This window comes from Eleutherodactylus coqui, chromosome 2 (genome assembly GCF_035609145.1).
Source record: "Eleutherodactylus coqui strain aEleCoq1 chromosome 2, aEleCoq1.hap1, whole genome shotgun sequence".
NCBI classification, from domain to species: Eukaryota; Metazoa; Chordata; class Amphibia; order Anura; family Eleutherodactylidae; genus Eleutherodactylus; species Eleutherodactylus coqui.
The window spans coordinates 36,374,857-36,502,683 of record NC_089838.1 but is presented as its reverse complement, the minus strand read 5'-3'; the positions used below and the strand labels follow the sequence as shown (position 1 = coordinate 36,502,683).

The 127,827-nt window shown below is 44.9% G+C and overlaps 2 protein-coding genes across 4 annotated transcripts; both read left to right on the top strand.

The window, feature by feature from the left end:
* The first annotated feature begins 16,107 nt into the window (after positions 1-16,107).
* On the top strand, positions 16,108-92,884 carry LOC136610503 (leukotriene C4 synthase-like). Of its 3 annotated transcripts, XM_066589733.1 has the most exons (7): positions 16,108-16,378; positions 36,231-36,332; positions 59,601-59,724; positions 62,796-62,895; positions 64,955-65,025; positions 70,262-70,343; positions 92,457-92,884. In XM_066589733.1, the coding sequence occupies exons 3-7, from the start codon at positions 59,667-59,669 to the stop codon at positions 92,566-92,568; spliced, it is 423 nt and encodes a 140-aa protein (XP_066445830.1). In that variant the 5' UTR covers positions 16,108-16,378; positions 36,231-36,332; positions 59,601-59,666; the 3' UTR covers positions 92,569-92,884. The 3 variants fall into 3 exon arrangements, with proteins under 3 accessions (XP_066445830.1, XP_066445829.1, XP_066445831.1); XM_066589732.1 differs by lacking the exon at positions 36,231-36,332 and having other exon boundaries at positions 16,110-16,378; XM_066589734.1 differs by lacking the exons at positions 16,108-16,378; positions 36,231-36,332 and adding an exon at positions 53,932-53,984.
* Positions 92,885-100,152: 7,268 nt separating this feature from the next.
* Positions 100,153-102,333, top strand: LOC136610501 (protein chibby homolog 1-like). Its single transcript, XM_066589731.1, has 3 exons — positions 100,153-100,156; positions 100,296-100,362; positions 101,807-102,333. Exon 3 carries the CDS (start codon positions 101,877-101,879, stop codon positions 102,171-102,173), a length of 297 nt encoding a protein of 98 aa, XP_066445828.1. The 5' UTR covers positions 100,153-100,156; positions 100,296-100,362; positions 101,807-101,876; the 3' UTR covers positions 102,174-102,333.
* The last annotated feature ends 25,494 nt before the right edge of the window (positions 102,334-127,827 follow it).

Below are 127,827 nucleotides of genomic sequence, written 5' to 3'. Positions count from 1 at the left end.
CACTTTCTCCAAAAACTCCACCCCTCTGCATAGGGACTCTTGTTAGTGTTTTCCTGCTCTGGACTCTCCAGCCAATCAGTGGAAGTGTGACAAATAGCAATAGGCAATCAGCTATCACCAGCGCTAAGCTCTCAGCTTAGGAAAGGGGAGAAACAGGGTTCTTCTGGCGCATGGCACCTTCTATGCCTAAGGTAAGTGCATAAACAGGTGTGAAAGGACCCACTATTAGTGAGACTGTTCTGTAGGACCCTCTGGACCATTACACTAGCACATGCTCTATCAGCGAGGACCAGAGAAAACTTCAGACCCCGCCATTCAACCCTTTACATGCTGTGGTCAATGTGATTGCTGCATGTAAAAGACTAACAGAGGGAGGAGTTCTCTCAGTTACTGATTGGAACCCCACGATGTGAACAGCATTCAGATAGGTTGTTATGGTACCCGAAGGCTTTGAAGGTGGCTTCTGGTTCTGTCATCTATGGTGGCTCGTGAAGCTCAGCCTCTGAGCTACAAAGGCAATATAATACCCTGCTATACTTCAGTATAGCAGTGTATTATAAGAACAATCTAAGGCAGAGATATTGAATTTTACATGAAGATTGGAGTTCATTGCACAAAAATCAAGCCCTTATAGAGCGGAGTCAATAGAAAAATGTTATGGCTCTTGGAATGCGGCGACACAACAGCAAATCTGTTAATGCAAGTGTTTTATTGTGCGAAAATAGCAAAACTTAAAAAACTGTATAAACGCTGTATTGTTCTGACCAAGAGAATAATGTTATCACATATTTATTTTGCATTCTGAACTCTGTAAACGTGAAATCCAAAAAACTACGACAGATTTCCCCCCCCCCGAAATCCGCCTTAAAAAAAAGAAGTATAAAAAAACGTATACAATACCGTATATGTACCCTAAAATTACACCATTAACAATTACAACGTGTCCTGCAAAAAACAAGCCCTCATACAGCTATGTCATCTGCAAAATGAAAAGGTAATGGCTCTGACAATGTGACAAAGAAAAAAACTGGTTATTAAGGTCGGGAATGGGGTGATGATGGAAGGGGTACAGCAAACATAACAGAGTTAGGCCTCAGGTCCACAGGGTTAAAATCCGCAGCGTTTCTCCCGCACGGGGATCCGCACCCCATAGGGATGCATTGGACACCCGCAGGTAGTTAAATACCTGCGGATGTCATTTTTTCCGTCAGGCGCGGATCTGCGGGCGGGAAAAAGTCCGGACATGCTCCATTTTAGTGCGGGTCTCCCGCGGGGACGGCTCCTGCAGGCTTCTATTGAAGCCTATGGAAGCAGTCCGGATCCGCGGGAGACCCATACCAGAATTAAAACTCACCTGCTCCGGACGATGCGGTTCTTCCCTTCTTCGCGGCCGGATCTTCTTTCTTCGGCCCGGCGGATGTGCCCGGCACACTGCCGGCTTGCCGAGCACATCCGCCGGGCTGAAGAAAGAAGATCCTGCCGCGAAGAAGGGAAGAACCGCATCATCCGGAGCAGGTGAGTTTATTCTTCTTTTTAGGCCTCATGTCCGCGGGGCAGGAGGGACCCGCTGCGGATTCTACATGAAGAATCTGTGGCGGGCCTTATTTTCCCCGTGGACATGAGGCCTTAACCTTTATATGTTTGTGTTGGGGGTAGAGGGGAATGCACCAAGCTGAATCTTTGTCCCAGGTGCAGGAAATCTTAGTTGCGCCTCTGATAGAACTGATGATACATGTATATAGCACCATATATACTATATTATGCTAACACTTTATTTTACACAATCATTGTGCAATATTGCAGTGACTCGAGGGTGACCAAATGTCACCTATTTTTTACTACTGACCCTTCTAAATGGCAGCTTTGAATTCTCACTGTAAGAGATGTAGTTTTGCTCACTAGTTCATGAATATCAGCTTATTATACATCAAAATCTTCATATTCAATACAGTAGAATGAGAACTTGCTGGTTTGCAGGGAATTATGTAAACACGACTTTAGAAGGGATAATCCAGCACTTCCTTAATGGATGAAAACAACTCCTTTATTTAAACATCACTTAATAAACATGCTGTTTCCAAGAGTCCACACTCACAGATGCTTATGCATTATGAACAGTGTTTTTAGTGATTACTCTGCATAGTACCGTTGTTACAAAAAGATGTCTGGACCATTATAGGACTATAAGATGCCGGGGACATTCACATGTTCAATGTCCAATGTTGTGTACCTGATCCTGTGCAGTAAATGTCCTATTGGTGGACTTTATATTGGAAAAACATGATAAAAACCGAAAGCGAGGATGAGATCTCATCGCCACAACATAGATCATATGAAGGTTGCTATATTAAAAGACAACTTCAAATCTCTACGTCATAGAAGAATTTGGGAGTACAAGTTTATAACCATCTTTGACACTTTAAACACAGGCCTAAATTTTTCACGAGGGTTCATGCATGACTGGGAAGTATGAGAAATCTATAGCACAGATAACACTCTGGCCTGGTGACCCCCTAACACCAATTTAGGGACCATTAAACTTTCCCATTCTTATCAGTGGACTGATTAAGCATTTACTCCGCTATTCATTCTGTTCTGGTATTGTTTTAAGTACAAATTAATTACACTATGTCTGTGCCTTTTTATATGTATGTGTGTAAATATATATTGTGAGGGATTAGCGTTTAGGATCGGTAGCAACCGGGGCATAAGCAGTCAGAGACAGTGACACATAGGATAAAGTCTTTAGTCCAGGCTCTGCCTGGGTTTATTTCCAAGCAAACAAAAGCGAAATACAGGCCTTAACATCAGGCAAACATAACGTAAATCCTGCTCGTCCGAGCACTTACTAAACATGTAGCGTCCCTGTCTACGTACTGGTAAACAAATGGCTCCTGCACACAGCCAGCCAGGACTCTCAGACCTGCAAAGGTCTCAGCTCTCCTCCTGGCCCTGTAGGCCCAGGCTTTATAAGGCCTGGTACCAGCCCCACCTGGTACGTGGGAGTGACCATCCCACCCTTCACTTTGGTCACTCCAGGAAAAGCCGGCCCGGATTATGTGGCTTGGAGCCACTTACATACTACAACGTGTTAATGGCTTAATGCTACTAACAGTATACTGCCGGCTTCCTCCACCGAGCCCAGGCTGCTCGGTGGCACGCATCTGCCCAAGCGCTCCCCAAGGCAGCATAGGAGAGCATCCTAGGCAACACATACCTGCCCTCCAGCACCTTGCCGGTCACCGCCTCACATACCCTCCCCCTCTGTTCGAGCCTGTGGGGTCGGACACCTTTCGCCGTCATGCAATGCGTCCTTGATAAGGCATCGGCATTGCCCTGTAGCTTTCCAGCCCTGTGCTCTACCGAAAAGCTAAAATTTTGAAGGGTCAGGAACCATCTAGTGACTCTGGCATTTCTTTCTTTCGCCTGTGACATCCAGGTTAAGGGGGAGTGGTCTGTGATCAGCCTGAAGTGCCGACCTAGCAGGTAGTATTTTAGGGATTCCAGAGCCCACTTGATGGCTAGGCACTCCCGCTCAACGATACTGTAATTTTTTTCCGGTGGCGTGAGCTTCCTGCTCAGATATATCACGGGATGTTCCTCTCCCTCTACTTCCTGGGACAGAACTGCTCCCAGTCCCACATTGGACGCGTCTGTTTGGACAATAAATTCTCTTTTGAAATTGGGTGTGACTAACACTGGACGTCTACAGAGGGCCCGTTTTAACTCTTGGAACGCCTTTTCTGCGTCAGGGTTCCACTTGACCATGACTGACTTACTGTTCTTGGTCAAGTCTGTTAGGGGCGCTGCTATGCTAGCAAAGTTTTGCACGAACCGCCTATAGTACCCTACAATGCCTAAAAAGGCTCTCACCTGCTTTTTAGTTGTGGGTTGTGGCCAGTTCTGAACGGCTTCAACTTTATTGACCTGGGGTTTTATAATACCCTTACCTATTATATACCCCAGGTATCGTGCTTCTTCAAGACCCAGGGCGCACTTCTTTGGGTTTGCTGTGAGCCCTGCTTTTCTAAGGGAGTTCAGTACTGCCTGTACCTTGGGTAGATGGCTGTCCCAGTCTTCGCTAAAGATGATGATATCATCTAAATATGCTGACGCATATTGACGATGGGGTTTGAGTATGATATCCATCAATCTTTGGAAGGTTGCTGGGGCTCCATGCAAACCGAAGGGTAGGCAGATGTACTGAAACAACCCTTCTGGTGTGGCAAACGCAGTCTTTTCTTTCACACTCTCTGTAAGGGGAACCTGCCAGTAGCCTTTAGTAAGGTCTAGAGTGGAAAAGTACCTGGCATGACCCAGTCTCTCAATTAACTCGTCCACTCTCGGCATTGGGTATGCGTCAAATTTTGACACATCATTTAGCTTCCGGAAGTCATTACAGAAGCACAGAGAGCCATCAGGTTTTGGTATCAGCACGATAGGGCTGGACCATTCGCTTTTTGACTCCTCAATTACTCCAAGGTCTAGCATTTTCTTGACCTCCTCTGAGATGGCTCGTCTGCGGGCTTCTGGAACCCTGTACGGTTTCAACTGAACCTTTACCCCTGGTTCAGTTATAATGTCGTGTTTTATGACACCAGTACGCCCTGGTATATCAGAGAACACATCTGAATTACGTTGTATAAATTCCCTCGACTCTTGTTGTTGGGATTTGGACAGGGACCCTGATACACACACCTCTGGGACCCCATCATCGGGGGTGCTCACTGCAGTCAGGGCTTCTCTGTCCTTCCATGGCTTAATTAGGTTTACATGGTACAACTGTTCTGGTTTCCGCCTACCTGGCTGGTATACCTTATAATTTACCTCTCCGACTCTCAATTTTTTTTTATAGGGCCCTTGCCATATTGCTAGGAATTTACTTTCTAGGGTGGGCACCAACACTAGTACCCGATCCCCAGGGTTGAAGGTTCTCACCTTGGCGGACCGGTTATATACCCGGCTTTGGGCTTCTTGAGCCTGCTGTAAATGTTCTCTAACAATGGGCATGACCGCCGCAATTCGATCTTGCATGAGGGAGATGTGTTCAATAACACTCCTGTAGGGGGTGGACTCGTGCTCCCAGGTCTCCTTAGCTACATCAAGGAGCCCTCGGGGATGTCTACCATAAACTAATTCAAAGGGAGAGAACCCAGTGGAGGATTGTGGGACTTCACGGATTGAGAACATTAAATATGGCAGCAGACAGTCCCAGTCCTTCCCATCCTTATTGACTACCTTTTTAGCATGCTTTTTAGGGTCTTATTAAATCTCTCAAAGACCGCGAGATAGGCCTCGATGTCATCGGTGGCCGTCATCTTTTGTAAGGCCGTCTGTACCGCGGTACGGGTGGTGGGGAGCAAACCAGACGACCTCTGCACACCTTGCGCCAGGAGAGTATTAGTCTCGGCCTGAGCTCTCATGGCCTCCTCATGGATCTTTTGCTGGGTCGCCGTCACTTGTTGCTGCTGGGCCAACGCTTGCTGTTGCTGCACGTTCATTTGTACCAGCTGCTTTATCAGTTCCTCCATCTTGGCAGTATCTGATGGCTGTGCCGTTGCAGCTTTCACCCAGGACATGGGGGTTACAGCACTCTCCAGTCAATCTCTCTTGGGCGGTTGCCCTTAGCAACGGTTCTCCAGCTGCTGCAGCAAAATGTCCATTAATTGGTGTATGTCTCTTTAAGACCGCTGCCCGCATCCAAACACCATATGTGAGGGATTAGCGTTTAGGATCGGTAGCAACCGGGGCATAAGCAGTCAGAGACAGTGACACATAGGATAAAGTCTTTAGTCCAGGCTTTGCCTGGGTTTATTTCCAAGCAAACAAAAGCAAAATACAGGTCTTAACATCAGGCAAACATAACATAAATCCTGCTCGTCCGAGCACTTACTAAACATGTAGCGTCTCTGTCTACGTACTGGTAAACAAATGGCTCCTGCACAGAGCCAGCCAGGACTCTCAGACCTGCAAAGGTCTCAGCTCTCCTCCTGGCCCTGTAGGCCCAGGCTTTATAAGGCCTGGTACCAGCCCCACCTGGTACGTGGGAGTGACCATCCCACCCTTCACTTTGGTCACTCCAGGAAAAGCCGGCCCGGATTATGTGGCTTGGAGCCACTTACATACTACAACGTGTTAATGGCTTAATGCTACTAACAGTATACTGCCGGCTTCCTCCACCGAGCCTAGGCTGCTCAGTGGCACGCATCTGCCCAAGCGCTCCCCAAGGCAGCATAGGAGAGCATCCTAGGCGACACATACCTGCCCTCCAGCACCTTGCCGGTCACCGCCTCACAATATACATACTTCTTCTGATGTATTCCATTTAAGCCTGAGGAAGAGCCCTGAGTAAGTTTGAAAGCTTGCCATAACATCATGTTTTTTTGTTAGCCATTTAAAAAGTATCATATCTCCAAGATTACTTGGTTTCTCTTGCTGGGAACAGTCAGATTTTACTCTACCGGCTAAGATGGTACTAAACTTTTTTCTCTAGTGGAAAAATTAGCTCAGCACGCAGGTCTATTCTTCTCAAAACAGAAATGTCCACAGAACCACACTGGATCCTGTTGTAAATTGATGTTCACCGGGGCGCCATTCGGATTAGTTATATTGCAGATTAGACAGCGCTATGGCTCGTGTTCTGCATGGAAGCCATAGTGCACATGTGACCTCTATGGTGATATGATCTATTATATGATGATGTTATTAATGTGTTGGTACTACTATTCTGCCATCATTACTGAATTTGAAATTTCACTGTGGAATATCTGTAAAGGGAGCAGGATCCCCAGTGTGAGGACGGTCTGCTGGAAGCATTTGGGTTGTCACTGGAATCACTAGGACATGATGCATACTTCAATGACTAAGGCCCAGAAATAGCAATCATTCCACACTGACCCTCATTTAAGACTACTTAATACCGGATGACAGGGGAGTGGTTTCCTCCTCAGTGTTGAGTTTCTTACCTGAGCCAGTTGAAGTTCTAGCTATGATTAAGGATCCATAATGATTCTAAACATGCAAGTTTTTACTTCTTTTATGGATTTTTTAACTGTACTTTCTAATACAGATTGGGCATTTTAAATCCCCGAGCTGCAGATCCTGCCTTGGATATTTTCAGGTTCTTGCTGCAAACACCTGGGATCCAGCCTGGAGCGTTCTTGCTGCACACACCATAGGCTTCCCGGACACAAGTCCACGAGGTAACTATATGACGGTTGGCTGATTGTTCTTTCGTTTCTAGATATCTAACTGGATGTAATTGTATAATTTGTTTTAACTGTATCCTTTTTCTATGTTCTGTAGTGATTAATTTGATATATAAAGTGATATGCACCTGGGGATGGTGTCTTTTAAGACCCTAGCAGCTCCCCCTATAATCACACTCATAGTTCTGTCATGACTTGTACTAAGTAGATCTCAACCCCCCCCCCCCCCCAAATTACAACAGTATATCTCCCACTATTTAAGGTTGCCTACCCTGGTCTGTATCATACTCTGTGGTATATCTATGGAGCCCAGTTCCTAGGGATATAAAATAGATAAATGCAACCAACATATTAAACTGCCACTTCCTCTTCTTGCTTTAGTTTGTTGGGATAAATACTCATGTTTCCAATAATGTACCAAGAATTCTTTCACTCACATGCACATTCCTTCAGAATTCCATTGAATGAATGAGCTTTTGCTTCACTATATACTGCAGGTCTGAAGCCAAATTATGGCTGGGGGTGTTGCTGGTCTTTTGAGCCATGATTGGCCGTGCGATCAAAATCAGGCCGGATTTTGCTAAATTGGATTAACCCAATCCAATTTTTAGCAAAAATTGCCAAAATTTTGGCTATCTGCTTTGAGCAGAAAAAAAGTGTGCTGGCTTAGATTTGGAACTATTACAGTGCTGAAGCTCTGGGTTTGAATCTGGCCTTGATGGGCATTTGAGGTTGGGACTCAACCACTGCAAGGCAGAAGTAGTAACCACTAGGTCATGGTCACTACTACCTCTACTGTTGTTCGTGGAGGCCAAATTAGAGAACCAGATTTTTATCCCTATTGATTTAAATGGAAGTCAGAAATGGGAGTCCCGATGATTTTTTTAAATGAGGTTGGTGACTCCTACCTGAATATTTCAATAATTGCTCAACTCTACTGCACTAGGTGTTGTTCTATATCCATAGTGCATTTTGGATGATGTTGCTCGGTTTGTCTAATGAAAGCAGACATTAGATTTTCCATGGGGCATTTCACATATGTCTATGTAGACCACAAATGGCAGAACGACCTATAATGTTATGCAGTTACATCTGCAGTCTACCCTTTTCCTACTGCTTTGCCTGTATAGTTGTCAGCATTTTCCATAGTTCTGGCATTCTGTTTGTCATGTCCAACCTGGACGCTCTGGATCTGTCACTTGCAGATTTACTAAAAATGCAAATAAATAAAGACAAAAGAAGAATGAAACCAAAATATGGGAAACACTGTCCCTATACAACCAAACACTGGGAAGGGCCCTGCCTGAAAGCAGGGCGATCACCCCGATAAGGACGGACCCGACCACGTGCCTCGCCCCTAGTTGATCCTACACGGGGAAAGGAAACAAAACCAGAAATTCACGATGCAAACAAATACAGTACTTAGCTTAAGATTCAGCAAGTAACTGTTATCCAGTAGAAAGCTTCTGACTGCTAGCCCAGTCAGAGAGAGACAAAAAAATCAACTGCAGTTCAGCTCAGTCTCAAGCCAGGCTAAATAGCCCTAGTAATTATCCACAGGTAGGACTAAGCAAATCACACCCACTGAGCCAGAAGATGCAGAAACATCTCCAAAACCAGCAGCACACTATCAGCAAGGCGGCAATCCCAGAACCGCCGCAACACTGTTCATGCACCAGAAGTATCAGTCATTAGGATAAAGTTTGAAACTCTTTTCGAGAAACTAAATCACTAAATTTAAATGTTAAAATAATGGACCTTTTTTACCCCTTCATCCAAAATAAATTTATCTTTTTTATCATGCTATGCTCTGGAAGACATAACTTTTTTGTAGTTGTAGCTGCATGAGAACTTGTTTCTGTTATTTTCGACTTTTTGTAGATATTTAAATGGGTACTATCATTTTAACAAACCTTACATAAATCTGTTACAGGTAAGTGGTATTGCAACGCAGATTCGGTTTACGACGCAGCAGAAAGTTGCAAAAATTTGTAATATTTATTTAAGAACAGAATAATGCAAGTGAATGATGGTATAATAACAAACAAAAGCAATTCCTTTTTACCGTAGCCGTACCTAACGGTAGCTACAGCTAACTAAATCCTAACATACTAATGATTTGTGCACAATGCAACGTAATACTGTCACAATAATATCAATATTACTGTATGAGGATTAGTCCTGTAGAACAGAAATATAAAATCACATAATACAGTTTGCATTGATAATAGCACAGTGTTAACCCTTTACAAGACAATCTGTTGCGGCGGTTCTGGGATCGCTTCCTTTCTATATAATCTGGTACAGGTTTTGTATGTGTTTTTATATCTTCTGGCTCTGTGGGAGTGGTATTAGATGAGACATGCTTGGCCTCACCTGTGGGTAATTTTTCAAGACTATTTAGCCTGGCCTTGTGCTTAGCTTCAATGTTGTTTAATTTTAGTCTTCCCTTGGCTGTGGAGGAAGCCAGAGCTTGGAGCTGGATCTCCTGTTTGCCCGAGTCTTCGCAAAGCTAAGTACAGCAGTTATTATCTTTCATTTTGTTTGCTGTGCTATTCTCCTCTCCCACGATGGGTCAGCTAGTGGCCTAGGCACGTGGTCAGGTTCGCCTTTCACAGGGCGAGTAACCTACGTATAGGTAGGTCCCTTCCCTAGACAGTGTATCCCTTGTTGCGGTGGTCTTTATTGTTTACCACTGTTTGGTGTGCATGTGCGAGAGTATTTCAGGTTACAGATCTACCGCATCCTGGTTGGACAAAACAAAGTCATTTGTAAACAGAGTGTTTTGAAGTCCAATCACTGGGTTTTTATTTTGTGAGCTCACACTCCAGTATCTCAGTTCATAACTGCGAGCAATAGAAGTTTGCCAATAATCCATGTCCTTTGGGCTTTGTGACCTCTTATTCAACAGGCCTGTTGATTACCCAGTTACATCCCTACTGGTGTGTACACCTATTATAGGTCTGAAGCTATCCTCACTTACTGTTCCGTAGGATTTGTCGCTTCTACTATTCCAAGCCTGTATGGGGTCAAGAACTTGACTCTACCAATGCTCTCCCTGCTCTTGGTTGCAGTCCATTCGCTTCCTTAGTTCAGGGCTGTAGGGCAGGCTGTCTCTTTGTGGGCATCCATACTGCCTCCTGCGGTTGCTTTCCTCAGCAATGCTCAACTTGGTGCTCATTGCTTTTTCTCTCAATCTTCTGGTCAGCCTCTGCAGACTATCATGCCTCTCCTAACAGCTCACCAGTGGCACCTTAACTGTCTTACACAGTCCATGTGCTCTATTTGTTGCACTGCAACAGATTCATCTTTATCTGCAAGGTGGCAGCCAATCATTAAGAGTCCACTAGGCATGCTCAGTTCTGCTAGACTAAAATTTTGCACAAATTTTAGTACATCTCATATTCCATTACTCCGGCAACAATTTAACCTTCTGGGTATCTTTTTATAAATCAATAGTACAAGCAAATTTGAGAAACTATGGGTGGCCATTACATATGGATTAACCAAGCCCACTGACTTTGATGGGTTCAGCTGATCATCTAATGTGTGTTTGCCATTGTTTGCCTGACACTCATCCCATCTAAATGGGCCTTTAGATGTATGAGTAACTTAAGTAACATTGCTTAATCGTGAAATATATCTTATTCTCCATTTATGAGATATTTCTGTTTTGCTCCTACCTTCTCTTACCTTTTCCTAAAATTCATTTTGAGAGAATCAGGTTGCATTCTTCCCATTGAAGCCCATGGAGAAGAGAGGGTAAGAGGAATCAGTTGCTGAGTGAGATAGACAGACAAAAAGGCAGAGTGATACACAGAAACATGGCTGCAGCTTCTAGTAAATGTTTTATCTCACCTCAGTGATGGGAATCACTGTTCAGTACTGTTGTATAATGTTCTCCATGCTGCTGCTGCTGCTTCCAAGGGTGTGCTACCAAGAAATAGGGAAACAGGATGGCCTCTTCTCCGTGTGTACAGTGTATGGAAACATTGTAGAAGCTTGTCTACACCCATCAGCTAAGGGAGACTGAGAATAAACTCAAATGCACTTGGCCATGTTTTTGGGCCATGTGCTGTCTGAATATTCCATAGACAGCCCGAGGGTCCATTTTAGCCTATGAGGCTAATCACGTGCAAAACTCCATGGTCCATAAGAAATAAAATTGTGGCAAATCCTGTTCTCGACTGTTTTTGCGGGCAAGAATAGGATATGTAATGTGCTGTAACAGTCTGCTGTCGGATGTAAGTTGTGTCTGTGTTTCTTGGGTGCAACTCGCATATGACGGTGTGGCTTTGGCCTTAGAGATATAGCCTGCAGAGGAAAAAAAAACCTGAAAATTTCTATATGCAAGTCATATAATGCCCAGAAATGGTGTTTACCTCATGTACACACAAGGCAGATAATTCTGAAAAGTTGCATGAAACAACAGATATGCCAGTTTTTTGATGTCCTAAAGCAGTGGTTCCCAAACTTTTTCAGCTATGGAACCCTTTTTGAAGAAAAAGTTTCTCATGAAGTCCCAAGAAAGCTCAATGGAGGGCATGGGGTGTGGTCAAGGGGGGAGCTAGGGGCGTGGCTTATCATAGCATATGATTTTTACCTGCATCATTATAAAAAGTACAGGGCTGTTTAAAAAGAAAAAAAAAAGGGAGGAATGCTGGAGCGCTGGATGGGCTGATGATATACATTACATGTAAAATAAACATGCTGCGGAATTAAATCCCGCACTGCATGTCAATATCCACACATGTTTTGTGCATATTTTTTCCATAGCGTGTGGATGAGATTTTCAAAATCTCATCCACTTTACTGCTATAGCTACTGTAAATTCTGCAGCAAATCCACCCCATGTAGTAATAGTGACCTCCTATATTGGTGGCCTCAAAAGTAATAGTGACCCGCTATATTGGGGGCCCTATTAGTACTGGCGCCCCCTATATTGGCCCCAGTAGTAATAGTGACCCTATTGTGGCTCCTGTAGTAATAGGGTCCCCCATTACCACCCCAGTAGTAATATGGTCCCCCATTACCACTCCAATAGTGATAGGGTCCCCCATTGCTGCCCCAGTAGTATTAGGGTCCCACATTGCCACCAGAATAGTGATAAGGTCCCCTATGCTCTTCAGATGCAGAGAAAGAAAAGGGTAAATAACTTACTACACACAGTCCTCCCTGTCTCTGCTGCACTGCGAACCCCTTCCTCTGCCTGAAGCTGGAGGTTTAACAGTGTGGATTAAAATAGGGGCTATTGGGATGACCGTGGCCCCTTTTTGAGTCTTGGGCCCGGGACGGTCACCCCAATCATAATCTGCCATAGGTCCCTGCTCTACTCTCCTCTGTAGCGGTGTCGGAACAGCTTGTACTAAGGGCTCCTTTACACTGACGAGGGTGATATCAGGGTGGGATTCATGGCCTGATATCGCACTTACCACCATGAGAAAGCCCTGTGGATTGGGGCATTTTCAAGTGGATGTGAAGGGTTTCCCCGCTGCGGCAGTCACAGCTGTGGCAGAGGATCCCAGAGTTCTCCCATTGCTTTCAATGGGGACGGCGTTGCTGCTGCCAGCCCCATTGAAAACAATGGGCAATATCGCAACAATATAGAACATGCAGCTATATGTTTCCTTCATAGAATTGCATCGCGGTGCCATGCAGGAAAACATTGCTAATGTGAATGACCCCATTCAAAAGAATGGGGTTCATATTTGTGCAAGATTTGTGTGTATCACAATGCACAAATCTCACATGTTTTTCTCGCCAGTCTAAAGATACCCTCAGGCTGTGTTCAAACAAGGCAGAATTGCCAACGGAATGTCCATGGCGGGCATCCTGCTGCAAATCGGCCACGGAATGCCTGCCTCCAAACCTGCACCATTTTGTGTGGGTTTCAAAGAGGGTTTCATCGCAAATTCCTGTACGGCATTCACCCCCTCATTGAGAGGGGATGATTTTTGCAGCAAAGATGGCGATACAATTGACACATCACGGATTTGAAGTTTTTGCACGGGTTTTGTGAGGGTTATTTTCACAGTATGTGGACAAGATTACCAAAATCTCATCCACTTTGCTGCTACTGTAAATGCAGTGGAATTTCCGAGCGGAAGGTCTGCACGGAAATTCCGTGGCAATTCCACCCCATGTGAACCCAGCCTTAGCAGGCCTTCAGGCTGGCGATACAATCGTGCGATTTTCGCATGATGCGAAAGTGAGTGAAAATGCATGATTATGAAACCAATGATTTTCAATGGTTTTATTCCAATTTGTGATGTTTTCACTCAAGCGATGTAAAAGAGCTAAAAAAAATTGCAGTATGTCCTATATTTCTGTGATATCGTCTATTGTTTTTAACGGAGCCAGTGGCAGCAGTGCCAGCCCCATTGAAAACAATGGGAGAACTCCATGATCCTCTGCCATGGCAGGGAATTCCTTCAGCCCCACAGTGATGCAAGACTGTTTCCTCGTGAAAATGCCTCGCATCCAAGGGTTTCAGGTAGATGTCGAAGGCAATATTGGGCTGTGATTCACGGCCAGATATCGCCCACACCAGTGTAAAGGAGCCCTGAGGAAAAGAATGTCCAGGACCTGCGGTCGCCATAGCAATGCGGAGCTCATGGACCGGAGCCAGCTCATGTGATCTTGCTAATTGGAAGTCCTGGACATACAGGCTATTCCCGTGGCCTACTCTGCTGAATGCGGGTTATGGTACCCAAGAAACAGATGCCCTATCCGGAGACCTAAATTGGGAAGAATTGGGATTGCTGTTTGTTATTGCCTTTGCCAATTGGTGGTTACTGAGGAACTCACAGTGTGGCCTATGCCTCTAACCTGGTGACTACTGCATAACCCCAGGCCTCTTACCAAATGTAAGTGCTCAAAATCGAGCTTGTGGTTGTGGCTGGTTGACCAAGGGCTGTTTGTGACAAACATATTTGCAATGCTAAACAAGCCTGTGACTGTCCTCCTTGAACGAGGATTGCTATTATTTATCATTTAATAAAAGTGTTACTTCGAGCAAGATGGTGATGCCTCCTTATGATTGAAGAAAACCGTTGTTATGTCCAATCAGGATGCGCTGGATCCGAACACCTGAAAGGCTCACAGACAGTGAACAAACAGACTGCAAGTGCACATAAAACAGTGGTAAACCATAAACAAAGTAGACACCAGGGAAACACTGTCCCTGTAAATCCTTTACGGAGTTAAAGGGGTTGTCTCGCGGCAGCAAGTGGGGTTATACACTTCTGTATGGCCATATTAATGCACTTTGTAATATACATCGTGCATTAAATATGAGCCATACAGAAGTTATTCACTTACCTGCTCCGTTGCTGGCGTCCCCGTCTCCATGGATCCGTCTAATTCTGATGTCTTCTTGCTTTTTTAGACGCGCTTGCGCTGTGCGGTCTTCTCCCCTTCTGCTCTGTCCGGCACGAGCGGCGTTCTGGCTCTGCCCCTTCTACGCGTCATCGTGTAGCTCCGCCCCATCACGTGTGCCGATTCCAGCCAATCAGGAGGCTGGAATCGGCAATGGACCGCACAGAGCCCACGGTGCACCATGGGAAAGGACCCGCGGTGCATCGTGGGTGAAGATCCCGGCAGCCATCTTGGTGAAGGAAGAAGGAAGAAGAAAGACGTCGCAGAGCGGGGATTCGGGTAAGTAATGTTTTTTTTTTTTTTTTTAACACATCCCTTGGGGTTGTCCTGCGCCAAACGGGGGGCCTATGGGAAAAAAAAAAACGTTTCGGCGCGAGACAACCCCTTTAAGGGACCTGCCTATACACAGATAACCCGTCCTAACAAGGGCGAACCTGACCACGTACCTAGGCCACTAGCAGACCCTACGTGGTAGAGTTGAAAACCACAGAGGACAAGATATCAATAATAGTTACTGCAGTACTTGGCTTAGTGAAGAATCAGGAAAACAGGAGATCCAGCACCAACTCTAACTTCCACCACAGTCATATGGAGACTGAATTAAATAGCAATGAGCTAAGAACAATGCTAGGTTAAATAGTCCTGCCAAATTACCCACAGGTGAAACCAAGCAAGTCTAACCTAAAACCAGTCCCACCAGATCAGAAGATAAAGAGAACCAAATACAAGACCTGAACCAGACTACTAGAAAGGAACAGATCCCGGAACCGCCGCTACAGTTGTCTAATTTCCTGCAACCAGGCATATTATCAAGGGAGTGCCCAGGTTAGTGACCCACAGTACCAGTGATTTTTTTATAGTGCCACCTCCCCTACTGCTGAGTCCTCCTGTTCCAGCGACATGACCCTATCGTGCCTTATATGATACAAGTGATGATAGGAAAAACAGAAAAAAATCCTGTACTTAATAAGAAACGTATTTAGAGAGTTCAACCGTAGTTATATATTTAACTGTACATTTATTATTTTTATTTTCTCTGTAACATATTAAATATATAATTTTATATACTATAACTACGGTTGAATTCTCTCTACTTTTCTTGTTGAGCGCAGGATTTTTTCTATTTATCCTCTAATCTTGTATTGACCAAAAACTCTCCTATAATCCTGGAAATCTAGGAGAGTCTACCTAGGATGTCAATTACAGGCCTCTCATCTTTTTAAGTGGAAGAACTTGTACAATTAGTATCTGACTAAATACTTTTTTCCCCCACTGTATGTGCCCCATCCATTAAAAGGTATCATATCTACAAGATAACTTGGTTTCTCTCACTGAGAACAATCACACTTCTGAGCTATGGAGCACGTGATCCCCAGCTTGATGTTGGATGGTTAAAGTTTTCATCTTCCGTGCCTGTGCAGCAGTGGTGCAGGAAATATTCTTTTATCTTCTTTTCTTTTAAAAGTCTGCTGCATGTTTGCAGGCGCATCCTGTGAACACAGCAACGCCTGGCTTCACATTACATTATCAGTCTTTCTTTCCCTGGTGATTAGCCCCCTCCTCTGAAATTCTTTTTTCCCATCTTGTAATTCAATCCACAGACAAGTGGTGGCCCACTCCGTGTGCTGGACTAAGGAGAAGGGTTGGATGGCTGTCAGTTTCGGATTATTTTGTTGCAGAATAAATGCATTTGGAAGTGTGTTCCTCCTCTGTATGATTTTTACTCGTCTCCTGAAGTAATCTCCAACAGATGTGCACCCTGCCCGCAGCCTGACGCTGCAAGGAGAGGCTTGGTAAGCAGGCATTTTACTCTTCTAAATGATTGCTTTAAGAGGAATTTGCATAGAATTGATAGTCATATAGAATTGCACATGGTACTATAAAGATAAACGTGAGCCATCGCACACTTTGCGTTCATTTATTGTTTGTTGCTCAGCTTCAGCATGCATAAAAATCATCGCTGGTTCACTCACTTCTCGTTAAGTCTAAACACTCCCCGCTCAGTGTTTGGGCTTATTCACATGAGCGTATATCGTGAAAACGCCGGTCGATATACGCTACCATTTGATGCACGGGATCTGTGTATATGCTGTCGGGTGCGGGGAGACAGCTTAACTCCCTAAGCTGTCGCCCCCTTGTCTCCCCCTCACCGGCTCTCCACAAGGGGAGGTGGCAGGACGGGACTGGAGCTAGTGTGCTGCGCTCCCGCCCCCTCTCAGCGGCAAGGGGTGGAGAAAAGAAGAGAAGGGGGAGGGAGTTTAGCAGTCACGCTGCTAAACTCCCTCCTACCTCACTTCTCCAGCCGCTGTCATTGGTCCCAATAGGAGTCTATGGCAGCGACCGAAGTCCGGACAGGAAGATAGTTCCAGGACTATCTTTCCTGCCCGGCATAAAAAGCGCCGGGCAGGAAAGATTGGGTGATCAAAAGCATACAATTTTGATGTGTATTTTGTATTTTTTCTGACAGCGTTCATTATGTGGGATAAATAACGTGTTATCTTGATAGATCAGACTTTTATCGATGCAGCGATACCAAATATGTTTTTTACTTATAGATATGGGAAAGAGTTTTAATACCTTTTTAGTTTTTTTTAAATGATTAATAAAACAGTTTTTTCTCATTTGTATACTTTTTAAATCCCCAGAGGGGAATTGAACTTGCGCTCGTTTGATCGCTTTTACAGTATAGTAGAGAATTACATTATATCGTGATCTGACAGGCAGTCTATCAAGCTATACCACGGGTGTGGCTTCAGAGGCAATCTGCAATAGCATCCCTAGGAGCCTTCAGAAGGCCACTGGCTGCCATGGCAATCGAAAGGCACCCCGCAATCTCATCACAGCGGGGCTGTTTGGGACCCACAAACTTTGATCTGGGCATTTAAATGTCGCTGTCAGAATTGACAGCTGCATTTAAAGGATTCACAGCCATTATCAGAGTGGGTGCTCATCGCGGCTGTGCTCATCCCGAAATGTATGGAGCGGGATCGATGCCCAATCCCGACACCATACAGAACCCGAATCTTCATCATGTAGCTATACGTCATGGGGTGTTAGGGGTTAATGGTTAACTGAAAAATCTGTTTTCTGAAGCCATTAAAGGGTTTCAGCAACTCAGGAACGTAATTAATTGCGTCTGCATATGGTTTAATGACCTGAATCAACAGCACAATAGAAATGAGGGAAAGACTGAAAAAATGAGTGACAAAAAGAGAGAGAGAGAATGTGGAAGAAAATGAGCAAGAATTAGGGTACTTTCAGATGAGCGGAATCTTTCTGCAAGACGCACTGAAAACCACTGAAAATCCCCCCCCCCAAATCTACATGTAGACATGCGGGTATTGAAGTGGAATTATGTAGCTGCTGATTAACGGTGTATTTCAGTGCATCTTGCAGAAATATTGCACTCGTCTAAAAGCAGCACCAGAGATGTAAAAACAGATGTACTGAAAAAGCAAGAATCCGTGATTAGAAAACATTATAGAAACTTCTTGAACATTTATAAAACAATCAGCCGTTGCTTCTCTACGGGACCTTTCACATAAGTGGAGTTCTTCTGCAATATGTACCTAAGGGTGCAGTTTAATCTGCCACTGCGGATTTCTGTTCCATAATCCGCATACATCGGGGCAGGATTCTCTGCATCTTTAGGTGCATATTGTGAAAATATTCTGCACATGTCAAAGGTCACTTATAAATGTGTGTAGGTACAGGGGATGGACAAAAGTGTGGAAACGCGGTATGAAATGCATGGGATTTTAACAATTAGCACTGAGCTGTCCTTTTGATGGCTCCTTGGCTGAGAGCTATCCCACCAAATTTGTGTTTACTTCACCTCTTGCCCTGCTCTGGGTGATTTTGGGAGCCAGCTCGTAACAGAAGCCGATTGGCTCAAACCCCTGACCAATGAAACCTTGTTGCTCGTGCAGATTTTTGCATCTGCCTGGCAGCATCTGTGTCATATTAGCTCAATTTATGTTACATGGGATTACAATAAGACATGTAGAGAACGATATCAAGGCATGCATTTCATATGGTGTTTCCGTATTTTTGTCCAGCCCCTGTATATCATGACTTTATGTGATACATAAAGCAGTTGTCACAAATACTTTAGATTGGTAGTGTTGTGTTTGTCAAAATGTGGATGAATGAGGGAGTTAATGAGACAATTATTCAAATGTATAAATATATGTATTTTTTACTGAAATTGTATTAGAATCCTCTCTGCAAAAACCCCAACACTGTAAGAATTCTGTAAAATATAACATTTATTAAAAAGATTTTAAAAAACCCTGAGCGGATACAAAATACTTTATTAGAACCCAATGTATCTATCCAAAGATAGCGTATGACGTGGGTTAGGATGGGTATCTAGTGCCTCAACCAAGATGTATACCAAGCTGAAACTTTGCAGAACTTCATACAGGTGGTATTTGAACATTCTGTAAACATTTCAGCAAAATTGAAGGTGGTCAAGCAGGGACCCTCTCCCAAATTAGGCAAGTTGACATGGAATGAAACCACTGCAATTTATTAATTTAGGGTTCATTTATGTATGGTACATTAGCCAGAACCTTCTGTTACTATACCCTAAGACAGCCTCCTCCTTGATACCCATCTGTGATCAATTACAGTAAAACCTCTACTAACGTTGGTAATTCGTCCGAAAGCAATCGGAATTACCTGCTACTCGAGGTTATTATTTCCATAGGAATATGTAAATCCAATTAGTTCATTCTACACATTCCAAAAAACACACTAAACCACATTTAATGGAAAATCAATATGGTCTTTTATACCACAAACAATGACAATAATAAATGAATATAAAAGACTACTGTAAAGAATAAATGAACATTTAACATGCTATTGAACATGTTACTGTGTGTTATCTGTGCTGTTACATAGGACTGCAGGTCACATCTACTACATCATCTGTCCTCAGCGTTATCACTGTGTTCTCTGTGCTGTTACATTGGAGTGCAATTTTACAGTACTGCACTGCACTAGTGTATTACGATGATGGAGAAGAGTTGGTTGTATTAGTAGCAGGAGAAGGAAGAGACGCCAAGCAGGAGATCAAGTGGGTTCAGCAGCAAAGTCACGTGGGCCGGCACACGCCAGTGTTATTAGAGGCAACCAATGTTACTAGAGATAAAACTTTGGCTAAAAAACGGCCTTACTTGATATCGGCCTTAGTAGATGTCAATGCTAGTAGAGGTTTTACTGTACTTGCATGAGAAAAGCAGTCATTGTTTCCCTTTGGAAGGATACATTGGGTTATACTTTAGTATTTTGTATTAACTCAGTTTTTTTTAAATATTACTAAGGCTGCCTGTCCAGGGGCGGGTTTTCATTGCGTTCCCCGCGGCTGCGGGAAACGCAGTGAAAGCTCTCCATAGCGTTGCTATGGAAAGCGCTTCCCCCCTGTCCACGAGCAGAGAATCATTACGATTCTCCACTCACGGCGTGCTGTGATTTGCCATGATTCTCTGTAGTCAGCCTATCTGTCAGATAGGCTGACCGGCGGAAATCCATCTGACAGCTCCTGCTCCCGGGCGGCGGCTCCCATGGCGGAGATCCGCCGCAGGATACCGCAACGCCCGTGAACAGGCAGCCTAACAAAGGTTATGTTTAAGAGAATTCTTATAAATATGTGGAGGGCTATTTCATTCATTGTTATACTGGAAAAGTCCAGCATCCATTAAAGCATATTTATTGCATTATTTGATGATGAGAGATAACAGGACGTCCACTTCTAGGGAGTGAAACAACATTCCTCGGGGTTTGCCGTTTGAAAATAATTAGTCTAATTTTGGATTGATGTGCAGCCAGGTCTTCAGCAATGCCTTTGTAGTGCTTTTCAGTTTCATGTGTCTCTATAATATAATATGTCTTCTGAAACTTGTTTGCATCGGGGCACGGTTCACATTGACCAGTCTTTCTTGAAAAGAACAGATTTGTCGGTAACCAGGCTTCGCCTGCCCTTATTTAATGGGCAAAATGCCTGTGAAACCCACACTTCTATTCTCATCTCCATAATTGAAATATGGTTTGCCAATTAGCGCTAGGAGAAGTCAATTATACAGAGGTTCACTTACTTTTCCTCCCTTCAGTGTGGATATTTACCCATTGTGCTCAATAAAAGACAAGAATGATACAACTGTTTGTGCGTTATTAGTCTAGTTAGATTGTTTTTGCCCATAATTGTGACTTTGATAACAATCAGACTACATTTTATTAGTAATCAATGTAGAAAAGTGGGCCCACACCCACGGCCGGATCGGATTCCGCCTGCAAAATCTTGCAGCGGAATCAGACCCCGCGCCCCATAGAGACCCATACTCATTTCTCTGCATCCGCTGTGAGCGTCAAGGCAGTGCAAGGCATGACGCGCGGGCGCTGGGTTGTGACGTGGCTTCTCGCAGTACTTCTGTAGTGCACATTGAGCAGAATATCGCGGGACAAACAGCTTCCATTAACTGCAATGGAAGCTGTCCGTGCGATTTTTCTGCACAGAATAGAACATGCTGCGATTCTTCCCCGCGAGTGGAAAATCGCAGTTGATTTCCGCTCGTGTGCGGGGGAGAATCTTCTAACCGTCTATGGACGGTCATTGCTGCAGGATTCGCGGCGGGTGTCTGGCGGTGAATTCCGCAGTGATAATCTGTCCATGGGCATTAAGCCTTAAAAGGTTTACTTACTTTTTCCTGCATATGTATATGAGGAGATAGCACTGGTGCAATATTCTAATGAGCACCCACTTATACACCTACCATTCAAGAGGTGGTGGCCGTATTGTATTGCTCTTGCACACATATAAGGCTGATCTTCTAGTCACACCCATACTACTATATCAAGCTGGCTCTCCACACCTTCTAGGTGCAACACACAGCATACTGATACTCCAGCATCAGCTATCACAGCAGCTGCAGGTCACAACCTGAAAAAAAACCCAGGAAGGGTCGATCATATCAGACAAATCTGATCAGCTTCTACGATGAAGTAAGCTCTAGGCTGGACCTGGGAGAGTCTATTGATCTCGTATATCTGGACTTCTCTAAAGCATTTGACACCGTGCCTCATAATAGGCTAATATACAAAATGAGACAGCTCAGATTGGGTGAAAACGTGTGTAATTGGGTAAATTGGCTCAATGATATAATGCAGAGGGTGGTGATAAATGGTTCGTACTAGAGATGAGCGAGTATACTCGCTAAGGGTAATTGTTCGAGCGAGCATTGCCCTTAGTGAGTACCTGCCCGCTCGAGACAAAAGGTTCGGGTGCCGGCGCGGGGGAGCGGTGAGTAGCGGCAATCAGCAGGGGGGAGCGGGGGGGATAGAGGGAGAGAGAGATCTCCCCTCCGTTTCTCCCCGCTCTCCCCCGCAGCTCCCTGCCCGCCGCCGGCACCCGAACCTTTTGTCTCGAGTGGGCAGGTACTCGCTAAGGGCGATGCTCGCTCGAGCAATTGCCCTTAGCGAGTATGCTCGCTCATCACTAGTTCGTACTCTGATTGGGCTACAGTCGCTAGCGGGGTGCCACAGGGTTCAGTATTAGGCCCCATTCTGCTCAATATATTTATCAACGACCTGATAGAGGGACTGCACAGTAAAATATCAATATTTGCAGATGACACAAAATTATACAATATAATCAATGCAACGGAGGACAATGTGCGGCTACAAACGGACCTAGATAAGCTGGGGGCTTGGGCAGAAAAAAGGCAAATGAAGTTCAATGTTGAAAAATGTAAGGTTATGCACATGGGCAACAAAAACAGATGTCACCAATATACACTAAATGGAGTACTGCTAGGGAAAAGGGATACCTGGGGGTACTGGTGGACTGTAGACTAAACTGGAGTAACCAATGCCAGTCAGCTGCTGCGAAGGCTTATAAAGTCTTGGGGTGCATTAAAGAGGTATAGGGGCGAAGGACGAGAACATTATCCTTCCATTATATAAGGCACTTGTCAGGCCCCACATGGAATACTGCGTGCAGTTCTGGTCACCGCTGCTCAGGAAAGATGTTACAGTACTGGAGGGGGTTCAAAGAAGGGCAACTAAACTAATACAGGATAGTATTAGTTTAAATAGAGGATAAATAGGCTGGACTAGATGGACATTGTCTTCATTCAGCCTTACTTTTAACGAATAAATGTAAGTGATATTACGTATCAATGCAAAATAAAATGATGTTGGTCAATCTAGTTTGCAGCGACACAGATTACACCACCTCTTTTATAGTCGTGTTCACCATGTAACGGGCTGCACTGGCAAACCATGAAACAAGCAGAAAGATTCAGACTGATTCACATTCCGCTAGGATTCCTGCCTTTGTTAATGTGAGATGAGGCAGAAATCCTATTACAGTAGGTCCTGATTTATATATGTGATCTATTATTGCATTGCATTCCTAAAATTTGCTTTACTATGAAACCATTGTGTTCCTTGGACAATTCCATTTTGCTGAAAAGCTCCCTGAAGAATACGCTGATCACGGAGTATCCTCCTTCTGGGAATCCCAGCAATTTTCTGTAATCTCTGGAGGAACCAGCAGCAAGTGTTTATTTCCTCAGCATTGCTACCACAGCAAAAAAGATGAATCAATGAAGTGCCTATATCATCTGTGGACATGCCGGGTTCCCTAGAATGAGTGATGCTTTTTCTAGTTGCGCTCTACTCTGGCTAATAAATGGAGGTCATCACAGGGGATCCTACTTTAATTATCCATAATTTCCTCATAGGGCATTTGAAAAAGTGTTTTCTAAACCAGACAATCCCTTTAATGAATGTTAAAAGGCTAATTTAACTGTCACTTCTGTCGAAGCTCTAAACAGGGGGTGGACCTTGAGGCAGAGTTGACATGGCCCTACTTACACATACTGCCGTGGCTGTCTCCTAAGTACAGACCCTCCTCTGTTCCACACACCGTTCTTTTCACTGTTTGCTTGAGAATTTGGGATGGGCTTAGGGCCAGAGGCGACCTCCCAACCCACACACGGGCTTTAGCTCCCTTTTTCCTAACCCAGCGTTCCCATCTGCAATGTACAAGTGTACATTTCTTTGTTGGCAAAATACTGAAGACATCCGGCTGTGCAACATCATACCTGATAATATTTTGCCTTCATTTCTATCCCTCCAGGCATCTCATCCCAATATCAAACTCTCCTGGATGGAGCATTTACAATTATCCTCTTTCCTAAAAACCTTTCCTATTCTCCACCAATGAAACTCTTTACCAACTCCAATTGAAGACCGATTTCTACAAAAGAACCCCCAAACCGGTGTCCTATCCAAGATGTACAACATTATATTATCGTAGGTCACCCAGGGATACCCGCAGTTTGCTAGTTTGTGCGAGAGTGAGTTGTCTGCATCGATATCGAACTCTGATTGGGATAGGGCATTTAAATTTTCACACAAGTTGCCGTTGGCATGCGCCGCACAGGAATAAAATTATAAATTGCTCACCAGGTGGTATAGATGTCCAGACCTCATTTACTCTATGTATCCGGCAATATTGGACTCCTGTTGGCGCTGTGGTTCAGCAAGAGGTACTTTGCTTCATGTGTGGTGGGACTGCCCGGAACTCCGTCCCTTTTGGGATGTGTTTTTTCTGATACATGAACAGGTAATACGCAACCCAGTTGTCACATCACCTAAATTGATGCTACTTTACTATTAGTCCAGGCTCATTTGCTTAGGCTAAGAAAGGCTTATTGCATCATTTTTTTTAACAGCAGTGCAAACTCTAATTTTTCGCCATTGGCACATGGAAGAATTGGTGGTAGGAGATGCCCTTGACTCCAGTGGAGATGTAGACGCATGTAGGGCCATGGATCTCCTTCCAGCATACGCCTGAGTTCATGGATCTATTGGGGTGATTGGATGAGGCCAACATTCCACCCCCCCATCCCATTCCCATATTCCATTCTTCGGTTTCTTCTCCCACCCTACTTATAGTTCAGTTTCTTCCAACCCCCTGCCTCCCTCTCTTCTTATCAGTTCTTTTTCTATTCCCTACTCTCTTTGTCTCCCTCTTATATCTCTATCCCTTGTTCTTTCTTTCTCTTTATTTGCTATACCTTTCCTTAAATGTTGGCTTAACAACTAGAGATGAGCGAACGTACTCGTCCGAGCTTGATGCTCGTTCGAGTATTAGCGTGTTCGAGATGCTCGTTATTCGAAACGAGCACCACGCGATGTTCGAGTTACTTTCACTTTCATCTCTGAGACGTTAGGGCGCTTTTCTGGCCAATAGAAAGACAGGGAAGGCATTACAACTTCCCCCTGCGACGTTCAAGCCCTACACCACCCCCCTGCAGTGAGTGGCTGGCGAGATCAGGTGTCACCCGAGTATATAAATCGGCCCCTCCCGCGGCTCGCCACAGATGCGTTCTGACAGAGATCAGGGAAAGTGCTGTCTTGCTGGAGTTGCTATAGGGAGAGTGTTAGGAGTATTTTAGGCTTCAAGAACCCCAACGGTCCTTCTTAGGGCCACATCTAACCGTGTGCAGTAGTGTGGAGGCTGCTTTTTGCAGTGTTGCACATTTTATATTTTTTTGTATATTGGCCGTGCAGAGCATTGCGTCCTGCAGTAATTATACATAGTCCAGGGCCAGTAGTGGTGGTGAGGCAGGGACAGAAGACATATTTAGTGAATATAGGCAGTGGGCCTTTCCAAAAACATTTGGGAAAAAAAATCTATTTGGGCTGCCTGTGACCGTCCTCAGTGTACTGCGTCTCTGCTGGGGGTAGTTGTCCTAATTCATACGCAGCCAGCTAGGTGTTACAGCAGGCTTGCGCAAAATTATTTCCTGGCTCTGCTGTGCGTTCCGTAAGCGAAGTCAGCCTCCAACCACAGGCCAATAAGCGGCACATTTAATTACAGCGTTCTGTTTCTGCACTACTGGTAATACACCATGCTGAGGGGTAGGGGTAGGCCTAGAGGACGTGGACGCTGAGGCCCAAGTCAGGGTGTGGGCACAGGCCGAGCTCCTGATCCAGGTGTATCGCAGCCAACTGCTGTGGGATTAGGAGAGAGGCACGCTTCTGGCGTCCCCACATTCATCTCACAATTAATGGGTCCACGCGGTAGACCTTTATTAGAAAATGAGCAGTGTGAGCAGGTCCTGTCGTGGATGGCACAAAGTGCATCCAGCAATCTATCGACCACCCAGAGTTCTGCGTCGTCCACTGCTGCAACTCTGAATCCTCTGGCTGCTGCTCCTCCTTCCTCCCAACCTCCTCCCTCCATTACAATGACACATTCTGAGGAGCAGGCAGACTCCCAGGAACTGTTCTCGGGCCCCTGCCCAGAATGGGCAGCAATGGTTCCGAATCCTCTCCCACTGGAGGAGTTAGTCGTGACCGATGCCCAACCTTTTGAAAGTTCCCGGGGTGCGGGGGATGAGGCTGGGGACTTCCGGCAACTGTCTCAAGAGCTTTCAGTGGGTGAGGAGGACGATGACGATGAGACACAGTTGTCTATCAGTGAGGTAGTAGTAAGGGCAGTAAATCCGAGGGAGGAGTGCACAGAGGATTCGGAGGAAGAGCAGCAGGACGATGAGGTGACTGACCCCACCTGGTTTGCTACGCCTACTGAGGACAGGTCTTCAGAGGGGGAGGCAAGGGCAGCAGCAGGGCAGGTTGGAAGAGGCAGTGCGGTGGCCAGGGGTAGAGGCAGGGCCAGACTGAATAATCCAACAACTGTTTCCCAAAGCGCCCCCTCGCGCCATGCCACCCTGCAGAGGCCGAGGTGCTCAAAGGTCTGGCAGTTTTTCACTGAGAGTGCAGACGACCGACGAACAGTGGTGTGCAACCTGTGTCGCGCCAAGATCAGCCGGGGAGCCACCACCACCAGCCTCACCACCACCAGCATGCGCAGACATATAATGGCCAAGCACCCCACAAGGTGGGACGAAGGCTGTTCACCGCCTCCGGTTTGCACCGCTGCCTCTCCCCCTGTGCCCCAACCTGCCACTGAGATCCAACCCCCCTCTCAGGACACAGGCACTACCGTCTCCTGGCCTGCACCCACACCCTCACCTCCGCTGTCCTCGGCCCCATCCACCAATGCCTGTCAGCGCACCGTCCAGCCGTCGCTAGCGCAAGTGTTGGAGCGCAAGGGCAAGTACGCCGCCACGCACCCGCACGCTCAAGCGTTAAACGTGCACATAGCCAAATTTATCAGCCTGGAGATGCTGCCGTATAGGGTTGTGGAAACGGAGGCTTTCAAAAGTATGATGGCGGCGGCGGCCCCGCGCTACTCAGTTCCCAGTCGCCACTACTTTTCCAGATGTGCCATCCCAGCCCTGCACGACCACGTCTCCCGCAACATTGTACGCGCCCTCACCAACGCGGTTACTGCCACGGTCCACTTAACTACGGACACGTGGACAAGCACAGGCGGGCAGGGCCACTACATCTCCCTGACGGCACATTGGGTGAATTTAGTGGAGGCTGGGACAGAGTCAGAGCCTGGGACCGCTCATGTCCTACCCACCCCCAGAATTGCGGGCCCCAGCTCGGTGGTGGTATCTGCGGAGGTGTATGCTTCCTCCACTAAACCACCCTCCTCCTCCTCCTCCTCCTCCTCTGTCTCGCAATCAAGATGTGTTAGCAGCAGCATGTCGCCAGCAGTCGGTGTCGCGCGGTGTGGCAGCACAGCGGTGGGCAAGCGTCAGCAGGCCGTGCTGAAACTACTCAGCTTAGGAGATAAGAGGCACACGGCCCACGAACTGCTGCAGGGTCTGACAGAGCAGACCGACCGCTGGCTTGCGCCGCTGAGCCTCCAACCGGGCATGGTCGTGTGTGACAACGGCCGTAACCTGGTGGCGGCTCTGCAGCTCGGCAGCCTCACGCACGTGCCATGCCTGGCCCACGTCTTTAATTTGGTGGTTCAGCGCTTTCTGAAAAGCTACCCACGCTTGTCAGACCTGCTCGGAAAGGTGCGCCGGCTCTGTGCACATTTTCGCAAGTCCCACACGGACGCTGCCACCCTGCGCACCCTGCAACATTGCTTTAATCTGCCAGTGCACCGACTGCTGTGCGACGTGCCCACACGGTGGAACTCTACGCTCCACATGTTGGCCAGGCTCTATGAGCAGCGTAGAGCTATAGTGGAATACCAACTCCAACATGGGCGGCGCAGTGGGAGTCAGCCTCCTCAATTCCTTTCAGAAGAGTGGGCCTGGTTGGCAGACATCTGCCATGTCCTTGGTAATTTTGAGGAGTCTACCCAGGTGGTGAGCGGCGATGCTACAATCATTAGCGTCACCATTCCTCTGCTATGCATCTTGAGAAATTCCCTGCAAACCATAAAGGCAGCTGCTTTGCGCTCGGAAACGGGGGTGGGGGAAGACAGTATGCCGCTGGATAGTCAGGGCACCCTCCTGTCTATTTCTCAGCGCGTTGAGGAGGAGGAGGAGGAGCATGAGGAGGATGAGGAGGAGGGAGAAGAGACAGCTTGGCCCAGTGCTGAGGGTACCCATGCTGCTTGCCTGTCATCCTTTCAGCGTGTATGGCCTGAGGAGGAGGAGGAGGATTCTGAAAGTGATCTTCCTAGTGAGGACAGGCATGTGTTGCGTACAGGTACTCTGGCACACATGGCGGACTTCATGTTAGGATGCCTTTCTCGTGACCCTCGCGTTACACGCATTCTGGCCACAACGGATTACTGGGTGTACACATTGCTCGACCCACGGTATAAGGAGAACTTTTCCACTCTGATACCCGAAGAGGAAAGGGGTTCGAGAGTGATGCTATACCACAGGACCCTGGCGGACAAGTTGATGGTAAAATTCCCATCCGACAGCGCTAGTGGCAGAAGGCGCAGTTCCGAGGGCCAGGTAGCAGGGGAGGCGCGGAGATCAGGCAGCATGTACAGCACAGGCAGGGGAACACTCTCTAAGGCCTTTGACAGCTTTCTGGCTCCCCAGCAAGACTGTGTCACCGCTCCCCAGTCAAGGCTAAGTCGGCGGGAGCACTGTAAAAGGATGGCGAGGGAGTACGTAGCCGATCGCACGACTGTCCTCCGTGACGCCTCTGCCCCCTACAACTACTGGGTGTCGAAGCTGGACACGTGGCCTGAACTCGCGCTGTATGCCCTGGGGGTGCTTGCTTGTCCTGCGGCTCGCGTCTTGTTAGAGAGGGTGTTTAGTGCGGCTGGGGGAATCATCACAGATAAGCGTACGCGCCTGTCCACCGACAGTGCCGACAGGCTTACACTCATCAAGATGAACAAAGCCTGGATTTCCCCAGACTTCTCTTCTCCACCAGCGGGCAGCAGCGATACTTAAGCAATAGGTAGGCTGCACCCGCGGATGGAAGCATCGTTCTCTATCACCATCAAAAACGGGAACATTTTTGCTTCATCAATCTGTGTATAATATTCCTCCTCCTCCTCCTGAAACCTCACATAATCACGCCGAACGGGCAATTTTTCTTAGGCCCACAAGGCTCAGTCATATAATTTTTGTAAACAATTTTTATACGTTTCAATGCTCCTTAAAGCGTTGAAACTTGCACCTGAACCAATTTTTATTTTAACTGGGCTGCCTCCAGGCCTAGTTACCAATTAACCTAGTTAACACATTAACTAAAGCGATTAATGGGTTTTACCTGCCCTCTTGGTTGGGCATGGGCAATTTTTCTGAGGTACATTAGTACTGTTGGTACACCAATTTTTTGGGGCCCTCGCCTACAGTGTAATCCAATTAATTTTTTGCCCACCTGCATTACAGCTGACGTTACATCAGCTGTGCTGGGCACTGCAATGGGATATATTTATGTACCGCCGGTGGGTTGCAGGGAGCCACCCATGCTGTCGGTCCACACGGAGTTGTAACTACATGTTTCCACTTCTAAAGAACCCCAGTCTGACTGGGGCATGCAGTGTGGGCTGAAGCCCACCTGCATTAAACATGACATTACCTCAGCTGTGATGGGCACTGCAATGGGATATATTTATGTGCCGCCGGTGGCTTCCTGGCACCCACCCATGCTGTCGGTCCACAGGGACTTCACAATAGGGAGTTGTACCTGCCTGTGTCTATGAATTAAAAAGCCCGGTCAGGTTGGGGCATGCAGTGTGGGCCGAAGCCCACCTGCATTTAATCTGACGTTAGCTCTGCTGTCCAGGGCACTGCAATGGGATACATTTATGTACAGCCGGTGGGTTCCAGGGAGCCACCCATGCTGTGGGTGCACACGGAATTCCCATTGCGGAGTTGTACCTGCCTGTGACTATTTATAAAAAAACGCGGTCTGACTGGGGCATGCAGACACCTTGACAGAATGAATAGTGTGTGGCACATAGGTTCCCCATTGCTATGCCCATGTGTGCAGCTCCTGATGGCGGTGGCACAGGATTATATTTCTCATTGCTTCTGTACAGCATTGTGGGCTATCGCCCCGCCCCTTTTAAAGAGGGTCGCTGGCTAGCCGTGCCAACCCTCTGCAGTGTGTGCCTGCGGTTCCTCCTCATGGCAGACGCACTTATAAATAGACATGAGGGTGGTGTGGCATGAGGCCAGCGTGTGGCATGAGGGCAGCTGAAGGCTGCGCAGGGACAATTTGGTGTGCGCTGTGGACACTGGGTCGTGCGGGGGGGGGGGGGGTTGGGCAGCATGTAACCTAGTAGAAGTGGCAGCGGAGTGTCATACAGGCAGTGATTGTGCTTTGTTGGAGGTAGTGTGGTGCTTAGCTAAGGTATGCATTGCTAATGAGGGCTTTTCAGAAGTAAAAATTGTTGGGAGGGGGCCCACTCTTGCCGATATTGTGGCTTAATAGTGGGACCTGGGAACTTGAGATGCAGCCCAACATGTAGCCCCTCGCCTGCCCTATCCGTTTCTGTGTCGTTCCCATCACTTTCTTGAATTGCCCCGATTTTCACAAATGAAAACCTTAGCGAGCATCGGCGATATACAAAAATGCTCGGGTCGCCCATTGACTTCAATGGGGTTCGTTACTCGAAACGAACCCTCGAGCATCGCGAAAAATTCGTCTCGAGTAGCGAGCACCCGAGCATTTTGGTGCTCGCTCATCTCTATTAACAACCATTTTAGTTAATATTAAGCAGTGTTCTGGTATTTGCAAGACATCCTCTGAAAAACCCTCGTAACACAGAGCCACTCTGAGCTAAAAAGTTAAGTAAACACTCCAGAAGGAATCTTAACTCCGATGTGGAATTTATATACAAGCTGAGGACCTCTGAGGACTGTATGGACTTTCACCCCAGGTCACAGTCCTATCCTTAGTATAAATAGTTGGTCCTTCGGCGACACTGCTACAGTTAATTGTAATTATTACTTTTGAATTCTCTATTTGTTATGTTACAACTTTAAAATTAATAAAAGGATTAAACATAAACCTTTGCAGCGACTGTTAGGGATTTGCATTCTAAGTAATTCCTTAAAGGGACATTGTTACTACTGAACAGCACTATAAAATAAATTATGGTGCTCTTCAGGTAGATGACAGGGAGCCGGGGGATGTCTTTTTTTTTTATACTCACGGGCTCCCACACTGTCGCCCAATGAGGTCTGCACGTGGTCTGAAAATCTGACTCTTTTTAGACCACTGTGCGCACACTGTCCTATAGAAGTCTACGGGAGAGTGCATGCAAAACGGTCTGAAAAGAGTTAGATTTTTTAGTATATCGGTATCCAGCTTTCCCATTAATGAGGAAACTTTTTTGCCCAAAGAGAGGTGTCTACATCCAGTGAGGTTTACGTGGACGCGCATAATTTGATCAAATTGTGAGCCAAGAACCTTCCTTTTTTGTGGTTATTATCAGGGCTGAATTTAGGTTAGATGGCACCATATCTGAATTTTTTTTTGTGTCCTTCCTCTCCATCATAGTAAGAAAACTAGGTAAAACATTGTTAAAATGTCACCTCATGAATAGGCCTATGAATAGTGGCCCACCCTTTGGGCATATTCACATGTAGTAGATTTACTCTGGATCTTCTGCCGTGGAAAAAATCCACAGCAAATCCACAACAAAATCTGCATTATTTTGTATGGACATTGACACATATATCAGTGGGAAACTGCAAGAATTTTCAACCACTTTAACCAAAGAGATGACATCTGCTGAAAATCTGCACCAAAATCAGTACCAAAGGGTGCAGAATTTTTTGGTGTAGATATGCTGCAGATTTTTCTGCTGTGGAAGTTCAACAACAAATTTGCCATATGTTGATGCACCCTGTTAAAATAACGTCTCCTTAGATATATGTTTTCTTTTAGATATATCATTTCTTGTATTCTGTAAATGTATGTCACGCTGATCAGCGCTGTATATTGCATTTTAAGACTACTTGTGCCGAACTGAAAGGCCTTGAGGAACTGAGGCTTATGGAATTCTCAAAAGTTATTATTGTGCACCCTCTTGGACGATTTGTTGGACTCTATTTTTAATTAATACACAAATTGGCAAAAATCCCAGCCATGGATAAGAATATACTGGGGGGAGGGCAACTAGAAAGATAGAAGGAAGATAGTGTAAACAGAGATCTGGGTCTAAGGAATGGAAATGGAGGTTGAATGGTGGAAGGGATTAGTACAGTTAGAACAGTTAATAGGGATACACCTAAAATAAAAAAATAACCCAAACTTTCTAAACTGTATGTTTGCTAATGCTAAAAGTCTGACCACAAAGGTTGACGAACTGGAATTATGTCTGAGGAAAACTATGATGTAGTGGGAATAACAGAAGAAATCTGTGACTGGTTGGTTAACTTACAGGGTTATAGTTTGCTTAGAAGGGATAAAAAAAGCTGAAAAGGGAAAGGGTTGGTCTTTGGGATATATGGGAGGGAGATAAACATGTGGAATTTCTATGGGTAGAGATACATGGAGGGAAAAACAGTAGAAAAATCCTCACAGGGGTTTTCTGTAGGCCATCAAATACAACAGAAAATCTAGTAAGACTAAGGGTGCCTGCACACGAACGGAATTTCTAGCGCGTTATTTTAGGCATATTGTCCGCCCCAGACCGCAGCCAATATACTCCTATGAGGATCCGCAGTTGTCCCCAGACGGACGGATGTGTATCGCGTTTTTTCACGCGCTTGAAAAAATCTGCGACCTGTTCTAATTTGGGTCGGATTCTGTGCGTGAAGCCTCCAATACAAGTGAATGGGTGCGTTTTTCACGCAGTACATCCGCAGTGCAGCTGCGGATGGAGTCACTGGTTGCTATGACTACAGGAAGTAGGCGTGGTAGGAGGCGTCCCAACACACAGCACAGAGCTTCACAGGCAAATTTCAGCAGCAGCACTGCCCTTCCAGTCACCTCATCCACCAGACAGCAGCCAGCAGCCACCAGCCTGCAGCCACAAGCCACCAGCCTGCCACAAGCCACCAGCCATCAGCCACCAGCCACCAGGCGTAACGAATAAAGATCGACATGGGCAAACTTGTCGCAATGATGCAGGACTTCCCTAGCATATGGGACAGTAACTCCCCAGAGTACTTAAACAAGAATCGAAAGGAACAATCCTGGCTTCAACTCTCCGCTCAGGTTTATGGGGATGCCTGGACGAACGCAATAGAAGCGGAAAAGAAGAACTTGCGTGAGTATTATTCGCTATTGCTTCAAATGTCCCTTTTTTTCCCGTTTTAACCCCTTAGTGGCCAAGCAGTTTTACTTTTGTTTTTATTGTGCTTTTTTCCATCCCCACTTTTAACCCCTTAGTGACGGAGCTTTTTTGCTTTTTTCCTTTTTTTTCCCCTACTCCCTAAAAAATCGTAGTTCCTTTATTTATCCATCGACGTCGCTGTATGAGGGCTTGTTTTTTAGCGGGACGAGTTGTATTTTGCAATGGCACTATTTATTGTACCATATAATTTACTGAAAAACCTTAAAAAAATTGTAATTGGAGAGAAAAAAAAAGACTTTCCACCATCTTTCGGTGCGTCCTGTTTCTGCAGCGCGCAAAGTGCAACAAAAACGACCTGATATTTTTATTCTATGGGTCAGTACAATTACTACGATACCAAACTTATATAGTATTTTTTTTTGCTGTAGTACTTGTATTTTTTTTTAAAGATATTTAATTTTTTAAAATTATTTTCTGTGTCCATTTTCTGCGTGCAATAACTTTTTTATTTCTTTGGCGACATAGTTGTGTGAGGGCTCATTTTGTGCGGTATGTCCTGACGTTTCTGTTGGTACCATTTTCGCATACAGTTGGCTTTTTGATCGCCTTTTATTACATTTTTTCTCGGAAATAGGGTGACCGAAAAAGTGCATTTCGGGCGTAGTTTCTTTATTTTTTTTGACCACATTCACCGTGCAGGGTAAATTATACATTACTTTGATAGATCAGACTTTTACGGATGCAGCGATACCAAAACGGTCACACTGCAGGACGGACGACTCTCCGCAACGCTGGCAGAAAAGAGCACATGACCGGCTCCATTGCCGGACTTGTGTTCTTTCCTCCAGCTCTGTGGAAAGACGTCCATCCTGCATTGCGGCCGTCTTGTGCAGGAAGACGGGTGCATCAGCCGCCAGGATGCGCCCAAGTTACTAAGCCCTCCCTGTTTGTTTTTTGCGGGAACAGTTGTATTTTCCACTGGTGCCACTGAAGCGGCATTTATTGGGTTAATAGCCTTGTTCAGCAGACACCCGCAATGTGTAGAGGGAGATAGGTAGTATTTCTTGCCAATGCAGGATGTAAGAACGCAAAATCTGTAGTAATGAATTCCTCTTGTGAATTTTTTTGCAGTGACTGAAATAAAGTCACGCTGGAGAAGCGCCTGAAAAAAGTTACATGGATCAACCATGCCCACAAAGACATCTGCTCACCGGGTGAAAGCATGTTCCAGAATAATTTAACGGTGCTCGCACAAGCAAGAGGGACAAAACGGAGTCTGGGTGTTGGTTTTTAAGCTGTTTTCCAAGGAATGGGCAGTTCTCTAGGGGTTGGGTTTACAATAAGGGGCGTCTGCTGGTTTTTCTGCGCGTTTTTTTCCGCAACACATCCGCGTATATCCGCGCGTGATTTTTCACGCATCCACACCTATCCGCAAGCACATTTAGGTACCATATGCGCGTGAAAATCCACTAGCGGAATGCGGAACGCTCGTGTGCAGGCGGCCTAACAGGTGGAGTGGCAAATCACAATAATGTAATTATTATGGGGACTTTAACTATCTGAATATAAACTCGGAAGCTGAAACCTGCAGATCTTATAAAGGTTACAAGTTTCTGTCAAGTATAATTACATAATTACTTTACTCAACTTGTGCAGGACCCAACTAGAGGGACAGACATTTTGGACTTAACATTAACCAGTAGATCTGACAGAATAATGGATGTGCCCTTAACCTTATTGACTAGGACAATGTCCTCAGAAATAAAGAATACAGACAGTAAATGGGACATTTTTAAAAGCATCTTAAATACTTAATGTGAGCAGTTTATACCTCACAGAAATAAAATGGCTAGAAATAAGAGAAAACCAATGTGGCTTAATTAAGATTTAAGGTAAAGGTAAGGTCCTCTGGTGCAAGCACCGAGTCATGACTGACTCCTCAGGTGATGTCATATTGTGACATTTTTTGGCAGACTGTTTTTGTGGGGTGGGTTGCCATTGTAAAATGAGGGTACTGATTTTACCTTGAGCTGGCTACCTTAACCAAGTGGGGATGGAACCTGCAGCCTTGCGTTGTGAGTGAGAGCTTAGGACTGCATTTCTGCTGCCCTAACACTCCGTGCCACATGGGGCTCCCAAAGATTTAAAGTGGCCAATAAAGCAATAAACAACAAAAATAAAGCGTTTAAAATACTAAAACAAGAAGGCAGTGAAAAAGAACTAAAATCCCTTTAAAAGGTAATAAGAGAAAAATAGTAAAAGAGTGATGAGGAGAAAGCAAATCTGTTAAATCCTTTTTTCGCAAGTGTATTCACTCAGGAAATGAAATGTCAGATGAAATGCGGAGCGATTGTCACGTCATTGCCAGCACACCTTTACTACTATGGGTTCTATCCTGACTAGCTAGGGTTAATATCTTCTTTCCTGGCTAGTTAAGGTTAATTAGTCCTGGAGCTATTAGCAGAGGTAGTGGCTGGTGATTGACAGCTCTGTCAGCCAATCCATTTCTTCACACTCCCTATATAACCTAGTTCAGCCTGGCTGGGAGTTGCTGCTTATTTTTAGTGTTTCTGATTAAGTCAGCTTGCTCAGTTCTCCTGTTTGGCTCCTGTGTATCTGTTTGACTTGTATTCTGTGTCCTTGTCTTTTATTTACTGTCAGTTATTGTTGTCCCTGGTTATCTGTACTCTGGTTCCCCTCGGACTTTGGACCTGTTTTCATGGAAGTAATGGGGTTGCCCCTTTTGGGACGGGTGCTCTGCTGTGAGGTGGGTTCTGCCTTAGGAGTTCAGTGTGCCCAATTCTGATTGTTTCCTCTCATTTCTTTCTGCTCCTACATTTAGCTACCTGTACAGCAAGCTAATACGCCCAACCTAACTGCTCCAGTGCCAAATCTCTAAATGAGTTTGACAGCAGTCCAGGATGAACGCAACAGTGATAAAGCAAACTCTCTATTAAATGTCACCAGTCTAACTCAGGAAGAAGCGCAGAGCCTCTTTAAAAAGATTAAAATGACCGACTGTTTCTTATATTTAGGAACCTTTTAGTAACTGGGTCTGTTCCACTGGATTTGCGCATAGCAAATGTGGTGCCGATATTCAAAAAGGGACAAAAAGCAAGACTGAAAACTACAGGCCGGTATGTCTAACCTTTATTGTGGGTTTGAGGGGTTTCTAAAAGATGTTATCATGGTGTACCTCAATGTAAATAGCTATATAAATCCATATCCGTATGAGTTTGAGGAATTTTCCCTGTCAAACCAATCTGATTAGCTTCTGCGAGGTACGTTCTAGACTGGATCTTGTGTACCTAGACTTTTCCAAAGCATTTGATACTGTGCTGCATAAAAGGTTGGTATATAAAATGAGAATGCTTGGTCTGGGTGAAAATGTAAGTAATTGGCTTAATAATAGAAAGCAGAGAGTGGTTATTAATGGTACATACTCTGATTAGGTCATGGTTACTAGTGGGGTTCTCCAGTGGGCAATATTGGGACTTATTATTTTTAATATATTTATTAACAAAATTGTGGAGGGATTGCACAGTAAAATATCTATATTTACAGATGATGCAGGGCTGTCATGGCAGAATGCCTATCAAGCCATCCCTGTTGGGTGGCTTAATAGGCTGCCTGTCAGAATGCAGTATGATGTAATGCTATGGTATTACATCATACTGCATAAGCGATCTAAGCATCACTAGTTGTGGTCCCCCAGGAGGACTAAAAGAAACAGTGAAAATAAGAACAATAAAGTTTTATTAATTATTTAAAAAAAAAAGTAATAAAAGTAAAAAAAACTCTTTTGCCATATTTACAATAAAAAATCTAAATAATAAAACAAAAATACATATTTGGTATCTTGGCGTCCGTAAAAGTCCGATCTAGAAAAGTAATGAAGTATTTACCGCACACGCTGAACGTCGTCCGAAAAAAAAAACAAAAAACGCCAGTAATGTGCTTTTTTGGTCACCCTGTTTCCAAGAAAAAATCTAAAAGGGATCAAAAAGTCCTAAGTATTCAAAAATGGTACAAAACGATACAACAGGACGTACTGCACAAAATGAGCCCTCGCACAACTATATCGACAGAAAAATAAAAAGTTATCGTGCGCAGAAGATGGAGATAGAAAATAATTAAAAAAATATATATAAGTAGTACAGCAAAAAAAAAACTATACAATTTGGCATCGTAGTAATCGTACTGACCCATAGAATAAAGTTATCATGACGTTTTTGTTGCAGTTTGTGCGCCGTAGAACCAAGAGGCACTGAAAGATGGCGGAATGTCGTTTTTTTTTCCATTTCTTTTGACTTTTTAAAGTTTTTCAGTACATTATATGGTACATTAAATGGCACCATTGAAAAATACAACTTGTCCCGCAAAAAAACAAGCCTTCATACAGCGAGTTACAATTTTTTAGGGGGAAGGAAAAAAGCAAAACAGTGTGTTCACTAAGGGGTTAAACTGCATGTCGTGCAGCCAACAATGAGTCTTAGAATTATATTGTTTAATGTTGAATGAATTGCCAGTGACACATAAAATAAATATTGTAGGCCGCCTTCACATGGCCGGATTTACATTGCAGAATCTGGAGCAGGCGTCTGCCTCTGGATTCTGTAGCAAATACCTGCCATAGCATGCAATGTAAAAGCGGTTTCCATGTCCATGAGCGGAAATCAATTGCAATTTTCCACTTGCGGAGTGAAAATCGCAGGATGCTCTATTTTGAGCCGGATTCTGTACAGATGAAGTCAATGAAAGCCGTTTGATTTGCGGCCCTTCCACAATCTTCATTGCGGAAAGGCCATGGGATCCGTGTCACCACCTAGCGACGGCGCATCATTATCTGTACGGTGCATGTGCGCCGGCCGGCACATCCGCAGTACAGAGAACAAGAATCTGGACAGCAACGCAGGGGTCCCTGGCCAGGCACAGGGTCGGATTCGGCTGCAGGATCCCACCCAGCTGTGTGCATTCAGTCTTAGAGATATGGTCGCGGAATATTTTGGATGTGATTTTTCTTCCGCGCTGGTGTACATGTGTGCAGAGCGTATCATCAGCGCAGAAGGAAGCTCTCCCTCACTCCCCTCCAGCTGGCATTCTGGCTTTCTATCTATTTTCCTATCAATTTGTGAGCGTTTCCGCTGCCAATACGCAATGTAATTGTGTATGGGCTGCGGATCGCTCGTATCCATAGACATCTACTGAGGCCGTATGTGTTGAATCTGCACTAAAATAGACCATGTCGCGATTTTTCTTCTGTTCGTGGAATACAGAATTGGTACTCGCAAGTGTGAAGCAAAATTGGAAAATACATGCCTTTCAATGCCCGCATTTATTGCAGATCTTTCACGCAGACGGCGACTGTGGATTCCGCAAATAAAATCTGTTTGTGTGAGATCGATCCCTATTGTTTTACAATGGATTTGGCTCTGTTTAACCCCTTAAGGATTTGGCGTTTTCTTCCATTTTTGTTTTTTCCTCCCCCTTTCAAAAAATCATAACTCTATTTATCCATCGACGTAGCTGTATGAGGGCTTGCTATATGCGTAAAAAATACAGAGGGGACAAGAACATGCTTTGTTTGCTCCTGCAGTATGAGCATTACATCATACTGGGATCTGACAGGCATTCTATCAAGCCACCCCACGGGCATGGCTTGATAGGCATTCTGCTATGATAGCCCTGTGGCTTTTCAGAAGGCCCACGGTTGCTATGACACCTGCATGGAAACTTCATCGAGGAGGGCTGTACGCGCCCCCAGAACAGCGGTCGGGGGATTTAAATGCCACTGCCAGAATTGATGGCGGCATTTAAAGGGTTAACAGCTCCGATGAGTCGCACGGCTTTTTGGAGCTGTTGTAGGCGGTTACCGGCAGCCCCGATGTATTACTTCATACATACCCCAAACTTGCAGGACTTAACTGTAACTCCTGAAGTGTAGAGATGAGCGAGTATACTCGCTAAAGGCAATTGCTCGAGCGAGCATTGCCTTTAGCGAGTATCTCCCCGCTCGAGACGGAAGGTTCGGGTGCCGGTGCGGGGGAGCGGTGAGTAGCGGCAGTCAGCAGGAGGGAGCGGGGGGGAAGAGAGGGAGAGAGAGATCTCCCCTCCGTTCCGCCCCGCTCTCCCCCACAGCTCCCTGCCCGCTGCCGGCACCCGAACCTTCCGTCTCGAGCGGGGAGATACTTGCTAAAGGCAATGCTCGCTCGAGCAATTGCCTTTAGCGAGTATACTCGCTCATCTCTACTGAAGTGTTAAAGGGTTAGGGCTCAGTCACACGGGTGTTTGTATGTGAATATCAGCGATCCGCGTGTAAAAACGTCTGCACCTGTCAAAAAAAGAACATACTGATGGCAATGGAGCTGGTCATGCGGATTTTCGTCCACACGCGGTGCGGGAGTTTTACCGCGTGGATCGCCGCCCATGTGACTGACCCCTTAATATCCATGATGGATATTTGCATTCTTTTAAGCAATAAATCGTTTTATCAATTATTTAATTCATTAGTGATAGAATGGTTAAGTTTTACACGAAGCAGCTCCAATACTAGAACACTTTTGATGACATGATGAAGCATCTAACCCCATTGTACTATTAGGTGTTTTTTGTTTTTTCTTTGTATTTAAACTTTCTTGTTTATGATCAAGGCCAGTGCTGAACTGCAAATCTAGATAAAAGATAGAGAATGCATGGAAAGAAAAGGAAAGTATTAACCCTAATTATTGAAATACAGTTCTAGCTGTGGTACCGCCACCACATCCCCAGACCAAATGAATAACCGGTAATACCGGGCAAGAACTGGATCTAAGGGATTGTCATTGTAGAGAGGTAGTGTCATTCCCACAAGCCATAAAAGTTATGAGAACAGTGGGAGACATCGCGTCCGAGGGAAATCGCGTGTTGGTGAACGCAACATTGCACCAACCCGTGTGAAGTTGGGCATACTGGCCCCAGCAAACTGAAGAATAAATCTGCCATAGAAGCTGTATAATTTGTGAGAGAGTAAGTAGCACACTGATCTTATTGGAAAAAATATCAAATCACAGGTATAGTTACTAAATCCCTCCAAAAACCACCCCAACGCTAGTGTAGCCAATTAACCGTGTACAGAGAGTTCATATATAACTGGGCTGCCAGGAAAAACACTCTAGTTGTCTCAAAAGATTTTTAGAGTCTTGAATGTAACCAGGAATATTGAGGACAAGAGGTTGTAAGAGCGTGGATGACCATGGCTCCATTCCATCTGACAGAACCTTAGGTTGGTTTAGCGATCCCACAGTGATGAGAAGAGAGTGACAAAGAACCCCTGCTCTTGGGATCGGTGGAGGTCTCAGTGAGACCCCCCACCAATCAAACTTTTATAACCCATAAAAGTAAGACCCCCTTTTGCCCTACTTAGACAAATGTATTGCCTGTAATATGGAGGAATGTCCCAACTTGACCGCGGGTCTACTGAGCAAAGACACTCAAGTGCCTGCTATAAAAGCTGAAGAGCTGCGTCACAGCTCTTGGTGATGCAGCACCAGACCAGGCACAGTAGCAGCCATGTGAGCAAGTAGCCTGGAGAATGACTCAACGGAATCGCTTGTTGAAATGGTGGAGGTCGCTGATGATCAGTTGCCAAAAACAGAAGATTGTCAAAAGGCTCTGACAACTAGGGGCTTAAGAACAGGAGCTAAGCAGAGGTGAGATGATCTGCAAAACACTGGGAGCCATAGCTGTCGCTTCAATGATAGTACCACCACGCCACATTCATAAGTGAGGCCGGCCTCGTTGAAAGCCACACCGTATGCACACTAGGAAGCGATAATAGATAGTTAGCAGGCCTGCTGACCAGGGATAGAGATTTGTGCTGTTAGGAACTGACTTTTTATAGGATATTATTACAAAAGTGCAGGTAATCGTTATTGGATACTGCAAGACATGGAAGAGTGTTCATTATTAACGGACTGTGTGAATTGTGCTGGGAGCTATGCTAAAGGTGAAGACAACGTGGTGTTCCAGAGTCCGCGGGTAGCAGAGGAATGATTCATTTTCGCTGTAAGAGAACAACAAGCATAATGAGTAAGTGTGTCCAAGCTGGAGATAGACCTGAGGTAAATTGGATAAAGTGATGTCAGCGACATTATGCGTCTTGTGTGGAAATGTGCAGCCGCTACGGGGCGGTCTCGTTCTAGGCTACCATCATCAAAGTTGTCATCTCATATCAACAATAATTATGTTGTGCCTGTGACTTGTTCAGGTTCGGTTCAAGATATATGAATCGTGTTTTAAATACATGACATTTAAGTAATTCGTGCCCTTCTATGCAGTAAAACCAGTTTACTTGGTTCAGTAAAGTTTTGTGTTTTTTTTTTAAGTGCTGTCTCTACCTCCGTCTGTCACTGCCACGCCATAACTTAACACCACCCTATTCCATTTCAAATATGTATCTATTACAGCAGAATATGAGAACCAATATAGTAGCCTGCAGACTACGAATATGGAAGAGCTTTGACAATTAGTCCAAAATGCACCAAATCTATTACAAGGCCTTGGTGCAAATCACTCCACCTTTACCCTCTATTTAGGATGACGTAAGATGCATGTCTATACAAGCCGGGAGAGAAGTATGGAATGTGCAGATGCTATTTGCACAGCTGGGTGTGTGTTTAAACACATGCTGGGCTCTGCAAACAACTCATGCTGGACCTTTAACATACAAATGAAGATTATAAAGTGTTAATGGCCACTAATGGCCATTAATACTTTATGCAAAAAGATTGCTAAATTTTTCAATCTTTCAGTCATTTAAAAGAATATATCTGCGTGTAAAGGGGCCCTAAGGATTTAATGTACTGTTACATATGGCGATTATTGCCCAAATAGTTGCTGGAGACAGCAAATTCAGACTATAGTTGTCCTGTGCACATGCAGTCACTGACTGAGCACTGAGCATGAAATTACTCACTTATCAGAGTTGATTGTTTTTTAACTCACCCAAGAACCAAGCCACTATGGGTCCATATAAACAGGCAGTTGTGCATGGATGATCGTTGATGTTTGCAGTGAACGGAGGCAGGCGGCCAGACGAAATCTCCGTCGCACTCTGCCTCCATTCTCTGAACGACTATTGCTGCTGTGTGAATGCACTGGAGCAATAATCAGTGGGATGGTTGTTGGGCACTTGCGTGTAAAGGTACCGTAACTCTCCAAACGTATTCTGTTATTCTGTATGTGTGTTTATTCATATATATTCTGTTATACTGCAGTGGGAACAGAGAACCCTGGAGACTTATTTCATTAGGAAATCAGGTTTTTATTATGCCAGCATGCACCCAGTGAAGTCTCATTTCAAAAAACTGGGTGCCCGGAACAAACAAAAGGAGTACTTTATATAGCAAGACTTAAGGCCCATTTACACGGAGCGATGATCGCTCAAACGACAGTTTGAGTGAAAGCTTTGAGCGATCATTTTGCATAAACTATTAAGTAGCTACTCAGCTACTTAATAGCTTATTAGTGTGCAAATAAAGGCTTAGCTGAATGTAATTAATAGCCGGAAGGCTCTTATCTGCTTTCAGATCCTTTGTTCTCCGACGGAAAACAATGCTAGCAGCACTACCCATGGAGAACTCAGTGTGCGGTCCTGATAAGACCGCAGGCCGATTTTTAGGTTGACCAGAATTTAACGATCAGCTAACAGTGCATGACGGCCGCGTGTTTACACGCAATGATTATGGCTCAAACGATCGCTTTTTAGCAATTTTGAGCGATCATCGCTGCATGTAAATGGGCCTTTACTTTTATTTTCTTATGCAAATATGACAGGTTATGATTGGTTTACATGTTATCACACACTTCTGTTCCACCGTAATTCCAATATTTAGGCAGTCTTCTACCTCTTCTACCATCTTATGCTACCTTTTAACTAAGATACAGATATAAGTATATTTCCTACGTATACAAGAAGCTACTGAAGGGAATATAACTCATGGTTTTTAACATTTATAGAAACCCTTATCTCGATCTGAAACCATGCAGGGTCTGAGTACTTTCCGGGCTTGGTTAACGCTTTACATAAACATTGTCATTTAACCATTTCCTTCCCAGGCCTACCTACCGCAATACCAGCCTGACTAAGAGACTTAAGCAACCTCAAAAGCTTGCTGTAATATTATGTCTTTTTGCTAGCCATTAAAACGTATAACATCTGCAAGATTATTGTGCTTCTCTTAGGTTGCTTTCACACCTGCGTTAAGGCTCAGTTCTGCTCCATTTTTGGAAGAGAGAAACTAAAATTAAACAGAAAAAAGTAAATCTGTTCCCCCCCCAAAGCTTCAGTTTGCTTCCATTCTGTTATGTTTAAGTTTTTTGGGACAGGAGAATAGTGCAGTCTGCAGTGCTATTTTAGGATTTATTTAACCCCTTCTGTTTGGTTACTTTTTTTTTTAAACCCCATTGAAATCAATGGAAAAAAGGCGGATGTTTTTTTTCCATTTTATTTCAGTATCTCTTCTCCAAAAATAGAGCAGAGACAGAAACCCTGAACTGGGCTCTAGCACAGCTGTGAAAGCAGCCATACTGAGAGCAATAACATTTTATAATCGGCTATAGACACATGCACTTAATCATACCTACCACAAAGTAACGTTTTTCCAGCAGCAGTAGATTTGTATTGGATGTAGATCCTATCATTTCTGTAATCATTTATTTTCTATCTCCATGCTTACTGAGGAGGCAATCTCTATCAGCTTTGTTCTGAGCTATTCAGCTGTCCTCCCTCACTCTCAGGGCTTATTTACACGAGCGCATATTGAACGCTGTTTTCACGGCCGGCTGATGTGTGCTATGATCTGATGCATTGGATTCCAAGTGCCCAGCTGGCCAATATAGCACCGGGCAGGAAGGATAGCCCTTTCTGCCTGGAATACGTCGGCCGCTGCATAGACTCCTATGAGAGCCAATGACAGCGTCCGGAAAGGGAGGTTGAAGGGAGTTTAGCAGCGGGACTGCTAAACTCCCTCCCTCTTCTTCCCTCCTCTCTCCTCCCCTCCGTCTGTTTGCAATGGGGGGGGGGAGGAGGGTGGAACTAAGCTCCACCCCTTCGATTGCTGGCTGCCGATAAGGGGCGGGAGCTTAGCTCTGCCCCTATCCCACCCCCTCCCATTGTAAAGAGCCGGAGGGGAGGAGAGAGGAGGTGAGGCGGCAAGGGGGAGCCCGCTTAGCAGAGCTAAACTGTTTCCCCACGCCCAACGGTATCACGGCCTCGGCGTATGTGCCGGGCCTGTGCCATCTGAACGGGCGCACAAACGTTAGATTTGTGCATTCGTTCATGCGCTCTTACGGCACCGGCAAGCACACGTAAAAACACATACGCCTATGTAAATACACCCTCAGACTGTAAGTAAGTTGATAAATGTGACATAGGTTCAAGAAAATCAGACCTATATCGCATTCTTTTTTTTTTTGTGATTTTCCAGTAATTGCATTGTGCTTTAAAAATGCATCGCTGTATATTTTCTCACGTGTTTTTTCACATGTTTCAATTGTTAAGGCCGCCTGCACACGGGCGGAAATCCCGCGGGATTTCCGCCACTGAAAGTTTGCATAGGAGTGCATTACAATACGCACTCCTATGCAGACAGCCGCGGTTTGGCCGCGCGAAATCTCGCACGGCAAACAAACCGCGGCATGTCATATTTTTGTGCGGGGCACGCACTCACCCGGCTGCTGGCTCCGGTCTGCGCATGCGCCGGCTGCGCCGCAGCCGGCACGTGACAGAGCCGGGGCCGCCAGGCGCGGGTGAGTATGCGCTCGTCCCTGCAGGCTCTCGGGTCGGGTCCCGCGGCGAGAATTCTCGCTGCCGGATCCGACCCGCTCGTCTGCAGGTGGCCTAAAATGGAAAAAAGGCATCACACTTGTATGCAAATTGCATGTCATGCAAGTGCGATGGAATTTTTTTTCGTGCTGCCATTCCAAATAATAGGTGATTCTTACACTGGAATTGCTCAAAAACAGGACATTTTTTGATCTACATGAGCCAAGATGCTTGGGTTGCCTGGCTTCTACCTGCCTGCCCAGCCAATCTCTGTCTCGGTTCTTCATCTGGTGCTGTGAACAAGGTGGACCAGAAATATGGAGGAGCTGCAACAAAAGCTGCAAGTGCCTGCTTACCAGAGGAGCTACCTGTTCAGGATAGGCAGGAAAATGTGTATATTGATCCACCCATGAAAGCCACAATGAATGAGCCGGTGATTCAATGCAGCACAAAAGATGATCTCCCTGTACCACCCAAAGCCATCTTGTATGCATTCAGACCAAACAAGCCACCTGGGAAGAGTTTCAGATATAACGCCAGAACAACATGCGACATTACGTAGTTTTGGAGAGGTGCAGCTTGCTTTTGGAACAACCAGCCCTCAAGGTATCTGTGCTGCTACTTTGTATCGCCCTGAAGAAAGGGGTGGACACCTCCCTATAAAGCTGTTGCGGCTTGTCGGTTGCGATAGTGTCGTGGCATGGTGGCCTCGATGCAGGCCAAGACCTGTCACCTTGTTATGCAGGACAAAGGTTGTGCAGAGACTGCTGTGTGCTGTCTCACTTTGCTACATGATGCATGGTGGATTAGTCATGCCTGGGGGAAGGTTGAAGGTGTGCTTCTCTAATTGCTGTGTTAGTCCTCAGGTGTGGAGTAGCTTTATATTCTCACCCCTCCTTTTGCTCATTGTTACTTATTCAGCTCCATAGAGGAGTAGTGGAGAGTGGAGCTTCTCTGTGCTTGGTGTACTGTGACTTTCAGATAAGTTGCTGCAGTTTACTTCTCAGTTATATTTTCTGTTTTCATTTCTGTATTGCGTTGCTGTTTGGTTCATCGCTGCAGGGGCCTCTATAAGGACAATCAGTGCCCAGGAAGAAGACCGTGGGGCCGCCTCTATTGAGGCAATTACTCTGCTTCTAGGCAGGGACCCTTCACCCCTCCTTCCTTAGCTAGGGCCAGGCTTCCTTCTCCCTGGAGTGGTGCTACTGTTCAGCATAGCATGGTGGACATCTCTTTTCAGCAGTGTGTACGTTCTCTGTCGCCATGCTGAGCATAGTACTCCTGTGACGCACGGGCTTCGCATACTGTTTTTCGTACTCCTGTTGTGGTGCGCACTGCTTCTACAGTGCATAGTAGTATTCAACTGCAGCGGTTGTGAACGTCACCCTGCGTCCATGTTGAGCGTGGTGCTTGTGTGCTGTACAGACATGACAGGAGCAAGATTGGGCCTATGAAATTAAAACCAACAATATCAGACTGTGCTTTAATAATGCTCATCATTGGCTCTATTGCCAAGGCAAACAAGAGCGGTGGAAGAGGATACCCCTGACGTGTTCTTCTATATTGGGAGAAAGTAGAGTCAAACTCCTATTCACTATTATACTGGCTTTAGGATCTGCATAAAGTTATGTGGTAAAGATAGGCCAAATGCCATTTTCTGCATTACCTACCATAAGAATAACCATTCAACAGTGTTGAAGACTTTGGCATCATCTAATGAGCACAACACCCTTCTCCCATTATTTATTGGCAGGTATAAATAGAGATAGAGTCTATGGATATTCGTCACTGTGGACCTGGATGGTATAAATCCAGTCTGGTCAGAATGTATCAATGAAGAAATAACCCAAGATAATCTAGTAGCTAAGACCTTTTAATATCTATAGATAGTAAAGATATTAGTCTGTAGGATCCATTAAGAGGGGGGTCCTTTCCGGGTTTTGGTATAATAGTGAATACCACTTCCATCATAGAGGCAGGTAATCTGGGCAACATCACTTTGCCTTCCAGCTGAGCCATATAAGAAATTTGGTGAGCTATGCCCAGGGTCTTATTATTAGGTAATGACTCCACAGTTTTCTGTAATTCTTCCAATAGAATGGGGAAATTCTTAGTAGTCTCGCTGTGAAGCATTCAAATGAGGTAAAGCTAGAGGTGCCCAATAGAGGTCAATTTCTTCTGCACTTTTTTGTATCTTAGAGAAGTACAATGAAGCATAAAAGTAATGAATTATCTCCTTAATTTTAGGGGTGTCAGTTTTACCAACTCCCAAACCATTATATAGCCTAGTAATATAGGGGGAGCCTAAATAAGCCCTAGCAATAACCACTAACATATGACCCATTTTTTCCTCTTCTTCAAAATAGCCTTTCTGAAGAGAAAACCCTTGGCATCAGTTTCTAAATCATATTTGTTTAGCATCTATTGTGCTTTCTTCCAATCAGACAGGGCACCTGGAGTACCTGTATTTCTAAAGGATGCCTCTGTCTCTGCCAGCTACCTGCTCCAACTTCCTTTGTTCCTTTTAATATAGTTAACAGTTTCATAAGAATACCTATGAGGCAGGCCTTCATCGTGTCCCACTCAGTGCATACATTAACAGATCTGTAGTTCAGGACGCTGGTAAGGAGAGATTCTATTTCAGTGTTCTAAAGTTCTGCTACAGAGCTTCGTCCTTTCCAGGCTATGCACGGGACCAAACGCTCAACGAAGGAGCAACATTCACAGATACAGAGAAGTGAGTTTCAAAGTATTCCATACTTCTCCAGCAGCTTCACTGCCCGACCTCTACAGAGACATCACTTGCTGTTTAAAACTAATATGATGGTGAGAAAAAGTATCTCACTACCTTCATCCATAAAGCTCTCCATAGCACCGCGCCACCCTACATCGCTTCCCTCATCTCAATTGACCACCCAGCCTGCACCCTCCACTCTGCTAATAAAAAAACAGATTAAGTGCCCCTTTAATTCGAACCTCTCTTCGCCTCCAAGACTTCTCCAGAGTAGCACCAGTCTTCTGGAAAGCATTACCCAAAACTATCCGGACAATCCCTGACACACAAAACTTCAGGCGTGCTCTAAAAACGCACCTCTTCAGGGAAGCATACAACATCTCCTAAACCAAACCCCTCTGTACTTCACCTGATAACATGCTCCCTGTCCAACTGACTGCAATCCCTGTTAGTCACAATCAACCGTCCCCCTGCAGTCATACAGATTCAGCCATCACATGGCTTACATCTGACTATTGTCTACTAGTATTGCTTCTCACCAGGGGCGTATATAAAGGCTCAGGGGCCTGGGTGCCAAAGTTCAGCTTGGGCCTCCCCCACCACTTGTACTCATACCTAAATCCTGCTGCATACAGCTGCAAAACAAATTTCCATACATGATCTGGTCCCTTGGCATCATTTTTCCAAACATGACTCATTTCCTGCAAAATATGAAAATTTGTTTGTAGCCCCTTAGGCCACTCTCTCACACATACATGCCACTTTTTACTGCTTTTAGCACAGTGTCCCGAGTGCTGTGCTAACTGCTGTACAACACTCCCATTGATTTTAATGGGGTTACTCAGGCCTGAGCTTGAACGGCTGTTTCTAACACCGCAATTGTCGAGAGATATCTGTTCTATTTTTGCAGTTTTTAACGCACCTCCTCACCCATCACAACAATAGGGGGATATTAAAAAGCGTTGTACTATGCGTTCAAAAACTGCCACTCTAAATTGTGATAGAAATGCCATATTTTCAAGCTGCCTTTTGTGAACACAGGTGTGAGAGTGGCCTTAGGGTGTGTTTATATTTTTTGTTGTACTTTTGAGCTACAATAAAGAAAAACACAGTAAAAAACTGCATTTGGTATTCAAAGACCTCATACATTTTTAAGAATCTGCATACACTATTAAAAACCGTATGTGTTTTGATGCATTTTTTAAATTATGTGTAAAGTGTGTAATTATATACAGTAAATACAGGGAGATGTATAGCTTTTAACAGTCGTAGAGAGAAAGAGATGATGAGATAGATATGAGAGAAATACAGATAGGTGATAGATAGATATAGATAGGAGACAGATAGATATATAGATACAAGATAGATAGGAGACAGAGAGATAGATATGCAAATATGAGATAGATTTGAGATACACACATATATAAAAACATACATACATACATATACACACGCATATAAATATATATGCCCAAACACACACATACACACATACCCCGTGGCCTGGACGGCTTTTTCATGTAATGGCAGCAGGACAGGCAGCCACAGCTGCCGTACAGCAGGAGGCAGGGGCAGCATGATGATGATATCACTGTGTCCCACCCCGTGACAGGCCATGTGGCTGCTTTCCTCCTCTTCTCTGCTTCCTCTGTGGCTGGTCGCACTGCCGGCCATGTGACCGGTGTTGTGCTGCAGACAGTGCGACCAGCTGGTAATGCACTGAACGTGCATATGTATATGGTGGAGGGTGGCCTCTGGGCTCCCTCACCGCAGGGGCCCGGTCGCCATTGCAACCCCTGCGACCCTGACGGCACACCTATGCATCCCATATGCTCCACATCGTCATACCGTGCAGATCTCCAGTCCCTTTACCTTCTGTATCACCCCATTATTTCTAGTATGTAAGCTCATTGGAGCAGAACCCTCACCCCTATTGTTTCCATCAATTGATTACTTCATGTAACAGTGTTTTGTATCTTTGTATTTTGCATCTGTTCTCCCCTGTTTTGTAAGCCTTTATTATAAATTCTCACAGTTTATTAAACCATTTCTGAGAAAAACTCTTGGACTCACTCACTATGGGGCATATTATGTCGCCCTTGTATGTTCTGTACTTAGCGGGCAATGTGTGTGACTGAGCCTACATGCAAACCCATCTGCTACTGTATAACCCGGAACCTCTCTGCCTCGTGAACCAAGTTGCTTTGGTTGGCTGACTTCTCCTACCCGCCTAGACAATCCCTGCCTGGGTTCTACATAGCAGGGACTATTCACATGCAATATATCTTATGCAATATATATGTGTGTGTGTATGTATATGATATAATTTGTAATTCCATTATAGGAACTCCCAAGGCCATTGGGGCTATGGGTGCACTAGTTTATGAGCTTTCCATTAAGTTATTGTGGTTTGGAGGCTGACTTTATTTTGGATTCATTCCAGTGAAGCACTGGCTCTATGTGGTGATTGAAGACTTAGAAATAAACCACAATTTTCTTGGGATTGCAGCAGCGTTTCTTCCAAAGTTCCTCAGAATTTGATGCATTCATTTCGCTTCAACATAAAACAAGCCTTGTAGTGCCTGCTGCTGAGAAACAGCATTATATCCATAGCACAATGCTGGCCGAAAAGCTTAGAGGATTTCTGGCTATAGACATTTATGGTATATTGATTGGATTTGCCATACATGTTTGAGCAATAAGGAGGATCCCTGGGACCTGTACTGATGGTTTTATGGTCGAGATGGAAAAACCCAGCCCTATGTTTCTGACCACATGTTGGAAACAGCTGAGCAGTCCAGCCTAGCACTGTTTGCATAGGTCTTATTGAAGTGCATGAGAGCTATAGAAACAGTGTAGCACAGCGCACCATGCTCTTTCTGTAACTCCCCAAGTTACGGAAATGGCATAGCATGCTGTGCTATGTTGTATCTGTAGCTTCCATTCACTTCAATAAGACCTATGTATATAGCGCTGAGCTTAAAGGGGTTTCCCAGTGAAATACTATTGATGAGCTATCATCAGAATAGGTCATCAATAGTTGATCAGCTGGGGTCTGTTGCATGGGAACCCAACCAACCAGCTGAACGGGCGCAAGCTGTCGGCTTCACTATAAGGACGTTAGTGCGACCTCCAACCTCTGTGTATTTGGAGCGGAAATCTCCGAACCGACCTCCCGTGTAGTGGCGAATGCTTGTAATTGCAGACACAGCTCCAATTGTTTTTAATGAGAGCCGTGCCGGCAGTTACAAGGAGGTAGGTGCGGGGGCTTCCACTCCAACCTCTGTGTTATTGGGGCGCTAACAGCCTGAGCAACGGACCCCAGACGATCAATTATCCTAAGGATCGATCATCAATAGTATTTCCCTGGAAAACCCTTTTAAGTGCTTGGCTGTTTCAGTAGACTCCAGTTGTGTGGCTGATAGAGATGAGCGATAGTACTCATTAAGGGCGATTTCGCAATCAAGCATCGCTATTTTCGAGTACCTGGCTACTCGGGTGAAAAGATTCGGGGGGCGCCGGGGGTGAGCGGGGGGTTGCAGAGGGGAGTGGGGGGGGGGGGGGAGAGAGCGAGAGAGCTCCCCCTTTTCCCCACTGCTACACCCCCACTCCATCATGCCACCCCTGGCGCCCCCCGAATCTTTTCACCCGAGTAGCCAGGTACTCGAAAATAGCGATGCTCAATTGCGAAATCGCCCTTAACGAGTACGTTCACTCATCTCTAGTGGCTGATAACTATAGTTTCCTGTCTTGGCTATGAAAAACCAGGATGGGAATTCTCCTTTAACTCAGTTATGTGACTTTAGTTGACTATTATAAATATGTTTGATATCACTTTATATTATGTACATGTATGGCTTTGTAAAGAATGCGTTTCAATTCATTGCCATTCAATGTTGTTACATTCAAGGGTTGGGGGGGGGGGGGGGGTGGTGGTGTTAATTCATAGGCTCTTAAATAAGGTCCTGAAATGTCATATACTGTAGTTTTATGTTTCATAACTGTCCCAGGGAAAAGGTGACCTTTGATGCTCATTCCAACAGATTAGAGTTCAGTTTCAGTTTGTAAACCCTAATGGAATCTTACATTCTTACCGCTGTCCTCTTGCTATGGATAGAAAGGCCAGTTGGTTTTTAAGACCTAGTGGATCAATGACTGTGAGATATAAAGTAAGATAATATATTATATAGTATGATACAACATATTAATCAATTTAGCCTGCTACAGGGCTTCATTTGCAAGTAAGTGAACCCTTTGGAATTACTTGGATTTCTACATTGATTACTAATAAAATGTCACAATTATAGACAAACACAATCTAACTAGACTAAGAACACACAAACCGTTGTACCATTCATATCCTTTATTGAGTACAGGGAAGGGAAAAGAGTAAGCGAACCCTTGAATTTAATAACCTGCACTTCTCTCTTTAGCAGCAACCCCCTCCACCGAACGTTTCTTGTCATGTAGATGCAAATAAGATCTAAACAACCTTGTGGTAATAGTTTGAACCTTTCCTCCTGAAATCTGCTTCAGTTAATCAATATTTCTGAAAAGCTGTCTTCAGGTCTTGCCACCGCATCTCAATAGGGTTAAGGTCAGGGCTTTGCCATCCTAAAATATAAAGCTTCTTTTTCGACCATTCTTCAATGATTTACTTGTGTTCTTGTCATCCAATGTCTCTGCAGCTGAAGGTCACGGACTGCTGCCCTTACTCCCTCCCGTGAAATGTTCTGATACACCCTGACCCAGACTTAACTCTGCAGTTAAAGGAGATGTCCCGAGGCAGCAAGTGGGTCTATACACTTCTGTATGGCCATAATAATGCACTTTGTAATGTACATTGTGCATTAATTATGAGCCATACAGAAGTTATAAAAAGTTTTTTACTTACCTGCTCCGTTGCTGGCGTCCTCGTCTCCATGGAGCCGACTAATTTTTGGCCTCCGATGGCCAAATTAGCCGCGCTTGCGCAGTCCGGGTCTTCTGCAGTCTTCTATGGGGCTCCGTGTAGCTCCGTGTAGCTCCGCCCCGTCACGTGCCGATTCCAGCCAATCAGGAGGCTGGAATCGGCAGTGGACCGCACAGAAGAGCTGCGGTCCACGGAGGAAGAGGCCATCTTCAGCGGTGAGTAGAGAAGTCACCGGAGCGCGGGGATTAAGGTAAGCGCTCCGGTGAGCTTTCTTTACCTCCCTGCATCGGGGTTGTCTCGCGCCGAACGGGGGGGGGGGGTTGAAAAAAAAAAAAACCCGTTTCGGCGCGGGACAACCCCTTTAACACCCTTATTCACCACCCCCACGCCTATTCTTCACCCTCTTAACAAACTTCCCATTATGCTAACTAGAGATGAGCGAACGTACTCGGTAAAGCACTACTCGTCCGAGTAATGTGCTTTATTCGAGTACCTCCCCGCTCGTCCTGAAAGATTCGGGGAGCGCCGCTGCTGACAGGTGAGTTGCGGCGGGGAGCAGGGGAGAGCGGGCGGGAGAGAAGGAGAGAGAGATCTCCCCTCTGTTCCTCCCCGCTCTCCCCTGCAGCTCCCCGCTCCGCGGCGCTCCCCGAATCTTTCAGGACGAGCGGGGAGGTACTCGGATAAAGCACATTACTCGGACAAGTAGTGCTTTACCGAGTACGTTCGCTCATCTCTAATGCTAACCCTTTAACCCCTTAAGAACAAGGCCTATTTTGGCCTTAAGGACTGAGCCTTTTTTTTTACAAACCTGACACCTTTCACTTTATATGGTAATAACTTTTGAATATTTTGAATATTTTGGAATGTACTTCAATCACATGTGTATGTCGGCGGCGTAAACATTTCCGTTTGTTTTGTGTCAATGTGCCAGAAAACATTGTTCACCAAGTGTTGTATGATGCTATTCAATGCTAATATGACTTTTGAATGCTTTTCCCTATCAACATGATTCTGAGATGGGTTGGTTTTTTTGTGACATATTGTAGTTTATTGTTAAATTTTCAAATTTTTTTTGTTAAAAGGTCGTTCACCATGCAGTAAAATAACTAGCAGACATATATTCAGCTTTTCCCCACGTCCTGCTGTGTCCACCGCTCCAGGTCTCCCCTCTGATGTCACATTTACAGGCTGCCCCTATCTATTTACAGAACGGCAACCAATGACAGAGCTTAGAGCTCGATCCTCTGTTAATGGCTGCAGCACCCGTGACGTCCCGTAAACCGGACGGGATTGCAGCCTGTAAACAATTACCAGAGCGGAGGACTAAGCAGCGTTGAGGGGTGAGTATATGCTGGTTAGTTATTTTACTGCATGGAAAATGACCTTTTAACAAAAAAGCTACTGAGAAAACCCCTTTAAGGGCTCTTACGCACTAGCGTTTTTTTTGTTTTTTTTTGCTGCGATTTCGCTGCATTTTTTTTTTCTCTCCAAATGTCAATGAGATGTTCTAATGTTAAAATCGCATCGCACAAAAATTGCAATTTTTGTGCTTTGCAATTTTAACATTAGAAAGTCCCATTGACATTTAGAAAAAAAACGCAGCGAAGAAAAAACACTAGTGGGTAAAAGCCCTAAGTCAGAACCTTGGCTCCTGAACTGACCTTATCTAGTTCTCTGATTACCCCAATCAGCTGGCTATTGCCAGTTTTGTGCTGCCGGATTCTAATATTGCCTTGCCACTTGGTCTTGTCTACTCTTACCTCTTGTGCTGTACTTGGATCCCAGCGTCAGCCTTCTTTTCAAGACAAACCTGCATTATCCTTTTGATACTTTGTCTGGAATCTGTAGTACCTTTTTTCCTGATACTTGTAGTACTACACCAAGTGACGCACTGAAAGATGGCGGAATGTCATGTTTTTTGTCATTTTATTTCACTTAGAATTTTTTTAAAGTTTTTCAGTACATTATATGGTACATTGAATAGCACCATTGAAAAATACAACTCGTCTTGCAAAAAACAAGCCCTCATACAGCGACGTCGATGGATAAATAAAGGAGTTACGATTTTTTTAAAAGGGGGGAGGAAAAAAATGAAAATAGGGGAAAAAAAGGGACATGACATTAAGGGGTTAAAATAAAATTTTAACATTTAGAGTGGTGGGGCAGATAATGGTGTGAAAGCAAAAACGCCATACTCTCCTTTCCAATGGCCTCCTCCATTCAGCGCCACCGCTGTGGCCTACACCGATAGAGTATCAGTGTATGTGGGAGGAGAGGAAGACTCCAGCCCCACCATGACCAGAGCTTGCAGTCCAAGCTAGATGATTGGTGTAGTCCTGATCAAAGAGTGAGAGTCTGGAGGTCCTCGCTTGGGAGGCTGTAGCCTTGTGGGCGCTAAGTAGTGTTTGAGTCTGTTAAACCCTTGTGTTTGCAACATTTTAAGATAAAGTACTCTCCTGTGAAAAGAGAGGATAGACACATGATATACAGAAAAAATGTGTGCACTGCAAAAATTGTGTCACCTACGTCTGTCAACTGCCATGCCATTTATAACCCCAAGCCTGCATTAGACAATCATCAGTCCGGCAAGTAAAGATTCAAGCTCCAGTCCCAGAGTCGCAACGAAACACAAAAGCCGAACTTGCAGCTGCTGAATTCCTAAATTTCTACAGGACTTTTTTTTTTTTTTAAAGCATTCCAGAGAATCAAAAGGAAACACACCTAGACATACAAACTCCATGTAGATGCTGTCCTTGGTCTGAATTACACCCAGGACCACAATGCTGCACGGCAGAATGGCCAACCACTGAACCAGTGTGCTACTAATGTCTATAATGTGCGATAATATAAGTTCTTTCATAGAAGTGCAACAAGGGTCCCGATGAGATTTATATAGTCAGCAATAAAAGTGTAAGAGAAGGCATACATTCCTGTTGCTTCAGCGCTGACATTTCCTGCCTCCTTGTCCTTGCTTGCAGGAAGGTCACTTCTCCATTTCCTGGAGATAGTTACACAGCTTAACGGGATCTTGGTGCAGAATAAAAAGAACATAAATGAGCTCTGCCGAAAGCTGCTTTTACATTTGTGTTCGGGGAGCAGGAAAGGGGACTACCCTGGCCGATCGGTTTAGTCTTATGCTGGAACTGAACAGTGCCAAATGGGCCCCATTGACTATAATAGAGTCCGCTCGGTTTCTGCTCGGCTGCCTGGCATTTAATGCAGAGCTATTTTTTTCCAGTATTTTGTACAGGGTCTGCGATGGAAGCTCCGAATGGAGGTTGCAGCACAGATGTGAACCCAGCCTGGAGATCCCCAGGGTTATACGACAGTCCAGCATTCTTATACAGCAACCAGCCTATTCTGTATATTTTTTGTAGAGAAGTCCTCTTTAGCTATGCAACTAGATGAAGACGGTGCTGAGAAATTCATCTTCAGCTAACTAACTGCATACCAAAACAGTGAGCGCCAGCTGTGCCTGCAGTGTTCTCTCTGGTGTAGGCACAGCAGTGCATCCTTTTCTATAGAACACTCCTGTTACTATCTCCCAGTGCTGTGAAGTGAAGATGTCCTATGTCACTGACAGTTTCCCCTCCTCAAAGCATACCCATTACCTGCTGAACCTGATGCACTGTATGCAAAATGTACAGAATAGGCTGACAAAATATATTGCACAAATTCGTATGCAACGTGCGACAAGCGGGAAGAGGCCTGCACTCTCTGAGTGGATTCTAAGGAGTGGCTGAGGAGCTGTGTCATGATGGCGATGAGTGAAGTGCTCTCTATATATTCGTGTACACAAATGAAGGTAGACAATAGGATATAGCCGACTAATGGAATTAGGTGAACATGACACCAGTGCCTGACGTAAAAGATCTTGGTAGAGAAATAATACTAACACACTCAATATTTGAGTAAACTGCAGGCACACCATTTAATGTTGAACATGGCAGTCTGCAAAACTGCATTAAACAATAGAACTTGCATATACACAGTTTAAACCTTGATACATACACAGATAAACTAGTCCTAGGGAGGCAGCACCTGAGAGTCCTGGGAAGGCTATTGAGAAACTGACTAGGACTGATTAAACCGCTATCAACCCAACTAACAGTTTTCCTAGCTAAATGAGCTAAAATTCTCCAGTACTCACTGGATTGGGATTGTCTGAAGGATGTCTCATCTCTGCAGCTTGCAATTCCGCAACTGTGTTGGCTGTTTGGTGGAAGCCTGGATAGAAGGCACGGCTAGGAAGGATTTCAGATCATGACAGCAAACACAGGCTTCCCTCAGCATAGTGAGTGATTGATTAGCTACACGCAGGGTTTTTTGGAGTGGTAAGTAAGCTTCTTCTAGTTACAGGACAGGGGGAGGGATGCCAGCTTGGATGTGGCTAGCTCCACCCCTCACACAATCAGGGAGCTTCTTTCTTCTGCTGGGTGACATGATCTATGGCAGTGGAAAGTCCTTCAACCACATACAGGGATTTCCCCTAGGTCTTTCAACAATTGTTTTACAGTGAAATGACTAAGTTAAAAATAGCTATTTGGTTCCCTATTCTGGTGCCATCTTCTTATTAAATGAAATCCAGCATCACTACCCTTTGCTGAATGAGCTGGAGTTAGGACAGTTGCTCTTGACTTGCAGTCAAGTACTTTTATACTGTAGTGCCACACTTCAGGTCGCTACACTTATAATTGCTTATTATGTATATTTTTGGAAAGAATAACAGCTAGGTTACTTTTTAATTAAACTTTCTATTTCTCAACTAAATTGACAGTATGAATACCAAGATCCGATTTAGTCTGGTTTCACATAAGCATATTGTGGGTGTAGATTTTCGCCCTTACTACGTATGAGTGTCCCGGCCAAACTGCGGGTCTACTGACGCACTCATAGTGTCATATTAGTTGCAGTAAAATCAACCTTTGGCAGAAGCATAACTTGAAGCCCTTAGGTTCCGAAGCAAATCTATGACAGGCACCCGACTACCATCTTTAATTTATACCACTGGTGTCTTTTTATGTAGCAGAGGGGACTCAGGGCTTTTTAGGCACCAGAGTCCAAATGTGACGGTTAGCCCAGCACTCCCTATAGATATCCATCTGACTTTAGAATGTGTTACTTAATTTTTTTTTTTTCATCAAAGCAGTTTGGATACTTAGTGCTCATGCCCACGAGTGTCGCTGGATACTCATGTGAATTTATGCCGCGAAGTACCGCAATATTAAACAAAAGTGCCTGCAAGTGATCAGGAATTTCGGCGGTCTCCTTTAGTGTTTATATTAATGGAGACCTCCTGCGGCGTTAATCCGTGGCCAATAGAACATGCCATGATTTATTTCTCGCTGCAGAAATCTGGGGTAGAATTCCGCATGTGAGCATAAGCAGGCAGAAAGCTATTAGGTTCAAAAGAACCTAATAGCCGCGGAATGGACACGCATATTTCAGCCGCGGGAAATGTGGTAGAAATCTGGGCATTCACCCTCAAAGTGCTGCAATAGAAAGGGTTACCAGAGCTAATAGATGTGCAAACTGGGAGAAAAAGTTACACAGTGGAGCTGGACACAGATCTCTAAAAGTCTTGAATCTTCATACAGATCTCCTGTATATTTATTAGATGCGCCCTGCAGATTAACCTCTTCCCGTTCCAGGACATACATTTACGCCCTGCAGCATTGGGGTATGTATGAAGAGAGATCGCGGCGCGACCTCTCTTCATACAGCGCGGGCGTCAGCTGTTTATTACTGCTGACACCCGCGGGCAATACCTTCAGTCATACAGCATTACGTCATATTGCAGGAGCGACTAAAGCATCACATTGAGAGGAGAGGGGATAACTTGAAATTCTGGTACAAAACCTTTAATGTTCAGTGCTTGTGTTTTAGATTTGCAAGTATTTGCTCTTTCGAGCTTCCTATATGCTCTAAATAGAATTGACCAGCATTGTAGTTGCTAATGATGCATGTTGTCTCATTAATCATTCAACACTTGTGTAATGGTTAGCGGTTAATGCTTTTATTGAGCAGTAGTACATGGAATCTTTGTATGACCAAGGACCACAGGAGTTGGTCTGAAATGTATCACACTGTTCCTATGCTCACTATCTGCTTTAATTTTAATATTTCTACCAAGATTAAATAAAGATATTTTATGTATGGATCATCTTTTTGCTAATCATCAGTCTTGAAACTGTGAACTTTAGAAGTTCGTTTTGGTCCAAATTAGTTTGAACTGAGCCAGAACTTCACCAATACCCCTGCAACTGGTGTGTAAAACAGTCCTAGAGCCATAAGTCTTTCTTCTCTGATTGGTTGGCAGTGTTGTCTTGCAGCGTGGGGTCCCAGGTCACATCTAACCAAGGATAACATCTCTGTGGAGTCTGTATGAATGTTTGTAGAAACCCATGGAAACATCCATGCAGATGTTGTCACTGGTCAGATTTGATCCTAGGACCCCAGTGCTGAAGGCAACAGAGTGCTAACCACTGAGCAGAAAAGGAATTTTAAGTTTGACCTGAAACTGGGTTGACTGCTTTGGTTTACTCAACTCTAGAGGCAAGATAATGCTCACCTGTTAGGGAATAGTTTACTGCTACTGACCGTACAACACAACTTTACAAAAAAGCTGTAGACAAAAGCTATACCCCCATTTCTGACAGAGATGAAACTTTTGACTTGTCTAGCAGAGAGGTGTCTCGCATGTGTATCATGGATTGCTATGGGGGACTGTAATTTCTATCATTAAAAACAGGATTTCATATTTGCAAGATTTTCCAAGCTGCCAAGTATCCTCTTGTGTAATCCCAAGCATTTCTGGAAATTAACAGTGTCTTCCACATATTTCCTATTATTGATTCAAATATTGCGCTGCCAAATATGGAGAGCTTGGCTAGATTTCATCCTTCAGCTACAATATTTACGATGAAGTCCTAATTTTTGTATCCCTTATCTTCTAGTGTGAACATTGAAAGCTTTCACCACCATCTTGAAGAACACCGGAATTCTTGTGTCTTCAAGCCACCATGTTGCATGATATTGTCCTATTGGGTGCAGTCACATTACTTGGCGTTTTGGAGCAAGGTATAATACGCAATACTGTAAATTCCTTTTTTTTCTTGGTTTCATATTTGCAGTTTTATATTATTGCTACTCTATGTATCATTGACATTTTATGTTATTAGTTTACCCTTTCCAACTCCTTGCAGCTGTTTTAGCCTTCATCTCTTAGTTAGTGGAACCCTCCTTTTCCTATCCCAAATTTACAATCAAGTAGTTTACATTAATACCAGATCTAAAACTAATTTGGCCCCTTTAAAATGAACATAACTTGTACTCAATAGTCGCAGTTCACAGTACAGTCGTGCCTCAGCTTGCAAGCTTCTTGACTTGCGATCAGGCTCTCTCCCGCAGTTTTGCTCTGATTTAAGAGCAAAAACTCAGGTTACAAGCCTGCTCGCAAGTCAAGAAGCTCGCAAGCTGAGGCTCGCAGGGGGTTTAATACTCACCTACTGCCGGCGTTCTGGTCCTTGCGATGGCCTGTGGCGCTGCCACATCCTCCTCCACGCCGACAGAGCATTTCTTCCTGGAAGCTGAGCTTGAATACCCCGCCTCCAGCAAGCTAATGCTCTGATTGGTTAATCCAGCGCCGCGTCAGCCAATGAAAGACGGCGCTCGGTTAACCAATCACAGCCATTCAATGATGTAAGATAGTGGAAATGCTGCCTGCTCCCCCACTGAAGAGAATAAGCAGTTGCAACCACTTGTCTGGGTGTTCCATGAGATGGAGTTGGGCCCTGCCCACTTGTAAAATGTGGATTGTGTCATCACAAGCTCCAGCCCCTGTTGTAACATGGACAAGAGGCAGCTAGCACATTATGGTCCGAAGGACTGGATAAGAAAGGACAAGATAGAGATGCAGCAGATGCCTTACTCATTCGGGACTGAGAGGAGGGCGCCTGTATGATCACCATATTGGGCAGACTGAGCTGCATGTGCCATGTGAGCATCCACATCCCTCTTCTGGGAGTATGGGGAAGGCCCCCTTCAGTGCAAAGCAGAGGGTCCCTGAGAGTGAGGACCTTGCCAACAGAAGGACCCCAGGGGGTCAAGTGTAGGTTCCTGAGAAGGTCTTCTGTGGTGGCTGCTACAGCTGGTAAAGTTGAACAACTCAATAAAGTCTGTTAAGGCCAAACTGGGCCGAGTGAAAAGGCCCAGAAGAGCTAGGGTCCAAGTAAACCAGTAAAGGCGTGTGCAGCTGCTACACAGGTGAAAGTAATGAGTTACACCTGCAATGATGCCCACAGATAACCAGTGCAACCAGCTCACCAGAGCAGACGGCCCGAGGGAGAGCAAGCAGGAACCAGTAGACCCTAGTCCCTGGCTGCAGAGTAAAGACGTCATCACTGTGGCTGCAGATTAAGCCAGATGACCAATAAGAAAGACCGAGCCTGGAAGACCAAAAAAAAAAAAATATAGTATGTAAGGCCAAAAAAACATATGTCCATCCAGTGCAGATTATTTACCAAGATGAAGATTATTGATGCAGAACATCAGTGTGTGGGAGGAGAGGGACATGAATGCTATCTTTTCTCGTTAGGGAGAGCACCTAGAAAGTGAATGAGTGAGGAGACTTATAAGGCCATTCATGCTCCTCTGGGTAATATGCAAATAAGGCAGATGGAACAATACCTCTGCAGCGCCACCTATTGGAAGGCAGCATTCCTGCATGTCAATGTTAGACTCTTTACACAAGCCTTGTAACAATGACTGGGAATTGAAAGCCAAGCCAGAATCCATACACAGACAGCTGCCCCTCATCAGTAGGTTTCTGGTTTGGCTAGTGAGAGGGAGGCTCACTCTCTGCAGTCACCCAGTACTTACCGAGTCTCCGAGTCAGCAGGTGAACAGGGAGTCTGCTGTATCAGAGAGTTCCCATGCAGGACTACATAAGACACTGTATCCTTGTTGTAGTGTTCAGGTCTGTTAGATTGTCATGTTGATACATTGTAACAGGAGAGACAATACCCCTCTTGATCCATGTCACACCAGCCAAGCTAGAAACCTACTGCACACTGATGAGGGGCAAACACCCCGAAACAGCTGTCTGTGTGTGGTTTACTGACTTGGTTTCCTATTCTCTATCATTGTTTTACAGACTTGTTAAAAAGTCGTAAATTGATGTGAAGGAATGCTGCCATCCAATAGGTGGCGCTGCAGAGGTGTTGTTCCATCTACCTTATTTACATTGTGTAAAGTACTGTATGATGTGCCCTTCTATAGAGTGACGAAGAATGTGAATATGTGCAGTAAAGTATTCATGGGTGCTGCACAATCTGTCTCACATCTGTCGGTCCACTGCCGTAACACCATCCCTGCATTACACCCCTGTGTGAATGGGCCGTGAGTTTTGCTGTAAAGCATAACTCTAAATACTGTTAAGCAGCTGAGGCAAGACAGCCAACCCCATGGTCATGTACAGGCAGTACAATAAAAAAAACTGCAATCAAAGAATAAAATTATAGTAGAAAAATTGAAAACGTTTTACTATGTGGTTTCATTTCCTAAAACATATGAGTGACACGTTCCTTTAACCCAGCATGGGGATCCTTCATTATCAGGATCAGTGAGGGGCTCGGCAGTCAGAGAATGCCATCACTTTTGGAGATGGGAAATCCCCTCTAAACACTTGAATATCCTAGTATTCCCTGTGCAGTTGCTGCCATAGTGGAGTCTGGACATGTTGGACAGGGAGTGGGTAGTTGGATTTGTCGTTTCACACACAGTTTTATTTGGAAAAATCAATGTAGTTTTTTTTTAGCAGTTTTCTGAATCAAAAGCCAGCAGTATATTAAAAAAGAATTAGAAATATAAAGGAAGGATACACCTCTCCCTCCTGCTGGATTCATTTCTGGATTTGACTCAAAAAGTTGCATCCAAAACCATAGCTGTGTTTTTCCAGAAATGCTAGATGAAAATTATTTTTGTTTTTAGAATCTGCTATGTAATTGCTTATATCAGCAGGTCTGTTTTTTCTAATATGCCAGCAGTAAGCATTGAATATATATCCATTGGTCAATATCAATACTGTAAAGTTTTGCTATAGGTGAACTAGTAAAAATGCACGGATATTTTTTTTCTTTCTTTTCTTGCAGCATTTTTTGCCCTGCAGGTCATTGCAGCCCGGAGGAAGTACAATGTGTCCCCTCCAAATACATCTGGGCCCCCAGATTTCGAAAGAGTTTTCCGGGCTCAGTAAGTAGTTGTTTGTTGAAATGCACCATAATTTAACAAATTACTTATCTGTACTTCTACTGAAGACCGGGGTGATCAGACCTCATCCTTTAGACCTCTAACACCGTAGCATATCTATGTGTCGGACATGAAATAAACAGACTACACACAGGCAGCATATGGCCTATAATATTCAATGAGGCAGCACACATTACCCAGTTTTTTTCACATGGACACTGACTACGTGAAAAGACCCACTGCATGTCCTATTATTGTCTGTATCACAGATGAGAATTAGGACAGGCAAATGCATGTCAGTATGTCGGTGCTCCATGTATCGGGCAGCACACGGACAGGGGTGCACCTGGCCTAACTTTCTTCTTTACTCACTTCTACTCCGGCAATGATGCAGGTAAATTTTTTCCGGACACATCCAAATGAAGTACTATTTAAATCAGGGTCCAGCTTCACAACCGTTAGGAAAAAGACAAGTTCTCTTTATTTTATTTATTAAGGAACAGATGAATGTGGCTGAACTGCAAAACCAGGCACAGCCTATGGATAGATGTGGCACCATCTCTGAAAAAAAAAGTTAACCGTTCTTTCTTATCTTTACCTCCTTTAACTAAACATTTCTACTCAATATGGATGAACATCTACTTTGGAGATCTAGGTGTCTCCATTGTAAGGGGTCGTTCACACTGGGAAATTCGCGCAGCTAACTTATATGTCCCAAAAAATCTCAACTATTAGACAAAGGGATTTTAGCCATGCAAAAAACACGCACCTGAAAAAATAGGACATTAGCAACTGAAATTCCCTGCTGCATGCAAAAATAGGACCCGACCTATCTTTGATGCGCGATGTGCAGGAGTTTCCATAGAGTCCTATAGGGGCTGGATAACAATGGAGGGGGTGGGACATTAGCTAAACATTCCAATTGTTAAGTTTAAACTTCTAAACAACTGGAATAGGAGAAGAAGGGAGATAAGGGGGGGGGGGGAGTGCTGCTCCGCCGCTAAACCCAGAAGCATATTTTAAATGTCCCACTGTAAGCTCTTGTTAGACCCGTGGAGATAAGGGGACCCCCTGGGGGTTCCCTACATCGTCCAGGGGCTTCCCCTCTTGTCAGCGGGGACTAACAGAAATTTACAGTGGTACTTTTTAAACATGCTGTTCAGCTGTCCCCGAACTCCGAACAGCAGTGCATTCTTTTGCCGCTTATTAGCGTTGTTTATCAGTGGAGAATGAGGAATTCCCTGTAGCAGGGAGAAAAGGAATTACCCTGCAGGGAGAATGCCCAGTAACAGGGAAGAGAGAGGGGGTGGGGCTAGAGGGATTCCCTGAGAGCAAGGGAGGGGCTAGAGGGAATCACTCCCCTAGCCCTACCGTCTCTCTCCTTGCTATGGGTGAATCCCTGGGAGAAACGCTCTCTTTGCTATAGGGGAATCCCTGGGAGAACCTCTTTAGCGCCGCCCACTCTCTCTCCCTGCTATGGGGGAATCCTTTGGGGGATCCTCTCTATCCCCACTCTCTCTCTCCACACTATGGGGGAATCCCTCGAGGATTGCCTCTAGCCCTGTTCTCTTTATCTCCCAGCCATGGGGAAATCCCAAAGCCCCAAAGGGGGTTCATCTCGCTCTCCTTTCAGAGCAGCACTTTTAAAAAAAACACACTGCTCTCAATTGTGCGAATGACTTTCACGTTAATTAAGCTTTGGACTTCTGCGTGGAAAAATCCCCAGTTCATGCAATTTTTTTTTTTGACACGGCTAACTTCTGCGCAATTTGCCTGCCTGTGTGAAGGAGCCCTAACAGACTACAAACAAACCATGTGCAGTGTAATCTTACAGTCATATTGTCATCCATTTCTCACCTACCTCTTACTAATCTATCAAACATTAGTACAAAGTAAAGGATGGATGAGAATGGATATGACAGCAGGATCAAACTAAATATAATTAGTCTCTAGTCTGTTATCAGGAAGCAGAGATCTTAAACTGGTGCAGAACTGAAGTACAACATACCGTTTATTGGAGTATTTTTAGCTGTTCTTTCTGATTGTGAACTCTTCTTTGCAGGGTTAACTGCACAGAATACTTCCCTCTGTTCCTTGCTGTGCTCTGGCTGTCTGGGATCTTCTTCCATCAAGGTGAGATCAGGGTTGCCAACCTGTCTATATATGAATACAGTACTCATAAAAAAATGACTCGCCGACTTCTTAAAATAGTTTCCTGCAGCTGAATATCTGATCTTATGCTTTTTGATACTTCTTACTATTTGAATTAGGAGGAAGAAATCTTCTCTAGTTTTAATGGGAATTTGTTTTACATGCAATCCTTTTTGTAACTTTTTTTTACAATATACATTTTGCAACATTTTACTGAGACATTCTAATACATCAGTATACAGAAATAATGCTAGGCTTTGTTCACAAGAACAGAAATATAGAATGTTAGCCAGTGGCAGATCTGTTACATGGTGGATACAACACAGGTGGACTGATCCTATTGACTATAATAGGGTCTGACGGGGTTTCGCCATAACGTCTGGCATTTTACAGTAAGCTGTGATATGCTGTTGTGGATTTTGCATCTGAAGCTCCGAACAGAGCCACCATGTCACGTCTGGTAAAACTAGTTAGTACAACTGAAGGTGACAAATTCTGTAGCTAAACTCAGAGTCTAACTGGTGGACAAATAAATGGGTTAATTACAGTGTAACATAGGAGTCTTTAACTTACTGTAACTAGAAACCATGGCAATGGCAATTAAATGTACCAGAACCACCCAAACCGGACCGGGCTCTCAAATGGAGTGCCTGCTCTGAAAAGGGCGACCCCACTGCAGAAGAGAAGCCAAGACCAACTGGTGACACCGATCTCTCAACGCCAATCCACAGAGTATTTAGGTTTGGGCACGGAGCTGAATGCTAACGGAACTTTGGTTTAGGTTTTTTTTTACAAGAACAATGCTACAAACTGCGCTACTCTTGCTGTCAAAAATAATGGATTGACCAGTGGAAAACCCAATAGAGGATGCGAATATTCATGTGAACGCACTCTGAAACATTAGAAATTTAAAAAAACTATGCTACTTTTAAAAATGTTATTATAAATTGCTTTTCTTTCCTTTCACTGAGCCGCCTGCACATGAAGGGGTCAGACTCCACATGCCGGAGCCTGCAGTGGAATCCGACCCTGTGCCTGGCCGGTGTCCACACGTACCTGTCTTTTCTGTTCTTTATCTGTACTGCGGATGGTCCATACGGCTTGACGTCGCACCTGCGCAGTACAGTTGTATTCTTTTAAAAAAATTTTTCCTGCGCCGTCGCTAGGTGATGACTCTGAATCAGCAACCTGTCCGCAATGTTAATTGCGGATGGGCCGCAGGTTGGACGGCTTCCATTGACTTCAATGGAAGCCGTCCATGTGGACACCGCACGAAAGTAGAGCATGTTGCGTTTTTTTTTTTTTCCTCAGCTCCAGAATTGGCTTCTGCAAATGTGCAGGAAAAAGAGTTTTTGCATAGTATGCCATGGATGGTATTGGCTGCGGATCCGCTGTGCGGATGCCGACTGCGGATTCTGAAATGCAAATCCATTCGTGTGCAGCCGGCCTAAAGGAGAGCCGTGCTTTAATTAAGTGGCAATGGACCGTTTTTGCCACCTGAATCCTCTAGTTTGTGATCATGTGAGAATTTTAGTAATATTTCTAATAATGTGATATTACTGAGACTTTTTTCCGTCACAGGAGAACAGTTGTGCATACCCCAAAAATGCAGCAGTATGAAATGCATGAATAGGTTCTTGCATGTTACTGTATTGCCACCTAGTGGTAGAATGTGCTACCTACATTATCTGTCATACAATCCCCCAGTATGCTGTATTCTTTCAAGTGGCATCAGTGGTGGATCTCATCTTTAAAATTAGTAACGAGATTGTTATTTTAATTTTATACTACCTACTGGATAGTCAGCTGGGGACGAGATTAAAGTGGTTGTCTGTCAAAGGCAACACCCATTTAAAAACAGGATGGCTGATTGCCATGGGTCATATTTCTTTAACCTGCCACCCTCCCTCCTGCAGTCAGCTGTTAGGCCTCTTTCACACAGCTGTGCTCTGTGTGCTATCGCTGCGTTTTCTCGTGGCGATATTGCAATTTTGTGGCACTATAAAGTCGTGTGACTTTGTAGCACTTTTTTGCTAGGATTTTAGGGGAGCTTGAAATATAAGCCCTACCCCAAAAAAGGCCCTGGCTATATTAAAAAAACCAAAAACTAAAAACAATACATCACCTAACAGGCGCTGTCCGCTCTGCTGCACTTCTCCTCCTGAAGCTCTGGCACACTTGTCTGTAGTCTTCAGCCAGCCTTTCCTGGTCAGGAGGTTCAAAAACCCAGTCTCCAGGAAGCGCTGGCTCTGATTGGTTCTCGAGCACCGCAGCTCAGCCAATCACTGCAGCACTTGATGAACTAATCACAGCCATGCAATGTGATGGGAGGAGAAGTGTGGCGGAGCTGACAGCGCCTGTTAGGTAATGTATTTGTTTTTTTTATGCAGCTAGGGCTTATTTTAGGAACAAACAGTAGGACTTTCTACTGTAAAAGTTGAATTGCACCACATGAAAACTTGGGCTACAAAACATCACAAATTGCGGTCGTATAGAGCATGCCACAATTTTTTTTCTCTCGCAATATAGCAGCCTACAAAACATCACTAATGTGAAGGAACCCATAGGAATGCATGGGCTTCACATACATGTGATTTGTAGCACTGTCGCATCGTGAGAAAATTGTGCGATTTTGGATGCCCGTGTGAAAGCGGCCTTATACACTGGAGAAGCTGTATCTGGATACACATTTTCTGTGCAGTGGCAACATACATGATTGCCTGCCTATGTAATGCATGCATTGTCCAGGTCTTAGACACTTCTAAGAAGTATGCTCTGGGACTGATAGAGTTAAAATTTCCAAACTCTGCAGACAGGTGGAGCTGTTATTTGGCACGTTAGTCCTCATTACTATAATGCCTAAAAAATACCTGCACTTTCACCTTCGCAGCGCTTCTGCTCTGTCGGCTGTTTCTGGCAGCTATAGATGGTCCCATATAGCTCTATATAACCTCTATATGGTTTTATATGGGGCCGTCTACAAATGCCAGAAGCAACCGAAAACAGCTGACAGAGCAGAAGCGCTACAGAGGTGAAAGTACAGGTAAGTACAATTTAAATCTTCTTTCCAGAGCAAACCGCTAGAGGGCGCTATTACACTAAAGCTAGAGGCTACCACTAGTGCTTGAGTTTTCACAATTGCCAGGCTGCATTGGTGAGCAGTAATGTACATCTTGTGAGTGCCATGCGATGTCTTTTAAAGCCCCAATGAAAACAGGTGAGGCGTTCCGCGGGAGTGCCCAGGGAGAAAACATGCTGCGTTTTTTATCCTCGCGGTATAGCTACAAGGAAAAAAAAAAAGGCTTGTGTGAAAAAGTCTATTTAAAAGACTGGAGTCCCTATATTCATGTGAGTTTTGAACATCTCGCAACACACAAAACTCGCACAAGATTCTCACCTGTGTCCTATGTGGTTGTTACTACCCATTGTGTTACAGTCCAAAAGCCCATTGTGTTACCCAAAGCCCCGAGGTTGTTACTACCCATTGTGTTACAGCCCTGCAAAACGCAGGAGGAGCTACACTGATTATAGCCGGCAGCTTTCCAGTCACTGAACTGCTGACTGCAATTAGTGTAGGTCCTCCTGCGTTTTGCAGGGCTTTAACATGTCTGTGTAATAGCAGCCTTAAAGGGATTGTCCAAGCTATGAAAGGGCAGCCTAAGGGGTCTCCTATGGTGTAAAATAAGGCCTCCTACACAAGTCCGTCTGTTTTTATGCTCGGCCGTATGCTATTTCACGTATTGGCGAAAAAGTTGTGGAAATCCGCAAGTCAACTGTCTTCTTTTCTCAGCGTTGGACACTGGAGAACTCCCTCCTCTCCCCTTTTTTCAGCTCCCATAGAAGTCTATGGGAGCTTCCACTGTATCTCGGGAAAAGATAGGGCCTATCTTTTCATGGGCCGTATAAAATCGGTCGCGGTTTTTGGTCGCCAATGTCCTATTTTTCCCGGCACAATTTTTTTTTATGCGCCTAAAAATCGCTCATCTAAATGAATACATTGGAAATCGATGCTTGAGATGGTCGCGATTTTTTTGACGCTGGTACAATAGCTGCGCATATACAGTTGTGTGCATAAGGCCTAGCAAACCAGTTGATACTCGCTTCTCCCTGCTCCCCTGCTTGTCTCCCGCTGCGGAGTCCGGCTCCCTGCTGACATTAACTTTGGAGGCTGCAGTAGTCTCTACAAACAAGCTGCTGCAGCCAATGTCGGCGCTCAGGGATTATCTCTATTTTTATAGGACGTCACAGGTTGGAGTCGCTGGATGAGTGGGGAGAGGTGAGTAGTAGCTGATTTGTTATTTTATACCATGGGAGACCCCTTAGGCCTCTCTCACACATGCGGTTTTTCCAGTGTTTAACAATGCGTTTTCAGTGCAGCGCGAAACGCTGTCAAAGACTATCATCAATTTAAATGCAGAGTTTTTAACGCTGCGTTTTTCAAGCGCTGTCTGTTCTATTTTCATGCGTTTCTGCATTTTAAAACGCGATGCTTTGCCCATTGAAATTAATGGGGTGCTCAAAACGCAGTAGAATGTGGTTACCGCGTTGTTGACTATGTTTTTTCAGTTCTGGCATTATCAGCTTTTTTGGCTGTGTTTATAACTGTGCTGAAAATGCAGTCAAACGCTGTAAAAAATGCTGTCAACGCAGCTGAAAATGCAGTAAACACTGTGTTTAGAAAAGCAGCGTTTTTACAAGTGCCTGTGTGAGTATGGCCGTGTGAAAGGGCGTTTAGTTCTCAAGCGCTGCCTCTGATTGGTTCTCAAGCGTCGTGGCTCAGCCAATCAAAGCCAACGCTTTCTGGAGGCGGGGAATTTGAACCCCTGACCAGGAAGAGCTGAGAGAAAACTGCAATCAAGTGCCGTGGACCTGCAGGAAGGCACGGCAGAGTGAACAGCAGCTGTTAGGTGATGTTTTTGTTGATGCAGCTAGGGCTTATTTTCGGGGTAGGGCTTATATCTCAAGCTCCCCGAAAATCCCGATACTGCCATGAGAAAGCCCAGCAATATCGCACAGTCCACCGCGTCGCCCTTGTAAAAGAGGCATAAAACTTACATTCACATCACTGTATCTTATGTGCCTAAAATCCGTAGTCCCTGTAGCCTGACAACTCTTCCCAGTCCTACTTCTCATTCGCTGGTAAGATTCATTACTTCTGAAACCTGGAGATCCTCATTACAAGAAATAATCATGTTGTAATCTAACTTTTGTGTTTCAGGCACCGCTGCTGCCTGCGGGGTTTTATATCTGTACGCTCGCTATCGCTACTTTACAGGTTACAGACGTTCATCACAGGGCAGGTAATGTTCATTCAGTTTAATCCTCAGTGTAATAGTCTTTAATATGATTGAAAGGGGTTTTTCAGGATTGGACAAAAATTGTCAGAAGAGAGGAAATGCCCTAAAATAAAGAACAATGTATTACTTATCTGACAAATCCTGCACCACTCCAGCACAAGACTGCAACAATGTGGTGTGCCATCTAACCACATGACCGCTGCAGCCAATCACTGTCCTCAGCAATCTCCTGCAGGACACATCTGAGGCCAGTGATTGGCTGCAGCAGTCATGTGGATAGACAGGCATGACATCACTGCAGCCAAGTAAATGCACCTCTCTGCTGCAGCGTCCCATAGGGTGACCCTGGACACATGTCATACATTGAGGAGCAGGGAGGGTAAGATGCTGGCTTGTCATGGCGGCAATTACCACACTCCCTCCTGGAGGGACGCACGTACACTTGGCCAGGGCAGTGCTGGGCCTCTTCTGGAGACCCCCGGGATGGGGATGCCCAATAAACTGGGGAACAGGGTTCTGGTTGTCACTGGTGATGCCACCGTTCCGGTACCCCCGGCATGAACATGTGGGGAAATAAACAAGCCACAGACAGGAGATATAGTACCTCAGGTCCCGGCGAACGGTCAGGGCCTTGAATAACCTTAACTTGAAGAATAAACTTTAGCGATACAAGGCACAAATGACAGGTTTGAAACGTGCAGGAATTAGAGAAGCCAGAGTACCTCCACACGGCAGACCCAGACTTCAGGACACTGCAGTGTGAACAATGACTGTGGAGTACCTCCACCTGGCAGTCCCAGACTTCAGGACTCATGGCCGTGAAACACATAGTTGAGTACCTCTGCACTAGGCCTTGAAAGACTGCTCTTGCTCTCTGCTCACGCTCTCTCTTTGGGGCTCACTCCATCATCATTCCTTGAACATGCACTCCCTGAAAACCTCTCCTCTTCTTCCATACTCCCCCCCCCCCCCGTGTAGCTGGCACTCTTCAACAGGAGCCCAGAAGACATGGCCCTCTTTTTCCCATTCTCAAACACTCACTTTTATAACCTTGTACCACATGACAGGATAGAATGGATACATTTACAGACAGTCAGCTCACTTTGGCAGACATTAAAGGGGTTGTCCCGCGCCGAAACGGGTTTTTTTTTTTTTCAACCCCCCCCCCCCGGTCGGCGCGAGACAACCCCGATGCAGGGAGGTAAAGAAAGCTTACCGGAGCGCTTACCTTAATCCCCGCGCTCCGGTGACTTCAATACTTACCGCTGAAGATGGCCGCCGGGATCCTCTGTCTCCGTGGACCGCAGCTCTTCTGTGCGGTCCATTGCCGATTCCAGCCTCCTGATTGGCTGGAATCGGCACGTGACGGGGCGGAGCTACACGGAGCCTGCATTCTGCACGAGCGGCTCCATAGAAGACTGCAGAAGACCCGGACTGCGCAAGCGCGGCTAATTTGGCCATCGGAGGGCGAAAATTAGTCGGCACCATGGAGACGAGGACGCCAGCAACGGAGCAGGTAAGTATAAAACTTTTTATAACTTCTGTATGGCTCATAATTAATGCACAATGTATATTACAAAGTGCATTATTATGGCCATACAGAAGTGTATAGACCCACTTGCTGCCGCGGGACAACCCCTTTAACTCATCATTTGCTGCAGCTGTGCAATACACATACTAGAATGACAAGACAGTTTTGCGCAATGCTTCTACATAAGACATTACATGCATGACGTTTATGGAAGGGACCAGGATGATGTACTGGGCCACTACACTGCCAGCATAGACCTTCTAGTGCCTCCCCTGCAATCTAGAGCAGTGTTTCAAAGACCCCTAAGCTTGGGTTCCCACACAGCGGAATCCTGGCGGAAATCTCGCGGTTTGGCTGCAGCGAAAAACCGCAAGATTTCTGCCGGGAGAAGCGCTGCTTCAAAACCCACAGCACTTAGCCGCGGGTTTTGAAGCGGCCCGGCTGCTCGCTCTTTCGCTGTGGCCAGCGCTCCCATAGAGGAGAGCGCGGCCGCAGCGGAGGAAGAAAAAGAATGAGCATGCTGCGGACGGCTAACCCGCGCTGCAGTGCCAGCTTTGCCATGGGGGATTTGCCATCCCGTGTGAACATAATTTCTGAGAAATCTCGTCCACATGGCAGGCTAATTGCGGGATTAGCGGCCGCAGGCGGATTTGCCTCGGCGAAATTCCAGACAGAATTTCCACAACAAATCCGCCCTGTGTGAACCCAGCCTAAGGCTGCATTTCCACGGGCCTGAATCCGCTGGCGGATCACACTGTGTAAAGCTTTCCTTTACATTGCTATAGAAAGCGCAGCGCCGAAGTCCACGAGCAGAGAATCATAGCGATTCTGTGCTCGTGCGATCTAAATCACTGCATGCCGTGATTTGCCGTGATTCTCCGCGGTGAGCCTAACATTTTTCTTTTTTTGTCAAAAATGCTGTGTACTTTTTAGTGGTACAATTTGTTGATCCAAACAACATTTTGATCCCTTTCTATTCTGTTTTTGTAAGCCAAGAAAGGTAAAATTAGCAATTTTTTTGTATTTTTTCATGGTGTGCACTATGCAGGTTAAATAATGGCTCACTTTCTTCTCAGGGTTATTACGATTGTGGTGAGCATTTTGATTTTTTTTTTTAACAGGGAGAAAGGTGGGGTTTTTACTTTTACTTTTTTAAATATTTTTTAAAAATACTTTTTAAACTTTTTATCTTTGTCCCACTGGAGGACTTGAATAGTAACATAGTATGTTGGGCTGAAAAAAGACCTATGAACATGAAATAGAGCAGGCTGGGCAGCATCCAAAGATAAAATTCTTCTTTATTATTCCAATAAAATGGAGGATGAATGAGCCACGTATCCACCCTGCAACCAGGTCTTTGTCAAGCTCGAAATAAGCTGAAAAAAGACCTATGTCTATCTGGTGCAGCCTACTATGCCCCCCCACCCCCACCCCCTTTCCAATGTTGATCCAATGGGAGGCAAAAACCCAAATGACGTAGAAGCAAATTTTCCTCCTTTAGGCTGGATTAACATGAACGTATATCAGCTCGGTTTTCACGCCGAGCCGATATACGTCGTTCTCATCTGCAGGGGGGGGGGGAGGATGGAAGAGCCAAGAGCAGGAACTGAGCTCCTGCCCCCTCTCTGCCCCCTCTGCACCCCTCTGCACTATTTGCAATAAAAGGAGGCGGGATGGGGGCGGGGCTAAGTTCCAAGAATTAGCCCCACCCCGTCCCGCCGCTCCCCATTGCAAATAGTGCAGAGGGGCGGAGAGCAGGCAGAGAGGGGGCAGGAGCTCAGTTTCTGCTCCTGGCTCTTCCATCCCCCGCCCCCTGCAGATAAGGACGACGTATATCGGCTTGGCGTGAAAACCGAGCCGATATACGTTCATGTGAATCCAGCCTAAAGGAGGAAAATTTTCAATGGTACTCTTTAATGTACCATATAATATACTGAAAAACGTTTAAGAACTTCTAACTTTAGTGCAATGGAATAGAACCAAATTTGTATGCTTTTTGTTGTTGCTTTTTTTTTGCTGTAATTAGAGATGCGCGAACCTACTCGGCCACGTCCCTTTTTCGCCCGAGCGCCGCGATTCTCGAGTACTTCCGTACTCGGGCGAAAAGATTCGGGGGGCACCGTGGGTGAGTGGGGGGTTGCAGCGGGGAGTGGGGGGGGAGAGGGAGAGAGAGAGGGCTCCCCCCTGTTCCCCGCTGCTACCCCCGCTCCGCCACGCCTCCCCCCGCCCCCCGAATCTTTTCACCCGAGTACGGAAGTACTCGAAAATCGCGGTGCTTGATCAAGTAATTACTCGAAACGAGTATATTCGCTCATCTCTAGCTGTAATATAATAACTTTTTTACTTTTCTGTCAACATAGTAGTGAGAGGGCTCATTTTTTGCAGGATATGTTGTAGTTTGTATCGGTTCATTTTGGAGTACATGTGATTTATTTATTTTTTTTTGATAGCTTTTTATTGCATTTGTATATGGTGACAGGGTAACCAAAAAAGCGCGATTCTGTATTTGTTCACCGTGTAGGGTAAATAATGCATTACTTTGATAGATCCAACTTTTATGGATGCAGTGATACCAAATATGTTTTGGTGTTGTTTAATTTAGATTTTTTAAATTATAAAAAAACATTTTTTAAACTGATTTTTTTACATTTTTTGGTGCCTGCCCCTCTGTCTATACTGTTGGCCCTTCTTGCTGCTGAAGTCAGCAGTGCTTGAATGTTCACAAAGTAGTAGTTCTACTTCTTTGCATCTCTAAGGAGTCTTGAGGAAATGCATCATGGAAGCATTCTCCACATTGCTGAATGGTCAGGAACGCTCAAGAAGGGCTGATGGCACATTTGGGCATCTGAATCATTTGGCACCATTTATATTAGTACATCAGAGCTGGCCTCTGTACAGTGTTGTCTTTTTTTTCTCTCGCAAATGCTCTTCCTCCACAGCTAGTGAGGAAAAACATCCCATCAGTCAGTCCCAATTAGTGTTTTCGAAAGGCTCCAGCTGAAGCTGCTTTTCCTGGCTGTTTCCTGCTTCTTGTTTGTCACCCCAAGGTTTAGCTGTAAATCGGCTGCAAGCTGCTTCCTTGATGCATACTGCGGAGAGGTGACACTGTGCAACTTTACCTGCCATGAAATTCCACAGCTGCCGTGAGTCTATGAGAGTATTCCATATCAACCTTCATACGCAAGTTCACCCAAGGTTCCTGTTGGGAAAATGATGCAGCTGGGCTGGCCCCCTGGTAGCACCAAGCCCCCTGGCAACGGTACCAATTTCCACTGTATCCATGTCCTTGAGAAATATATTTGGTAAATATAATGTATAAAACTTTTATACATTTTTTGGAAGAGCAGGAATAGAAAATCATACAGCATAAATGGCATTATACATTTTTTCTGCAGGCTGGTACAATTATGACAATTCCAAAATGTTGAACAATAAAAACCCTTTTTTGGAAATTTTTTTTTTACACTGTTGCTTTCAAAGTCCCATAACTTTTTTACTTACCCATGGACAGAGCGCTTCTTCTTAGTGGGGTACATACAGCTTTTTTGATCACTTTTATTAACACTCGTCCCTGCATATATTCGCTCCTGTACTGTTACACAGGAGCGAGTATCGCTGGCTCACTCAGTGGCCAGCAGGGGGGTGGGGTGGCTGGATAAGAGTTTTCTCCCTGCTCTCCCCCGCCCCTCTCCATTCACTGTAAGCAGCGGCTGTTCAGTACTAAACGGCTGCTGTTTATGTTGAACGATCATCGTTCTGGAATTTAAGCAGCCTAAAACATCCAGCCGTTGGATTCTTCCTCTCCTCTTTCTGAGTCCATTAAAAACCTGCGTTTCTGAGATCCAACCTTGAGGTCTGAGTTTTCTCAGGTCTTCCTCCCCTTGTTATCAAAAATTCAAGGATAGCATGATCACTACCTCCTAAGGTCCCAGCCACCCTTACTTCCTCAACCATTCCCTCCCTGTTGGTAAGAATTAGGTCCAAGATAGCAGATCCCCTCGTTTTCTTTTCTACCTTTTGGAAGACAAAGTTGGCAGCAAGAGCGGATAAGAATTTGTTGGATCCATTACTTTTACCTGAGAGAGATCCCCAACAAATGTCTGGATGGCTAAAATCTTCCATGATCATTAGGTTATGCTTTTTTGAGAGCTTGGCCATTGATGTAGAAAGAGTTCATCCATATCTTCTGCTTGTTCAGGTGGCCTATAGTAAATGCCTACAATGGTGTCCTTTCTGTTGTTCTCTCCTTGTATTCCTACAGGGTAAGGCGCACCACTTCACCTACTCAGTAGTCCACAGCGTGCTGAAATTTTTCCCAGTGCAGCGTCCAGCTATCCTCATGCCACGCGGTCGCTTGATAGCCACACCACCCTCATGTCTATTTATAAGTGTGTATTGGATGAGGAGGAACCGGAGACGCACACTGCAGAGGGCTGGCAGGGCCTGGCAGCGACCCTCTCTGAAATTGTCGGCGATAGCCCACAATGCTGATGGGAATTACTGATAAATTAACGTATGATCATATTTCCAATCTCATGCCACCTCCGTCACACAATTTCATGATCCACAAACGTGGGCATAAAGGGGACTCCCGAGGGGCTTTTTAACCAGTGCCCCAGGGAAAGACAGCATAAACTGTAAAGAAATTAGTGGCCAAAGATGGACACTGTGCTGGAAAACATTTCCATACGCCGTGTGACCCTTTTTAAAATTGTGCTTCATAGCTGACAAATCGCAGACAAATTAATGTATGATTGTAAGTGCCATCCCATGCCACCTCCGTCGCAGCATTTCATTAGCCACAAACGCCAGCATAGGGGGGATGCAGACGTTAGTACTTCTACATTTTTAATGAAGAAAACAACCCATTTTAAAAAGTTGACAGGTGGGTACGCTTATTCGTGATAATCCCCCCCAGCAGCACTAAACACCCTTTCTGATAACATGCTAGCAGCAGGGCAGGCCAGCACCTCCAAGACGTACAGCGCAAGTTCGTGCCACGTGTTCCGCTTTGAAACCCAATAGTTGTATGGAGCAGAGGGAACACGTCTTTTTACTCTGCTCCCTCCTACTCAGCCTAGACTGGCTGGGGAGCCATAAAACTGGCAAAGGCCTTGGACAGTGTTCCCCTGCCTACGCTAGACATGCTGCCTGTTCCCCGTGTCTCCCTTGATAGTTGGCCCACTGAACTACGTCCTCTACCGCTAGCGTTGTCAAATGGGAAGTGTAGTATCAGCTTTTCCACCAGGGCCTTGTGGTATTGCATCACTTTCATACTCCTTTCCTCTTTGGGAATGAGTGTGGAAAGGTTCTCCTTATACCATGGGTCGAGAAGGGTGAACACCCAGTAATCCGTGTTGGCCAGAATGCGTTTAACGCGAGGGTCTCGGGAAAGGAAGCTTTACATGAAGTCAGCCATGTGTGCCAGAGTCCCAGTACGCAACACATCGCTGTCCTCACTAGAAGGATGCCTCTCAGTCTCCTCCTCCTTCTCCTCCTCCTCTTTAGCCCATACATGCTGAACAGATGTAAAGGAAGTAGCATGGGTACCCTCTGCAGTGTGGGCAGCAGTCTCTTCCCCCTCCTCCTCCAATACCCGCTGAGATATAGACCTGAGGGTGGTCTGGTTATCAAACGATGTATTGTCATCCCCCATCTCCTGTTCTATCCGCACAGCGTCGGCCTTAATGCTTAGCAGTGACCTTCTCAGCAGGCAAAGCAGCAGAATGGTTACGCTGATAATGGCCGCATTGCCGCTCACCATTTGTGTTGACTCCTCAAAGTTTCCTAACACCTGACAGATGTCAGACATCCATGCCCACTCCTCTGTGAAGAACTGCGGAGGCTGACTACTACTCCAACTCGCATGTTGCAGCTGGAATTAAACAATGGCTCTACACTGCTCATAAACCCTGGTCAACATGTGCAAAGTTGAATTCCAGTGCGTGGGTATGTCGCACAACAGTTGGTGCACTGGCAGCTGGAAGCGCTGTTGCAGTGTCCTGAGGGTGGCAGCATTTGTGGTGGATTTTCTGAAATGTGCGCACACACGCGATGCACCTTGTGGAGCGGCTTATACAAATTGGGGTAGGTTTTAAGAAAGTGCTGAACCACCAGATTGAACACGTGGGCCAGGCATGGCACGTGTGTTAGTCTGCCAAACTGCAGAGCCGGCAGCAGGTTACGCCCATTGTCACACACGACCATGCCTGTTTAGAGGTTCAGCAGGGAAAGCCACAGATCTGTCTGCTCCGTCAAACCTTGTAACAGCTCTTGGGAGGTGTGCCTCTTGTCACCTAAGCTCAGGAGTTTCAGCACGGCCTGTTGAAGCTTCCCCATGGCAGTGCCTCAAGCTACTGATTGAGGGAAATGTGCTCACAGATGGTATTTGAGAGGTGGGGGAGGAGGGGGGAGGGGTTGGAGGAGGTGGCATAATAAGCCGGAGAAACCATGACCGAGGTAGGACCACGCAATCCTCGTTGTGGGTAGCACATGAGCGGATCCAGGGTCAGACTCGGTCCCAGCCTCTACCAGGTTAACCCAATGTGCTGTCACGGAGATGAGATGTAGTGTCCCTGCCCGCCAGCACTTGTCGATGTGTCGGTGGTTAAGTGGACCTTCCTAGTAACCGCGTTGGTGAGGGCACGGTTGATATTCTGTGACACGTGCTGGTGTAGGGCGGGGACGGTGCAGCGGGAAAAGTAGTGGCAACTGGGGACTGAGTAGCGAGGGACGGCCGCCGCCATGAGTTTGCGGAAAGCCTCAGCTTCTACCAGCCTATATGGCAGCATCTCCAGGCTCAGCAGTTTGGAGATATGCACATTTAGTGATTGTGCATGCGGGTGGGTGGCTGCATATTTGCGCTTGCGCTCTGTTTGTGTTATGGACAGCTAAACACTGCACTGGGACACATTGCTGGAGGCAGTGGAGGACCATGCAGGTGAAGGGGTGGGTGCAGGGTGTGAGACGCTCGTGCCTGCATCCTGGGAGGGTGATTGCATCTTAGTGCCAGCATGTGACACAGGGGAAGAGGTAGTGGTGTGACCCACAGGTGGTGAATGGCCTTCGTTCCACCTCGTCGGGTGCTGAGCTATGATTTGCCTGCGCATGCTGGTGGTGGTCAGGCTGGTAGTGGTGGCTCCCCTGCTGATCTTGCTGCACCACAGTTTGCACACCACTGTTCGTTGGTCATCCGCGCTCTCATTAAAAAACCTCCAGACCTTCGAACACCTAGCCCTCTGCATGGGAGCTTGCCGCGAGGAGGTGCTGTGGGGAACAGTTGGGGGATTACTTGCTCTGGCCTTGCTTCTCCCTCTCACCACCTCACTACTTCTCTCAACCTGTTCTGGTGCTGCACTTGCCTTTCCCTCTGAAGCCCTGTTTTCAGTAGGATTACCAACCCAGGTCGGGTCAGTCACCTCATCATCCACCCGCTCTTCCTCGGAATCCTCAGTCTGCTCCTCCCTCAGACTTACTGCCCTAACAACAACCTCACTGACAGACAACTGTGTCTCATCATCATCATCATCCACAAATAACTCTTGAGACACTACTTGGGAAGTCCCCACCCTCATCACCCTGAGACTGTGAAAGGTCCAAATTTTGGGCATCGGTCATGACAAACTCCTCAGGGGCTCATGAACCGTTGTTTGCCACTCAGGGAAGGGACCTGAGAACAGTTCCTGTGAGTATGCATGTTCTGAATCTCACCTTTTCCTGGAGTGATCAGGCTGGGAGGAAGGAGGATCAGCATGAGGATTCACAGGTCCAGTCGCTTGGCTAGCATAAGTGGACTGCATGGAAGACTGGGTGGTGGATAAATTACTGGACGCGTTATCCGCTATCCACATCATCACCTGATCGCACTGTTGTAGTTTTAATAATGGTCTACCACGTGGACCTGCAAACTGTGAGATGAAGCTAGGGAGCATAGATACACGGCGTTCTACTTCTCCCTTAGCAGCAGGCACTGTTTCACCCCGCCCAGGACCTCGGCCTCTGCCCACACCCTCATTTGGACGCCCATGTCCACGTCCTTGACCCTTACCCCTAGTGTTGATCATGTTGGATAATGCACTGCGTCAAAATGCTATGCAAACTGCGAGGTATTTTGCGCACGATTTAAGCCAAAATAGACAGTGTAAAATTTGTACAGTCTTGTTATATAGTGTGGATCAGGACACACACACGGGTATTTGGCAAAAACAAATAAAAAATGAAAAATGAGAGGAGTTTTGTTATTTCCTATATAGTCTGTGTACACCAGTAGCAGTATACTGTATAGAACCAGTAACAGTATGCAGTATACAGCCAGGATGCTTGTGAATGCTTTGTGCGCAATACTAGTCCCAGGCAGTCAAACTGCTGATGCACAAAAGTGGAGTTGTAGTCCTAAAAAGGGCTGTTGAGTTCTTTGAAAAAGGATCCCTGCCTAAATGCTCCTTTTAACCTACACTACCACTCTCCTTCATTCACAGCAGCTCTGTCCCTCAGCTAATCCAGCCTCCGTGTGAGGCGAGCATCAGGTGACCTGAGTTTTTATGTTCTTAGGTCACCTGATCCGACCAGCCAGTCACTGCTATAGACATGCACAGGGTTGGCACATCCTAGCAGGAATTGCCAAAGCCTTCCCTGCATGTTCATTGGCTAAAAAAGGCGCTAAACATGTGAAGAGGAGAGGGTTAAATTTTCTCGAACACCGCGTGGTGCTCGCTCGAGTAACAAGTACCTTCGAGTATGCTAATGCTCGAACGAGCATCAAGCTCGGACGAGCATGCTCGCTCATCTCTAATTCTTACCCAAAACAGTTTCTACAGAACTACCATGCTCTGAAGCTTGAATCTCTGTGGAGGGTAATGTTTTCCTAATATACAAGGCAACACCTCCTCCCCTTTTATTAGGTCTGTTTTTTATAAATTAGTTGTATCCTTCAAGCCTTTTATTCCAATCATGTGTATCATCCCACCAAGTTTCTGTGATGTTCTATGACATCATATTTCTCTTCCTGTGTTAGGAGCTCCAATTCTCCTTGTTTGTTTCCCATGCTCTGTGCATCTGTGTAAAAACATTTTAGTCTGTGATCGGGGACTTGAATCATAAAAGCTCTGATCGCTAATTCATTGCAGTACAGAAATATCACTTACAATAACAATTGCAATTGCAGGCCCGGACACCAGTGTATAGTGTCTGGTTGCTCTGGAAACCCATAGACCCTCGCAATTGCATCAGGAAGTGCCATTGATGTAACAGAGGGAGCATGCTCCCTTTGTGAACCCTTTACATGCCGCAATGTACATTGATCGAAGCATGTAAAGAGTTAAGAGCAGGGATCGATCTTGCAGTGGGTGGTCGGCTATTGGTCACTGCTAACTCCCGCTGCGGGATGGTGCAGGCTCACTTCTGTAAGTTTGGTTGGCATTTGTGGTGGGTCATTTTCTTTTTTATGTATAGATTTTTATTTTATTTTGTGAATTTTTTTAACTTATTTTTGTAACTTTTGTTTTTAGTTTCAATGGTTTTTATTGATGGTTTTTTTTTTCTCCAAGAGTGAGACAGTAACATACATACTCGTGTCCCCCTGCAGGGGGCTTAAGTTGAGCCTTCTGGTATAATTTAGCTTATAATACAATCTTTTACTCTTGGGACATAATATTGGGAGGGGTTAACAGGGGGAACAAAACAGGGGGTCGTCAGGGATCCACATCTTCCCCATGGTACAATTTATTGAAGAACTTAAGTCAGTTTGCGTTATAAATTTTTAGGTAGTGGAGGATATATTATGTAGCCCTGGAACCGCTAGGTAATTTATTCACAGTTGCCATGTGGTCAGAAAATTTGTTAACGTATCCGTCTGGATAGCATGGATTCTTTCGTATAGCATAATTGTAGAGATTCTGTTTGTCACCTCTGAAAAGGAGAGGTTCGGTGTTTTCCATTTGGAGGCGATGTGGATCCTTGTGGCCATACAAATAACTTGGATAAGCTTATGGGCTTTAAATCTAATTTCAGGTTCACGACTTCCCAGGAGGAGCATTGTGGGTGACTTAGGTATCAGGCCAATGAACATGCGTTTTAGTAGGTTGTGTATCTGCGTCCATAATTTTGCCACCTCCGGGCAGGACCACCAGATGTGGGTCATACTGCCCACAGCCTGGCACCCCCTGAAGCAAAGTGGAGAGGAGGATGGGAACAGATAATGTAGCCTCTGTGGTACTAAGTATGTCCTGTGCAGTATTTTGACTGACGTTTCCACAAGAGTGACCTGTTGGCTACCCTTTGTGATAGTAGTGCAACAGTGTCGCCATCTTTCTAAAGACATCTCTACTCCCATATCCTCCTCCCACCTCCTCAAAAAGGCTAGTTTTTCTTTGGTCTCAGGTTTGTATAGCATAATATAAATGTTTGCGAGGGTTCCTCTTTGGGAAGGGTCTTTTGTACAGAGTTTTTTGTAACTTTTTTTTTTTACTCTCTATGTCCCCCATGAAGTCATATAAGACCTGCGGGGGTCATTCACATTGTTGAATTCCACACTTCTCCACTGTAGTTGGGGCATCTATAGGATCCCCAATCACAGGAGAAAACACCACCTTAGAGTGATAATAGTCACTGGCAGGACTGATCTGGATCCATTAGGATCTTGTAGCTCTTCTGTGACCAGAGGGATCCAGCAGCCACTTGATCGCCAGGTCGCATACTGGAAGTAACACTTCTGCTTTCTCTTATTGAGTGCTATGCAGCCTGTAAAGGAGAAGGCAGAAGCGCTTCTTCCTTCTCCAGGTCCTCGGCTGTGTCTGACAGCTGAGTACACGACCTGCTCCTGCTTGTGTAGTGGCCTGAAGTTAGGGCGCCCACAGCACTTTTGTTAGCTACCTCATGGTGTGTATGGATGTCTGTGTGTACTGTCAATTGTAGTAAGTTGTGTGTATTGGCCTTGTCTGGGTCAACCTGAGTTCAACGTCTAGTGTCTTCTCTGTCTAACCTGGGTATGACGGAACACAACTCGCCCTGTCACTTGTCAATTTCTCCTCCTCGGATTGGTGAATCAGATTTCCTCATTTTCCCGGATTGCTTGGAGAAGTAGATATAAAAGGCAGCTCAGCCGGCAAAAGGGAGGAGGAGAGAAAAAAGGGAGAAGCAGGAAGAAGGGAGTCAGGGAGAGTAGTGTTGGAAGTCGGAGAGTGGGTGTCTGGCCGAAGAGCTCGGGGAGACGGGTCAGTGCAGAGGGAGAGGAGCACCAAGTATCGGGTAGAATCAGGTACCCACCAGCACCTAATAGGAGTGCAGAGTTTATTTCATCCCTGCTGGAAGAAACGAGATCCAGAGCAGACCCCCCGTGGAAGCCGGACAGGAGAGTAGCCAGTCCAATTGTGAGTCTAACTGGCCCCTGCGCTGTTAACAGTCAGTGTGCCCTTCTGCATCCCTCAGCTAATTCCTCAAATCCACTGCAGATAGCTCTCATAGACAGCCAAGACGTAATTCACTCTGGCAGCTTCAGTTTACCAGAGAGAGAGAAAAGAGTTTTGGAATCACCATATGTTATTTGTGTCTTGAAACCAAGTTAAAGTGTTTACAACTTGTCGAATCTACTCGATTTCAATTGAACTTTATCCTGTAAACCTGCAAGAGTCAGTAAAAACTGTGTGCCTTCAGTTTTACAGGAACCAGTGTGGACTTGCTTCTTTATTCTAAACTCACATTACATACAAAGGCACTGGCGTCACATGGACATTATGCTATTGTTTTCATGAACCACTTTTGTGTAATTCGCTTACTGCACGAGCCCTGTTCTCTGCACTTGAGTAAGGCCGCCTGCAGACGAGCGGGTCGGATCCGGCAGCGAGAAATCTCGCCGCGCGGTCCGACCCCAGAGCCTGCAGGGACGAGCGCGTACTCACCCGCGCCTGGCGGCCCCGGCTCTTTGGTGTGCCGGCTGCCGCGCAGCCGGCGCATGCGCAGACTGGAGCCGGCGGCCAGGTGAGTGCGTGCCCCGCAGAAAATTAGAACATGCCGCGGTTTGTTTGCCGCGCGAGATTTCGCGCGGCCAAACCGCGGCCGTCTGCATAGGAGTACGTATTGTAATGCACTCCTATGCAGACTTTCAGCGGCGGAAATCCCGCGGGAAATCCCGCGGCGGGATTTCCGCTCGTCTGCAGGCGGCCTAAAGGCCCATTTACATGGAGCGATGATCGCTCAAAAATCGCTAAAAAGCGATCATTTGAGCGATAATCGTTGCGTCTAAATGCACAGCCATTGCGAACTTTTCGTGTACTGTTAGCTGATCGTTAAGTTCACGCCAAACTAAAAATCGTCATTCCACCTTATCAGTAGTTATCTACAGGGAGTGCTGATAGCATTGTTTCCCTTTGTAGAACAAAGGAGCTGAAAGCAGATAAGAGCCCTTAGGATATTAACTGCATTCAGCTAAAGGCTTCATTTGCATGCTAATAAACTATTAAGTAGCTGAGTAGCTATTTAATAGTTTATGCAAAATGATGGTTCAAAGCTGTCACTCAAACTGTCGTTTGAGCAATCTTTGAATGATCATCACTCTGTGTAAATGGGCCTTTACTTCTGCCAACTCCAGCTTGCTGCACTTGATTGCAGGAGCTTTAATCTCATGCCATACTTCTGCTATCGGCCAGAAATAAACATGTAATCCAGGCAGCATAAGATGAAAAAAAGCTTGTATTCCTTATTCCTCCATAAAAGAAACGCCAGCGACGTTTCGACCTGTTAATAGGTCTTAATCATGCTTCTGCTATCGGTCAGGATTAAAGCCCAGGACCAAGTCTTTTTAGCAATCTTTTTGTAGCCTTTTTCAATGTCATATTTCTCTATAATACATCTTTTGAGGCTTTCTGAAACAAGTAGTTTAACTGTAGTGATAATTGGATCTCATGGCAGTAATCAAAAATGTGAGCAGTGTTAAATGTGGTATGCTACTATATGCATTAATCATGCCTTCTGTAGTAGGCCTACAAAGGGATCAACAATAGTGATATTTGAATCACGCCTTCCTATTGATCTTCACTTTCGGGTACATGTTCTGACACAAGGGTCATGTAACTGCTACGGAAGAGGAGATTGGCTGTATAGTGATCAAATGACCATCAGGGCGTACACCCAGAAGTGCAGACCTGCAGGGGACCTGCCACCAGAAGAACGGAAGCAGTAGGGGAGCAGGCGCAGATGAGTATTATTTTTTTTATCTCATTAAACTTTTTCTTCTTCTCTCGATAACCCTCTTTACTGTTGCTGGTGGGATCGTTCCAGCGAATGACCTCATGGACAATTAATTTGCCGCACCGCAGCCAGTTATTAGCTAAAAAAGTGCAGCCTACTTTGTAAATCCCTTTAAGAGCAGAGACTATATCACTAGAGCTTTAACATTTTGATTTCTGTCATCTGCTTAAACTATTTGAGGAAGCCACCCAACTTATTGGCAGGACTAACACAAACATCAACATGGCCAACCCTCTTATTTCATCTTGGAACAACAGTTTATTTTGATGGGACTTAATGAGGAAGAACATTAATTGTTTTTCAATAAGAACATGTGGATTTTTTAGCACAAAACCACACACCGTGTAGGCAGCCACAACCAATTCAGACCTGCAAATATTGCAGTAATTAAAGTAATCTAGAAGGTACCGTCAGCAATGAGTGAAAGTATGGCAGATTCTCTGGTGGTTTGGGGGTAGGGAAAGGATTATTACCATCATCTTTAGTGGACTAACTGAAAGGGTAGTGCCAGCTTCCCTGGTATTTTAGAATGGTGTAGATGTTAGTGCCAATTTTTCTGAAAAACTAGTGTAGTGAAACGATTAATGGCAGCAGCCTTGGTTATCTTGACTATTTAAAGAGTTTATAACAGCGTCCCTGGTGGCCTAGGACAGTAAGGGGGTTAATATCTGCATCCTTGGTGGTTTAGAACAGTGAGCAGGTTAAACTCTGTATGCCTGCCAGTAGAGGTCACAGAAATGGTTAAAGGGGTTGTCCGGTTACAAATCAACTGTTTAAAATTAGAGCCCAATGGATTAAAGCAATAAACTATCCTTACGTGTCTTTAGACCCTGAGTACTACAGCTCCATGATTCTCCTGGACTCTGTTGACAGTGGAAGTCAGGTGACTGCTGCCTGCCAAGCACAGGAACTGGTTCGGGACTCCTGGCATTGTGGCGCCCAGGATGTAAATGGTGATGCCAGGAAAATAGGTCATGACACTGTGGCCTCTGATTAGCAGGGAGCAGTCACCTGACTTTCACTTTTAGTAGAGACCGGGAGAGATGCAAGACTGCAGCGCTGGATCACCAGGGTGTAAGTACAGTTTATCTTATTGTTTTAATCCATTGGACTCTAATTTTAAACAATTGATTGTAACTGGACAACCATTTTAATGCTTCATAACTGGTGTCCAAATTCATCTTCCTTTCCTGCATATACTAGGGACCAGTGCTCTTCTCCTCCTGCCCCCATCTTGCTTCACTACTACCATTCATTTGTATTGATTTTGTTGATGCTACCGGCTATACCTGAGACTCTGAGACAGGTGCTTGGTGCTGCTGTCCAGATTTTCCCAGGGTCAAAGTGGGACAAAGGGCTGTGGTCAGGGGCAGGGCTTATGACATCATCTAATTTTGCCTCCATCATTATAAAAAAGTACAGGGTTGTTTAAAAAAAGACAGGGAGCAAATTCCACAGCATTTCCGCATCCAAAAAACAGTCAAAATTCACACCATTGGTGCAAATGTTGACTGGAAATCAGCCACATCTGCAGCTGATTTCATACTACTACATTGACCCGATATTCCCTGCTTCGTTAGGTGATTATTTAGAGTGTCACTTTGTATTTGGAGCAGATATCTAATATAAAAAACCTACAGGTCTTTCTTTCTGTTTGTTTGTCTTTCTCTCTGTTTGTCTTTCTCTCTCTGTCTGTCTCTCTCTCGCTGTCTCTTTCATTGTCTGTCTCTTTCTCTGCCTGCTTCTGTCTATCTCTCTCTTTCTGTCTTGGCATTGCTCTGTCTCTGTCTGTCTCTCGCTCTGTCTCTCTTTCTGTCTCTATTGCTCTCTGTATGTCTTTCTATCGCTCTCTCTGTCTTTATATTGCTCCCTTGTTCTGTTTGTCTGTCGGTCTCGTTCTGTCTGCCTGTCGCTCGGATTCTGTCTCTCTACGCTCTCTCTCTGTGTTGATCTGTATCGCTATTGCTCTCTCTTTGTTTCTCTGTCTCTCTATCGTTCTCTTTTTTTGTCTGTCTCTCTATTGTTTTCTGTTTCTCTATCGCTCTTTCTCTATTGTTTTCTGTTTCTCTATCGCTCTTTCTCTCTGTCTGTTTCTCTATCGCTCTTTCTCTCTGTCTGTTTCTCTATCGCTCTTTCTCTCTGTCTGTTTCTCTATCGCTCTTTCTCTCTGTCTGTTTCTCTATCGCTCTTTCTCTCTGTCTGTTTCTCTATCGCTCTTTCTCTCTGTCTGTTTCTCTATCGCTCTTTCTCTCTATCGCTGTTTCTCTATCGCTCTTTCTCTCTATCGCTCTTTCTCTCTATCGCTCTTTCTCTATCGCTCTTTCTCTCTATCGCTGTTTCTCTCTATCGCTCTTTCTCTCTATCGCTCTTTCTCTCACTCTGTCTCTCTATCGCTCTTGGTTGGGCAGTGTATGGTGCAGCTTAGCAGTGTATGCTGTGTTGCTTAGCAATGCTTTACTCTCTCCAGCGCATGCCTGAAGCACAGCAGCGCCACCCATAGACTTAATATTGTAACTTTCAACCCGCCTGACAGGTCCCTGAATGTATTAAACTCACATTTGGTCATCTTACAGCAGCAGTGAGCATGTGTGTCATCTAATGACACCAACATCGTACACCAAAGTTACAGCAAAGGGGTCAAAGTGTGGTGCAAGAAAAAGCATGTCGGCTTATTTACATTAGATGCAGCGCTCCCCCTCACCTCCTCCAAAGGCTTGCTGCAGTCAGCGCTCCCCGGTTTACAACTCCCAGTGGCCTGTAGTGGCCTCACTTGACCAGCATCACCTGACCAGCGGTGCCGCACATGACCAGGCAGCGGGGAATCAGAAGCCAGGGAGCACTGACAGTGAGAAGCCTTCAGAGAAGGCTGATTGGGAGCAGCGCATAGTATGAAAACAGCTGCGGATACGGGGCTGATTTCCAGTCAAAATCCGCACCAATGGTGTGGCTTGAAATATAATCCCTCCCCCGAAAATAAGACCTAGATAACCTGCATAAAAAAGTTTAAAAAAAAATCTCACCTGGTCCGTGGCATCCCGATGCCTCATGATGGTCTCCAGCGGCGCTGCGGCAAACTGTACTGTCTTACGCTCTGACATCTCAGCTTCTTCCTGGTGACGGGGCTTTGAATACCACGCCTCCAGCAAAGCAAGCGCTGTGATTGGATCGGGCGCCAGCCAATCACAGCCATTCAGTGATGTTATTCACTGACTGGCTGTGATTGGGGGATGTCTGGTTACCTTAGTTATAGGTGGTTAGACAGGCAAGGACTTGTTACCTAATCTTTGTAGTTAAGACTGTAGATAGGTCGTGCTACATTCGCTCTACTGCTAGACAATGCTAGTGATTGCACTGCAGGAAGTTACTACAAGGATGAATGGGAGAGATGTGCTGATGAGATCTGGGAGCACATTGATAAATGGTGACAAGCTACTGAAGGTCATTAGCTCCCTTCATGTTATGGGAGGCTAGTTGATAAATAGACCGCTGACTTTTGGCTATAGGTAGTGATTTATGTAGTAGGTGACAATTAAAGGGGTTCTGACATCAAAAAAAAAAATTTGTACTCACCTTGCCTGGCCTGGCCCGATCGCCAGGCATGTCCCCTCCAGCCGGCATCTTCTTCTGTGCCTTTAAAGCAGAGCAGGAGCGGTCAAAAAGACCGCTTCCTGCTCTGGTCCGTCCGTCAGGCACTTCCGAGGTGAACGGACGGACCGCACAGTGCTTGCTGTGGGCGGCCCGTCCGTCCTGCTGAACTCCGGAGTGCTGCGCATGCGCAGTGGAGACGCAGCCCGTCCTGACTCCTGTCAGAGGGCACCTCTCCACTGTGCATGCGCGCGATCCCGGAGTGGCGCGGCTCGTGCAGACAGAAGAGGAGGAACAGAGCCTGCTGGGAGATGACCCCCCCCCCCCCCGATGTCAACAACAACAGAAGAAGAGGTAAATGTTATCTTTTTATGCTTTTGCAGCCATTAAACCATGGGTTCCCTGCGTCCATTAGGCAGACCAGGGAACAATGGCTGCTAAAGCATAAAAACATTATTTGTGTCAGAACCCCTTTAACAGAAGGGCTTTACTTTCCTCCACAACTAGAGGGAGGGGGGCATAATGAATTGGTTTACTGCACTGCCAGACAGTGATCTAGGCCGTCTGCAATCAAATGGGGTAGGTGATAAAGCGTTACACTGAATAGTGATCTCCCCAGACTTGAGGGATCGATTGATCCACTATATACCCTAAGAATTCTGTTATATGTGAATGGTCTTTAGAACTGCAGGGAAAATGCAATCTCTTTGAAACATTCAGAAACAAATACACACCTACCTCCTGTAAAGATTGTATAATAAAGTGTTCTGTATACACCAACTACCCAACCCTCTTTTTTTATGAACCTAGACCCCTGATGATACTTGGTTGAAATGCGTTAACGTGCCCAAAGTCAATATAGAGTACTTTCACTTGCCTCAGATTTTTGCTGATGCGATATGGGTTGGAAATATCCAAAGGATAACACAAGGAATTATAGTATGTCCGGTATTCTTGTATCTTGTCACCACTGGAGATGTGAGGTGACGCCCCCTGTTCCTGATAGGCTGTCATTTCTCTGTCTCACAGCAGGTCCTGACACTCAGCACAGCTCAGCGGTATCCTCATATGAATATACCGCGTGTGTGCTGCTGGAACCGCTGTGACTGTAGGTGGCAACGCCACCTTCCGCCCAGCAGCGCTGCACTGCCTGTGGCCTGCCCTTACCGGGGCCGCTGTCACTCTCGCAGCCTGCACTGTCCTCGGCAGCGGCCTCCCCCCAGCAGCACTGCTGGGTCTGTGGGTTCCCCTTACCGTGGCCACTGTCACTGTCCCCGGTGGCACTCTCCACGGCGTTTGCTGCAGCTGTGCACTCAGTGTGCCCTCCCCTTTCCGGAGCCGCTATCCCTATTCCCGGCAGAACTGTTACCGGGCGGCAGCAGTGTGAAGATCTGCGGGTCGGCTCCCTTGTAGCGGCCGGCAAGGAGGCAGCAGAGGGGCGTTGGTCCGCACATCTAAGGGCTTACGAGTGCCGGTGGGGCGGGCTCATCTCTGTTTATGGCCAGCACTGTAAGCCTCTCCACATCTCTTTTAAAGTATTTAAATAAAGTCATATTTTGTTTTTATATATTTCCCCACTTTCTCAGTGAATCACGAAAACCTTTACTCAGTGATTTCTATGGATTTGGTTGCATGATAAAAGTGGAATGCAGAGAATAAATACTGACAAAGAGCTTTGTGCTGCTCCTAGGAAAATAAATGTTTGAACAATCATTATAAAGACGTCAAATAGACTCCTGGTATTATTGTATCTTGACGCCACTGGAAGCTAGGGGGTTGACAGGAGAAACGCCTCTCTCACTCCCCTAGCTTCCGATAGGGTCAAGGCTGCAAGGTCGTAGCAGCAGACCTTAGGTTAATGGTTACTTCTCTTCTTAGCCTTACATTATAAGCTGTAAATGCTGCCATGTTACCGCTGAGTAATCGTAAGCCTAAGGTAGCAGGGCAGCCAGTAATCAAAGAATACGCTGCAGTGATCACTGTGAGCGGACCGTCCGTCCCTGGCCCCCGGCCGGCAGCCGCCGCAGCCCCTGTGATCCCTGACGAGCGCTCCCCCGCTCACCACAATGTTGCCACTGGCCGCGCATATGATCCGCCACCGGGACAGCTGGCCGCCGCCTCACAGTGGCGTCCTGGCACCAACCGTAGCCTTTCTGCTCCCTGACGGGCGCTCCCCCTCTCAGCACTCCCAATCTTGCCGCTGGCCGCGCATGTGCTCCAGCACCGGGACAGGCGGCCGGCCGTAGCCTCCTCTCTGCTATGTCCTGCCTGTCAGCTACGTTCCGCCCGCCGCCTCTGTGATGATGGGCGCTCACCGCTCCTAATGCTGCGGCACTCCGCGCTTGTCATCCGGAGCTGGGATTCCTTCCAGGAGCTACAGGCCAACAAGATGCGCAACCAATCACATTCAGGGGGCATCACCCCCCCCCCCTGTCAATCTTGGCTCCACCTGGTGGTCTCAAGATACAATAATACCCAGACTCACTACGTGTATTCCTTGCCATTGTCTAACCTTGAAAATGTTGCGATAGGTTATTTCTGAGTTGGGGAACCACATAGAACTCTTTTAAATCTATAAAACTGTACACTGCGGCTTTCCGAAGAAGCTCAGTTGCAAAACTCGAGTTTTGTGGTACACAAATTTGGTACCGGCATGTGAACTATTGTTTTTTTTTTTTAATGCTGCTGTATTTTACGGCACACATAAATAACAGCATCATGGAAGATGTTGAGTGTAGAGCAGGACTGAGCAGTGTAGATGTGATTCCAGTAGTTGTAAATCGCTTACCTTTAGCAGCAGCTACATCTGTATGAGTTTTTGTCCTTCAGCTGCCTCCTCTATTTACTCTGTGTGGGCCTTATTCACTTCTGCCTAGTACTCTGTTCTATACATTGCTCTTTCCTTCTGCATTAAACATTTGCTCTATCCTCTATCTAGGGACAGTCTAGGCACCGTAGGTTCCTGATATGAGGCCAGCATTATCGAAGTCTTCTGGGCAGGGTCTTCCACACCAAAGTTGGTTAGGGATAGCGTTGTCATCCCTTTATTTCTGTACCATTACTATCCCTATTTTGTGTTCCTTACATTTTGGTGATATAACACATGTCCATATTGGTCCATTGTGAACATTGGATACATCTTGGTCTGACTTGTTGCAGACGTCTGTGTAGGGCACCGCATGAATATAGCAGCAATGATATGCAAACCTACATAAGTACAAATGGATGACCCCAACTAATACTATGTTCCCTCCAACTGGACTCCAGGAATATAAAAGCCCGAGAGAAGAGGCCGCATACAGATTCTACTATCCTCCCTCTTTCAAAGTCATTGGGATCACTGAGTCTGAGAAGAGATATAACAATCTTCTTCATGTAACCATCAAAAGTATTCAGTAGGGTACAAGGTGGGGGTTGATGGGGATTTCGGAGACCCTGACCATTTGCCCACATGGGGCGCAGTGGTTTGTATGCACACTCTTTTGCATATGTAAATGATCTTCCTTTTAATATAAATAATATAATTCCCATTGTTCATTCTTAATATATAGCATCTTGGCGTTACTTCCAGATGTCATTGTGTGAGCACATGTGTATATATATATTGGCAGCTCTTGTTGGCTTCCTCTCTCTCTTGCTTTACAATAAGTACATGTACATTCATTTATTTTCCCATGGAGTGTGTTTTTTGGCTCCACATATTACTTATTCTGTTTTTAAGAATGATTTTCCTTTTATTGTTGTTTTATCCTGTTTAGGTTGGCTCCTATGTATCTAAATGCTGGAGTTCTCTGGTTCATGATCGCTCTGTCTGCATTCGGCATTCTTCAAGTTCTATTCGCCCATTACCTGGAAGTGAATATTCTGTGAAACTCGACAGAAGAAGCAAATAGAAATAAATGTGAAAAAGGGATAGCTGCTATGGACGCTGCAAGAGAGAAGATCCAGTATTGAATACGCTTTCCTTTTCAGGCAGTGGTTGCCAACCATTGGCTGTGGAGTCAGTAAGCCAATCTTCCGACTGCAGCTCTGACTCCTTCATAAATGGATTATGTATACAAATAATTAATCACAAATTTAATGTAGTAAAATTGTAACATGAAACTTGACAGTATGTATTAATTTAGATTATTGCATATTTTCATGTAGGAGTCAATACATATTGAACCCCTTTACGTTGACTAGAGACACAGTTAGCTTCCTTGCAGACCACTGTTGTTCAACTCCCCAACTTCCTGCTAAACTGCAGCAATTCTTTTCACTTCTTGGCAAATATTTGTTGGATAACGGACTCTTTAACCCTTTCCAATCCAATTTGTATTCTGGTTTTCATAGGGGGCTTACTCTATTATTTGTTATACAATGGCGCTATAAGCTGGCTAAAGCCAGTACTGCATGAGGTGACACACTGGATAGGCTCCGACAGCAGAGAGGCTGGCAATATACAGTAAGAGAACCCCGACGGACGTCTTCCAACATTGAAGCTGTACAGCCTTAAATCATAATGTCTTTAGACGTCAGACAGTGGATTGGAAAGGGTTAACACACTTAGGCTTTATTTACACAAGCGTAAATCGACCACATTTTCATGGCCGGCCGATATACGCGACCATTTGAGGCATTGGTTTCCAATGAATTCGTTCACACCAGCGGATTTATGGCACGTAAAAACGGCGCGCTGTAAAAAATAGAACATACACGACCAAAATGTGCGCCGGCTATTACACGGTGGGTAAAAAAATTAATTATGGTTCTATCTTTTGACCGATATATGGCAGCGGCTCCCATAGACTCTCATGAGAGCTGGAAGAAAAGGTAGGGGGAGGTAGTTTAGCAGTGTCCAACTCTGCGGAAAGCTTACAGGTGCTTCTATTTAAGCATTTGACGTCATTCCGAGGATTTATGCCGAGCGAGGGATTTCTGGGCTGCAATGTATTATTTCGCTAATACGTCTATGGGAGCTGGAAAAAAAGGGAGGGGAAGGCAGTTTAGCTGCGTCCAATGCTGCAAAAAGCATATAGGTTCCTCTATTAAGGCATTTGAAGTCATTCCAAAGATTTATGCTGAGTGAATGGACAATAAAACGCTAACTAAACTCGGGACTTGATCACGGAAAATCGTCCATTTATGCAAATTTACATACGCTCGTGTGAAAGAGCCCATACCTGCAAATTATTACTGGATAGTCAGCCAAGAATATTGAACTCACGTGCTCACACTTCTTAATTGAGAGGTAGACGTGGCGGAGGAGGAAGAGGGGGAGGGTTTGGAGGAGGTGGCATAAAACGCAGCAGATACCAGCATCGAGGTAGGACCCGCTATTCTGGGTGTGGGTAGGACGTGAGTGGTGCCAGGCTCTGACTCGGTCCCAGCCTCCACCAAGTTCACTCAATGTGCCGTCAGGGAGATATAGTGGCCCTGCCCGTCAGTACTTGTCCACGTGTCCATGGTTAAGTGGACCTTCCCAGTAACCGCGTTGGTGAAGGCACGATTTATGTTGCGGGAGACGTGCTGGTGTAGGGCGGTGACAGCACCCCAGGAAAAATAGTGGCGACTGTGGACCGAGTAGTGCGGGACCGCCGCCACCATCATGTTTTTGAATGCCTCCTTTTCCACAAGCCTGTACGGCAGCATCTCCAGGCTGATTAATTTGGCAATGTGCACGTTTAAAGCTTGTGCATGTGGGTGGGTGGTGGCATATTTGCGCTTTCGCTCCAACGCTTGTGTTAGCGACAGCTGAACGCTGCACTGAGAGACATTGCTGGATGGAGTGGAGGATGGTGGAGGTGAGGGTGTGGGTGCAGGCCGGGAGGCGCTCGTGCCTGCATCCTGGGAGGGGGATTGGATCTGTGTGCCAGGTTGTGGCACAGGGGAAGAGGCAGTGGTGTGACCCAGAGGCTGTCAATGTCCTTCATCCTGCCTTGTGGGGTGCTTGGCCATCATATGCCTGAGCATGCTGGTGGTGGTCAGGCTGGTAATGGTGGCTCCCCGGCTGATCTTGGTTGCACATCACTGTTCATCGGTTGTCCGCGCTCTCACTAAAAAACATCCACACCTTTGAACACCTAGCCCTCTGCACGGAGGCTTGCCGCGAGGGGGTGCTTTGGGAAACAGTTGGGGGATTCTTCTCTCTGGCCCTGCCTCTACCCCTGGCCACTCCACTGCCTCTTCCAACCTGTTCTGCTGCTGCACTTGCCTCCCCCTCTGAAGCCCTGTCCTCAGTAGGCTTAGCAAACCAGGTGGGGTCAGTCACCTCATTGTCCAGCAGCTCTTCCTCTGAATCCTCTGTGCGCTCCTCCCTCGGACTTACTGCCCTTACTACTACCTCACTGACAGACAACTGTGTCTCATCATCCTCATCCACAAAAAGCTCTTGAGACAGTTGCTTGAAGTCCCCAGCGTCATCACACGGACTCTGGGAACTTTCCAAAGGTTGGGCTCGGTTGCGACAAACTCCTCAGGTGAGAGAGGGACCGTTTTTTCCCCACTCATGGCAGGGACCCGAGAACAGTTCCTGGGAGTCTGCCTGCTCAGAATATGTCATTTTCTTGGAGTGAGGAGACTGCGAGGAAGGAAGAGCAGCCAGAGGATTCAGAGTTGCAGTCCCTAGGCCTGGAGTTGTGGACTGCGTAGAAGACTGGGTGGTCGATACATTGCTGGATGCGTTTTCTGCCATCCATGACAGGAACTGCTCACATTGCTCTGTTTGTAATATAGGTCTACCATGCGGACCCGCAAATTGTGATATGAAGCTGGAAGACCAGAAACTTGCCTCTCTCCTAATCCCGCAGCAGCCGGCTGTGATTCACCATGCCCAGGAACTCGGCCTGTGCCCACACCCTCACTTGGTCGTCCGCGTCCACGTCCTCAACCCTTACCCCTACTCGTCATCATGGCGAATTAAGAATAGAGCAGGGCCCAAATAAATTACCCCACTGGACAACGCTGACAACTGTGGCTAATTCACCGCGCACAGAGACTTGTAGATAGCGGAGGCTCTATGCTGTGACTGGAAAAAATTAACCCGCTGTCTTGCGCTGATACCTAGGGGTAATTTACCGCTCACAGAAACTTTTAGATAGGCTGTATGGAGTGGGAGAAGACTCTAAAGCCAGTGGATAGTGCTGGTAACTGCTGCTATCTCAACCCCACCAAGGAAAGGGTATTGTGAGACGCTCTGCACAGCGGCAGAGCTGAAATAATTTGCAGTGGCCTAGAAAATTTTAGAGTACTGTTTCTCGGTGAGACCTCTGTCTAATGCACTGCAGGCTGAGAACAGGCCTGAATGCGTAATACAAAAGTTGGTGCACTACTGCTCCCAGCCAGCCACAACTATAATGCACATGGTGAGATGAAGCCCTAAGAAGGACCGTTGGGGTTCTTGCACAGAGGATCAGGAGGACTGTAAAACTTTCCCTATAAAGACAGCTCTGTCCCTAAACTCTGTGTAATGCACTGCAGACTGAGAACTCTATAGCTGAAATGGCCTGCACAGCCCGAGATGCTTAAAAAAAATAAATTGGTGTACTACTGCTCCCAGCCAGCCACAACTATAATGCACATGGTGAGATGTAGCCCTAATAAGGACCATTGGGGTTCTTGCACAGAGGATCGGGAGGAGTGTAAAAATTTCCCTATATAGGCCGCTCTGTCCCTAAACTCTACGTAATGCACTGCAGACTGAGAACGCTATAGCTGAAATGGCCTGCACAGCCCGAGCTGCTTAAAAAAAAAAAAATGGTGCACTGTTAGGGTTCTTGAAGACAGGATCCTACGCTAACACTATCCCTGTAAAAGCAGCGGCACTTTCCCTAACCTCTGCCAGCATGCGTCTGAGGCGACCCGCGGGCGGGACCAGTTTAGGTACTCGGCGGTCACCTGATCGGCCCTGCCACTTACTGCTGTTGGCGGGCAGAGGGCTGGCACGTCACAGCAGGAAGTGGTAATGTCTTCCCCGCATGTTTATTGGCTTTGTAAATGGCGCTAAACATGCGGGGAAGGAAATGCAATTGACTCGAGTACCGCGTGGTGCTCGTCTCAAGTAACGAGCATCTCGAGTACCCTAATAATCGAACGAGTGTGCTCGCTCATCTCTAATATGCAGGTTCCACATAATACAGGGTGAGCACAAAAACATACCTTAACTTCCAACAGATACAAATTGAAATCAAGGACTGTTTTGTGTTCACCCTGTGTTATGAAGGACTGCCCACTACAGCAAGTCCCTCATATTCATAGTGGCTTATCCTTGATATTAAAATAATGACAGAAAACTGCAAATTCTTTACAATATTCTCCACTTCCAGCCCTGAAAAGTGAGATACTGAATCTCTTGGGGCCTATTCTAATGGGTATGTTTTGGGTTCATGTGCTATTCTGCCTTGGCTTTCAATTCTCAGTCATTGTTACAAGGCTTGTATAAAGAGTCTAACATTGACTTGCAGGAATGCTGCTTTCCGATAGGTGGCGCTGCAGAGGTATTGTTCCATCTCCCTTATTTGCATAAAACCCAGAGGAGCATGAATGGCCTTATTAATCTCCTCACTCACCTTCTAGGTGATCTCCCTAAGGAGAAAAAATAGCGTTCCTGACCCCTGTCCACGGACAGCACATACGGCCATAATAGCCAATTAGACTATTCACACAACTGAAGGTCCATGTGAAAACAATTGCTGCATCTCTTATTCTCATCCATTTTCACATATGAGATTAGGGCATGCAGTGAATAGGGGTTTGTGAAAAATCAGATGGCATCCATGGGCTGTCAATGATTTTTGTGTCCAAAGTTCTTGGACAGCACTCGGCCACGTGAAGAAAAGCCTAAATTAAAGGGGTTGTCCCGCGCCGAAACGGGTTTTTTTTTTTTTCAACCCCCCCCCCCCCCCCGTTCGGCGCGAGACAACCCCGATGCAGGGACCTTACGCTTACCGGAGCGCTTACCTTAATCCCCGCGCTCCGGTGACTTCTATACTTACCGGTGAAGATGGCCGCCGGCATCCTCTTCCTCCGTGGACCGCAGCTCTTCTGTGCGGTCCATTGCCGATTCCAGCCTCCTGATTGGCTGGAATCGTCACGTGATGGGGCGGAGCTACACGGAGCTACACGGAGCCCCATAGAGAACAGGAGAAGACCTGGACTGCGCAAGCGCGGTTAATTTGGCCATCGGAGGGCGAAAATTAGTCGGCTCCATGGGAACGAGGACGCTAGCAACGGAGCAGGTAAGTATAAAACTTTTTATAACTTCTGTATGGCTCTTAATTAATGCACAATGTACATTACAAAGTGCATTATTATGGCCATACAGAAGTGTATAGACCCACTTGCTGCCGCGGGACAACCCCTTTAAGGGACTTCAATGGGAAACACTAGGCTTCAGCAAACATGTTGCTACAAACAACTGTATAGGATATAAGAACTTGTATTTGCCAAGTCTACATGTATTTTACTGTATATTATTTAGCAGTGAGTTATTTGGCAGCTACATGTCCTGTAATCATGGCGGCTATCGGCAGCAGTGGATGGACGTAATAGCAAAAGGAGCAATATCAGCAATTAGTTTTTGGCACTGCTTGTTGGAATGGACTAATTGGGAAGTGCTGGTCATTCAGGATTTCCAGTCTATTCAAAACAGGACACATGAATGAAAACAGATTATAGAAGCACATATCACCAGCAATTTCTGGGGACCAGCTATATAAAAAGAAACCAGTATGTTGTAGTAGATTAGATGGAAATGGATTAACTAATCCTAATATTCAAAAATGTAAATAAATGTAAAGCACTGCTGTCATGAGAATTCATAAGGCCTCAATAAGTGGGTGACTTTCAATGGTGGATTAGCCATTGAACCCACTGTTAAAATTCCCGGCAAGCCAGTCAGGGCGTGTGGCCAGTGTGGGGGCCAGATATTTTTTTTATTTAATTGGGGAACAGCACAAACATATATACTCACCCGTTTTGCTCCTCCTGCTTCCAGCCTATGCAGTTGGTACTGAGTTGATCCCCCGAAGACTTCCTGCTAAAGGGATCATGTGATCACTATGGCCACTGAGGCTGTGTACTACCAGGAAGTCCTTGGGTAAGCAGTGCGGCACCAACTACAGTGGCTGGGTGCACAGGTGACTATGTGGTTTTTTTTTGGGGGGGGGGGGTTAAAAGGAGGCCATGATGGGCATAAAAGTAGGATATGAAGCTATGAGGGGCATTTTTTAACCTAATGGAGGGGCACTATGGATGGTGAGATTATGTAGAGCTTTGGAAAATGAGGCAAGGTAGCTGAGAAATGGATAAGCCAAATATGTCTGTGTGTCAAATTCTGCAGAGACAAGTAGCGACCTGGAAGACGATGTCTTGGCATCTGTGAAAGATGGAGAAGAGAAGGAAAAATGAATCCCATCACCTGGGATCGCGGGATAACGGTACAGTAATCACTTATTCAGTCTGCAGAGCTGTTCTCTATTGCTGTATGTGCTGCTATATAGGCAATGTATGGGGGTAAAATTGGTCTTTGTACAGTATTTTCAGCAACACTATGCTGCTTTTGTGTGGTCACAGTCTGGGGGTATTTGGCCCTCATATAGTGTTATTATTGGTAGCATTGATCTTTGTAGTGGTCTTTATTCAGTAACCAGGACCACATTAAGGCTTCCCACAGTATGGAGCAGTCAATAATGCTGCCCCCTACCATGATAACTGCTGCTAAAGTAGAAACCTTTAGGTAAATTTTAGGCTGCACTCCTTTTATGCTAAGCCACACCGTATGTATCCCCTCACAGTAATTGTGCTCGCTAGTGCCCCCTAAATAATAGTCAGTTGCCAGCTTGAGGGCTCCTTCACACGAGTGTATGCATTTTTAAATTCACTTGTCCACACCATTAAATCACATACTAGTGCACGATTTTCCGCCATCAAGTACCGAGTTAATTAACGTTTTTTCATTCATTTACACAGCTGGGTGCGACATATTAGCGAAAAAATACGTTGCAGCCAGGAAATCCCTCGCTTGGCATAAATCCAGTTCTCATAGGAGTCTTTGGAAGCCGCCATATATCGGTTGAAAGATAGAACCAGAACTATCTTTTTGCCCGCCGTATAGCAGCAGGCATGGATTTCAGTCACATATGCTCAATTTTTTACGGTGCAACGTTTTTACGCGCCATATATTCACCCATGTGAATGAATGCATTGCAAACCAATGCCTCAGATGGTCGTGTATATCGGCCGGCCGTGAAAGCGCGTCTACATAACCGCATAAAAGCGCTCACGTGAATAAAGCCTGACATAGTGACATTGATTACAGTGTAGTTACCTTCAGTAACCAAAGGTGGTGTCATTTCTGATTGTTGTTGTTTTGCCTCCCTTTGAAATCTTTCGATCCTTGCTTTTCCATCACCTTCCTTATGTTTCCCACACCTCTACACAATCCATAGTGCCCCAGATAGTAATAAGGCCAAACACAGTAAGTGCTGCTTTTAGTGCCCCCTTTTCTTCCCCTTATCAGTACCAATGTTGCCTCTTCTGCCCCATAATTAAAAATACTTAAAACAATTGAATTTATATTGCAGCATTCTGAGATGATAGCATCTTTATTTTTCCAGAAGCAGAGCTATGTGAGGTCTGTTTTTTTATCGGAAGAGCTGTAGTTTTTATTGCTACCAGATTGAGGTACGTATGACTTTTGAATTGCTTTTTATTGAGTTTTTTTTGGAGCACAAACAAAAGAAAATAGCATTTCTGAAGTTAGATTTCACCCTGTGCGATAAATAACTAAATATTTTCATTATGTGCGTGGTAAAAACTATTATGTGTTGCTTTTTAATAATTTTCTTTGGTATCTCATCCACTTAAAAAGAGTTTTGTGGGAAAAATATTTTTTTTAAACTGATTTTTCCTGTAAATGAAACTTTATTGAACTTGTTGCCACAATTTTTTTAGCCCCTGAAGGGGACTTAAAGATGCGATGGTTCAATCGCTAGGATAGTACGCTGCAGTACTCATGTGGTGCATTCTATTAAGCCTAGGGCAACAGCCTATTAGACTCTGCCAGAGGCCGGGACCTAAAAGACTGAGTTACGTGGCTGACATGGAGGCCTTTGTCAAACTCTCAGCTACCATGGGAACCCATTAGTACCCTACAATCATACTGCACAGTGCCGATGGGTAACAGAAGGAGTATCTCCCTTGCCCTATCATCTGGTTACATGCTGCAGTTGCTATTGAATGTGGCATATAAGGGGTTAAATTGTCAGGATCTGAGATTTCTTCACATCTGGCGGTTACAGCAGGATCCTAGTTGTCAGGAGTCAGCTAAGCCCTCGCTTAAAAATATGTATGTGCAAATTAAAAGCCCATTAGTGAGGTCAGTAGAAAGACGTCTTGGCCATCACTAAGGGGTCTTTAAAGACAGCCATGCACTCACAAGATTTCAGTAGACTTAAGGTGCCCTTGTACCTTCAAATGCTGTCAGCCGTAAGCTTATTCGGATGACAGCTATTTATCGTTACTCCCCAAAGCCCATGAATGCTCAGTCTGGTTGAGCGTTTATCTGTTTTCCATGACGGCAATGGAGAAAGCCGCTACCTGACAATTCTAGTGGCGGCTTATCTCCAGGGGAACAAAAGGATCGGGCATTGAAATTCAACGTTCCTGATCCTTCTTTTTCCTAACATCATCTGTCATGGGAAAGTTGAATGGCCCACATAAGCATATAGCAGTCAGCCCATTGTGCTGAAATTGGTGGATTCAGACAACTGTAGTTTAATGTGTATGGGCTGATGGACTGCTTAGATGACTCCTGCTGAGCCATAGTGAAGAAACTGTAACTAACTAGTAAAAGATTTTACCAGCTTACCGTCTGTATGGCTTCGATGGAGTCTGGTGCATGGACCTTACGTACATGATCCAGCTCCACGGACTGAAATGTAGGTGTACATTACAGTAACTAATTGTAAATTATTACTATAGTAACAGGGTTAATAAAGTGAAACCAAGAGTCTGTTTTATCAGTTAAACTGCAACTGCTGTTGAGGTCTAAGCCTTTATATACCAACATGGCTAGATACTGGTTCCTGGGTCCTTTATTAAGCTGTCTACCATCTTACAAGTTTAGACCTAAGAAGAGTCCTCGGAGAAAAGCTGCCTCAATAACCTCCTCCTATCAACTTCCCAGTCTTTCCAGGATGGGTGAACTTGATCCACCAAGAGTACAGCTAGATAATCAAACCTATGTATTTCTCAATGGTCACTGGATCAGCGAATTAGATTCCTCTGACATACCTCAAACCCAAGCCTCCTTGATGTTTCTAGAAAAGAGGAATAAGATCTTGGAAGAAGAAAACAATTACTTGAAAATTCAAACTGAAGTTCTCAAGGATTACCTGATTGAAGTCATTGCCAAAGTTGATGCTAGTCTGTTGGACATGAGCCTTCCAGTCATCGAGAAGACATCATTCGAAGACCATAATCTAGCCGATTAGAAGGTTTAGAGCCATCTGTGATTGAGACAAGTTACAGCTACTGTGCCTTAAAAATAAATCCAGGCTGAGCAGTTTATGAGAGCCTTGATACTTTGAACTCCAGTTGGTACATGCAATAATCATACATGTATACTGTGTGCAGGATAACGAACTAAGCCAAAGTATAGTTATTGAGTAAGGGTATGCATTCACAGTGAAATATAGTACCAAATGATGATGCAAGTTACATTTTTCACATAGTCTTTGTTACAAACAATAGATTGTTCATTGTTGTATAAGGTACATTGGTGAAAGCGCAAAAAATATTTTAAAAAAGGTTCATTTAATGTCAAATATACAGGGTGGGTTACGGGTAAGAAGCCTGGCACTCTTATGAAAGCTGTCTACAAGAAATTCTGTCTTTGGTGCCCATAGCAACCAATCACAGCCCAGCTTTCATTTAATATACTGCTAAAGTGATTTTTTGCTGTGGGCACTGTATATCTAGTTTAAAAAAAAAAAAGTACCGTATTTTCCGGCGTATAAGACGACCCCCCCCCCAACTGTCGACTTATACGCCGGGAATACGGTGTAGGGGAGAAAAAAAAACAATACTCACCTCCCGCGGCTGTGATTGGTTAACACAGCGCCAGCTTTTATTGGCTGACGCTGCCTGAGTTAGCCAATCATAGCCATTCAATTATGTCATTGACTGGCTGTGATTGGCTAACGCAGCACCAGCTTTCATTGGCTGACGCCGCCTGAGTTAGCAAATCAGAGCATTAGCTTTCTGGAGGCGGGGATTTCAAGTCCCACATCCAGAAAGCAATGCTCTGTCTGCGAGGAGAAGGGAGCGACAGCCTGCAGCAACGCCGCAGAACACTGTGGGAGGTGAGTATTGTTTTTTTTTTCTACAGCTTATACCCGGCGTATAAGATGACCCCCAACTTTGGAGAAGATTCTCCGGGGTTAAAAGGTCATCTTATACGCCGGTATTTACGGTAACTGAATAGAGCCGATTTTTTTGTGGAGGGATGCATGTGAGTGACGCGGCTTGGTTCCTTATCCTGCACAGACTTTAGTATAAAGGTAATGCACTCACAGATTTAGAATACTTACTTTAGGCAGAGCCGTAGGTTCACAAGAAACTGAAATAGTGGAGTAACGCATGACTTCAGTCTTTTAATTCATGTACATTGCAATATTGTGCATGCTGTGGGACACAGAGTGGCTGCAGATCCATTTTACAGGCTCCCAGGCACTCTGTCTGCTGTAGTACATACCTTACAACTTTTTGGATGGTCAAAGAGGGACTCTTATTGTTCATTGTATAACTGATCCATTTTTTCATCCATATCTCTACATTTGAATGCTTTTAATTTAAATATTAGCACAAAAAACACCGGAATATACGGTAGACATTTTTACAATCCAAATTGCACATGTTGGATTACAATGCAAACTGGGGTCTCATATACAGTTAGGAACCATGTAGATAATTTATTAAGTTAATTGACCCTTTGCAATCCAATTTTGTGTTCAGGGTTTCCTAGGGGGCTTTCTCTTTCTGCCATTATACTATGGCGCCATCTGCTGGCTAGAGGCAGTACTGCGGTATGGGATATGCTGGAGAGGCCCCTGACAACAGAGCAGCCAGTAAAATAATGTAAGAATACCCTACCAGACGTCTTCCGACATCGGAGCTGTACAGTCTTCAGTCAGAATGTCTTTAGACATCAGACAGTGGAGGGTTAATGCAAATCTATTTCCAATGACAGAAACAGGGACATTTAAGCACCAAAGAGGGACAGAGGGACTGGAATGAAAAAGGATGAAAATAGGGGGACTGTGCTTCTAAAAGAAGGACACTCGGGAGGTATGCTAGTATGGTGTATCAGGAGCCTCTGTGTTCTACCCTACAAACAATGCAAGGCTTTTAGGGCATATAGAGGTACAGTATTGACCTGTAGCAGTTACTGCAGTGTTCGAGCAAAGGCAGGTCATAGTGGAGGAGACCACGGGTAAACAAGATGGATGTCACAGGTGGCTCTGCGAAAGTGGCCTTGCTTCATAGCGCACAGTGGAATAGGCAGAATAATAGTAACAGCTATACTCAATGGTTTTGTCACGTGACGCCAGTACCTTTGGTGGTGCACTCGGCTGGTTGGTAGCGAAATAACTGATGAGTCCACATAGCTTTTGTTGTAAACGAAGGTACACAGTTTACTCAGCAGTTTTGTAAGCACTCTTTAATAATTTACAGTTCACTGATTTACAGACTTGTCTAGCAGTTGAATTTAACGTTGTTTCAAACACAGAAATCACAAAACAATTCTCACTCTCTCTATTTGGTCATGTGCCAAACGTATTGATATCACCGCTGTTGATCACCCTTTCTACACCTATATTTTCCTCACTGTAAGGTTCCTATAATAAGGACTATTTGCAAGGAATATTATGAACAAATATGACAAGCCCTGCCTTTGGCCGATTGCACACAAACGGATTTGCATTGCAGAATCCGCGGTCAGCATCCGTTCGTACATGCTATTGAAAATCACTTCTTCCTGCAAACTCGCAGAATCGAATTGTGATTTTCCCGAGTGGATGAAGAATCGCAGCATGTTCTATTTTCGTGCAGTGTCCACACAGACGGCTTCCATTGAAGTTAATGAAAGCAGTTCGACCCGCGGCCCTCCCGCAGTTGACATTGCGGAAAGGTTACGGGTTCCGCGTCATTGCCTAGCGACAGTGTGGGAGAAATAAACATTGAAAAAAATTTAATCCATACTGCGCATGTCCGACTGCCGCTCACAGTGACCATCCGCAGTACAGATTATGAAGAAGAGTGACAGGTATGCGCAGACACTAGCTGCTGTCACGGCCGGATTCTGCCTTTATCGAGTACCTGCCCGCTCGAGTTGAAAGGTTCGGGTGCCGGAGCGGGGGAGCGGTGAGTAGCGGCTGTCAGCAGGAGGGAGCGGTGGGGAGAGAGGGAGAGAGAGATCTCCCCTCCGTTCTGCTCCGCTCTCCCCCGCAGCTCCCTGCCCGCCGCCGACACCCAAACCTTTCATCTTGAGCGGGCAGGTACTCGCTAAAGGCAATGCTCGCTCGAGCAATTGCCTTTACCGAGTATACTCGCTCATCTCTACACACTGTGCATGGCTCTCTGATTGGCCAGCAGTGATCATGTTAGCAGCTCTGGTCACAATGTACTGTGGAGATTAGATATTCTGAAGATTGCATGGGTCAACTCGTATGGCGGAAAATAGGACCCAGAATCGGTGGGACATCAGCACTGAAAACCAGCAGCAGATAGTATAATGGCCTATGCTGGTCCCAGGACAAATTGTTTTCTGAAATCGAAGCGTTGCTTTAACTTGAAACACCTTTGGCCAATTAGTGCTTGAAGAAATCATTAGCACAGAGGTTCGCTTACTTTTTCTCTCAAAGTGCTCAATAAATGACATGAAAGGTACAACTGTTTGTGTCTTATTGGCTTAGTTAGACTGTGTTTGTCTGTAAATGGGACTTAAAGGGGTTTTTCAGTGAAATACTATTGCTGACTTATCATCAGGATAGGTCATAAATAGTTGACCGGCTGGAGTCCGCTGCTCGGGAGCGATCAGCTTAGCGGACGCATGCTGTCAGCACGACAAATACACAGATGTCGGAGCAGAAGTCTCTGCTCCGACCTTAGTGTAGTGGCCGGTGCTTGTAACTGCAGGCACAACTCTCATTAAAATCAATGGGAGCCGTGCCTGCAGTTACAAGTGACGGCCACTATATGGAGGTTGAAGCCTCTGCGTCTACCTCTGTGTATTTGGAGCGGATGTCTCCATGCCGAACTCCCATGTGGTGGCCGGCACTTGTAACTACAGGCTCTGCTTTAATTGAAATCAATGATAGCCGTGCATGCAGTTACAAGGGCCGGCCACTACACAGAGGTAAGCGCGGAGGCATACTCTCCGACCTCTGTGTTATTGCGCCGCTGACAGCATGCGCCCGCTCAGCTGATCGATCAGGATCCAGGGCAACGAACCTCGGCCAATCAACTATTGATGACTTATTCTTAGGATAGGTTATCGGTAGTATTTCCCTGGAAAACCACTGTAAATAACAATCAGACCTCATTTTGATAGTAATCAATCCAGAAATCCAGGTACTTCTAAAGGGTTCACTTACTTTTTTTTGCAACTGTATTTATTCAAAGTGTGAAATAAAATTCTGAGACATTTCCTGACATTCAGTTCTCACATAAATATTGACTAATTTTTGGGGTAGAATTGCAGGACCAAGCAAAATATGAAAACAGGAAGATGAGGAGAAGAAAACAGTGATGGCCATTGTTGAGTAGGAACTCCAACTCACAGCTGGCACCTAATGTTATTGCAGAAGCACATAAAAGATGCTGAAACAGTAGCTGATACATAGAAACACTTTAGTCTGGGCGTGTAAAGATAGTGTTACTGACCCAGTTCCCTCCCTACTCTTGGTTTTCACCCTTTGAGTTCATGGAAGGCGAGCAGGACCCAGGTGGAGAGGAAGCTTGGACAACCAGGGGTTAAGAAGTAGCTTCCTGCCATTGTGTGCCATGGGTTGAAATGAGTCCCCAAGCAGTTAAGGGGAACTGATGGAGAGGAGGGTTTGGCTAAGACATTGCTTCCTAATAGGAAACTGCTGGGATGTCTGGGTCCTATTGTTCTCAGAGCATATATATAGTGCTGATATTTAGAGCACAGGTAAGATAACTTTAACTATTACATGTTGGGTAACAATACAAGAAAAACTATTTCCATGTTACAAGCTGATGTCTTCTATACACTCATCACAACTATTACCAGAGACGTAACTTGAAACTCCAGGGCCCCCATGTAACATGCATAACAAAGCCCCCAAGCTACCATGTGCCATTTATAATATTGGAGTCTCCTTATGTGGCAGAGTGATCTTTGGGCTTCCTCAGGTAACAGGGCTAGATGCAACTAAAACCTCTGCAGCCCCTATAGATAGAGCCCTGCGTATTAATGTTAAATTTTATTTAAATAACTTTATGGAAGTATTAGACCTGTAGCCCAGCCTCACATTTATTCCCATCATACAAGCCAGATCTTGAGAAAAAAAAGAAAAGAAGGAAATAGAGGATGCTACCCTGTTTTTCCAAAAATAAGACCTACCTTGAAAATAAGCCTTATCTTGATTATTGGGGGAATTTTTGGGGAGTCTTGAAATATAAGACCTACCCCAAAAATAAGCCATAGCTTTTTTACATTTAGAAAAAGGAATACATTACCCAGTAGGCTTGGTCTGGGTCCTTTCCGCTGTTCTCCTGAGCTCTAAGACATTTTTTGCAGTACTCAGCTGCTCACAGAAGATCACTTCCCGGTTAGGGGATTCATGAAACGATGGCTCTGAAGGGTTCTTCAACCACTGCTCATCCAATCAATGCAGCGCTCGATGAACCATTCTGATGGCTGTGATTTGTTCATCGAGTGGTCGAAGAGCCAATCACAGCCATCACATTGCGGAGCGTGATTTATGAATTGGCCAATCAATGCCACGGCTCAGCCTATTCATAAATCCCATCTCCATAATGCAATGCCTGTGATTGGTTCTTTGACTGCTGCTCAGCCAATCAATGATAGTGGATTAGAGATGAGCGAACACCAAAATGTTCGGGTGTTCGTTATTCGTAACGAACTTCCCGTGATGCTCGAGGGTTCGTTTCGAACAACGAACCCCATTGAAGTCAATGGGCGACCGGAACATTTTTGTATTTCGCCGATGCTCGCTAAGGTTTTCATGTGTGAAAATCTGGGCAATTCAGGAAAGTGATGGGAATGACACAGTGACGGATAGGGCAGACGAGGGGCTACATGGTGGGCTGCATCTCAAGTTCACAGGTCCCACTATTAAGCCACAATAGCGGCAAGAGTGCCCCCCCCCCCCCCCCCACTGTCAGCATAAAGATCGTCCTCCTCTGGCACAGCTGTAACAGCTGTAGCAGAGAAGAACGATGTTTGCCCATTGAATTCAATGGAGCGGCAATACAGCCGACTCCACTGAATGCAATGGGCTGCCGGCGATCGCAGGATGAATGGTCGGAAAGGGGTTAAATATATAACCCCTTTCCTGCAATTCATCCAGAAATGTGTTACACTAAAAATATATACCGGCGTATAAGGCGACCGGGCGTATAAGACGACCCCCCAACTGTCACCTTATACGCCGGTAATACAGTGGAGCAAAGAATAAAAAGCATTACTTACGTTTTTAGATGATCTGCGGCGCTCCTGCAGGCTGTCACTCCCTCCTGGTCCACGGCAGACAAGCTTTCTCCACGAAAGACTTTAAATCCCTGCCTCCAGAAGCACATGTGCCTTCAGCCAATCACAGCCAATGACAATGATGTCATTGAATGGCTGTGATTGGCTGTGTTTCTGGAGGTGGGGATTTCAAGCCTTGAAATCCCCGCCTCCAGAAACACAGCCAATCACAGCCATTCAATGACATCATTGTCATTGGCTGTGATTGGCTGAAGGCACATGTGCTTCTGGAGGCAGGGATTTAAAGTCTTTCGTGGAGAAAGCTTGTCTGCCGTGGACCAGGAGGGAGTGACAGCCTGCAGGAGCGCCGCAGATCATCTAAAAACGTAAGTAATGCTTTTTATTCTTTGCTCCACTGTATTACCGGCGTATAAGGTGACAGTTGGGGGGTCGTCTTATACGCCCGGTCGCCTTATACGCCGGTATATATTTTTAGTGTAACACATTTCTGGATGAATTGCAGGAAAGGGGTTATATATTTAACCCCTTTCCGACCATTCATCCTGCGATCGCCGGCAGCCCATTGCATTCAGTGGAGTCGGCTGTATTGCCGGTTCCATTGAATTCAATGGGCAAACATCGTTCTTCTCTGCTACAGCTGTTACAGCTGTGCCAGAGAAGAAGGATTTGTCTTCTATATGTTCTCAATGGGGTCAGCGCTGCTGCCGCTGGCCCCATTGAGCGCATATAGAATGCATCCATAGCGAGCAGCGGGAGGGGCAGATTTCAATACTCGGGTGACACCTTATCTCCCCAGCCACTCACAGCAGGGGGGTGGTATAGGGCTTAAACGTTGCAGGGGGAAGTTGTAATGCCTTCCCTGTCTTTATATTGGCCAAAAAAAAGCGCTAACGTCTCAGGGAAGAAAGTTTAATTTACCAGAACACCGCATGGTGTTCGTTACGAATAACGAACATCCCGAACACCCTAATATTCGCACGAATAGCAAGCTCGGACGAACGCGTTCGCTCATCTCTATAGTGGATACATGGGAATACGGACACATCAGATGATTTTTCTTTGCTTTATTCTTTCCTTATGCTCGTACAATCAGGTACATGATACAAACAAGAACGCGTTTCGGCGAACAAGGCATTGCGCCAAAACGCGTTCTTGTTCGTATCATGTACCTGATTGTACGAGCATAAGGAAAGAATAAAGCAAAGAAAAATCATCTGATGTGTCCGTATTCCCATGTATCCACTATCATTTGAACAAGCCATAGGACCGAATGGCAGAACGGATGTATGATTTTCTCTGCATGCACAGACTACAAGCACCGCAAGCAGCTAAGAAGGTGAGGCATCTTATTATTATTTCCGCCAATCAATGCAGCGATTAATGAACCAATCACAGCCATCGCATTGGTTCATGGAGCGCTGCATTGATTGGCTGAGTAATGCTCGAAAACCAATCAGAGCCATCCCATCCTGAAGGCAGAATTTATGAATCCTGAAACCAGGAAGTGATCTTCTGGGGGAACCGAGGACTACAAGAAGCATGTCGGAGCTCCGGAGAGCAACGGGAGGGATCTGGACCAAGCCCTGCTAGGTGAGCATAATAAAACATACCCCGAAAATAAGACCTAGTGCCTCTTTTAGGGCAAAAATCAATATAAGACAGGATCTTATTTTTGGGGAAACGCAGTATCTGGTGTATGCAAAACTAAGATACAATCAACATGTGTTTTATTTTTTTTAATCAGATGATTTTTAATCAAATTAAATTTTTGAATACAATTACCCCTTAATTTCATGACATTTATAAATGCAAAAGTATAATATACATTAAACATATCTTACGCCACCCAAACAATACAATCAATTATAGCTATATTTAAGCATAGATACAATCAACAGGTATTTCTCCCACCTGATAATGTTCTGTTAAGTACAAGAACAACTATATAAAAGCACTTCATGCATCATAAAACACCAGTAAACCTTTCAAGGATTGGTGCTTCAAACTGGGTATACAATCAAGAACAAAAAACAGCTAGGAAAGAAGCTACTCCTGTGAAATCTGACGACTATACCACTAGATCCAAGTCTCAATTTTTTGTGAGAACAAACAAAGTTATGTGTTTCAACTCTGGAATGGGGTCTTCCTCAGACCAGCTTCCAATCTGTTTTTTTTTTCCTCCCTATTCCCATCTGCAAGAATTCAGTACCAGAAGTGTCCTTCAGGGGGCTTGAGAGCAGGTTTTGAAACCCTGAACGCCAGCATAAAAGTGTTTTTTCTGGATTTGGATGAGGTGATGGACTTTGAGTTATGCTAAGGAGGCATTATGTCTCCACCGGATGTATGGGTGGAGACATGGGTTGGCCCCTGTCAGTGACAGGGAACTCCCAGGGCACGCAGGTTGGCCATTGTGTCACTGACAGGGAACTTGCAGGGCATATCCCCCTCAGCTCCCTTATCGTCCTGACATGGTCCTGGCAGCTCACTTGGGTTCTCCCAACGCCCTGCTCATACCCACATGGCCCTGGCCGCTCAGACATGTTCCTGGCAGAGAGCAATCTGCGCTTAAGCCCCCCCGGCATTGCGCTCATACCTCTCCCTGCCGGGCTCCCATCTCTGCTCCCATTCCCCCTGCAGCTGCTGCAGCTTGCCTAGCTGTCACTCTCCTCCCCGCTCTGCACGCGTTCCCCCTGCGTCCACTGCAGCCGGGCCAGCTGTCGATCTCCTCCCCACTGACAGCATCCATGCCACTGCTGGCAAACCGCGCTCTGTCTGTCCATGTCCCCCTTGGCGCCACTCTCCTACCATGCTTGAAAAAGGCCATCTGATTGGCTGGCTGGTGCAAGCTGCTAGTAGCATGGAATGAGTTTTGCCTTGGATGGAGGGTTAGGGTTAGTTTAAATGTTAGGGTTACATTATTAGCTGTAAATCCTTCCATGTTACTGCGGCCCCGCTCTGACATGGAAGCATTTACAGCTAATCATGTAAGCCTAACACTAAAACTACACCCTAACCCCAATCCTCCATCCCAGTCAAAACTCATTCCATGCTGCTAGGAGCTTGGCGTCAGTGTCACCTCATCTCCCTTGCAGCCTCTAACCCCAGCTCCACCAAGCTGTTAGCAGGGCCATGGCCCTCCATCCAGCCATGCAGAGAGTGGCCCCTGCTTCAGGCGCGCACTAGGAGGACAGGAGCAGCTGTCTTCAGCAGCGCTGGAAGACGATGGCAGCACCGATCACTGTGCACATGCCACTGTGGCCGTGCAGACTGATAGCACAGGATCTGTGAGCAAAGAAGGCAGACAGGGAGGTGAGTGCCAGGACCCGGGAGGCCAAACGCGGCAGCCGGAAGCCCGAACATTAGTGGAGGCATGAGGGGACAGAGGAGGACCCGAGGAGAAGCCACACCGGTGGGCTCACTTACCACAGCCGGCAGGGACAAGTTACAGCAGCCCAGCACAAGGTACAGTGGCGGAGATTTGAGTGCAGTCAATCAGGAACTGGGGGCGTCACCTGGCTGTCAACCGCCTAACACTTGTCTCCACCCATACTTGTAGTGGAGACAAGATACAATAGTACTGAGAGAGGCTAGCTGCTGCCAGAAGATGGAAATGCAGGAGGTTCTGTCCTCCTCTTGTGGCTGGTTAACTTTTTTTCTGCTGTCCTGAGCTCCCTGTATAAGTAATTTATTTATTAAGAAAGGTAAGTCTGTATAATGTGTGCATATAATATGTCTGTATATGTTTGTATTATTTGCTTAAGGTATATAAATTCTGTATTGGGTGCAATATATATGTTGTAAGGTATGTACTATAGGTGAAATATACATGAGTTCCGTATTATAGGTGTATTGATAAATACATATAATATAGGTGTAATGTATATGTTTTACGGTATGTATTATAGGTGTAATGCATTGTAGGGATTTTCTTTCTTCCTTAATCCAAACCTCTCACTGCCTTCTCCAAGATAGAAGATATGGTATAGAAAAAAGGAGTAGTTCTAAGAATGATAGAATAGTAGAGTTGGAAGGGACCTCCAGCGTCCAACCCCCTACTCAGTGCAGGATCACTAAATCATCCCAGACAAATGTCTGTCCAGCCTCTGTTTAAAGACTTCCAATGAAGGAGAACTCACCACCTCCCGTGGCAACCTGTTCCACTCATTGATCACCCTCACTGTCTAATATCTAATCTGTGTCTCCTCCCTTTCAGTTTCATCCCATTGCTTCTAGTCTTTCCTTGAGCAAATGAGAATAGGGCTGATCCCTCTTCACTGTGACAGCCCTTCAGATATTTGTAGATGGCTATTAAAGGGCCATTTAGACAAAACGATTATCGCTCAACAATCAAAAGTGAGCGATGGTTTTGCTTTTAAAGACGGACGTTTTAGCCTAGCGAAAATTGTTGGAAAATGGACGTAGCGGCATTTCAGTCGTTAGGTATCGTTGTGTAGCGTTTGCATTAAACGATAATTGAGCGATAGTTTGTTTGAAAGGTGTGTGCATTTAGAGAAGGGAAAAAAGAGCCTCTTTGTATTGGCTCATAAAAATCGTGGGCGCGCTTATCCTGTCTTAAAAAAAACCCTTGCTGTTTAGCAGTGAAAGAAAGAAACTAGATGTCTTTAATATAAAAGTAAAAAAAGATGCCTTTTATAGGCGATCTATGTTAAGGAATTGTGAAAGAGTTGTATGAGAAAAACTAGGTGGTACAAACAGTAGTATTTTTGTCATTGGAATGTAAGTAATCTCTTGGTCATCCGTGTCAAAAATACATGTAGTTTTGTGTATTGACCTATCAGTGGTTGTGTTTAGGGGAATACATGGGTTTTGTGAATTGACATTTAAAAAAATTCTGTATGTGTCAAGGTTGCTAATCAGTGAAAAATAAAACAATGGCTAGCGTAGGCGTTTCCCAGCTTTGGCATTGAAAAAAATCAGTAGGTGGTGGCTCTGCCTTTAGCTGCCTGAATGTACGCCCCGCCAAATGATTTAAACACTCCCATCAAATCGCTGAACGAATGTCATTTAAACCAAACGAAAAGCGATCTGCCGAACGATGGATTTTAAGCGGACTGAAAGATGATGAACAAATAAGTAACGAAAAATGCACGATGGGCACGCATTTACACGCAACAATTATCGCTCAAAAGACGCCTTTCAGGGAATCTTGAGTCTCAATGGACCTTAGTAAGTCTCCTCTCAGCCTTCTTTTTTGGAAGCTAAACATTCCCAGATCCTTTACCTTTAACCGTTCCTCACAGGACACGATTTGCAGACCGCTCACCATCTTGGTAACTCTTCTCTAAACTTGCTCCAGTTTGTCTATGTCTTTTTTTTTAATTGGGGTGCTCAGAATAGGACACAGTAATCCAGATGAGGTCTGACTAGGGAAAATTAGAAACGGATAATTACCTCACATGATCTAGACTCTATGCTTCTCTTAATACATCCTAGAATTGTGTTTGCCTTTTTTTTGTTGCTGCATCACACTGTTGACTCATGTCCAGTCTATTAGTATACCCAGGTCTTTTTCATATGTGGTACTTAGCCCAATTCCTCCCATTCTTTATGTGCTTTTTTTCATTTTTCTTGTCCAGATGTTGAACTTTGCATTTCCCCCTGTTAAATACCATGTTGTTAGTCACAGCCCACTGTTCTAGCTTGTCTGAATCTTTTTGGTATACAGGATGTATAGTATCACGCTGTACTGCACTGTATTGCAGAGAGGCACTACTGACATCTTATTATCTAATTAGTGCATGCACCTCAGTATTACAGGGTTTCATCAAGGAAATGCCCATGATGATTGGCTAAATCTTCCTGTCAGTCAATTAAAAATGCTGCAGATCCAGACTGTTTATGACATTGTAAATTGAGTTTAATTTCAAGTTACAATGGCCGGGAAAAACCATTGTATGTTGAAAATATTGCATCCTGAGTCCATTGTAAGTTGAGGAATTAGTGTATGATAATGAAAACAGAATCTGACCATTAATGTAACATGTTACTTGCATATTTTGATCTATAATTGTGGGATAAGCTATGGGACAGTATAATTAGATTTTCTACTGCACTCCTCTGTCTTCTGACTTTCAGGAAATAAATAATTTGATAAACTTGGAGAAAAAGTTTAAAATTTTAATTAAAAATTCTTCAAACAAGTCCTGACCCTTCTATGACCGGTATCAGGCAGATAACTGTGCTTATATCATTTTCTGCATTCCTTCTTAGCGATAAAACAGCGTGTTCTCCTCCTGACAACTCCTATCTCGTTTGTTTTAATTGGGAACCAAATAATGCATTAGCATTAAAACCGATAAAAAAAAGTTAGATATTGTATAGTTTGGCAAAGTGGTGAATGTGCAATAAACCTGTAGCACATTGCTATGTCAGTGCTTTTTGATCAAACATAATTGGGGCTTTTTTGTTATTCGTTGTACAGTGGGACTCCCACTGATCAGACAGTAAAGGCAGATCCTAGCAACATTTGAATGTGGCTGCCAAAACCCCCCATACCCAATCATAGAATGGTACAGTTGGGAGGGACCTCCAGGGTCATCGGGTCTGACTTCCTGCTCAATGCAGGATTCACTAAATCATCCCAGACAGATTTTTGTCCAGCCTTTGTTTGAACACTTCCATTGAAGGAGAACTCACCACCTCCCATGGTAACCTGTTCCACTCATTCATCACTCTCACTGTCTGAAATTTTTTTCTAATATCTAATCTGTGTCTCCTCCCTTTCATCCCATTGCATCTAGTCTTTCCTTTTGCAGATGAGAATAGGGCTGATTCCTCTGCACTGTGACAGCCCTTCAGATATTTGTAGACAGCTATTAATTCTCCTTTCAGCCTTCTTTTTTGCAAGCTAAACATCCCCAGATCCTTTAACCGTTCCTCATAGGACATGATTTGCAGACCGCTCACCATCTTGGTAATTCTTCTCTGACCTTGCTCCAGTTTATCTGTGTCTTTTTTATAGTGGGGCCCAGAACTGGACACAGTATTCCAGATGAGGTCTGACTAAGGAAGAGTAAAGGGGGATAATTACCTCATGTGATCTAGACCAGGGGTCCCCAACCCCAGTCATCAGGGACCACCAACAGGTCATGTTTTCAGGATATCCTATGGTAAGAACACCTGTGGCAATGTCTGAGGCACTGACAATAATTACATCACCTGGGCAACACTAAGGAAATCCTAAAAACATGACCTGTTGGTGGTTCCTGAGGACTGGAGTTGGGGAATACTGATCTAGACTCTATGCTTCTGTTAATACATCCCAGAATTGTGTTTGCCTTTTTGGCTGCTGCATCACATTGTTGACTCATCTTCAGTCTATGATCTATTAGTATACCCATGTCTTTTTCACATGTGCTGCTGCTTAGCCGGATTCCTCACATTCTGTATGTGCTTTTTTCATTTTTCTTATCCAGACGTAGAACTTTGCATTTCTCCTTGTTAAATACCATTCTGTTAGTCACTGCCCACTGTTCAAGCTTTTCTAGATCTTTTTGAATACTCTCTCTTCCCTAGTGTTAGCTATCCCTCCTAGCTTTGTGTCATCTGCAAATTTGATCAGTTTCCCATCAATTCCATCCTCAAGATCATTTATAAAAATGTTGAACAACACTGGGCCTAGGACAGAACCTTGTGGTACCCCACTTGATATATTCTTCCACTTGGATTTGCAGCCATTTATGACCAGTTTTTGAGTATTGCCTTGTCAATCCCATATTTGGTCATTTTTTCACTAAGTATGCTATGAGATCCACCTCATTTCCCTGATGAACCCAGTTGGTGATTCTGTCATAGAAGGAAATTAGATTCATCTGGCATGACTTGTTTGTTACAAACCCATGCTGGCTCTGGTTAATTACTCCATTTTTATCCAAGTACCTCCATATATGATGTTTAATAATTTGTTCAAAGATCTTTTCCGGTATAGAAGTCAGGCTCACAGGCATGTAGTTTCCGGGATCCACCTTCTTCCCTTTTTTGAAGATAGGGACAAAATTTGCCCTTTTCCAATCTTCTGGAACTTCTCCTGTTCTCTGGAAATTTTTTAAGGATTATGGCAAGTGGTTCAGTAATTACCTTCGCTGCCACCTTTAGTATCATAGGATGTAATTCATCTGGACCTTGAGACTTGAATTCATATAAGTTAGCTAAATGTTTCCTCACCATCTCTCTGCTTATAGATAGCCTGCATTCTTTTATTCCCCCAGTAGCACAGGGGAGATCAGTTGATGTTCCATCTACTTTCTGAGAGAAAACAGATACAAAATAAGAATTTAAAAGTTCGGCCTTCTCAACATCATTCTTAACCAATTCACCATTTTCATCTTGTAAGTATTCAATAACATCGTTGACTTTTCTTTTGCTTTTGACATATCCCCCAAATCCTTTTTTATTGCTTTTGGCCTCTGTTGCAAGCCTCAATTCATTATTAGCGTTAACTTTTCTGACACTTGCCCTACAGTTTCTGCAGACCGCATTATATTCTTCTTTAGATATTTCCCCCTCTTTCTTTTGATAAACATTTTTTTTTGTTTTTAAGATGTGTGCAAGTTCTGTGTTCATCCATCCTGGTCTCTTTAAATGCTTCCCATTCTTCCTTCTTTTAGGGATTGTTAACAATTGTGCTTTGAGAATCTCATTTTGCAATTCCCAATCTATATCTGCAGATGCATTCCAAAAAAAAAGACTGGATCCCATATTGATACTTTGAATGAGCCGTCATTCTCTTGTGTATGAACATTTACATGCCCCATGCGGCAATTGTGTAAAACTTCATGTGAGGACGCACAATTCTGCCAAGTCGGTGTTTTTTCTTCTAATTGGGCCGCTAAGTATGCCCTTATCTTTATAGGCTTAGGAATAGTGCAATAAGCAGTTAAGCAATCATTTTACCCTAGTCCAATCACCAAACTTCTATTGCATACCGTATATATGTGGTGCAAATATCAATGGAATTCATGTTACCTCCATACTGTTACTGAACAAAACCCATTATACTAAGACAAATACCAATAACTTTGCTATATAAGGGCCAAATAATCCCTTCACGCCATGATCACATATTACCACCACATAGTGATGGAATAATGCCATCATACATTTACTGAATAAAGACTGCTACACAAAGATCAATATTAAGAATAATAACACTTTATTAGGGCCAAATGATACCACCATATTGTTACTGAAACATAAAACACTATACAAGGGCCAATATTACCCCTATATAGTGACCATATAGCAGTAGATGCCAGTTTTATACAGGCGCTTTGTAGACAATATAAGTGAATATAGTATTATTATATTCAGTGATTCACAGGTGATGTCCTCTCTGACTGGTGTCATTCACTTTCCCTTTTTCTTCTCAATCTGGCCCAGACCAGTATGACAACTTCTTCCGGTAACAAGTCATCTCTGTAGAATTTGGCACTCAAAAATCTTTGGATCATCTATTTTTCACACCTATACACAATCTCCCCATCTATTGTGCCTCCTAATAGCCCCAACTAGTATTAATGGAGGGACTGGGACCCAGCCTTTCATAGCTATGGTCTATTGCCCTATGGTCTATATATGGTGACAAGTGGGGGTTCACTCGCCTCTGGATCGCTGTCCACGCGGTTAGGAAGTGGCGCACCTTGCACGAAAATATGCTCCAGCAGTCTGAAATTTCTTTAAATCTGGCTCCTGCCAGCCTTTCTTCACAGCATATCACAAACTATACACAGTCCAAATAGCTTTAGGGTTTACAACCCACAGGGTCCTGTCACTAACCCCTCCTGGGGCGTCTGGAGGGCGTCTTCCTCCATCAGACAGGGTGACAGACCCAACTGGTCTGCACCGGACCTCAGGCTCCAAGTCCCTGATGTGGCTGCCTTCACTGCCTCTCTGGCTCTATCAGCCAACGTCTCCCTGTTTCTGCCAGTTTTTTTCCAGCACTCCTATAAAGTTAAAAATGAAACGTTTATTATAACGTCCATAAAATCATCCTCATATGGGGATGTTTTTAAGGGTTCTATAGCAAAAGTTTCATTTTTAACTTTATATGAGTGCTGGAAGAAATCTTGTGTTTTGGAATTAAATTCATCTGTGGCTAAAGAAGCTTCCTTCCCAGCACCATGTTACTTAGATTTTAGGATAGTGTCCAGTGTGGGTGGGCTGGTTTCACTTTTTCTATACATTTTTTTACTTGATGTAACTGTGCTGTAAGGAATAGTGTACTCTTCCATGTTATTCTGTGTAGTAAAAAAAGGCATGCCGGTCAGATACACTAGATAGGTATGGAGTGGTGTGGGGACCATGGATTGATCTGGTTGATAGTCCAGGATTTCTACACAGCCTTCTTTCGACTTACAACTATTCAGTTGTCTGTTTGCTGATGGATATTCTTCTTCAAGTCTACTGAGATCGTATAGCCAATGAGAAGCAGGATGACCTAAGTTTGGGTTTGATAAGTTTTATTGTTTTAGTTCACAGTTCAGGGTAAAACTTATGTACTACATAGCTCCTAACAGACTATAAGAAAACGTATGATAGGTTAACCCTTTCCAATCCATTGTCTGACCTCTGAAGACATTAAGGCTGTACAGCTCCGATGTTGGAAGACATCCATCGGGGGTTCTCTTACTCTATATTGCCAGCCTCTCTGCTGTCGGAGCCTATCCAACGTGTCACCTCATGCAGTACTGGCTTTAGTCAGCATATAGTGCTGTTTAATGGCAGAAAAAGAGTAAGCCCCCTAGGAAAACCAGGATACAAATTGGATTGGAAAGGGTTAACTAAGATAATTGTAAAAATGTTATCATTTTTGGTTCTTTGACATTATTGCCCCCTGTGTGGGGATAATGGTTTCATAAATGGCAAGATTTTGCTACTATAATAAAAGCCTTTTAAAACAAAAAAAAAGGTATGCCGATGTATACTGGCCCATCATATGCCAAAAGGACACCTTTTTTGCCATACAACAGGTCATTGGATGCCGTACGGCTATGTTTGACTAAACTTTCCTGGTACATACATTTAACGTAGAGTTCAAATGTGATGTGAACACAGCCTTACACAATCGGTGTATATGCATATGTTACATAGAATTTCCTGACATATACACCAACATCATAGAATGCAGTATGAACTTATCGACTTGGCATAGAAACACTTCTAGTGTCCAAAATAAATTATTCAATCACAAAAAGTCGTAAAAAAGTTGAAACAAAACTTAATGGGAAAACCCATGTATTGTCTTACAGCTAATTCAAACAGGAACTTAAAAGGTTATAGATATAACTTTAGGGTTAAGAAAATGGGTGCAGTTTGAAGATGAACTTTCAATTCGATGGTCTTAATTTTTACACTGATTAGGCTCATTTCCTTTTCTTTATTAATGCCTTCCAGGCTTAAGAAGTTAAGGAAAAGTATGGCTTTCTTTTCATTTCTTTCCACTGGTTTCTAAAAGAGTCTATTCTTTTCCTGATTAGTTAGGTGCCAAATGCTATCATAGATGAAAGATGGGTACGTAAACAATCTTCATTGTTAGCTGCCTGTGTAAAGGAAGAGGGGAAGTATTTGAGAGAGTCTTCTCTACGGGAGCTGGCAGACTAGCGCTACCCAAAGTTTGTTTTATGGAGAAGAGAGTTAAGTGCTGTGATACCGATGTCGAGCCATCTATATATTACACTAGGCCACCCTTCTTGGAATAAAAAATAACAGTGTACTGTGTTGCCAGTTTGCTTCCTTGCAATAAAGGAGTTTAGTTGTCAGCAGCATGTGGTCCTCTTTGTCACTGACCTAGAAGTTGCAGGACTTGAGCTTGCGCTGCACACAAAGTTGGATGGCCTATAGTCCTATCCCCCTCTCTTCAAAGGATCCTAGCCTGAGGCAATTCCTGATGGGCCTATGGGCCTCATGAGAGTTATGGCAAACAGGGCCTGAGCATTCGTATGCCCGATGAGTGCGGAGGCCCTCAGACAGGAAGCCTCTGGGGACCAATCCATCCAACCTGTGGTGAACTTTATACCTGACCTAATTTGATAGCAAGAAAAGTATCCAGCATCTATAAAATAATGGCTTTATTGAGACATATTAAAATTCCAACAGGACTTACAATGGCATGACCACTGACGCGTTTCAAGCTGTCACAGCTGCTCTTAGTCATAGCATTGATTCCAATCTAGTCTGTGCATCCTGCTGGGGAGCTGGTTCATTTTCTCTATATAACCTAAGATGACCAGCCAAAAAAAAAAAAAATATATATATATAAATACCATTTTTTGTCACTACAGGGCAAGTATATGCAGCCCATTCAGTTGAATAGATGACCATATAATACATAGAAGGGTTGGGTCTGCCAATGAGGGTTCTGCTTTTTCTTTGTGGTTCTCTGCTCTTACTAATAAAGCAGAGTCCTGAGTGGGACACCCCCCTCTGTAATGTTCATGTGCTCTTTTATGGACAGTGTTGTCTTGTCTATTGGCAGCCAAGAAGAAAGAATCCTTTCTAGATCCCACATTCTAGGCTAACTATTCTCATAATATATATTTAAAGTGGTTGAATCTCTGTTTTTTATTGGGCACCAAATACCTTTCAAAGTCATGTTTAATGATAAAATACTGGCCAACTGCAACTGCCATTAGGGATTAAAAGGGTCATGGAAGCCTATGGGTCCTATCTGGCGGTTACATCTGAACCCCGTTTTCAGGGATGAAAGACCGGGACAGAAAGTGTTAATGTTGTATGAACATAGCATTAAAAACATTTTTTAGGGAAGTTATTTTACTGCTTACTGTTGCAACAGGGTGCAACAGTTTGCCTATACAGTTGGATCCTGTTGCCATTGACCCAAGGGCATGTCTGGATACACATTTTTTGATAGAATAATGTAGCAGGCTGCACTTTTCTCTGCTTTCACAAAACAGCATCCAGACATATCCTTTTTCTTATTACAGTAGACACCAATCTCAACAGGATCCAACTGTGTAAACTCCCTCTAGTGGTTACTGCAAACAGACGCAGTTAATTCGTATAGTTGACACTCATTGTCAAAAAAGCGCCATCTCCTAGAAGGAGTTGTCGGAATCGAATGAAACTTTATATGTGATTGTAACATTGATATAAATAAGTGATTACAGTGTGGAAAACTGAACACTCGAAGGGAGGCTCTAGTATCCTGTTTAACCGCCTCTAGCTTGAATATAAGATGTGATACGGGAGGGCATGGAGGTTCTAGTACCCTGTTGTACCACCTCTAGCTTTGATAAAAGATGTAATATGGGCGGGCATGGAGGCTCTAGTACCCTGTTGCACCCCTTTTAGCTTGGATACATTACTGGCAGGCATGAAGGAGCTAGTACTCTGTTGTACCACCCCTAACTTGGACCCAAGATGTGATACGCGAGAGCATGTAGGCTCTAGTACATTGTTGTACCACTTCTAGCTTGGATACAAGATGTTATACAGGCGGGCATGGATGCTCTAGTACCCTGTTGTACTGCCTCTAGCTTGGATACAAGATGTGATACAGGCGGGCATGGAGGCTCTAGTATCCTGTTGTACCACCTCTAGCTTGGATACAAGATGTGATACTGGCAGGCATGGAGGATCTAGTACCATGTTGGACCACCTTTAGCTTGGATGCAAGATGTGATACGAGAGGCATGGAGGCATACAGGTTCCAAATGTTATCCTGCAGTATATTGCTCCACATTTTCTATAGATTGTGCAAACTCGTAGGTTGTAGATTGTTGATAAATCTGCCAATGGCCAGGCCATGGAAGTGGGATAATATTGTGGAGGCTCCTGTAACAGCCTTGTGTGTGCAGGCCCAGAGCTATCCTGCTGGAAAATGTGTCTTAGAAGTCCTGTCATATGAGGCAACACGTGCCTGCGGGATGTCCAGAACATATCGTTCAGCTGTCATTGTCCCTTGTACCACTACTACTAGTGACCAACTGTCGTATGCAATGGTCCCACCAGACCATCACACCAGCAGTGGGGGCAGTCTGCTGCTACATAGCAAAGGCAGGATTGAGGCACTCAGCCCTAACTCTCCAGACACGAACATGGCCGTCGTCAGTGCCCAAACTAAACTTGGATTTGTTGCTGAAGACAACCTGGTTCCACTTTGTACCGTAGCACTCCAGTTTCATTGGTCACAACACCACTGTAAAAGAAGGCGGCGGTAAGTGGGTACCATAGGCAGTAGACATAATGGATGTCATGAGATAAAATGTCCTTTAGCCAAGTGCCTGGAAATGGTTCCGAGAGACACAGGAGCCTGTAACGATAGCGCCACCTGTCTCTGGAGGGCAGACAATAAAAACAGTGCTATTGAGCTGCTTGTGCTTTTCGGACAACCAGACGGTCTTCTCCACTGATGGCCATTCAAGGGCATTCTGAGCCCAGTCGCCTTGTGTGACCTCACACATCCACTGATCTCAACATTTTCTAACAGTCTGGTCATAACAGCCCAGGTGGCGGGAATTCATCGATATGACCATCCAGCCTCTTGCCTTCCAATAATAATCCCTCTCAAACTCTGTTACGGGGCAAAATCTCTTCTATTGCATTATAGAGGCATCTAGTTGTCAACAAGCTCTAGACAAGCAGAAGAAGACTTCACTACACGCAAGGAGCCTCTGAGAGCCTTTTATAGGGGGGAACCACTTTTAGGGTTTCAGGTGACAAGACTGTTCATCTAATCACGCCACAGCTCTAGTCATTGGCATATCTGCCTGAGATGGAACTGCATGCTGAGTTTTGCAGAAAGACAACAACTCCTTCTAGGTGCTGGATTTTTATGTGGAGCCCTATATCTGAAAAACAGACCTCCGGCCCCTATAATGATATATTAAGATATATTTTAGTGGCAATCGTAATATCACTGATAAGTCATTGCTTTCAATATAAAAACAATGTACATATACACATAAATGTTTCTGTGTTTTTTTGTTGCAATGCATTAAAGCAGTTTTCATACAGCTGAGAAAATTGCACAACATTTGTGCGTTGCGAGACTCACAAATCTTGCAGGAATATCAACCCCATTTTTTAAAATGTAGTCATACACATGAGCGTTTTTTTTCCTGCATCGCATGTCCTATCTTTGGGCATTCCCTGAGAACGCCTCGCATCACCCATTGTTTTTAATGGGGCCAAGACAGCATTGCACAGCATGCGAGGTGCATGCAATGCAAGGTTTACCTATTGAAAAAAATGTGAAACACTCTGCTGAAGCTAAAAGCCATGGCAGAGGATTGCCAATTCCCCAAAGTTTTAACACAGAAATGCTTTGCATCCACAGGGACATCGCATGTTAGCGAGTGCAATATCGGGCAGAGTTTCATGGTATCGCACTCGCCAGTGTGAAATTAGCCTAAAGGAGTATCCCGGGACTCTTTTTATTTTTTCTATTGATGACAGGCCTTGCAAGTTCCAGCGGCTCGTGGCTCGATTTAGGTGTCTATAATTGCGAATGACTCCTTGCATAATGGAGAGCTAACTTGCACTTTTGCATGTAAAGACCCATTTAGACACAACGAGTATCGCTCAAAATTCGCTCAAAAGCCATCTTTTGAGCGATAATTGTTGTGTGTAACTGCACTTACGTCGTGCAGTTTTTGTTAAGCCGTCGCTCATTGTCGTCTTTCAGCATGCGATGAGCCTTATTAGAGATTCACAGCAGGATACAGCTGATACTATTGTTTCAGCTGTATCCCGTCCCTGATAACAGGATGAGTATGAAGAACAGAGCGGTCCAGCTCTGTTCTCCATACCCGGCATGGAGCGCTCGGCTGTATAACAGCCGGGCACTTTGTGCAGAAAACATCTGGATGCAGAAGACAAGCGGGGACAACCCACTTGTCTTCTGCATCCTTCGCTCGGAGCGCTCAGCTGTATAACAGCCGGCGCTCCGTGCAGAAAACAGCTGGATGCAGAAGGCAAGTGGGGACACCCCGCTTGTCCTCTGCATCCTCTGCTGGCAGCGCAAGGTGATCGCTCATCTTTAGCAATCATCTTGCACTGTAAATGACAGAACGATTATCGCTCAAAAGTCACTTGAGCGACATCTTTTGAGTGATAATCGTTGTGTCTATATGGGCCTTAAGACATTTTTGTTTGCTATTCTAAGGGTTACTTTGAATGAACAAGTGCTGGTACAGAGGATGATAAACTGGATAATTGGAGTCTATAAGGGCTCGTTCACATCAGCTTTAGGATATTCTGTTTTCCTATTCCGTTTGGGGGCAAGGAAAACGGCACACCGTGGCTGAACAACTTCATCTTATGACAGAACTAAATCACCCCCCTCCCCCTCTCCATTCACAATAATATACGCCTTGTGTGGTGCAGAGTGTATGCTCTCGCTTATCCTGAAGGTTGCAAGTTCAAGCCCCGGTGGTTCAGGTAGCCGGGTCAAGGTCGACTCATCCTTCTGAGGTCCGTAAAATGAGCACCCAGCTTGGTGGGGGTAATAAAAAAAAATTGCCTGAAAGCTCTGTGTAATAAGTTGGCGCTATACAAATAACAAGATTTATTTATTTTACTTATAGGGGTCTGTTTGATTTTCAACAAATTGAACAAGGTGGAGAGCAGCAAAAGATCTGGAACCGATGTAGATAAAGTTTACACACCAAGACTGTGGTACTAAGACCTCCTGGCTTTCACCAACGACCAGGAGGTCTAACGTTCTTCACAATGTGTCTAATCACTGGTGTAGATATCACGCTATCGCGTTGTGGAGTCGGGATTTATGAATTGGCTGAGCCACAGTATTGATTGGCCAATTCATAAATCCCACCTCCACAATGCGATGACTGTGATTGGTTCTTGAGCGTTGCTCAGCCAGTCAATGCAGCGCTGGATGAACCAATCACAGCCATCGCATTGGTTCATTAAGTGTTGCATTGATTGGCTGAGCAGCGCTCAAAAACCAATTTGAGCCTTCGCTTCCTGAAGGCAGGAATTATGAATCCCGTAACCAGGGAGTAATCTTCTGTGGCCGGGGACTGCAGAAAGCCTGCCGAAACTCCAGAGGGAGGTTCGTGGACCGAGCCTGCTACGTAATATATTGCTTTTTTTTTTTAGATGTAATGCAGCTAGGACTTATTTTCAAGGTAGGGCTTTTATTTGAAGCCTCCATGAAAAATTGGGGTAGAGCTTATTTCAGGGTAGGTCTTATTTTTGGGGAAACAGGGTATATGCATGCCTCTTCGGATCTATTCCAATAAGCCTGTGGAAGAACCCTGCGTTGGTTCGTAAGCCTGCTATGACATCATGTATTTTTGTTAGTCATTAAAAGGTATCATATCTACAATAGCATTTGGTTTCTCTTAAAATCACATTTCATAAATGAGTATACTTAAAGCTAGACTTTTAATAATAGACATGAATTAAGGGATTTGAGAATATATCATCATAGAGGAAAATGTAAGGTAACTTCTGATTTAGTGTAATATTAGGTAAGCGGGAGGTCTCTCTACGTTTCTGCTGACATTGAGCTTCTCTGCTATCGGACCCAACCCAACAGGAAGCTCATGCAGCTGGCTGCGGTTTATGCTCTTGGCATGAATATTCTCTCCATGGCAACAGATCTTGGTGTTTTCCTGTCTGACACCCTTCTAATGACCTGAGGTTATGGCATCACCAAAACGGGACGGGTTCACTTCCTTTGAAATCATTCAGACTGTTAATATACATTTTTTTTTATACTAACTTTGTGAACTAAGTTTTTACGATTCCAGATCAAAAACTTTGGTGCAGTTTTTCAATCACTGCGGCCTGTATTCACCAGTTAGGTAAGTTAGACATACTGTATACCAACAAGAGCGCCCTCCCTGCATACGTATGTAGCAGATATGATTCTGGAATTGGGCGTCAATAATAGGATGGCTTACTCTCAGTAGATTTGGTCTCGGGATTATGATTGAATCTGTCTAAAAGGGGTTGTCTGGGTTATACCTTTCCAATGTAAACAGGTTTAAAACAACATGTGGGTAGGAATTCCGGATTCCGCGAGCGGAAGAAAGATCGCAGCATGCTCTATTTTAGCGCAGATTCCGCATGTATGGGCTCCATTGATCTGTATGGACGAGTGCGATCTGCAGTGCATATGCGGATTCGCTCGCAACTTGCTAGGAGACCAGATACTCAGAGAAATTTCGAGAGAGAGAAGGAGAGAGAGAGTCGACTGGGGTTCGCCGACCTGAAGCCTCTTCATTAAGGCAACTCTTCTCATTAACTTAGGTTTAAAAAGAAACTAAAGTTTGCAACGCATAAGAGCATTATGAGAAATTAAAGCTGCATTGTGATTGGTTGCTATGAGCAACAAGGACAGTTTCTCTTTTAGACGGTTTTATATATCTGACACATTATGATTATCTAGTAGCAAAGTTAACTTTTTATTTTGTGGATTTAATTTGGTTCATCACTTGCCTTTTTCATATTTCTTTTGCTTTTTATTACTTTTTAATTTTTTTTTTGCTGCTAATACTTTTACGAAAAAAAGTCTTCATTGAGTTGAAATACACCGGCCGCTAAAATGATGCGCTTACATAGTCAAAATGAAAGTAGCTCCCAAAGGGAAGCCCGCCTTTTGCAAGATGTGATTCAACATTCATCCCAGCCGACGGGTTGCCATAGTAACAGAATGCCAGCCACAGGCATCCTGTTTTGCCATTGCCTATGATCACTAATCACTAATACAAGCGATAAGGCATTGCAGGACAGAAGTCCTGCAATGCTTTATCATAGTGATCATAGCCATTATGGTACAAATAAATATAGTGTGCCATTTATGCTGCATGAATAATGTTGTAAAAAAAAACCCACAAAAAATAATGGCAGAATTGATGTATTTTCTCCCTCTGCTATCATAAAAAAAATTAATAAAAGTTTAATGTATTCAAAAATAGCACCAATAAAAACTACAGTTCACCACGCAAGAAACAAGCCTTCATAGGGCCATGTCGACGGAAAAATAAAAAAGTTACAGCTTTTGAAAAGGAGATGAAAATCCCCCAAAATCGTTGTGTCCTTATGCCCAAAATAGGCCATGTCCTTAAGGGGTTAAAGAGTTATCTCATGGGGCAGGGGCATAACTATAGAGGATGCAGGGGATGCGGTTGCACCCGGGCCCAGGAGCCTTAGGGGGCCCATAAGGCCTCTCTTCTCCATATAGGGGACCCAGTACTATGAATAAAGCATTATAGTTGGGGGCCCTGTTACAGGTTTTGCATTGGGGCCCAGAAGCTTTAAGTTATGCCTCTGCATGGGGGGAAACTACACCTCAGTACTAATGGAGAAAGGCACACCTCTTAACCTGCTGAAGAGTCTTCTGAAGGGAGCAAATTACACCTCAGTACTAACGGAAAAAG

Bases quoted from the DNA above. Each gene is read 5' to 3' on its own strand.
- LOC136610503 (XM_066589733.1), top strand. From the start codon at position 59,667: ATGTTGCATGATATTGTCCTATTGGGTGCAGTCACATTACTTGGCGTT. The intron at 59,725-62,795 runs GTATAATACGCA...CTTTTCTTGCAG, and splicing joins ACTTGGCGTTTTGGAGCAAG to CATTTTTTGCCCTGCAGGTC. The intron at 70,344-92,456 runs GTAATGTTCATT...TATCCTGTTTAG, and splicing joins AGACGTTCATCACAGGGCAG to GTTGGCTCCTATGTATCTAA.
- LOC136610501 (XM_066589731.1), top strand. From the start codon at position 101,877: ATGGGTGAACTTGATCCACCAAGAGTACAGCTAGATAATCAAACCTAT.